Source organism: Nicotiana tabacum, chromosome 9 (assembly GCF_000715075.1).
Source record: "Nicotiana tabacum cultivar K326 chromosome 9, ASM71507v2, whole genome shotgun sequence".
In the NCBI taxonomy this organism is placed as follows: Eukaryota; Viridiplantae; Streptophyta; class Magnoliopsida; order Solanales; family Solanaceae; genus Nicotiana; species Nicotiana tabacum.
The window spans coordinates 95903039-96047217 of record NC_134088.1 but is presented as its reverse complement, the minus strand read 5'-3'; the positions used below and the strand labels follow the sequence as shown (position 1 = coordinate 96047217).

The 144179-nt window shown below is 37.4% G+C and overlaps 8 protein-coding genes and 1 pseudogene across 13 annotated transcripts in view; 5 read left to right on the top strand and 4 right to left on the bottom strand.

Annotated features, from left to right (window-relative positions):
* The first annotated feature begins 22640 nt into the window (after nucleotides 1-22640).
* Nucleotides 22641-23120, top strand: LOC107797047 (uncharacterized). Its single transcript, XM_016619891.1, has one exon. It carries the CDS (start codon nucleotides 22641-22643, stop codon nucleotides 23118-23120), a length of 480 nt encoding a protein of 159 aa, XP_016475377.1.
* Nucleotides 23121-24065: 945 nt separating this feature from the next.
* LOC107797049 (uncharacterized) lies at nucleotides 24066-28791 on the bottom strand. Of its 2 annotated transcripts, none has more exons than XM_075221893.1 (5): nucleotides 28540-28791; nucleotides 28088-28462; nucleotides 26028-27326; nucleotides 25006-25924; nucleotides 24066-24913 (listed from the first exon to the last, which is right to left on the bottom strand). In XM_075221893.1, the coding sequence occupies exon 3, from the start codon at nucleotides 27195-27197 to the stop codon at nucleotides 26109-26111; it is 1089 nt and encodes a 362-aa protein (XP_075077994.1). In that variant the 5' UTR covers nucleotides 27198-27326; nucleotides 28088-28462; nucleotides 28540-28791; the 3' UTR covers nucleotides 24066-24913; nucleotides 25006-25924; nucleotides 26028-26108. The 2 variants fall into 2 exon arrangements, with proteins under 2 accessions (XP_075077994.1, XP_016475379.1); XM_016619893.2 differs by having other exon boundaries at nucleotides 28088-28449.
* A 1687-nt stretch (nucleotides 28792-30478) lies between these two features.
* On the bottom strand, nucleotides 30479-57679 carry LOC107797050 (outer envelope protein 61-like). Of its 5 annotated transcripts, none has more exons than XM_075221892.1 (9): nucleotides 57622-57679; nucleotides 57251-57495; nucleotides 55981-56211; nucleotides 55201-55257; nucleotides 54975-55103; nucleotides 54207-54284; nucleotides 54016-54086; nucleotides 43187-43368; nucleotides 30479-31934 (listed from the first exon to the last, which is right to left on the bottom strand). In XM_075221892.1, exons 2-8 carry the CDS (start codon nucleotides 57350-57352, stop codon nucleotides 43356-43358), a joined length of 681 nt encoding a protein of 226 aa, XP_075077993.1. In that variant the 5' UTR covers nucleotides 57353-57495; nucleotides 57622-57679; the 3' UTR covers nucleotides 30479-31934; nucleotides 43187-43355. The 5 variants fall into 5 exon arrangements, with proteins under 5 accessions (XP_075077993.1, XP_075077992.1, XP_016475384.1 ...); XM_075221891.1 differs by adding an exon at nucleotides 41874-42393 and having other exon boundaries at nucleotides 30479-31977; nucleotides 57251-57634; XM_016619898.2 differs by having other exon boundaries at nucleotides 54016-54089; nucleotides 57251-57630.
* Nucleotides 57680-64151: 6472 nt separating this feature from the next.
* Nucleotides 64152-68081, top strand: LOC107797048 (uncharacterized; annotated as a pseudogene).
* A 19232-nt stretch (nucleotides 68082-87313) lies between these two features.
* On the bottom strand, nucleotides 87314-88762 carry LOC142164041 (uncharacterized). The gene has a single exon (XM_075221205.1). It carries the CDS (start codon nucleotides 88760-88762, stop codon nucleotides 87314-87316), a length of 1449 nt encoding a protein of 482 aa, XP_075077306.1.
* Nucleotides 88763-90924: 2162 nt separating this feature from the next.
* LOC142164040 (uncharacterized) lies at nucleotides 90925-92403 on the bottom strand. Its single transcript, XM_075221204.1, has one exon. The coding sequence runs from the start codon at nucleotides 92401-92403 to the stop codon at nucleotides 90925-90927; it is 1479 nt and encodes a 492-aa protein (XP_075077305.1).
* A 13534-nt stretch (nucleotides 92404-105937) lies between these two features.
* LOC107813814 (uncharacterized) lies at nucleotides 105938-106841 on the top strand. Its single transcript, XM_016639121.2, has 2 exons — nucleotides 105938-106681; nucleotides 106761-106841. The coding sequence occupies exons 1-2, from the start codon at nucleotides 105938-105940 to the stop codon at nucleotides 106839-106841; spliced, it is 825 nt and encodes a 274-aa protein (XP_016494607.2).
* A 10908-nt stretch (nucleotides 106842-117749) lies between these two features.
* On the top strand, nucleotides 117750-118613 carry LOC142164258 (putative calcium-binding protein CML19). Its single transcript, XM_075221890.1, has one exon. The coding sequence runs from the start codon at nucleotides 117909-117911 to the stop codon at nucleotides 118485-118487; it is 579 nt and encodes a 192-aa protein (XP_075077991.1). The 5' UTR covers nucleotides 117750-117908; the 3' UTR covers nucleotides 118488-118613.
* A 21557-nt stretch (nucleotides 118614-140170) lies between these two features.
* LOC107828446 (calcium-binding protein CML37-like) overlaps nucleotides 140171-144179 on the top strand; it is a 4611-nt gene continuing 602 nt past the window's right edge. Inside the window, exon 1 of the mRNA XM_075221889.1 lies at nucleotides 140171-140881. Coding sequence (XP_075077990.1) covers nucleotides 140331-140881 — 551 coding nt within the window. The 5' untranslated portion in view covers nucleotides 140171-140330. The remainder of the gene's footprint in view (nucleotides 140882-144179) is intronic.

Here is a 144179-nt window from a genome sequence, read left to right as displayed (position 1 = left end):
GGACGAGCTGAACCAGCTTGAAGCCGAGGTCCGAGGGCTCACTGAGTAGAGAGATACTTACAAACTCCTCAGTGAGCAGCGTGAAAGGGAGGCTAAGAGCCTCCGAGTTGAGCTGTAGGTGGCTCAGAAGGAGCATGCTGACCTGGTCGAACAAGTAAAAATATTTGAAGTTAGTAACGACGAGCTAGACATGGTGACAAATGGTCAGAATCCACAGGTCCAACAGAAGATCGATCAGATCAACCAACTCCGAGCTGAGATGGATGCAATTAAGGCCGAGGCTGAAGAATGGAAAGGTAGGATGGATCGCCTAGCCTCGAAAAAAAGACTGCTCGGGCGCAGCTGACTTCGGCAGAAGTCCAACTTCGGGCGGCAAAGGAAAAGGCCGAGGTATGTGCCCAAAAAGTTGAGGAGCTTCAGTCTTAGCTAAGCTCAGCCGTCTCCAATCGAGAAGCTCTTGACAAGGAGCTCGAAACGGCCAAGTCGGTAGTTGCAGTGGTCAAAGCTGATACCGACAAGATGGTGGATCAATATAAGGTTGATGCTGAGGCCGCCCAAGATCGACTGAAAGATGTCGTCGAGCACGCGAAGTGGCAATCCCGAAGAGAGGCCCTCGAGGAAATTCATGCTCGGGGTTTCGACTTATCGGCTGAGATTAAGTGCCTTGTACCAGGCCGAGGATGAAGAAGACCAGGTCGTTTAAGTGCCTTGTACATTTTCCTTTGTTTTTGTATTTTTGTATTTTTGTATTAATCCATTTAAAAACTTTATATATATATATATATATATATATATATATATATATATATATATATATATATATATTTCCTCCTTCGATATTTTCTAAGTTTGTTTTCCTTCGCTTTATTTCTTATGTTTGCAAAGATCAAAATGCCTTAGCATGTAATAATTAGGTCTTGTTCTGCGGTTCTAACATGCATTTCTTTCGATAATATTTTGTTTATGATTCGTGGGGGCTCGGTATGTAAGCTTTACCCAAAATACTTAGAACTTTTTAGATGATAATTTTGTCGAGGATAGTCTTTCGAACCGGTTTAAAAATTTTGAAGGCCTTGTTTTTTGTTATGGGTCTCAGACGTCTCCGAGCTGTTTTAATATGGCCGTAGATTTTTTAGTTCGGGTATTGCCCAGTAGGTTTGTTACCCCGAGTTATCTAGGCTTGCCCAAGATAACAGTCCCTGAATGGGGATGGCCGTAGCCTTTAAAGTTCGGGCACTGCCCAATAGGTCTTGTGCCCCCAGGCTCTGATAGCCCGGACCATCCGGGTTTGTCTTTGGACGGTAGTCCCCGAGTGAGAGCGATCCTTTGGACCCGAATAAAGGCAACCCTTGGGCTCAATATCTTTAGGGGATCGAATATAGGAAATTCTTTAAGAGAAAAGAAAGAATTTTTTTTTTTTAAGGGATGAGATATTTATCCGTAAGGTAGAAACTCCTTTTTATATCTGTGCGTATTATATATGGTTACACATGTGTATAAGCTTTATGGCAGGGCTCGAGCAGTCTATGTGAGCATGGTTCATTTGACCGTTTGGACCTTGTAGCAAATCCTATCGATCGAGCCGAGACCATTCAATCACAACGTTTCTTCCTTGCTAAGTCATTATTTGAGGGTGATGCCCCCCTAGTGTTCGAGGCCGATCATAGATAAGCCTCGAATGTTGTTGTCGTGATCTTCGATACCGGTTCATAACCGGTCTTCAATTCCAAGTTAGCACGATTTACTGTTGCCTCGTTAAAAACTTTGCCGAAAAATCCATTTGGGACAAAACCGGTTCAAGGTAAAAAGAGTGCAACCCGTGATTTCAGGCCTAAAAATTATGTCGTTCTTTGGCGGTCGCCTGCAAGTGTTAGTTAAAAATGTAAATAAGTAAAATGAATGAATGAGGTCGTACCTTAGCAGTAATATCGCTTCAAGTGAGTTATATTCCAGTTGTTCGGTAGTTGCTCACCGTTCATTGTTCCGAGTTTATATGATCCCTTTCTGGTGATCTCGATAATCTAATAAGGACCTTCCCAGTTCGGCCCTAACTTCCCTTTATTCGAGTTCCGGGTGCTTAGCGTGACCTTCCTTAATACTAAGTCCTCGATATTGAAATGTCGAAGGTTGACTCTTCGATTGTAATACCTCTCAATCCGTTGTTTTTGTATTCATGGCTTCGTCGTTTGATTCTTTTGTTACATATCAGAATCTGAGACTTGATTCTCCGACTTTGACCGGTATTAGAGCTTTGGCTTCGTAAACCAACGAGAACGCGGTGGCCCCGTTATTGGACTTCGAGGTCGTACGGTACGCCCATAGGACTTCGGGTAGGATTTCCTTCCATTTTTCTTTGGCGTCGGTCAAACTCTTTTTGAAATTTTGGAGTATGGTTTTGTTGGTGGACTCTACTTGTCCGTTCCCACTAGGGTGGTAGGGTGTTGATAGGATCCTTTTGATCTTATGGTCTTCGAGAAACTTGCTTACTTTGTTGCCAATGAACTGTTTCCCATTGTCGCACACGATCTCGGTCGACATTCCAAACCGACATATGATGTGGTCCCAAATCCCAAATGAAATCGATGACTTCTTTCTCCCCGACCTTCTCATATGCCTGGGCTTCCACCCACTTAGAAAAATAGTCAGTCATAAATAATATAAATTGAGCCTTACCGGGTGCCCATGGAAGGGGGCCAATGATGTTCATCCCCCATTTCATGAACGGCCAAGGTGACATGACCGGATGCAGCAGCTCCCCGGCTTGATGAATCGTCGGAGCATGCCTTTGACATTTATCATATTTGTGTACAAACTCCTTTGCATCCTTTTCCATGTCGATCCAGTAGTAGCCGACTCTAATTATTTTTGAACCGATGATTCGGCACCTGAATGATTTCCGCAGGTGCCTTCGTGAATTTCCTTCAGAACGTACTTGGTATCTCCCGGTCTTAGACATATCGCGATCGGGCCATCGAATATTCTTCTGAATAGTGTTCCATCTTCGGACAAACTAAACTGGGCTGCCTTCGTACGTAGGGCCCTCGATTCCTTTGGATCCGAGGGAAGTTTTACGGTCCTCAAATATTCTATATATTTGTTTCTCAGTCTCAAGTTAGGCTCATTAAGTTTATCTCGGCATGCCACCGATCTCATGAGTTGTACGACTGCCCCAAGTTGAACTCATCGTCTTCGACCGACGACCCCAAGTTAGCAAGGGCGTCGACCTCATTGTTTTGATCCCGAGGTACGTGTTGTAGAGTCCAATCCTTGAACCTCAACTTATCTAGGTACCTTTGCATTCGTTCCTCTCTGACCTCGAACGTCCCATTAAATTGGTTTACCATAAGGAGGGAGTCGCACTTAGCTTCGATTACCTCCGCCCCCAAGATTTTAGCTAGTTCGAGACCTACAATCACGACCTCATATTTGGCCTCGTTGTTAGTCAATTTTACAGTCCTAATAGATTGTCTAACTACATTGCCTATTGGTGGCTTCAATATGATGCCAAGTCCGGACCTTTTTGCATTTAAGGCGACGTCCGTAAAGAGGATCCATATCCCCAAATAAGTCCCCGAGTTCAACAATAACTCTCTTTTGACCTCAGGTATCAGGGCCGGCGTAAAGTCGGCCACAAAGTCTGCCAAAATTTGAGACTTAATGGCGGTCCGGGGCCGATATTCAATATCATGCCCGCTGATCTCCACGGCCTATTTGGCCAACAGTCCCGAGAGCTAGGGTTTATGCATTACATTCCTCAATGGGTAAATAGTCATAACACATATGGGGTGATAATGAAAATACAGTATAGCTTCCTGGAGGCGCTTAGCAAAGCGAGCACCAATTTTTCTAGGTGAGGGTATCTAGTTTCGGCCTCCTCCAAAGTCCTGCTAATATAGTAAATTAGAAATTGCGTACCTTTTTCTTCCCGGACTAGGACTCCGCTTACTGCTATCTCCGATACTACCAGGTACAGGTATAACTGCTCGACTGTCTTCGGCGTGTGGAGTAACAGCATGTTCGATAGATATCACTTGAGCTCCTCCCTGCCTGTTGATACTCCGGGGTCCACGAGAAGTTATTCTTCTTTTTCAATAGTGAGAAGAACTGGTGGCTCTTGTCAGAAGACCTCGAGATGAATCGCCCCAGGGCGGATATACGTTCGGTTAATCTTTGTACGACCTTCACGTTGTCCACAACAGTGATATATTCGATGTCTTTGATCTTATCGGGGTTGATCTAGATTCCCTGGTTGGATTCCATGAATCCGAGGAATTTACCGGATCCAACTCCAAATGCACATTTCTCCGGATTCAACTTCATATTGTATTTATTTAATATGCCGAAGGTTTGCTGCAAATGTTTCAAATGGTCCTATGCTTGCAGGGACTTAACCAACATATCATCAATGTAAACTTCAATTGAGTTTCCTATTTGTTCCTCGAACATCCGGTTTACTAGGCGTTGGTAGGTGGCACCAATATTTTTTAGTCCGAATGGCATCACGTTATAGCAGTAAGTGTCGTACTTAGTGATGAAGGAGGTTTTTTCCTGATTGCCTGGGTTCATCCGTATTTGGTTGTACCCGGAATAGGCGTCGAGAAAACTGAGGATCTCGTGGCCGGCCGTTGCATCGATCATTCGATCGATATTGGGCAAAAGGAAGGAGTCCTTGGGACATGCCTTATTCAAGTCATTATAGTCTACACACATTCTTAATTTATTCCCTTTTTAGGGACTACCACTACGTTTGCTAACCAATCCGGGTATTTAACCTCCCGAATGGACCCTATTTTAAGGAGTTTAGATACCTCATCCTTGATGAAAGCATGTTTGACCTTGATCTGGGGTCTCATCTTCTGCTTGACCAAGTGGAACTTCGAGTCTAGGCTTAGCTTGTGAGTGGTTATTTCCGTCGGGATCCCTGTTATATCAAGGTAGGACCAAGCAAAACAATCTTCATTAGCTATAAGAAATTGAATGAGTTTTTTCCTGAGCTCGGCGCTTAACCCGTGCCTAGGTATACCTTTCGATCGGGCAAGTGTTCGGTTAGTATGACTTGATATAGTTCCTCGATCGTTGATTTGGTAGCGTCGGAATCGTCGGGGTCTATGAAAGTTCTGGGAACTTTGTAGTCGTCGTCCTCGTTTACATCTTATTTCTCCGATTTTGTCGAGGCTGGTACCGGTAATTGCTATTTGGCCTCTTCTTTGGCCATCGTATTCGGACCCTTCGATGTCCAGAGTGTGGATGCCGGGATCACCTCATCGATCACGAATATTTCCTTGGCGGCCGGTTGTTCTCCGTAAACTGTCTTGATTCCTCCGGGAGTCGGGAATTTTAGCACCTGGTGCAGTGTTGAGGGTATTGCTCTCATGTTGTGAATCCATAGCCTCCCGAACAAAGCGTTGTATCTCATATCTCCTTCGATTACATATAACTTGGCTTCCTGAATAGTTCTGATGACATTCATTGGTAATGTCATCTCCCCTTTAGTGGTCTCACAAGCCATATTAAACCCGTTCAAGACTCGAACCGCATGTATGATCTGATCTTGCAGGCCGGATTATTCCACGACCCTTGATCTGATGATGTTGGCTGAGCTACCTGGATCAATTAACACACGCTTAACTCGAGATTTATTTATGAGGACCGATATAACTAGTGCATTGTTATGGGGCTGCACGATTCCCTCAGCGTCTTCGTTGAAAGACAAGGTTCCTTCCGGTACGTAATCCCGAGTCCGTTTTTCCCTTGTGATGGATACTTTTGTGCGCTTCAGCATCAACCACTAGGAAATATCGACCCCACTGATGATCATGTTAATGACGTGCTGGGGTTCCTCCTGCTTGGTTTATTTACTAGAATCCTTGTTCCTGAAGTGGTTCTTGGCCCGATCACTCAAGAAATCTCGGAGATGTCCGTTGTTGAACAGCCGGGCCACCTCATCTCTTAATTATCGGCAGTCTTCCATTCTGTGGCCATGAGTACCATGATATTTGCACATTAGGTTAGGATCCCTTTGGGCTGGATCACACTGTAGAGGTCGAGGCCATTGGTGTCTTTGATGCGTCCGATGGCAGATACGATAGCGGCAACATCGACGTTGAAGTTGTACTCTGATAATCTTGGCGCTTCTTTAGGCCTGACGGGCCTATCGAAGCTATTTTTGCTCATGAGTCCCTGATTGTTTTGATCTCGGTCATTCCTCCTTTCATTCTCATAGGATTCCGCCCGGAACCACTGCTTCTTCGGCCTCCATTGTTCGGCTGATACCAATCCCTGTTTGATCTTGGTTCACGATCGATGTCTCTCTTGACTCTATCGATAGTTCTGACGGGATACACGGACCCGGAAGGGGCCCCAAGCCGATCATCTTCGACCCTGATTTTTGATTGATACCGGTTGTGGACATCGGTCCAAGTGACAACTATATATTCTACCAAGTTTTGCTTCAACTGCTCCGAAACCAACTAGCTTCGAATGTTGAGTCCTTGGGTGAAAGCTGAACGGCCCAATCATCAGCAACCGGTGACAGGTCCATCCATTCCATTTGAAACCGGGACACGAACTCTCTGAGCATCTCATTATCCTTCTGTTTTACTTTGAAAAGGTCTGACTTTCTGGTCTCGACCTTGATAGCCCCAACATGTGCCTTTAAGAAGGAATCTGCAAGCGTAGCAAACGAGTCAATAGAATTATGAGGTAAGTTATGATACCATATCATAGCTCCTTTTGACAGGGTCTCCCTGAACTTTTTCAACATGACAGACTCGATTTCATCATCCTCCAAGTCGTTCCCTTTGATGGCACACGTATAGGAGGTCACATGCTCATTTGGATCAATCGTTCCGTTGTACTTAGGAATCTCGGGCATGTAGAACTTCTTAGGGATCGGCTTAGGAGTCGCGCTCGGAGGGAAAGGTTTTTGAATGAACTTCTTGGAATCCAGGCCTTTTAATATCGGCGGTGCTCCTGGGATTTGGTCGACCCTGGAGTTGTGGGTTTCCACCATTTTGTCATTAGCTTCGATTTTCTTCTCCCATGATTCTACCCGTTTCGTTAGTTCCTCAAGTATCTTTATGATCTCGGGGTTAGTCCCCGATTTATTTTCATTCGGCCTCTCTGCGACCGGTTTATTTCTGCGGGTGACTTCCCGGGATGGGTCGGGTTCAATTCCTCTCGATGCGCGGCTTTGGTTTTGTAGCTGGGCTATCGCTGCCTGTTGAGCCTGCAATATTTCGAAGATCACCCGTAAATTGATCTCGTCCTCTCCATTGTCTTGTGTATTTTGGGCTGCTGATCGGGCTTCACCACGGATGCTATTCTCGGGGTCGGTAGGCAGATTTGCATTGATGGCCATATGCGAGTTGGCGTCAATCGGGTCAGCGACCGAAATTCCGACGAGATAAATGTGTGGTGTCCTACCACTGGGCACTATGTTATTTTTGCCATGATGACCGGACTCATCGCCAACATGTAGAGGTGCTGACTGGGAGTTTGACATTTTGAGCTTTAACCTGAAATCAGAGACACTCTAAAGAACAAGTGTAAAGTAATGTGCGTTATAGAAATTTGTATCAAACAACCACTATTATCTTCGGCCCCACGGTGGGCGCTAAACTGCTTACCCTCAAAATCGGATAACAATTAAATTTGTAAGTGATTTTGAGGATACACAGATTTATTTGACACGAAGCAGCAAATAAAGACAAATTAAATAAATAAGGATAAAGTAAGCTCAAACCACACGAGAATGACGATTTAAGCCTTAATGAAGTATTTGCCCTCGATCTGGACTCGTAACAACAAGAACTGACGAACGAAAGCAGAAGAACTAATAACAGAAAAAGTACTGATATATTGCCTTGGAATGCATGTTACAATATGCTTTATGAATTATCACACCCGTTTTATATAGTAGTGGAGTCCTATTTTAGGTACAATTTTATAAAAGATAATATTTTTTTTGATTTAGTGATTGCCGATTCTTTATCGGTGTGTGCCGAGATTCCCGCCGTAATATCTGGTCAGCCACGAATATTTCGGTCTTCCGTTGGCTATGCTGACATTGTTTTCTCAAAGTCGTTTGAGGCTGGGACTGGTACCGGGATCATGACCTCGATGTTCTCGAAGACAGGCGTACTGTCTCTGGGTTCTAACCCGATGGAACTTGGAGTCGATCTTCAGTCCTTTATTGTTATGTCTCGAGCCTGGCTTACCATATCGGAGGTTGGGATGCACCACGAGCTCGATTTCGACTGTATATAAAAGGGATAAATACTAAAGACTTGTACCCACTAAACACAAACAGAAATTGCAGAGCAATGGTCAAATAGGTTCAAAATATGTCAAGGGTTGCCAGTTTGAACCTTCACTAAAGCTCTGAATTGAAGCATCATTTCTTTTTAGCTTTGCCCCCTTTTGCTAAACGTGTATTTTGAATACACATTTGAATTAATTTTCCACTTCATCACTTTTGTTATAATCGTACTTCTTTTTATGATTCCATGCTATTCTTATTAAACTTCATTTTAGTTCAAAAATATTTAAATCTTTCTACAAAGTGAATTTTGGTTCTCTTTTTCATAAGTATTGCTAAAAGAATGAGAGAGCTTTATTGAAATTACTTGCAATCTTTTAATTTAATTTAGTTTTGTTTATATTGAAATTGTTAATTTGTGTTATACTCAAAATTTTAGTTTGGCGTACAATATCCTTTTTTTTAAATCATTTTGGATTAATTAGTTTAGTTTAAAACTCTTGTTTGCCGTGTTTTGTTTGTAATTTTGTACGTTATATATCTTAGAGTTAAAATATGATTTTTAAATTGGTTAAATACTTTTTGGTTAAAATTGCTAAATTTTCTGAAATAAAATTTGTTAATTTATATAGATAAATTTTCAACATTTAAAGTAAATAGATTTTTGTTTTTAAAAATAAAAATTTCCCCAACTTTAAAAAAAAATATATGACTTCATTTTGAAGTCATGTGATGAAAAAAAAGAGCATTGCGCAAATGGTGTTTATTGGTGCACTTATACACTTGACTATCGCGATCTCTTACTGAACTCGATTGTATAAAATTTTGGGTCTGCCACTAACTGCAAGCCTGCTACTAGTTAACTAAAATATATAGGCCCTACAGCTTTGTAACTAATGAATTAAACTTAATTTTGTTGTTGCTTATTGGCAAGTTGAAGTGGCTTTTAATTTCTGATCTCCAAGAAAAAGGGAGGAATGATTATGAATTCATTGATACAGTGCCGGATCCAACGCAATGGTATCGGGTCCAATTGAACTCATAATTTTCAACGCGAATTGGAACATGAATTTATACGTAAAAATCGACTAAAATATTAATAAATAGTAGATATAAACCTATAACTTTAAAAAATATAATGAATTCAATACTAAACATCTTAAAGGTTGAATCCATAAAGTTTGAATTTTAAATAAGCCTCTACGTTAATATCTATCCATTCTACTATATAAAAACATAAGCCATTATAAGAAATTCACTTTTATTTATTTAATTACGTATTCTAAAGTCCATCTCAATGAAAACTTAAAAAATTATTAAGGTTAAGTTCATTAGCAATTTGTTTGATTCCAACCCTCTCTTATTGTCTCCTTTTATGCCCTTTACTTCTTCCTTTCTAAATTATTACAAGTCTTGTAATGATACTCTTATGTCATCCCCTTGTTTATATAGTATATGTTTTGGCAAGATGAATTGAATATGCTACGGCATATTATAAGACTTTATTTCTACGGCGACAAGAACAGGAAAGGAGATGCGCTAGAGGTTTCCAAAAGCATCAACTAGGCATAGATTAATCATTAATGTATTGTGTATGCTTTGAAATTTGACTAACAATCGTATATTTTGGTATATATTTTTACCTCTTCATATGTCAATTTATATGAAGTTAATTAAGTTGTTTAAACTTATCAACTATCATGTAATATGCATGGAGAAGCAATGTTTAAATAAAATTTAATACTTAAATATCTAGCAAGGTACAAAATAATGATAGATCACAAAATCTTATTTTCAAGAGATAATAAAAAGTCGAGCAATGGATTTTTTTGGTTGCTCATAACAAAATGAAACAATATTATAGATATAATACTTGTGACAGAAAATTAACTACTCCTTCTATTTCAATTTAGATGACACAATTCACTTATTGAGAGTCAATTTGACTCAACTTTAAAGCTAAATTTGATTAATTCACCTCAATATTTTAAAATTAAAATTTGGATATTCAAAAACTATATGAAAAGTACTATAAATTATAATATTTCTCATGTTAATATGATAGAATTTTTTTTAAATGTTAGTCAAACTTCACTCTATTTGACTCTCGATAAGTGCAATTATTTACCTGTAAAACGGTATAATTGAATTTGTTACGTGATTTATAGACAAGCGAACTGATTTGATCCAAAAATGATAAATAAACAAGATTAAAAATAAGACTTAGCGATTAGAATCGAAAGAAATGACAAGGCTGGCTCCGGGAGCAGTGCCTTCGAGGACAAAAATAAGAACAATGTAAAACAGTAAGTAAAGTAATTTTATTTAGCTTGAGAATAGAATGCATTATAAGTTTTGCCAAGAATTTTCTCCCTTACAATGATTGTTGAGTCTACTATTTATAGCTATACCTAGAAAAAAAAGATCCTAGTATCAAGCCCCTCTTAAATAACAATAAAGAGAGCCATTGATGAATATATAACGACAACCCATGAATGTAAATATTCTTTACAACGGATGCCCATTTAATATCAGAGAATATTTTTCATTGAATGCTATCCAATGGCAAGCATTTGATCTGCTCACGATGATCATGTTCCCTTCGGAATCTATCCGGTGTTAGTTGTAGTTGTTGTTCCCGGTACTGGTTATTATGCGATTTACTTTCTACATGTCTCTGATTCCATGTGTCACGTTGCCATTCGATTATTTAATGTAAACTACTTTTACCCTATACATAAATGTATCATCTAAATTGATACTGAGGGAGTAGGTTTTACTCCATCCCAACCTAGTCAAGTCAACTAGGTAATACTCGATGCTTCAAATGTATTTCCTATTTGTTCCTTCACTTTTAACTCGTCATCTCTTGTTTTCTTTGTTCTACTAATTTGCTATAGTAGGTATAGACTTGTCATTCTCCTCTAAGGCAATTCATGTATCATAATACAAACGGTATATATGCTTAAGGGTGTTAAGGGCCAGGCCGGGCTCGACCCTTTTTTTTTATGTGTATTTTGTATAACAATCGTAATTTATATTAAAATAATAAAAATATAAAACATAAAAATAATCTTATAAAAAGAATGTTTGAATAAATTTCAAAGGCTTTAAAAGCCTTATATTTGAAATTTTGAATAAAAACTTCAAAGGCTTTAAAAGCCTTATATTTGAATATTTCATTAAAAATTTAAGATAATACAATGAAGATGAAAAAAATTTTAACTTATAATTTGTAAGTTTTTTGTAATTCAAACTTGCAGATTAAAGTTTACATTTTACAACAACTAAATTAAAGAAAAAAAGAGTAAATTCAAATTTGAATTATAAAATATAATCTTCAAACTTCAAAGGTTATGCATTGCCCTAGTAAGTTCTTCATAATCAAAACGAACTTCTTGGCCATGTTCTGGAGTGTTGAATTCAGATGGGTTACCATTTATTAATATATTTTCAAGTTCCTCATCTTCTGGATTATCAACATCTTCACGTACTTGATTTCTTCGTTCCGATCTAATCCAATATTTGAAACATACTAAAACTTCCAAAGCATTATTTCCTAATGAGTGATGGGTGTCTCCTAGTTGTTGTCTTGCTTGACTAAATGCGCTCTCTGATGCAACGATTAAAATTAGTACATTTATCACATCCCGAGCCATTGAGGAAAGAGCAAGAATTTGCTTTTCTTTTTCATGACACCATGCCAACGGTGAAAATTCCTTTGTGCGGGGCTCTGTTTGCTTTTGCAAGTAGAATTGAAATTCATCAATGTTCCTGCTACTGGTTTGAGCGGAAGGAAATGTAGACCAAATATTAAAACTATCAAGGCCTTCATCTTCATCCATAGTAGCGGATGTAGTAGAAGTAGTACAATGAAAAATGAGATTAACATTGCCTACATTATTAGCATCATCATCAATTATATTTGCATAATAATTATATAACTGATGTAAATAACTATTTAGCTTGTTCATACAATAATATATATCTGGGGTTTCAGTTGGTCCAATCTCTATCTAAGTATATGTAGGCATGCAAAATTTATTGAATTAAAATTTAATAAAATAATTTGGACTATATTAGTCCAAATAAATATTGTGGGCTAATATAAGTGAATTAATTATATAAGTCCAATATATATGGCTTAAATAAATAAGTCTTAATCTATTGGGCTAGCCCATTTAGTGTCACGACCTGAAATCTCACCCGTTGTGATGGCTCCTATCTCAATACTAGGCAAGCCGACATCATCAATAACCCACAATTTCTTTTAAATACGGAAAATATAATAATTAAATTTAAGAGAAAAGCCCACAAATGCTGGGTAAAATATATATTCCCAAAACCCGATGTCACTGAGTACATGAGCATCTATACGTTACAAGTCTGAAAAATACGGTCTATAATAGTTTGAGGCCAAATACAGTAAACAAGGAGATAGGGAAGGAGAGCCAAGGTCTGTGAAACACGGCAACTACTTCTGAATCTCCGAAAAATTAACTGTGCGAAAGAATTAATACCTACTATGTCCGGGATCACCTGGATCTGAACATGAAGTGCAAGGTGTAGTATGAGTACAACCAACTCAGTAAGTAACAATAATAAATAAGAACTGAAGGTAGTGACGAGCTTCACAGCTAAGTCCAAATACAATAATTTCCAACATAAAAGGGTAGGCATGCTCTCAAGTTCAACGTTTAGAATTTCACAGTAATTTCATATCAACTTCGACTGAGACAGAAGAAAATGTCTATTAGAAGTTCTTCCAAAACAGTGATATATGACAGCTGAAATGCAGCAATAATGAAATCAATGCATCCTCTCAGAGTAACAGTCACTCAGTCCTTCCATTCACTCCAACCTCACAATCATTCTTTCCTCGCAGTCACTCATTCCTCACAGTCACTCAGCACTCGGCACTCGTACTCACACTCAGTAGGTACCTGCGCTTACTGGGGGTGTGTACAGACTCCGGAGGGGCTCTTTCAGCCCAAGCGCTATAACAATCCAATCATGTCATAAATCAACAAAATATGTTGTGATGTGCAGCCCGATCCCATAAGTATCCTCACAATTAGGCCATCGGCCTCACTTAGTCATTAACCTCTCCAGTCTCTCGGGCTCTCAGAAAACATGATAAGTAGCCCAACAACAATGATATGATGCATCAATAATGAATAAGAGAGACTGAGATGTAATATGCGAGTAAAAATTGTGACTGAGTATGAAATATCAATTTAGCAGATAATTCAACATGTATACGGCCTCTATGGATCCCAACAATGTCAACATATAGTTTAAACATGATTTATAGATAAATTTATCTAAATAGGTGAAAAAATATCCGGATATCAACAGATTATTCAACTACACAGTTTCATGAAATTGACCAAGTTGCAATTCCTATGGTGCATGCCTACACGCCCGTCACCTAGCATGTGCTATCGGGTTGAGAGTAATTTTAAACTGTTTACTGAGAGGTATCGGGTTGAACTTGATAGGAAGTGGTTCCCTCGAAAGTGCGAATCCGAATATAGTCGAACTCTACTGCACACCAGATGAGAAACCAAAAAAAATATTAATCACAAATATTCTTTATTTAAAAAAAAAGTTTAAATATAAGAACCCTTTTGCCGTTAATAAAATTTTAAGGGCATGAATTTCTAGTATAGAGGTTGCATACTTGCGTCAATCGCTTCATTATGTGAAATGAGGAATTTTTAGAAATGAGTGTAGTGATTATTAATATTCTATAGTTACCATATATATATTTATTTTCTAGAGCTAATATTTCGTTGTTGCACACTTTATTCGTTATATTCACGCTATTATATTCATGAATTCACTCGCGGAATCGCCTAATAAGTAGGGAGTCTAGCTGTTTAATAACGAAATAGGATCAATTAGCATGTATCACTCCTAATTTAACTCAACAAAATCAATTCTACAATATTTCTTTGCTACTGTGTTGTATTCCAGGTATTCGCGTGACTTATTTATAAATATAATGAGGTAATCCGCCTCAAACCAATCACATATCACATAAATCCGGGGTTTCGTACCCTTAGGACCAAATTTAGAACTGTTACTTATCTCAAACCGTGTAATTTTTTATTCTGATATGCCCTTACCTTATGAATTGGCCTCCAAACACCTCGAATCTAGCCACAAATAATCTGATTCAGTCATTAAAATTTATTGGAATTAATTCCATAAGAAAATACTAATTTTCCAACAAAATTTGAAATTTATCTCAAAAATTTCCGTGGGGCCCATGTCTCGGAACCCGACAAAAGTTACAAAATATGAACGTCCATCCAACCACGAGTCCGACCACAAAAATTTCACCAAATTCCGACATCAACTCGACCCTCAAATCTTCAATTAAAGTCTATGAAGATTTATAACATTTTCAACCCAATCTTTACACATTTGAACTCAATAATCTTTCCACAAACCTTATTGGTATGTGTATGTATAAATAATACTCTCACACCCAAGAATCATACTTCCAATCACCCATCTTTACCCAAACTCGAAATTGAAGACTAGGGTTAGAAATTCTTACCTCTTTGAAGCCCTACCAAAATCCTTGTGAAATCTTCAAACCTTGAAAAAGAATTGATGTACAAATGACTAGGTCTTCACTTTCTCTCTCTAAGATGCTCTCACCTCTCTCTAAAATATCAGATGAAACCCTTCAAAATGACCCCCAATAGTATTTTATAAGAATGGGGTCGGATTTATAAAACCAGAAAAATGAAGCTCCGAAATACACTCTGCGGTCGCATATACGACTGCATAATACTTCTGCAACCCGCAAAATGGGTCGCAAAATGGCCCTCCGGAACTGGGCAACACTGTTTCAGTCTGCAGCTATTATGCGGTCCGCATACCTGTTCTGCGATCGCATAATGCGCCACAGACCTTCCTCCAAACTTGCCCCACTTCTGATTCACCGTGCAGCTAATATGCGGTCCGCAGAGTGATTCTGCGACCGCATAGTGGGCCGCAAAAATGACTTTTTTGGGCAAAAATTTTTCTTTACTCCCAAGTGCAACCCAAAAAGTCCGATCCGCGGTGAGCTTGCGAGCTGCGAGTAATTTCTACAACCTTTGTACTAATTGATCTACCTCGACACCACGAAACCTTAATTTCCATAGCAAAAATTCTCTGGGGTCGTTACACATAAGTCAACATCCGGTCAACCTTTTCAACTTAAGTTCTAAACCTTGGAACTAAGTGTTCCAAATCATTCCAAAACTTCACCGAACCCGAACCAATTACCTCGGCAAGTGAAATAACAACCGTAAATTACAATTTGAGCTGTAAATGGGGAGACTGGATTGTAATACTCGAAACGACCGACCGGGTCGTTATATTTAGTTGGGCTACAATTGATGAACGCACTTCATTAGGCCCAATATGTCATCTTTCTAGAGGCCCAGTTTGGTGCCACGTGCCAAATGACGTGGTAAGCCAAGTCAAGCGGAAGAACCAATAGGATCGTGCCACGTGTCAAAATAATAAGTCAAGCCAACTCACATTAAAAAGGCCAATAAAATCGTGCCACGTGTGTAAGTGACATGTTCTGGTCAATCAAATGCGGCCTTGTCACACTTCAATTTAATTGGTGTAACGACCCGATTGGTCGTTTTGAGTATTATAGCCCCGTTTTCCCATTTACTGCTCAATTTATGCTTTACAATTTCTTTATGACTTACGGGTTAGTTGGTTCGGGTCCGGAAGGAATTCGGAGTAAAATGAGACACTTAGTCTCATAATTAAAAATTTAAGTTAGAAAAGTTGACCCAGATGTGGACTTATATGTAAACGACATTAGATTTAAATTTTGATGATTCCAATAGCTCCGTATGGTAATTTTGGACTTAGGAGCGTGTCCGAAAAATTATTTAAAAGTCCGTAGTTAAATTAGGCTTGAAATGGCTAAAATAGGAATTTAAGTTTGAAAGTTTGATCGGGGAGTTGACTTTTTGATATCGGGGTCGGAATCCAGTTCCGAAAATTTTTATAGCCCCGTTATGTTATTTATGACTTGTGTGCAAAATTTGAGGTCAATCGGATTTGATTTGATATGTTTCGGCATTGAAAGTAGAAGTTGGAAATTCTTAAGTTTCATCAAGCTTGAATTGGGGTGTGATTCGTGGTTTTAGCGTCATTTTATGTGAATTGAGGTTTCAAATAAGTTTGTATGATGTTTTAGGACTTGTTGGTGTATTTGGTTGAGGTCCCGAGGGCCTCGGGTGAGTTTCGGATGGTTAACAGATCAAAAATTGGACTAAAACAGCTGCTGCAGTTTTTCTTTTCTGGAAATTCAGGGAGCCCAGAAATCGCGCCCAGAAATCGAGCCCAGGGTCGAGGTCCATGATCGAAGGCCAGGATCGAGGTCCATGATCGAAGGCCAGGATTGAGGGCCATGATCAAATGCCAGGATTGAGGGTCAGGATCGAGGGCCATGATCGAGGCCCAGGATTGAGGGTCAGGATCGAGGACCATGATCGAGGCCATGATCAAGGGCTAGGATCGAGGCAGATCCGAGAGCTGCCTCGATAGAATTATAAAGCAAGGGAGTTCGTCCCATTCGCCATTTTTGACAAATTGGAGCTTGAGGAGAGGCGATTTTTGATAGATTTTAACTCGGATTTGGTCAATATACACGAATATATCATTGTTTTCACCATTTAATTAGTGTTTTGAGATTGATATTTGGAAAAAATTTAGAAAACTCATAGAAATGAATTTTTGAGATTTCGGTGTCGATTTGGAGTCGGATTTGAGTGAAACTTGTATGGTTGGACTTGTAATTGAATGGGTTGTTGGTTTTTGTGACTTTTATCGGGTTCCGAGACGTGGACCCCACGGGCGCTTTTTGAGCGAAATTTCGAATTTTTATGGAAAATTAGCATTTTCTTATGGAATTAATTCCAATAAATTTTATTGACTAAATCGATTTTTTTATGGCTAGATTTGAGGCGTTTGGAGGCCAATTCACGAAGCAAAGGCTTAGCGGAATAAGAATTTCATGGTTTGAGGTAAGTAACAATTTTAAATCTGGTCCTGAGGGTATGAAACCCCAGATTATTGTATTATGTGAGTATTTTGGAGGTGACGCACATGCTAGGTGACGGGCGTGTGGGCGTGCACCGTGGAAATTGGGACTTGGTCCATTCCGTGAAACTGGAAAGTTGAATAAGCTTGTCGTTAGCTATGTGCCCTTTTTGTGCTATAAATATTTGACAGGGAAGCATGCTTAGGCTATGTGTTGGTGCTGTAAAGACCACTAATGTCTCGTACATGTTGAATTATCTGCTAAATTGTAGTTTTGTACTCAGTCACAGTTTATTTGTTTATTTTATCTCAGGCTCTATTGTTCATTATTGATGCATCATATTATTGTTATTTGGACTGAGTATCATGACTATTAAGAGCCTGAGAGACTGGAGATATTTATGACTGAGTGAGGCCGGGGGCCTGATTGTGTGATATTATACTATAGCACGTGAGTTGTTCGTGGAGCACGTGAGTTGTCCGTGCGGATCCTTATATTATACTATAGCACGTGAGTTGTCCGTGCAGCACGTGAGTTATCCGTGCAGATCCAGATCTTTATACTATGACACGTGAGTTATCTGTGCATCACGTGAGTTGTCCGTGCAGATTATAGCGCTTGGGCTGTAGGAGCACCTCCGGAGTATGTACACCCCCAGTGAGCACAGGTACCCATTGAGTGTGAGTGCTGAGGGCTGGGAGCCTAGTGGGTGATTGTTGTTCTGAGAGGTTGTACTTGCTTTTCATTTGTTATTGCACTTAGTTTCTATCTGTCATTATTGTGAAATTCTCTGAAAGATTTTTATATCCGGATTACATGAACTTGAACTGTATAAAATTGATTTGATTTAAACTGCTGGATTTGAAAGCATGTCTATTCTTGCTGGAATTACTGAAAGTGAACTATAACTGTGTAGCTCGTCACTATCTTCAGTTCCTTATTTATTATTGTTACTTACTGAGTTGGTTGTACTCATACTACACCCTGTACTTCGTGTGCAGATTCAGGTATTTCCGGCCATAGCGGGTGTTGATTTCTTTCACAAAGTTGATTTTTCGAAGATTCATAGGTAGCTCTCGTGTTTCGCAGACCTTGCCTCTCCTTCCCTATCTCCTTATTTACTGCATTTGGTCTCAGACTATTATGGACCGTATTTTTCAGACTTGTATTCATATTAGATACTCATGTACTCAGTAACACCGAGTTTTGGGAGTATTTATATATGTATTTGTGAGTTTTTCTTCCGCTAAATTTAGATATTATATTTTCAAATTTAAAAGATATGGTAGTTTATTGAGATTGTTGGCTTGCATGGTATTGAGATAGGCGCCATCACGACGGGTGAGATTTTGGGTCGTGACCATTGGTCGGAAAGAGTTTGTTCTTATCATAACTCTTCCCTCCCACAACTATAAATAGGGGGTCTTCATAACTCAGAAAAGAGACCAGAAGTTATAACAAGAAGCAAGAAAGAGCTCGTGGATCAAACGTTGTAAATTCCTCCACAAGTTTCAAGCTTCAAGCAATCAAGTTCAAGTTCAAGTTCAAGAACGAAGAACAAATCAAGTTCAAGCTCAAGAACGAAGAACAAATCAAGTTCAAGCTCATGAACGAAGAATAAGTCAAGGATCAAGGAGTATGAGTTCAAATCAAAGTTCGTGCTAATTGAATTCAAGATCATCGTTCGTGACAATAACTACATATTCAAAATCAAGCTCAAGGGCCCTTGAATTTATTTACTATTAGAAAGAAGAATTAGAGGATTCGTAGAGATTGTAACACTCAAATATTTAAAATAAAATACTACGATTGTTGCAATATTTTCGGTCTTGATTTTATTTTTTCGACGCAAATTTATTGTCTACAGTATCTAAAGCATTGATTAATTGGTGACAATTAGGCATCTGGATAGAAGGATTTAAAACAGCACCAATTAAGTAAATAAGAGGATTTGGAAAGAAATATTTTGTGAATTTTGCTTGCACTTTTTCAACAGAATCCTTATATTTTTATTTCTTCTTGAAATCAGAGAGTAGAAAAGAAATTTCAGCTATATGTACTAAAGCCATAGTAACAGTAGGGTAATAAGCTCTAGAAAGCTCAACAATAGTTGTATAAAAGTTATGTAAAAATTTAACAACATCATTAATGACCTCCCAAGTATTAGTTGTTAACATACAGTTTGGATCAGTACAATGCGCATTAGCAACTTCAGTTATTGGCAATCTATATTTGTAGCAACATCTTAAAAATAAGTATGTATAATTCCATCTAATAAGAATTTCATCTGGCATGAATCTGGGGTTAAAGTTATGTTCGGTACAATTAGCCTTAAATTCCCTAACTCTAGATTGTCTATTATTTTCTTGAATAACACCAATTGCGCTTCTAATATGAGTAATCTGAGTCAAAAATAAATCAAGGTCACTTTTAACAATTAAATTATAAACATGACATGCACACCTAACATGAAAACTTGTATCAAGTGGTGGTTACAAATGCAGTTTTAATATTGAAATAGTGGCATTATTGTTAGAAGAATTATCAAAAGACATACACTATATATTTTTATTAAGATTATAAAATGCAACAACTTCGCTAATAGTAGTACTTATAAAATAACAATATGACTCTGATCTTCATCATATTTAAAAGCGATAATACGTTTTTCCATACAATAATTATCATCTATCCAATGACATGTAATTGTCAAATAATCATTTTCATTAACAACATGGCCAATATCAGAAGTTAGAGAAACTCTACAAGGAAGGTAGTCAAACAAATAACGTATGTATGTCTGATATTGTCCATGAAGTCTAAAGATATCAGATATACAATTACTTCTAGGGATACCTTTAAATAAAGGATAATAAATCCTTTGAATATACATAATAAGATATGATGAAGAAGCAAAAGAAAAAGGTAGACAACCCAAAGCAATAATTTTTGTTAACTTCTCATGATCCTTTATTTTAGGGCAAAGGGCCAAATATACCCCTCTACTTTCGAAAATGGTCCAAGAATACCCCTCGTTATACTATTGGGTTATCTATACCCCTGCAGTCATACTTTGGGTTCAAATATACCCCTCATTTAAACGGAGGGACACGTGTCATCGTCTTGTTGGTTAATTCTAAATATCTCCTAATTAATTAAAAAGATCCATTATCCATACCCGATTTTTTTTTTTTAAAAAAACTAAAAAAAAACATTTTTACTAAAAACTGAAAAAATGAAAATATTTTTTTTTTCCAATTTTTACAAAAAACTGCTTTAAAAAAACTGAAAAATATTTTATAAAATAATATTTTTGTAAAAACTGGGGAAAAAAAACTGAAAAGCAATTTTCTAAAGCAATTAAAAACTAAAAAACTGAAATATTTTTAACTAAAAACTGGAAAAAAATAGAAAATATTTGTTTTTTCAGTTTTTACAAAAGCACTGCTTTAGAAATTTGCTTTTTAGTTTTTTTTGTTCTTTTTTTTTTAAGTTTTTACAAAAATATTATTTTAGAAAATATTTTTCAGTTTTTTTTTAAAAGTAATTTTTTTGTAAAAACTGGAAAAAAATATTTTTTCAGTTTTTAGTAAAAATAAATTCATTTTTTACAAAAATAATTGCTTTACAAAATTGATTTTCAGCTTTTTCAAAAATATTGTTTTAGAAAATATTTTTTCAGTTTTTACAAAAAGAAATTGCTTTAAAAAATTACTTTTCGGGTATGATTAATGGGTCTTTTTAATTAATTAGAAGATATTTAGAATTGACCAATATGACAATGACACGTGTCCCTCTATTTAAATGAGGGGTATATTTAAACCCAAAGTATGACTGCAGGGGTATAGATAACCCAATAGTATAACGAGGGGTATTCTTAGACCATTTTCGATAGTAGAGAGGTATATTTGGCCCTTTTCCGTTTATTTTATCATATTTTATAAGTCCTTCAGTACTAGGGTTTGGAGTTCCTTAATTTTCATCTAAATTAGAGCCCCATTCTATAGGATGAGTAATTCTCATATGTCTACTAAGTGTCCAGTCCCTCCCTAAACTTTCTCTAGTCTTATGTTTAAAATCATCTTTACAAATTTTGCATCTAACTCTATCAGAATTCTCTATTTCCTCAAAATATTTCTAAACTTTACCTCTCCTCTCCGATGACTAGTAGTCGGGGCCACATGTGGTCTACTACTAGTGTCACGACCACCACCCCTGCTACCAACTCCAACACTACTAGGTGTAGGTGGTGTCTCATCTTCAATTTCTAATTCATTATCTTCTATATCGTAATCTTCCTGTAATTGTTCATAATCTATAATATTATCAGGTGACGTTTCAGAAACATGTGTAAACTCATTTAAATACTGCCAGAAGTTGAAGTAGCACATCCTTTTCTATTTTCTCGATTACCCCGATTAGCAACCTTATTACAAACTCGTTTTGCAACATTAAACATATTGTGAAAATTTAACTATTAATAAAAATTAAATATATAAATAAAATATTAAATAAGAGAAAAAGTTAGAACGAGTGCACCGAATTTCGTAATAAATTAAATACTTGATAATTTTTGAAATCTTGTAATTGAATTTCGCAAGTCCGACGTTATCACGAATAAACTTCAATTGTTCAAAGTTCTTTTATTTTTGTTTTTGTAAAAGAACAAAACACGGGCAGTCAAAATAAGAAGGATATAGAAATTCATTTTGAAACTGTCTCAATCAGACCACAGTTTGGAGCTGTTATCTTCCCTTCCCTATGCTGACGCGGCTAAGATTCATTCATTCTCATCTTCATTTCTTTATTTCTTTGTTTTTCCCTGCTCTTCTATTTATAGTCAACTTACTTAAATATGATCCTTTTTTTTACTCCAATAATTCACGTTCAATATTAACAAAATCTAATTCTATATATCTCAGCCCATAAAATAAAATTAAAAAATAGGTAAGTTATTCAATCATTTTCTGTGTCTGGCCTGTACTCTAATTTACACCATAAAAATTTAGGAGTAATTAAATTAATATATTTCAAATGCAGATAATCTCAAAAAATCTCCTTCAAATACCAATTTCTCTCCCTCTTCTTCACGTCTCTTCTCAGCATTCTGATTTATATTAGTGATTTTCTCAGTTAATTTGATCACAAAAAGCTGCGATTTTCAAGTTAAATCAAACTTTTCGTGAAATTTTTTGCTTCAAAGTTCTAGAACAGAGCATTTTAAGTGTGAACACGGCACTTCTCGTGATGTTCGTCGGTTGACGGTGACTGGCGAGAGCTGTTTTTCGTGATTCGTCGGAGTTAACGCCGATGACTGGGAAAATCGTGATAGAGTCATCGGCGGCGAGTGGGAGACAACTATTGAGAACGGCAACGGCGATGGCTAAGGAAGAGGAAAAGCGAATAAGCGGAAGACAGCAGAAAAGGATAGGAGAAGTGGCGGGAGGGACGGCGGCGGAGTGTGCGATGGTATGTTGCTGTTGCCCATGCGCGGTGCTGCACATCCTCCTCCTGGCCTTATACAAAATTCCGGCGGGACTTTGCCGGAGAGCGTGGAGGAATAAGAAGCAGAAGAAGCTTTTGAAAAAGAGGAAAAAAATGATGACGAATGATTCTCTCGGCGTTTACTACACTGACGATGAGAAGGATTCCGATGGCGGCAGAGATAACGTCGGCGATGATCATGACGGAGGATCATCGGAAGCGGCGGATTTTGAAACGGAGATGTGGGACCGGTTTTGTTATGGTGCTGGATTTGGGAGGAGCTCATCTCAAAGGGAAGAAGATTAAAAGGGTGAGAAATGGAAATAGCAATGAATTCGAGGACTGAGGAGCAAAAGAAAAAAAAGTTGTCACAAATCAAATACTACGATATCTACACTTGAATTCTCTGTAGTTCAGATCCAGGGTACAGAAGTACAGTCCTTATTCATTCTTCAGTAAAGTAGAAAAAAAGTTAGAGCTGAGTGTTTTTATGGCATAGCATTGATGATGCATCTATTAATTGTAATGCATTTTTGCCCAAAAAGGGGAACTTGACGTCATTGATCATTCCCACCCTTTTTTCTTTTTGGTGAAAATTATTTTCAATGATGTATGTATTTTTTTTGTTTCGTGGTTCAATTAATTTAAATTCGTGGTGAGAAAATTTCATTTTGGAATATACAATGATATGTGTGAAGCAAGTGTTTAATTAGAAATTTTTTAGTTCAGAAAATGTGTAAGACTGGCCTTTTAATTAGTGAATGCATTTTAATTTTAATTAATCAGCAAATGTTTAAGACTAGCATTGCAGATGGAGTGTGTTTGTACTAGTTTCCCAAAAAATCGATTGTTTTCTTTTGTTTTAAGTTTTAAAGTGATGTTACTACTGAGAAAGTGTATTTTTATAGTTGACACTTGGATCTTCCTTCACTTGATTACTTCATTTGTCTCAATTCTATATGCGACTCTTCTCATTTTGAGATGTTTTAAACTATTTGACAACATCTTTTTTTTTTTTAATAGAACTTTCACAGTTTTTAATAATTTAAGGGAAAAGGTCCGGATTTGCCTCTCTATTATAGTATATTGTTTACTTTTGTCATCCGTTATACTTTTCGTTCATTTCAGCCCCTATCGTTAATGAACATTTCAGATTTGCCCCTAACCCTACCGTGGCAGCCAACCCTTTCAATTTTTGTCTATATCAGCTGCCAAGTCACATGGTCCCACCAAATTAAAATTAAAATCAACTAGACTCATAAACTTGACGTTAATACCGTTCTCAAGCAACAAGGAAAAAGGTGCTAATATATCCCTCTACTTTAGTTAATAGTTTAAAACTGTCCCCCGTTATACTCTCAGCCCAATTAAAGGCCTAGCGTTACCAAACCTGTTTAAATTACCCATTTTTTGGACGGCTGTCCATCGTGTCAATTAAAAAGCCAGCTGGAAAGCCACGTTGGAAAGCCACCTCCATGTTAATGTCTTCTTCCTCCTAAAACCTCCATATCTGTAACATCTAGGGTTTAGTTAAAAAATTAAAAATTTCTGCTCTCTTCTCTCCTCATCTGCCTTACTTTTGGTTCCTGTAAAATATCGCAAGGATGTTCTTTGTCTCAGATTAGATGTCACTGTGGTATGATAGCCAGCCGGATAACTTCCACAATTATTTCTAATCCTAGAAGGAAGTTCTATAAATGCCCTAAGCCTAAGGTTTGTTCTTGATGTTGGTGCCCCAACTTGCTCCCTCATTTGAAGTCTAGTTGTCGCCTCTGACACACTCCTTGGAATTAGAAGGGGTCTGGATTGTCAAATTCTGGATAATCAAAATCTGGAAATATGGATGCACTGTTGATGGATTGCTTCCTTGGCACAGAAGGTGTTGGCATAAACCTATATTGGGGTCCTACATTGCTACTGGATTGACTTGCTTGACTCAATTGACTGGGCTGGGGTGATGTTAAGTGCAACTCTTCTTCAATAGTTAGCCTTGCAGAAGGTATAGATCTGGCCATGCTTTCATCACTGTCTTCATCAATCAATGATCTTGGCCTCTTCTTTGTCTTACCACCACCCTTTGGTTGTTTTCCTTTATCAGACTATCAAAGTAAAAAATAATAATAAAGTAAAAACAAGGGATGCAATAAAAAAATAATTAGGTTAAAGTAAGATTGTAGTAGAATTAGATTACCTTTTGATATCCCCTTGAATTGTGCCCAGGCTGTCCACATGTAGAACAAGTCATCACCCTTCCTTTTCTAGATTGAGACCACTCCCCTTACCTATTGGTTGCCTCATTCTTTTCTCTAGTTCTCTTTACTTTAGGTCTACCAGCCATATTCACCATCACTGGTGGATCCATTGCATGAGCTGGATCTATATTCCAAAACTTCTCTCCTCTAATTGGTTGTAACATATGTGAATAAGTAAAGAGAAAAGCCTCCTTAGTGTACCACCAATGAATCCCACTCAAAGGATCTAACTTTTTATATAGCAGTGCCCTAAGAGCATGAGGACATGGGATTCCAGTGAGGTCACATGTCCTGCAAGTATATTTTTTCAACTCCAGGATCACTTTGTGCTTTTCAGGTCCTTCATCCACCTCATAACCAAATTCTCCATTGAAGTTAACACTACATTTTTTGTGCAATCTTCAAGAACTGGTTATACAACTTCATAGTTTGAGGACTAAAGTCTCCTGCCCAAGTCATCACATCACTTCCATGTTCTTTCAACATATTCATCACATTAACCCTTATGCCTTCAAGCATCTTTATAATAGGTTTGTGCCTAACATCCAATATCCAAGAATTAAAGGACTCTGTTAAGTTATTGTCAACTTGTTAATTCTTGCATACTGTGTCAAAGTATGCTCTACACCATGACTTGGGAGGATACCTCAACAAGTCTTCAGCAGCTTCTTTATTCAACTCCCCCAAGTTCTTCAATTGATCTTTAAAATCTTCATTATAACTGCTCCATGAACACCACCAAAGGTACTTCTTCAACTCCCCAGCACCCCATCTTTTTCACCAGTTAGCCTCTATGTGCCTCGCACAGTATCTGTGGTGTGCATCTGAAAGGATATCTTGCATTGCCTCAACCAAGCCCTACATATTAGTTGATAAAAAATAACATTTAAGATAGATTTAAAACTGAAAGTAATAATTAACAACAAAATTTAATATTCTAAAAAAAAAAAAAATGTAGTACCTTCTGCATGTCTGACATAAATGTGAATCCATCTCCCAACTTGAGGTCTAATGAATGCTTCAGCAAGGTCAAGAACCAGTTTCAGGTAACTTTTGTTTCTTTTTCCACAATAGCCCAAGCTATAGGATAAAAGTGCTTCATTGAGTCAAGAGCAACAATAACTAAGAGTTGGCCTTTCACTTTTCCTTTCAAGAATGTTCCATCCAAGCCAATAAAGGGTCTTAGACCACTCTTAAGCCCCATCTTTAGAGCATGGAAACAGATATACATCCTAGAAAATCTCCCCTTACCTTCAGTAAGTGCATCCTTGGATATGTTAATTATGACGTCACTTACTAGATTACTTATCCTCAATTCATTAGCATATGCCTCTAGTTTATTATACTCATCAACAAAACTACCATCTAGACTTTTCAGGATCATTCTCTTGGCTCTCTTATATTTTGAATGACTAACATTGATGTTGAATGTAGTTTTCAGAGCAGCTTTCATCTCCTTAACCTTTATTTTGGGATTGTCATGTATTTTGGTCTTAAAATATTGTGCTATAGTATTATAATCAACCCTTGGGTTATTAAATGAAGGGTTACAGTTATGCTTTGCCTTTAATGTTCTAATACTAACTCCAGCACCATTTTTATCTTTAGAAATGTGACAAACAAAGGGGCAGTCTACCTCACACCTATACCTTAGCCTCTTAGTACAACTTTTAAGTTGTGTTAAACCATAGCAATTGGCTAAGTAATAAAGATTTATCACTTTTCTAGCCTCAGGTATATCCTCGAATGACATTCCCTTATACAATTCCTTGTAGTCAGTCAACCTATCACAATTTTGTTTTTGTAGTGCAAGTGTCTCTAAGTCTTCAGAATCATAATCTGACCGGCAACTATCATCTTCACTTTCATTTGAACTACAATAAGTGTCAGTCTGATTATCTACTGTGGATGATTCAGTGTAATTGACAATATTAGGAACATTAACACCCATTTCACTATCCTCAACAGCAAATAGATTAATGAGGTTGAATTGGTCAGAAATAAAAGACTGTAAAGTCCTAATACCCACATCCCCATCTACTTCATAATATTTACCATAAGAAAAACATACTAGTAGTTGTTGAATACCAACATATCCTAACTTGGAAGCATACTCATCTATTATGTCCATAAAAGACAGAAGGTTAGAATCATACTGTTTCCAGCTGTGTACCAATTTTTTTTAATATACCACTTGTGGCTCCCTAATCCAGTCACCTCCATATTGGAATAAAAGGTCCACATTAACCATCTATGTAATCTGCAAAACAAATAATACAAAAGGATACGAAACAAAAAAATAAATAAAGTACAGAAACATAACTAAATAGAATAATGGTTGACAATAAGGGGGACCATCTAGAAACCAGTAGAAAATGATAAAGGCAGGCACATGATTCAGATAAAATAGAATACTAATGCATAAAGATTTGTGAAGTCCCACACATTGAAGGAGATAGTTGTCTGATCCTTAATAAACAAAGTATATGGGGGACTACATTTTAAAATTAAGAAATCAATAATGTCGCACCTTCTAAAAGACACATGCATGCCAAATTGGGGGACCATATGCCCTCATTTCTGCTACAAACAACAATAATAACTACTGAAAATGCCTCTTTCCCCAAAATATATATAACAAACAACCACTGAAAATCATAAACTAAGGAAATTCAGCTTTAGAACTCGTGAAACCCTAACCCACAAACCAGAAACAACAATACCCTAAATAAACCCTAACCCACAAATCAGAAACAACAAAAACTCAAAAACAGATGAGAAGTGGAATAAAAATAAACATGCAAACAAAAAGAATAGCAACTACACTGACATAGCACCGGAATCAACACAAACATTTACATTCTAAAATCTACATGGAATCGATAATCGTCAAGGTACAAACAGAAACCCTAACAGTAGTAACACAAACACTAGAACATAAATCAAGATAAATACAAGAAATGAAGAAAAAATAGAAGAAGAAAACGAAATCAAAGTTTAATAGCAGTAGAAAAGTTGTACCTTTGAAGAATTTTACAGTCAAGTCGGTAGTAGAACTTCACGCCCAATATCGCCTATCCATTTAGCTCTCAGAACAATGAGAATTATGACACTCTTTCTATGATAACCGGTTTGAGGGTTTATATATTAATGAGGAAAATAGGTCTGGGTGACGGGTCGCGGGTTATTTAGTAATGGATTGGGCTAATAATTTTCACCGTGTCAATTTTAAATAAAGTCAAATTGACACGATGGACAGCCATCCAAAAAAGGGGTAATTTAAACAGGTTTGGTAACGTTAGGCCTTTAATTGGGCTGAGAGTATGATGGGGGACAGTTTTAAACTATTAACTAAAGTAGAGGGACATATTAGCACCTTTTCCCTGTTACAACAATCTGAAAATTGTTTCAAAACATATCGTACAAAGGAAATTAGAGAAGAAAATGAAAAGAGAAAAGGGAAAAGAAAATACGTCATTGTGGCCTTTGGCGGCAGCAAAATGAAGAGGGGAATTGAGGCCACCAAAAGTAGAGTATTTAGAGAGGCATAGATTGCAATCAAGCAACATCTTTGCTTCCACGTAATCACCGTCTCTCGCTGCCGATACTAGCCGTTCGCCGGACGCCCAGCACCCAATGAATTTCCTATTTCTCTGTTTTTTTCTATTTCTCTCTCTATATATAAATGTTTGTTATATATGGATGTGAAGTCAAGATTTGTAGAAATGGCAGTAAACTTTGACTGAGAGAGCAGATAACGAAAAAAAAAGAATTATTTTGACCTTTTTGAGTTTTCTTGCTAATTCTTGTTTAGTTTCATTCCCTGAGCTGATATAATTTAGATAAGGGATAGCTGATTACTGAAAGATCAGCTCCATGAGCCAAATTATTTCTTCAATTTTAGCGTTGGAACATTTTAGGGCACTTTAAGTTTTCTTGAATTATCGTCGGCTTTTCGCCTTAGATTTTTTTTACTTGTTAATTTGGTAGGGTCGCGTGACTTGGCCGCTGACATGGAGAAAAAATAGAGGGGTTGACTGCCACAATATAGGTCCATTAGGTTTAAGGGCAAATCTGAAAAGTTTGTCAACGGTAGGGGCTGAAATGAACGAAAAGTATAACAGTTGGCAAATATAAATAATATACTATGGTAGAGGGGCAAATTCGGACCTTATCCCTAAATTAAATTTATTAAGTTACTCTACCTTAACTTTGATATTATGTTTTTTCTCGTTGGATCTCCTTCCCATGCATATAAGAGAACGAAAATGGACTGCCGATGGCAGCCGTGGTTGATTTGGGAATCTTACACGGTGGATCGACTTTTTTATCGTGTTGCATTTTCTCCATCCCCAAATCATAATGGAGCGGTTCAAAAAGAATGATTATATTCTATCCTTTCTACCATGCCTTTTACAATCACTAAAATATCTTATGCAATCATCACTGATTATGTCAATTTTTCTGAACATCACGAGTAATTTCTTTTTTGGTGAAATATGTTTTTTTAATCTCCTTTGATAAACTATTTTTTCAACTAATTTATGCATAAAACAATATCTTTACCACTAAAAATTGTGATGAGATAGATAAGATCCCTTTATTTTTAATCAAAAGTTTTAGATTTGAACTTATAAAAGGAAAAACTATTCTAACAGGGAGAACTTTCCTTCAATAGACCTTAAGCAACAGGAATCCATATTAGTTGGGTCCAAAACGAGTACGGAATACGGGAAAAACACAAAAAGAAATGAAACATTATCTTCGTACAATTTGGTTGTCTCCTTAATAGGTAGAGCACGTGTACATTAATATATGTTAAATCAATTTCACTGCCAATCGGATTTCTACACAACATAGGAATCAGTTTGCCATTTTATATCAGCAAAACAAAACTTGTCCCTATCCTATATATCGCTCAATTTTCCTTTGTAATGCCTATAATATGCGCATATTAAACACTTGCATTGTATCCTGAACAATAAAGGTTCGGATTAAATTCCACGTTCCATATCCGCTTGAGTCTCATGTGTCAATGAATCACATCTTTGCCAATATTTGATGAGACAAAACTTATCAGAACAAAAGAGAAGTGATTCCATAACTAAAAGAATTACCATACAAAAAATCAGTTCAAAATTTACCTAGAATATCTGAACTAGCCTTCTTGGCATACTGTCAATAGTCCAATATTTGCAAGGAATGTTTTTAACTTTGTTCCAGATTTGTATGTTAGTGAAAATGTAAAAAACTTCTAAGATTCTTTAAGCTAATTTATTGAATATTGAAACGAGACGAATGGAAGCGAAATGGATAGTGAAGATTCCTATAGCCCAATCAAACTAGCTTGAGATTGAGACTTAGTTCTTGGTGGTTGTTTCAAGATTTTCCACGACAACAAGCACTACATAATTGATGTTGAAATATTGGTTCTATTTTCCCTTCTAACAATGAATGAATTAAACAATCTGACAAGTTGCGCGGTCAGCTACTCCCACCGACCAGAGTATGAAAAATTAAGAGCTTATATGACTGTTCAAACACCAAAATATGGCACATCCTCGAATATAGAAGTGAAGGTATATCTGTTCAAAGGTTTCTCATGGTTATACATTCTAATAGCAACCCAGTATAATCCCACTAGTGGGGTCTGGGGAAGATAGTGTGTACGCAAACCTATCCCTACCCCGGGGTAGAGAGGCTGTTTCCGATCTCGGCTCCCTCCCTCCAAGAACTCCCCACCTTTCTCTTGGGTGACTCGAACTTACAACCTCTTGGATGAAAGTGAAGTAACATTGTAATAAAAGTCCAGGATATGTATATCCACTTACAATCCCGTAACAGCTAAACGAAATTGATGAGTATCTCTGACCATAACATAAGAAAATACTGTGATGCAACTGATACAGAAAAGTTAATGATCCTAATTAAAATACTGTGATGCTTAGCATGTTTTCATCTAAAGCTCTAAAATTCACCACTACATTCTCATGTCTTCTACATATTTGTATGATCCTTCTTCCAAGACTTCAAAAATATACACTGACAATTTTTTATTTTTTATTTTTGACCAAGGCTGATTAACAATTTACTTCAATTTGCACATATTCTAGCAAAAAAATATGCTAAACGTACTTGTAAGGAAAAATGCATGCAAATGCCAAACTGAAGGAATCAGAAGGGTGTTTTAATCTAAAGGATAACATCAGAAGATTAAATACTCCCTCTAATTCAATTTTTATATATGTGGCGGTATTTGACTGGCATGGAGTTTAAGCAAGAAAGAAAAACTTTTAGAACGTAGGGTTTTAAACATGCCATGACATTTCTGTGGCTATAAAAGCATGTCATTAAGATAAAATGACAAGTTCAAAGTTAATCTGTTTTATAAATATAGAAAGCTCTCGTTCCAAATTCCAAATTTTTGGAATGAGACTAAATAGGAAATAATTCCACATAAAATGGAACAGAGGGAGTACTTCATTACAGTAAGGATGAACATGTGTGCTTAGGACATTGCTTTAGTTACTGCAAGGATAAGCACAGATATCTTCTACTATAAAAGAACCCCAAGAAAATGACTTAAATGCTTAGACAAATCACGAAAGGGTACACCACCAGAAAGGAAGGGTGAGAGCCGCAGCATCATACTTTAAACAATTACCATTCTTCCTTATTAAAGAAAAACAATTACCATTCTTCCTTATTAAAGAAAAACAATTACCATTCTTTCCAAGTCATCAGGCGACAAAGATGACATGGCCTGTCGAGCTTTCTCTGCATCCTCCCGACTGAGCTTCATTCCAAATTGTTCACTCATGTTGGCCATCATTTCTGGACTCATGTTTTTTATCATCGATGAGAACATCTGCCAATATCCAGGAATCACCGAGATTTTAATATCAATGACCCTATGTAATTCCAGCATAAGAAACAAATATGGATTATAGGCATGTATGATGCACAAAAGGAAATCAAAAGGGATGGTGATGCTAAAGCACCAAATGACTAGGAATGAATGATGATGGAGAAGGACTAGAACGCCAATCCCCATAGTTGGGTATCTGCTACCAAAGAAAGCGATTTACAACAGGTGAAAAGAGTAAGCTTACATCATTTAATCATGTAAGAAAGCATTTTTAAAAAAAAGAATGAGCAAGATTGACTAACTTAACCCAGATCCAGGTGCTAGAAACTAAACTGACATGATAATGTTATAGATCAAGAAAAATATCAACACTTTTGAAAGAGCTTATAGTACCTTCAAGAAAATGAGCTATAAATGCATCAAGAAAAATTTATGGGAATAAAGAAGATAATAAGTTGTTAGTTTATAGATATGTATAGTGTAGTCTTGTCCCACATTGGAAGAGGAGTAATATCTCCTTGTAGTGTATAGCTATAAATAGGGACCTCTTGTATTGTATTTATCATCCAATATCAATAACATATTTTCTCCCGTGCCTTCTCACATGGTATCAGAGCATTAGTGAGAAAAGATCGTTGTGCGTCATTCCAGCGTTAACCGGGAAGAAAGAACTTAGTCATCGTGTAAATTTTCCGGTGACCTAAGGCTTGTCTAAGTGAAAGTCACTTTCTGTCGATGTTGTGCTAAAACCAACACCATCACGAGGTAGATCACTCTCCGACTACCAACCCCTGAAATTTTATCCGGCAGAAAAGTCGCCACGCTCCTCCACGCGCTGGCAACAACTTTTCCGGCGAGGGTTTTTTCGTGAAACTTCTTCAGGACAGTGTGCTCTCCTCAAAATTCCGAGCCTCATCTAATTCAAATCAAATTCCGGCCACTTTTATATTTTTTCCGGCGTGAACAGTGACCTTTCTGGCCATTTTTTGAAAATATTTCTTCAGGACAGCTTGCTCGCAAAGGAATTCCGAGTCTATCCATCCTGGTTACAACAAATTCCGATAATTTTGGAATTTTCCGGCGAGCTACAGTGTTTCCGGCGTGAACAGTGTTTCCGGCACAGAACAGTGTTCTGTTTTCCTGCTGTAAACAGTGTTTTTCAAGCTATTTCTTCAATTTTCTCACAGGAGTTACTTATTTCCACTATTTCAAGTTAACCATACTACTACAAATTATAGCGACATGGGAACCGATGCTTTGAATAGTCGGATGGTTTCTTTAGCAGAGTATATTGAGTTCCTTCAGTATAAAGCATGTAAGCAGACATCTTCTGAGATAGCTTCTGTTGTTCAAACAGGTAATAGCATGACTTGTTTCTCCCAATCTTCATCCTATGAGTCTTGGGTCATTGATTCAGGTGCATCAGATCATATTTCTGGTAACAAATCTCTTTTCACTACTATTTCGTATTCTCAATCTCTTCCAAAAGTTACAATGGCCAATGGGTCTCAAACCATGGCAACTGCAATAGGTCAAGCAAGCCCACTTCCTTCCTTACGTTTAGATTCAGTCCTTTATGTTCCCAATAGTCCTTTTAATCTCATAGTTGTTAGTCGCTTAGCCAAATCACTTAAATGCGCTGTTTTATTTCTTGATGACCATGTTTTTATACAGGAACGCAGTACGGGGCGGATCATTGGTACCGGGCATGAATCAAACGAACTTTATTACCTTATCCTTGCTAAATCACATGGACTCACATCTTGTCTTCCTTCTACAACTTGTCCTGTTACTGATTTACCAGATTTATTACATAAACGGTTGGGACATCCCAGTTTGTCAAAACTTCAAAAAATGGTATCTGGTTTATCTCACTTGTCAGCTCTAGAGTGTGAGTCATGTCAGCTCGGTAAGCATACCCGCTCCCATTTCCCTCGGCGTCTTGATAATCGAGCAGAGTCACCTTTTACTTTAGTCCATTCAGATGTTTGGGGTCCTAGTCGGGTCAGTTCCACCTTAGGATTCCGCTACTTTGTCAGTTTCATTTGATGATTATTCTAGGTGCACTTGGATATTTTTGATAAAAAATCGATCTGAACTGTTTTCTATTTTTCAGACCTTCCACGCTGAAATTCAAAATCAATTTGGGGTTTCTATTCGCACATTTCGTAGTGATAATGCCCGAGAGTATTTGTCTTCCCCATTTCAGCAGTTTATGAAATCTCATGGGATTATTCATCAAACATCTTGTCCGTACACATCTCAACAAAATGGGGTAGCTGAAAGAAAGAATAGACATCTTATTGAAACTGCTCGTACCCTACTCATACAATCTCATGCTCCGTTGCATTTTTTTGGGGGATGCAGTTCTTACATCTTGCTATCTTATTAATCGTATGTCATCTTCAGCTATCCAGAACCAAGTTCCATTCTCTGTCATGTTTCCCCACTTACCTTTGTTCTCTCTTCCACCCCGTATCTTTGGAAGCACTTGTTTTGTCCATAACCTTACTCCAGGAACAGATAAGTTAGCTCCTCGTGCTATTAAGTGCGTATTTCTGGGTTTCTCGAGGTAGGAGAGTTAGTTTTTGGAGATATAGGTGGTGTGGAGATAATATGTTGAAAGATGATTTACCGAACATGTACAGAGTATCATGCCAAAAGGAGTTGACAGTCCAACAAATTCGGAGGATAGAGGGTGGAGAGATTTTTTGGGATTTGAGATTCAGGAAGAGTTTCCATGATTAGGAGGTGATTGAGGTCCAAAGATTGATACACTTGCACCATAAACAATGTACATCACCAGATAGTCGTGATGCATGGAGGTGGGGTTGAGGATTACAGAGTATTACTATTAAGTCTTTCTATGAAAAGCTTTTAATTAGAGAGGAGAATGTTTTTCCATATAGCTCGATTTGGATCCCGAAGGTGCCGAGGAAAGTATGCTTCACTTGGTTAGCAGCTAGAAGGGTGATCTTGATGGCCGAGAACCTTAGGAAGCGGAAGGTCATTTGTGTCAATTGGTGCTTCTTGTGCAAGGTGGCGGGTGAAGATGTGGATCATCTCCTTGTACATTGTCGTGTTGGCTCAAGGTTATGGGGGGGAATACTTAGTTGGTTTGGTATTTCATGGGTGATGCCAAGTACTCTTAAAGAATTAAGGATCAATTGGAATTGTGGGAGAAGGAGGAAAAAGCACATGGCATGGACTGTTGTTCCACTAGCACTCATGTGGTTTATAATAAAAATGGACCCTGGGCCTAACTCAACCTCAAAAGTCAGCTCAAAGGGTGAGGATTGCCAAGCCATATAAAGAGTCCAAGGAACTCATCCATCTCCGATGTGGGATTCCATCACCCCGCCGCACGCCCAGATTGGCCAATTGGAGCGTGAACAATCTATCTTGGGGGCCCAACAACGGGGGCCTAGCTCTAATACCTTGATAAGAATGGACCTTAGGCCTAAATCAACCCCAAAAGCTAGCTCAAAGGGTGAGGATTGCCCAAGCCATATAAAGAGTTCAAGAACCCATCCATCTCTGATGTGGGATTCCATCAGTTTATTTGGAGGGAAAGAAACATATGAGCTTTTGAAGGGGTAGAGATGAGTTTTGTTCAGTTGAGGAGTAGCCTCCTATCCCTTATTTTCTTTTGGTGCACCCATGAAGTTCCTTGTTGTATAGGATATTGGGTGTCCTTCTTAGAGAACCATATTTTTTTGTAGGTTTTTTTACTTTTTGGTATACTTCTCGTATACGGGCACTTTTTGTTTGGCCCTATCATTAATGAAAATTTTATTTACTTGATCAAAAAAAAATCTGAAGAAATATGGTTGATGTATTCCTGTTTATTTGTATTTCCTCATGGCAGTGGTTCATACATATATTTTTATTCTGCAGAGAACGAAAATAATATCTGAATTATTAATATCTGTTTCAAAAGCTGAGAGGCAAGAGGCACGTATGAAAGTGCGACAGGAATCTTTGAGACTGGGTAACGTGGGAGTAATCAGGTACCTCATCCTTATCACATGTCACTTAGAGCAAGCAATTTGCTGCTTGGTCTAGTGTATATAATAAGTTCAACAGATGACTTCAACTAAGCTGTCCATAGGAAGCTGCCAGCAATTATATTGCCTCATCAAACCTACTTAAAGAAAGTTTGTGTACCCATCAACAGAAAATCTATTTATAGAGTGCCCAGTGTTATATAAGCTTCACATTTTGATCTAGTGGTAGAATTTTGCTAAAGTATCAAAGTGTTCACTCATCTCCAACGATGCTGTCCTTTGTTTATCTGTTGTGTCCATTTTATATTTGATATGAGGGCAAATGCTTCATAATATTTCGATGCTTTGGAAGCGAAGGATACTTAATCTAATATGCAAAATAGAGCCTGTATTTCTGCTTCTTATCTGGAAATGTACTCTGTGTTGTCTCTAGGGGTTTTGAATTGTTTAGCACTATGGTATCTATTGAAGGTCACATGCTTCAACAAATTCCCAACTGTTGTTCTGACCATGCTTTTAGAGATTTCCATGATTTCTTTCAGAAGCTTGCATAGCAAGTTATTGCTCAAAAAGCACATTCACTTTTGGAAAATAGTGATGAATGTTGAAGGTGCTTTACAATGGACTTGGTCATGGTTTAACCATAGGATGCCAGCGGAAGATTGTAGGTGAAACTTGAGCTTTTGTCTTATGTAAGATGCTAGTCAAGTTAATTCTGAAAAAGAAATGGAACCAAAACGAAATATCTTGAAAGAAAGAATGGCTTTACGGTTTATGTGGATTGATATCCGTAGTTCACTGGACATGTATACCAGATGACTATGTGCTATCATTATCAATCCAAGGAGTAAGAAATAGAATCTCTAGACTATGCACTATGTGTACTGCGCTACCTCTAGTTTGCTTACCTTGCCAGGGCAAACTTAGAACCAAAATATTCAAGTATCTTGTTAGTTTATGGTAAGGTTAACAATTTACTAGGGGTACCATTTAGGCCCAGAAAGGGCTGGTGATATCTTCATAGAGGTTTGTAAGTGGCTTTGAAGCAGTTGTAGTAGTATGGCGAACCAAGGTATTCAATGACATATTTAAGAATGAAAAGATGCCAAATTAGTAAGAAAGTATATCTGAAATGAGAACCTGTTTGATTTTATGCTTAATAGATCTGCAATAGTGGTTATATTTTTTATAAGAAGATGGATGATATTCTATAGGAAGAGACAGAAAGATCTGATATGATATTCATTGGCCTAAATAAAGCAGATGATAGAGCACTAAGAAAAATCTTTTAGTTGTTTGAAAATGATTCATATCAAACATACAAGTTCCATAAAGGATATTTGTGAAGGAGCATTCACAAGTGTGAGAAGTGCAGAAGGGTTCCTATAATTGTGTTAACACTGAGGATCTCTTTTGAGTCGGTACTTGTTTACCTTAGTTATAGATGAGCTAACAGTCATTTACATATAGTCAACCCCAATTAGTTTGGGATTGAGGTTCTTGTTACAATCGTATAATGATGGATTCTGTAAGTTTACAGATATGTATAGTGTAGTCTTGTCCCACATTGAAAGAGGAGTAATATCTCCTTGTAGTGTATAGCTATAAATAGGGACCTCTTGTATTGTATTTATCATCCAATATCAGTAACATATTTTCTCTCGTGCCTTCTCACATGGTATCAGAGCATTAGTGAGAAAAGATCGTTGTGCGTCATTCCAGCGTTAACCGGGAAGAAAGAACTTAGTCATCGTGCAATTTTTCCGGTGACCTAAGGCTTGTCTAAGTGAAAGTCACTTTCTGTCGGTGTAGTGCTAAAACCAACACTTCCACGAGGTAGATCACCCTCCGACGACCAACCCCTGAAATTTTATCCGGCAGAAAAGCCACCACGCTCCTCCACGCGCCAGCAACAACAACTTTTCCGGCGAGGGTTCCGGCCATTTTTTCGCGAAGCTTCTTCAGGACAGTGTGCTCTCCTCAAAATTCCGAGCCTACCCATCTAATTCAAATTAAATTCCGACCACTTTTATATTTTTTCGGCGTGAACAGTGACCTTCCCGGCCATTTTTTGAAAACATTTCTTCAGGACAGCTTGCTCGCAAAGGAATTCCGAGTCTATCCATCCTGGTTACGACAAATTCCGACAACTTTGGAATTTTCCGGCGAGCTACAGTGTTTCCGGGCGCAGAACAGTGTTCTGTTTTCCTGTTGTAAACGGTGTTTTTCAAGCTATTTCTTCAGTTTTATTTCCACTATTTCAAGTTAACCCTACTACTGCAAATTGTAGCGACATGGGAACCGATGCTTTGAATAGTCGGATTGTTTCTTTAGCAAATTATATTGAGTTCCTTCAGTATAAAGCATGTAAGCAGACATCTTCTGAGATAGCTTCTGTTGTTCAAACAGGTAATAGCATGACTTGTTTCTCCCAATCTTCATCCTCTGAGTCTTGGGTCATTGATTCAGGTGCATCAGATCATATTTCTGGTAACAAATCTCTTTTCACTACTATTTTGTATTCTCAATCTCTTCCAAAAGTCACAATGGCCAATGGGTCTCAAACCATGGCAACTGCAATAGGTCAAGCAAGCTCACTTCCTTCCTTACCTTTAGATTCAATCCTTTATGTTCTCAATAGTCATTTTAATCTCATAACTGTTAGTCGCTTAGCCAAATCACTTAAATGCGATATTTTATTTCTTAACGACCATGTTTTTATACAGGAACGCAGTACGGGGCGGATCATTGGTACCGGGCGTGAATCAAACGGACTTTATTACCTTATCCTTGCTAAATCACATGGACTCACATCTTGTCTTCCTTCTACAACTTGTCCTATTACTGATTCACCAGATTTATTACATAAACGGTTGGGACATCCCAGTTTGTCAAAACTTCAGAAAATGGTATCTGGTTTATCTCACTTGTCAGCTCTAGAGTGTGAGTCATGTCAGCTCGGTAAGCATATCCGCTCCCATTTCCCTCGGTGTCTTGATAATCGAGCAGTCACCTTTTACTTTAGTCCATTAAGATGTTTGGGGTCTTAGTCTGGTCAGTTCCACCTTGGGATTCTGCTACTTTGTCAGTTTTATTGATGATTATTCCAGGTGCACTTGGATATTTTTGATAAAAAAATCGATCTGAGTTGTTTTCTAGTTTCCAGACCTTCCACGCTGAAATTCAAAATCAATTTGGGGTTTCTATTCGCACATTTCGTAGTGATAATGCCCGAGAGTATTTGTCTTCCCCATTTCAACAGTTTATGAAATCTCATGGGATTATTCATCAAACATCTTGTCCGTACACATCTCAACAAAATGGGATAGCTGAAAGAAAGAATAGACATCTTATTGAAACTGCCCGTACCCTACTCATACAATCTCATGCTCCGCTGCGTTTTTGGGGGATGCAGTTCTTACATCTTGCTATCTTATTAATCGTATGCCATCTTCAGCTATCCAGAACCAAGTTCCATTCTCTGTCATGTTTCCCCACTTACCTTTGTTCTCTCTTCCACCCCGTATCTTTGGAAGCACTTGTTTTGTCCATAACCTTACTCCAGGAACAGATAAGTTAGCTCCTCGTGCTCTTAAGTGCGTATTTCTGGGTTTCTCGAGAACACAAAAGGGGTATCGATGCTACTCTCCTGACCTCCAGCGGTACCTTATGTCCGCTGATGTTACCTTCTTTGAAACCCAATCATACTTCACAGGTTTAGGTCATCACTTAGATATTTCTGAGGTACTACCAGTTTCATCTTTTGGAGATTCAGTCACTCCAGCTCCACCACCTACAGCTCCAGTTGTAGCTCCACCACCTATAGCTCCAGTTGTAGCTCCTATAGCTCCAGTTCCACCACCTACAGCTCCGGTTGTAGCTCCACCACCTATAGCTCCAGTTCCTCCACATAATCCAGTTCAACCTTCTGCAGCTCCACCACTCTTGACTTATCATCGTCGTCCACATCCAGCATCAGGCCCAGGTGATTCACGCCCCGCATCAGATTCTGCACCTACTGCGGACTTGTCTCCTCTTAGTCAACCAATTGCACTCCGCAAAGGTGTACGATCCACACTTAATCCTAATCCCCACTATGTCGGTTTAAGTTATCGTCTGTCGTCACCACATTATGCTTTTATATCTTCTTTGTCCACTGTTTCTATCCCTAAGTCTACAGGTGAGGCACTATCTCATCCAGGATGGCGACATGCTATGATTGACGAGATGTCTGCTTTACATGCGAGTGACACTTGGGAGCTTGTTCCTCTTCCTGCAGGTAAGTCTACTGTTGGTTATCGTTGGGTTTATGTAGTCAAAGTCAGCCCGGATGACCAGGTTGATCGGCTTAAGGCTCGTCTTGTTGCAAAAGGATATACTCAGATTTTTGGGCTTGATTATAGTGATACTTTCTCTCCCGTGGCTAAAGTAGCATCTGTTCGTCTCTTTTTGTCCATGGCTGCTGTACGTCATTGGCCTCTTTATCAGTTAGACATTAAGAATGCTTTTCTCCACGGTGATCTTGAGGAAGAAGTTTATATGGAGCAACCACCTGGTTTTGTTGCTTAGGGGGAGTTTAATGGTTGTGTGTGCAGATTGCGCAAGTCACTATATGGTTTGAAACAGTCCCCTCGAGCTTGGTTTGGTAAGTTCAGCACAATTATTCAGGAGTTCGGCATGACTCGTAGTGAGGCTGATCACTCTGTGTTTTATCGGCATTCTGCTCCTAATCTGTGTATTTATCTAGTGGTTTATGTTGATGATATTGTTATTACTGGTAATGATCAGGATGGTATTACTAATCTGAAGCAACATCTCTTTCAGCACTTCCAAACTAAGGATCTGGGCAGATTGAAGTATTTTCTAGGTATTGAGGTCGCTCAGTCTAGCTCAGGTATTGTTATTTCACAGCGGAAGTATGCCTTAGACATTCTTAAGGAGACTGGAATGATGGGTTGTAGACCTATTGACTCTCCTATGGATCTGAATACTAAGCTTCTGCCTGGACAGGGGGAGCCTCTTAGAGACCCTACGAGATATAGGAGGTTGGTTGGAAAATTGAATTACCTTACAGTGACTAGACCTGACATTTCTTTTCCGGTGAGTGTTGTAAGTCAGTTTATGGATTCTCTCTGTGATAGTCACTGGGATGCAGTTGTTCGCATTCTTCGGTATATAAAGTCAGCTCCAGGCAAAGGATTACTATTCGAGGATCAAGGCCACGAGCAGATTGTTGGGTACACAGATGCTGATTGGGCAGGATCACCTTTTGATAGATGTTCTACGTCTGGATATTGTGTTCTAGTAGGAGGTAATTTGGTCTCGTGGAAGAGCAAGAAGCAGAATGTAGTTGCTCGATCTAGCGCCGAAGCCGAATATCGGGCCATGGCTATGGCGACGTGTGAGTTAGTTTGGGTCAAGCAGTTGCTCAAGGAGTTAAAGTTCGGACAAATCAGCAAGATGGAACTAGTGTGTGATAACCAAGCTGCTCTTCATATTGCGTCAAATCCGGTGTTCCATGAGAGGACTAAACACATTGAGATCGACTGTCACTTTGTCAGAGAAAAAATACTTTCAGGAGATATTGTTACAAAGTTTGTAAAGTCGAATAATCAACTAGCAGATATTTTCACTAAGTCTCTTACTGGTTCTCGTATTAGTTACATGTGTAACAAGCTCGGTACATATGATGTGTATGCACCGGCTTGAGGGGGAGTGTTAGTTTATAGATATGTATAGTGTAGTCTTGTCCCACATTGGAAGAGGAGTAATATCTCCTTGTAGTGTATAGCTATAAATAGGGACCTCTTGTATTGTATTTATCATCCAATATCAATAACATATTTTCTCCCGTGCCTTCTCACATGGTATCAGAGCATTAGTGAGAAAAGATCGCTGTGCGTCATTCCAGCGTTAACCGGGAAGAAAGAACTTAGTCATCGTGTAATTTTTCTGGGGAAAACTTGATTGAGGACCATTTGTTGAACTCAAAGAGGCTTGTGAGGAAATACTGGCCCTAATACTATCATCAACTTGGAAATTCTCTATAGTGTCACTAGGTTTCGACTGCTTATTTGGCCTTGATCCATTAGAACCTACAGCTGCCGCAGCTGATACTGAAGCTTTTTCTTTCAAAGAAGATGCCATTTCAAAGCATTTCTTCAGGAGACATCTTACCCATAATATCTGTTGCCATTTTCAGCATGTCAGGTGTTACATTCGGAGGAACTGACCCAGGGCCAAAGTTATCCGAGGAGCCTTTGTTTAGAAAGGGATTTTCCCCTTGAAAGGAAGAAGCCATTTGGATCAATTTTTGTAGTTCTTCAGGTGACATCTTGCCTATAACATTGGATGCAGTCTTTACCATTTCAGTACGTAAGACATCAGCTTTTCCACCACTGAATGCAGCTAGGGTGTCTGGATCAGTGTGAGAGATAAAAGTTTGGAAGGACCTACATCCATGCAACAGAAGGAAAAGTTCGTCGTGATTGTTGGAGTTAGGTTTAAAATTCTGACTGCTAATAGGATAAACACAATTAGAATCATGGCGACGAGAAAGGGCACTAGTTATTACAGGACAGTGTTTCCATAAACATGGGAAATTTATCGTAAGAAAATGATAAGCACTAAGAAAGAGAAGAAGTGATAATGTCAAGATTAGATAGTGGACAGGAGATTTAGCATAAATAAATTCTCTTTTGCAGTGCGAAAAAAGCAAGCAACATCTGGTATTAGACAACTACACTATTCTCTGGTCTTCATAGCAATGTCACCAGAATAAAACAAGCATGCAAATATGCGATCAAGAGTCTAGCCGCTTCAAGGTTTTGAAACTAAAAGCAGCTGTAAATCCACTTAAGCCTTAATTGAGCAGAGTTACCCCGTACCTATGCTGGCTATGCTGGTGGAAAGTAAAAAGTAGCAGGTGGGATAGTGGAATAGTGTCAAACTATCTTGGACACCACCGTTATTAAAAGTTTAAAAAGCAGCTGGATATCTGGCGTACCAAATAACATATGTGCTCCTAAGATGTGATTTTTGCTGCATCATGGTCATGACTCATTAACCACTCATTCTTCAACTAAATGACCAGGATCACTAGCAGATGATTTCAAACAAAGAAAATGTAGCAGCAGTGAAGGACTAACTTTAGGTGTCGGTACAAGTAAGAAAATGTGAAGAGAGAACACAGCAACTTCTCAGAATATTAAAAAAGAGGAATCACACTCCAACATTGAGACAAACCTAATGGATTTTGGATCATCTTTCAAAGCCTCCAAAGATTCTGAACAAGGCACACGAAGGATCTCAGATTGACTCTTGGGAGGGCTAACCACTTTTTGTCGTTGTGATACAGCATATTGTGCTTTTTTTGCTTCCCGATGACAACTCTGCTTCTTCCTCAGTTATTTCTTCAATAACCAATCCTGCTCAAAAAAGGAAATTCAAGTTCAATGAATATAATTTTTAGGAAAAGAAAAGGATGCACACACAGAATGAAAATACCTCCCGGCAGATAGGAATCGGATAAGATATTTTATCTAAAGCCCATCAACCATTATCGTTTTTGAGATCCGCTACTAAAAGGCCTTCTTCTCCCCATGTTCATGGGCCATTGCGCATGCTAGACCATGCATAGGATTTAGATTTCCTCTCCCTACTTCCATTCCTCTTTTTTACTGAAGCATTTTTGCAGATGGAATTCATCCCCTTTCCATAGTGAAGCTTTAGCTTGCTTCTTTTCTCGAAGGACAGAAAGACGGATAATTTGTTATGAACCTTGCTAGCATAAAGTCTTATTTCTATCTCAATCCAACAATCAGGATGGATAGAAAGACATACCATCTGTCCTTTGATTCTCTGGCAGAGTTGGAATTGCGGGAAGAACTATAGCTCCAGACGAAGATTAACGACTTGGCATTACCGGTTAAGGAGAAGGTCTTGAAGCTCGACTGATTAGAGAGTAGATCTTGGTAAGGACAGTAAGCATTACAGACCCTGGTACTGGGGAACAAGAGTCAGAGTTCAACCTACTTGAAAGCGTTCTTTAGCCAATGAAATCGGGACAAGCCTGCTGATATAATTTCTTTTAGTAAGGTAATAGGATGGTATGGTTTCTGCAGCAGTAAGAGTTGGGGTTAGCTCAATCCCGCGAGGGGATCCATCAACAATAAAGTCATGCAACTAGCTTGGACTAGGAAGAATGAATTGTCTCTAGAACCCTTGATTGGTCTAGGCAAAGCGATAAAAGAACAGGTCTCAGATAAGCTGTTGCCCCTCTTCTGTTATAGCTCTTTAGTCCCACCCCTACCAAAGAGGATCTCCCCATAAAAGATGCGTAGCGCTCTTTAGAGATGGGATTCATACCTGGAAGCGGGGAAGACAAAGTTTAGAATCTCGGTCTCAAGTGCAACCCAGAGGAAGCTGCTTGATAACCTAGCCAAGTAGGAAATAATTTGTTGGTTGAAGGTGCTCTCATGCAGCTTCTTTAATAGGAAGCCCTGAGCTACATCTCCCTCTTATCAGGAATATCACTAGTGAAGCCTTATCTTCAGTTATATTATAAAACCCTTAGCCCTATCTTGGATTCGTTGAACTTTCACCCGAGCTTGATCGGGATACTCGTCTATCGCGCTTAGAATAGAAGATAGGATACATCCCTTTGGCGTCTGGGTTTCGGTGGTAGGAGGAATCCCCATAACTGCAATAGCCCTCTCTGTCCGGAAAATAGAGATAGCTTCTTCCCTTAGCTAGGTACGGCTCTTTCGAGCAATCAATCTGCTAAAAGTGGAGCTCCTTTTGGGGGTAGACTACACGAGTCCTATGAAAAAGAGCGGATGACTATATAATGGCAAGGCTTTCTGGTCGATAAGTCAATAGATATTCTTCTATTAAAGAAGGGACTCATACAAGACTTTCTGTTTGTATCTGATCTAATGCCTGAAGCTTAAAGAGAAAGAAAGTCGTATGTATAAGGTGATCAACTCATCATACAAGAGTTAACTTCCCGACTCCCGTTTCCGACAGGTGGAAATATAGATACCAGAGGAGCTAACCGAGAAGGGAAGGAGGATTGGAAGTTTTGAAAGACAGAACGGTGTTCGTAGATGGATTGGACTTTTGGTAGGAGAGAATACTGATTGAGCACATGCTTTTGATTTCTATCTATATAGGATATGCTAAGCCTTTTCTTATTTATCTATCTAGGATGCAGAGAGACATCATTATCTTATTAATAGGTTCTTTCGTTTGAGGGAAAGAGACAAAAGAACATAACTTTCTACGAATGTGAATCTGCCAAGTAAGGGGGGTTAAGGGGGAGGTCTTTTTCTGTTTTAACAAGAACTTCTCATCTTGGGTTAAGGGCTTAGTTGATCCCAATTTCTTCACTGGTAGTATAGGGCTTTGTTTGGCATTGGGCTTCGATATAATTTGATTTCCTGGTCTTGAATTAAACCTATGCTCTCCTAATTCAGTCTACAGATTTAAGTTTAGGTTCAATCTTAGTTGTTTAGGTTAGGTCCGTGAATTAATGTCTGATAAACCCCTAAGCTGAATCTATATGGGGCCGGCCAAAAATTCCTTGTCACCCTCTAAGAGGGTAAGGATAGGGAGGCTTAGATTACATAGAGTTCAACCTGCTTTGGGCTTTAGTTAAGCCAATATCCATTTTAGTAGAAAAGGATCTTTTATGTAGCCCAACTCATAGAGAGTTTTGTTACTTAGCCTGAACCCATTTATTCTATTCCTATGATTGTTGAGTGGTGGATTTTCTCCTTTTAGGATTAGGTTTGTATCATGTGTTGCTAAGCTCATTTCTCCTTTTAGGTCTTACCTTTTGTACTTAAGATATTGCATACCATGCAAGTCATTCATTATCCACACATGTCATACATCTTTCATATAGGATGATCTTAGGAAGCACCTAAGTGTTGGACATTTGCATGATATAGGTAAACCAATCGCTCTAGGTTAAAAACCAAACAACTTTCTCAAACTAATACTGCAAATCGACATCGGGGTGGCTGTGACGCTTCTTGTTGAGTACAGTACACAATTCAAACTTGAAGTTCGTTTACACAGTATGAGAAAGACAATAACAACAACAACCCAGTAAAATCCCACTAATGGGGTCTGGGGAGGGTAGTGTGTACGCAGACCTTACCCTTACCCCGAAGGAGTAGAGAGTCTATTTTCGAAAGACCTACGGCTCAAGAAAACAAAAAGACAAAAGGACAAAAAGGAGACAATATTAGTATCACCACAGCAATCATAGGAAAAATAGGAACACCATGAAATCCAGAAGAAAGATGCAAAGCAAAAGGAGACAATATTAGTATCACCACAGCAATCATAAGAAAATAGGAACATCATGAAATATAGAAGAAAGATGCAAAGCAAAAGCGATAGCTAGTAAATAGGACCTGCATTGAAAAGCGAAATAGTGAGACACAACATTACCACTAGCTATCTTAGACAAAAACCCTACATGGCTAGTCCCACAATGGTACGAAGTAAGGCACGACTCAACTACCTCCTAACCTACAACCTTAATACTCGACCTCCACATCTTCCTATCAAGTGTCATGTCCTCGGAAATCTGGAGCATCGCCATATCCTGCCTGATCACCTCTCCCCAATACTTCTTAGGCCGTCCTCTACCTCTTCTTGTGCCCTCCACAACCAACCGCTCACACCTCCGTACCGGAGCATCTGGGCTTCTCCTCTGAACATGTCCGAACCATCTAAGTCTCGTTTCTCGCATCTTGTCATCAATGGAAGCCACGTGCACCTTCTCCCGAATATCATCATTCCTAATCTTATCTATCCTAGTGTGCCCGCACATCCACCGCAACATCCTCATTTCTGCTACTTTCATCTTCTGGATATGTAAGTTCTTAACGGGCCAACACTCAGCCACATACATCATGGCCGGTCTAACCACCGCTTTATAGAACTTACCTTAGAGTATCGGTGGCACTCTCTTGTCACACAGAACTCCAGATGCTAACCTCCACTTCATCCATCCTACCCCAATACGGTGATCATCGTCGATCTCCCCTCCCCCTGGATAACCGAACCAAGGTACTTGAAGCTGCCTCTACTCGGGATGACCTGCGAATCAAGCCTCACATCCACGCCCACTTCCCCCGGCTCAGCGCTGAACTTACACTCCAGGTATTCCGTCTTTGTCCTGCTCAGCTTGAAACCTTTAGATTCAAGAGCATGTCTTCAAACCTCCAGCCTCTCGTTAACACCGGCTCGCGACTCATCAATCAGAACTATGTCATCGGCGAATAGCATGCACCATGGCACATCCCCTTGAATATGGTGTGTTAACGCATCCATCACCAGGGAGTATGAGAAAGACAATTATAAATAATGGGACTAAGCAACTTTTTTAGATTTCATTCTTTAATATAACATCAACATAACAATAACATTATAAAGCAATATAGGCATTATCCTATCCATCCACCGAAAAGTTCACGCGCTTCTTTATTCAAAACAAAAAAACATTCTGAAATGAACCGACATATAAAAGTGGGCTCGTTTGCTCATTATTTGTGTTCGTATATTTTTTCATTATTGCAATACAAGTAAGACCTCCACTATATACTAGTTATGGAGAGGATTCGCGCCGGATAGAACACGACGCTTCGAACCACAGACTACTGTTTCTGGAATGAAACGAAGCTTTGGAAAAGAATTATACTTCATGCTAGGTCCTGATGGCGGAACTGGCATTTTGGGGGGGCGGGGGGGCTTTTGCGGCAGAGTAGAAAGTTGAGCTTTTCCTCGCGTAGCTCCATTCAAAAAGAATACAAAAAGGAGAAAGAATATTATTTCGCGGATTCTTACCATCACTGCTGGAAAACAAATTTTTCTGTAGGCATCCATGGGTTCGAGATTATATACTGCTGCAGAAACTGAATCGAAGGGGTTGGTTGAAAGGTAAGGATAGCGTGATTGGCCAATTGGTTAGAAAGTAAGGATAGCATGATTACCAAGTGTCTTGGATCATGGGCCAGAGCTACTTGGGTTTAGCCAGATGAACATCATTTGGATGGGCTCGGATCCTTTGCATGATTTCATATGCCTTAGATGGTTTTTGAATTTGGACAGATCTGGAGGGCCTTCTTGCATGGACTTGCTTTGATGATGGGCAGGCCTTTTCTTCGCATAGGCCTTCCCTATAGTACTGGGGCTAACGCGCTAGGTCGAGCGGTCGCCGAAGCTTGCTTGTTAGTATAAAACTAACGAAACCTCAAACCAACCAATATCAAGACTACTCGGGCATACTTAGCTTTTCCTCCTAAGATAAGAGCTTTCCACTAAGCTTGTCACTAACCTCTTCACTAATTACCTAGTAACTTTTAAAAATAAATTTTCACTAGGGTAAAATAAAATAAAGGGAAGATGAAAAAGCTACTACCTTAGTAAGTAGTTGTCTATTTCGCGTGCCCTTCTTGTACTGACTTACTGTATACCGTTGTTAGTGGACTGACATCGTCAGCTGGAAAGGGGCTTTTCCGGATGAAATGAAAACTTGATTCATGTAATAGAAGAAAAATTTCTCATTCATTAGCCAGAAAGAGATGTTGCCATGAAAAAGGGATTAAGTGGAACAAAATTGATTGGAGAGTCGTGAAAACACTTCTTTCTTCCATATTTTGGACCTTAGGTCCATGGAACAAGATTTTATCAATAAAATATGGAAGAATTTCAATCTTAGATTAAAAGATTATGTATGGATGGTCTAAATTGTCTAAACAAGAATTCTTGAACAGTGAACAACCAGTTCAGATATTCACGACCAAGAAATAATGGATTCTCTTTCGGATAGGAAGGCTGGAATGCCAACTGACGTCTATTACTTAATTCACCCAACCCCTGACTCATTGTACTAGTTATTGCCATCGCTAGTGCTATATTAGTGTATTGCTAGTGAACAGAGCGAATTGTAAAGGTAGAAAAAAACAGATCAATCAAGAGATAGTGGTTCGATTTTCTCCTAAGCAAGGACGAACGACCGAGGAGAGTCATCTCAAATGGTGATACCATTTTATAAATAAGCCAATAAAAAAAGACAAGTAGAAGCCAGTGAAAGTGAAAGTGGAGTAAGCAGGGTACGATGCAGCCCTAGGCCTAAGGGGCAGTACGTAAACAAGTACATATCACATGGTTTTGTATTGATCCGCTTTCGAGTGACGATTTGCCGAGGGGCCCTTTTTTCTTTTATAAGGGAAGAGATTGTAGTTAGGTACAAATAGGCCGGTGAAAGACGAGTAGGCAAGCACGCGACCGGTCAACTTTGAGTTGTCGAGTGACCATTGCTCCATCTCTTAAGAAAGGACGCGAGGTGCCTGTCTTATAATAAAGGGTACTCCCTTCTCTGATATGCGCTATATTATTGTGTCATATTCCTTAAAGAGTGATCCGGAATTAAGCCACGAGGCGATACCCGCCAAAATAAATGGGGCCTTTCGTACGGATTGGAGTACGAAGATAATTATTCAGCACACTAAAATCTAGTGGATGGAGTTCCATATTCATGAAAAATCGGGGTTGAAACATGTTATAAAACTAAGACAACAATTATTTTCTAATAATAAGAAAGAGTTAAGCACCCCCAAGACCTATAAATAGAAGCTTCTTGAAGTCTACATATTCAAAGAGAGAAGTACAAGTCAAAAAGAAATACTTTCAGTAAAATTTATTCCAACAACACTCAAATGGATATCGTCGGAAGACTTGCAACAATTCAAGAATCAATTCAAGCCGCCGAAAACGAAAAAGAACAAAGGCGGCAAACCCTGGCTTCCTTTTGGGAGCACCTGCCTCCCATCGATCCTGCCTAGTGGCTGCAGCGGATCCGGGATCGCATTAGTGTCCTAGAAGACAAGAAACGGGCCCTTCTCTAAGAACATGAAGACCTAATTGTGGGTGTTGTCATCCGTGGTCGCCAAGGAGAATAGAAGAGTTCGTCGACTCGTTTTAATTTTAGAAGGTTTAAATAAATGTTTGTAGACACCTAAAGTCTAGTGGTTAGGGTTAAATAAGTGTCCTTATAAAACTAAAAAGAGTCCACGGACTCTTCTATTCTAGTCTCCCTGGTGACCACGGATGACATCACCCACAATTAGGTCTTCCTGTTCTTGGAGGAGGGCTCGTTTCCTGTGTTCCAGGACGCTAATGCAATCCCGGATCCGCTGCATGGCTGCAGCCACAAGTGCAGGATCGATGGGAGGCAGGTGCTCCCAAAAGGGAGCCAGGGTTTGCTGCCTTTGTTCTTTTTCGTTTTCGACAACTTGAATTGATTCTTGAATTGTTGCAAGTCTTCCGACGATATCCGTTCAGAGTTGTTGGAATAAGTGTTACTAAAAATATTTCTTTTTGACTTCTACGTCCCTCTTTGAAAATAGACTTCAAGAAGTTTCTATTTATAGGCCTTGAGGCGCTTAACTCTTTCTTATTGTTAGAAATAATTGTTGTATTAGTTTCATAACATGTTTCAACCTCGGCTTTTCATGAATATGTAACCCCCTCCACTAGATTTTAGTGTGCTGAATAATTATCTCCGTTCCAATCCGTATGAAAGGCCCCCTTTCTTTTGGCGGGTATTGCCACATGACTTAATCCCGGATCACTCCTTAAGGAATAAGACACAATAATATAGCGCACATCGTCGCTCGATACCTCAAAGATGACCGGTACAACCTGCGTGCTTGCCTATTCGTCTTTCACCGGATTATTTGTACCCAGCTACAATCGCTTCCCTTATAAAAGAAAAAAGGACCCATCAACCAATCGTCACTTGATAGCTCGAAAGCGGATCAGTACAAAACCATGTGATCTGTACTTGTTTACGTACTACCCATTAGGCCTAGGGCTTCGTCATACCCTACTTATTCCTCTTTCACTTTCACTGGCTTCTACTTGTTAATTTTTATTGGCTTATTTATAAAATGGTATCAGCATTTGAGACGACTCTCCTCAGTCGTTCGTCCTTGTTTAGGAGAAAATCGAACCACTATCTCTTGATTGATCTGTTTTTTTCTACCTTTACAATTCGCTCTGTTCACTAGCAATACACTAATATAGCACTAGCGATGGCAATAACTAGTACAATGAGTCAGGGGTTGGGTGAATTCAGTAATAGACGTCAGTTGGCATTCCAGTATCAGGCCCAGCTGATTCACGTCCTACACCTGACCCTGCCAATACTGCGGACTTGTCTCCTCTTAGTCAACCGATTGCACTGCGGAAAGGTATACGATCCATACTTAATCTTAATCCCCATTATGTCGGTTTAAGTTACCATCGTCTGTCATCACCCCATTGTGCATTTGTATCATCTTTGTCCTTTATTTCCATCCCTAAGTCTACAGGTGAAGCATTGTCTCATCCAGGGTGGCGACATGCTATGATTGACGAGATGTCTGTTTTACATATGAGTGGTACTTGGGAGCTTGTTCCTCTTCCTTCGAGTAAATCGACTGTTGGTTGTCGTTGGATATATGCAGTCAAAGTTGGTCCAGATGGCCAAGTTGATCGACTTAAGGCTCGCCTTGTTGCCAAAGGGTATACTCAGATATTTGGGCTCGATTACAGTGATACTTTCTCCGTCCGTCTTTTTCTATCCATGGTTGTTCGCCATTGACCTCTCTATCAGTTGGACATTAAGAATGTTTTTCTTCATGGTGACCTTGAGGATGAGGTTTATATGGAGCAACCACCTGATTTTGTTGCTCAGGGAGGAGTCTAGTGGCCTTGTATGTCGGTTGCGCCGGTCCCTCTATGGTCTAAAGCAGTCTCCTCGAGCCTAGTTTGGTAAGTTAAGCACAGTTATTCAGGAGTTTGGCATGACTCGTAGTGAAGTTGATCACTCTGTATTTTATCGGCATTCTGCTTCAATCTCAGTATTTATCTTGTGGTTTATGTTGATGATATTGTTATTACCGGCAATGATCAGGATGGTATTACTAAGTTGAAGCAACATCCCTTTCAGCACTTTCAGACTAAGGATCTGGGCAGATTAAAGTATTTTCTAGGTATTGAGGTCGCTCAATCTAGCTCAGGTATTGTAATCTCACAACGGAAGTATGCCTTAGACATTCTTGAAGAGGCAGGAATGACAGGCTGTAGACCTGTTGACACTCCTATGGATCCGAATTCTAAACTTCTACCAGGACAGGGTGAGGCGCTTAGCGATCTTGCAAGATATAGGCGGCTAGTTGGTAAATTAAATTACCTCAGAGTGACTAGACCTGACATTTCCTTTCCTGTGAGTGTGGTAAGTCAGTTCCTGGATTCTCCCTGTGATAGTCATCGGGATGCAGTTGTCTGCATTCTTCGATATATAAAATCAGCTCCAGACAAAGAATTATTGTTTGAAGATCGAGGCCATGAGCAAATTGTTGGGTACTCAGATGTTGACGGGGCAGGATCACCATCTGATAGACGTTCTACGTCTGGATATTGTGTTTTAGTAAGAGATAATTTGGTGTCTTGGAAGAGCAAGAACAAAATGTGGTTGCTCGGTCTAGTGCAGAAGCGGAATATCGAGCAATGGTTGTGGCAACATGTGAGCTAGTTTGGATCAAACATTTGCTTAATGAATTGAAATTTGGTGAGATCGGCAAAATGGAACTTGTGTGTGATGATCAAGGTGCCCTTCATATTGCATCAAATCCGGTGTTCCATTAGAGAACTAAACACATTGAGATTGATTGTCATTTTGTCAGAGAAAAGATACTCTCAGGAGATATTGCTACAAAGTTTGTGAAGTCGAATGATCAGCTTGCAGACATTTTCACCAAGTTCCTCACTGATCCTCGTATTAGTTACACATGTAACAAGCTCGGTACATATGATTTGTATGCACCAACTTGAGAGGGAGTGTTAGATAGTTATATAGTTAATATGTAATTAGTTCGAGTCCCATATTGAATAGGAGTAGGATCTGTATTATGTATAGTTATAAATAGGGCTCATTGTATTATAATTAATTGATCAATATAGATTTTCTCATGTGCATTCTCACATACCTGTTCTTTTATCGCTTTGCCAAGACCAACCAAGGGTTCTAGAGACAATTCATTCTTCCTAGTCCAAGCTAGCTAAGGAAATAGCACCATCTTCTCTCTTGAATGACTTTATTGTTGATGGATCCCCTCGCGGGACTGAGCTACCTTGTGAGCTAACCCCAACTCTTAGTGCTGCGGAAACCATACCCTCTTATTACCTTACTATAAGAAATTATATCAGTAGGCTTGTACCGAATTCTGACTCTTATTCCCCAGGACCAGGGTCTGTAATGCATACCGTCCTTACCAAGACCTACTTTCTAATCAGTCGAGCTTCAAGACCTTCCCCTTAACCGGTAATGCCAAGTCGTTAATCTTCGTCTAGAGCTATAGCTCTCCCCGCAATTCCAACTCGGTCAGAGAATCAAAGGACAAATGGTATATCTTTCTATCCATCCTGATTGTTGGATTGAAATAGAAATAAGACTTTATGTGAGGAAGGTTCAAAACAAATTATCCGTCCTTCTATCAATCGAGAAAAGAAGCAAGCTAAAGCTTCACTATGGAAAAGGGCTGAATTTCATCCGCAAAAATGCTTCAGTAAGAAAGAGGAATGGAAGTAGGGAGAGGAAATCTAAATCCTATGTATGGTCTAGCATGCACAATGGCCCATGAACATTGGGAGAAGAAAGCCTTTTTGTAGCAGATCTCAAAAACGATGATGGTTGATGGGCTTTAGATAAAATATCTTATCCGATTCCTCCCGGCCGATAGGAAGAAATTTAGGTTGCACATATAGAATGAAAACACCTCTAGAAGTACGTTGTCCACCTTCTTTCACCAATCTTTCTTAGGCATCCTTGTACCAGTAAAAACCCATTCTTTTACATAATGCATATGTTTGTTTTATGAAGAAAAAAATTAATAAAAAGAAATAATGCATATCTAGATGTTAAGTATATTTCACAGATACAAGAAAGAGGAGAGGAAAACACGCCAAATATGTATATTAACCATTTAATTTAAAGTTGTAATTAACAATACCTTAAAACATCCGCAATAGTTTCATCATCAGGTGATACTTCATGTGCTTTACTTAAGTCGGACATTGCATCCTGCTTAAGTTTTGCCAAATAAAGATGAGACATTTCACAGATATCTCCAAATTGTAAAGGACGACATTAGAAGGAAGAAATGAATAACAAGAAATCTTATAATGGTCAGTGAATGCTCACTTCTAACTGTCCAGGTTCTTTATAAGCTTGACCCATACGGTAAAGGGCTTTGACATTCTTCTCATCATACACCAAAACCTGCACCAGCCATATATCACTTCAACCATCATGTTACTCATATTTTTATGTGCACTCCATAAGAATCCTACTCATCAGTCATCAAAGGCGAGTTGACATTTGAAAGTTATAACAGAGCTTGGGATTTTGGAACAGAGTAGAAAAGTTTATGGTTTCTTTTAGAAATGAGAAATTTTGAGTACTTTAAGTTATTATTTTGTTTTTTTAAAAAGGAATAAAAGTAAAATTTGTATTAAAAAGGAGAAAAAGGTGAACTCACTGCAACCTTTCCAATTTTACAATATGTTTTAAGCATCTTTTTAAGAAAGTAAATGTTATAAAGTGGACATTCAGTTTAAGATGGGAGTTCAAGACAGTAATACTATTTTGGGATTGAGGAAAATGGACATTAAGATTGGGATACAATTAATAACCAAAAGGGTGAATCGAATTCCGCCATCCAAAGGTGAGAAGACTGCAGATGAGCACCCACCCACCCCCACCCCCAACCCCAAAATAAAAAGGAAGGGGGAAAACAAAGAGAGTAGAGGAGGAACCAATAGAAAATCAGCAGGCATGTAAAGAGAAAGACGCTTGAAGACAAAGCAGATGTAGGACACCACTATACAAAATTAACTGAAAATGACATCAATCATAATACATTTAATCTTATAATGAGCAAAATGTCAAGCATTATGTTTCATTTCATACCTCAGTACCTTCTTTTATGCACTCATCGTACTGCCTAGTTTTTAAGTAACATGACATCATATTCAGGGAACAAGCCAATAGAAGACTTCTGCCTTTCGCAGCAGGAATGCCTGACAGATTTTTCTTTGCCTGGTAATCAAAGGAAAGAAATATAAAGAACAGACAGAAGCTGATGTGTGTAGAACTGGAGATACAAACAAATGCTGAAGGCAAAGTTTAGACTTACAAGCGAATACTTTTGCAGGGCATCCTTAAATCTTCCCTGACTGTGAAGTTCAGTTCCCTGCCATTAAACACCGGAATACTTAATACACTAGATTAGGACATAAACCAAAGCTTCCGTCAAGTACTATATAGTCATTATTTCAGAATAAAGGCTGTTAAACTACTAAAATCAAAGTTTAAAGGCATAAAAGCCAATATTTTTGGACTATTTCTCGATTGTAATATCACGTACAAGAGTAAGTCCTCAGTCACTGGATCTAATTGTGCACATACGTCAGAATTATTGCTTAGTTAAGTTTACGTTAAAAGTTGTAAACCAAAATATACCTGTAGTTTACAAGTTAAAAGTGTTCATGTAACACACAGAAGAGAGAAATTTTCAATTAAAGATGGCAAGAAGTAGAAAAGCTAGCAGATAAACTGTGAATATCATATGTTGCAGGAAGTACAATGCACTTAAAGAAACTTTTAGCATATTAGATAGTTTAAGATGGTTTCATATGAAACTTATATTGATATGAGATTTAAATCCAGCTCTCATGCTCTTAGAAAGTTATTCTCATTAAGTAATTGGTCTTCTTTAATGGTAATCTTTTGTATTCAGTCTATCGTTTAAGGGACTAAGCTTTGAAAAAACTGCAACTTCCTAATATAGAGAAGTGGTATTAAAAGAGAAGTCATTCTTTAAAAGGGAAAAGATGCAATTAACAAATCTGGACCATAACAACTCAGATACAGCTTTAAAAAGCATAACCCTATATCTGTGCTGCAGGCATTTTACCTGCTTCTTCAGCAACTGAGCTCCACTTAATTCATAAGAAACCTGTGCATCCATGCGGGCACGCATTGCTGCTATTTCTTCAGGTGATGCATTAGCCATCTTCTCACCAATTTCAGCCATCTCCTCTGGGCGGGTATGCTTCAACTGTTCTGCGGCAACCTTCAAGTCCTCTGGCTTCATGTTTTTTATGTATTCCGAAGCCATCTTAATTAATTCAGGATTAGATATCATCTGCATGATCAGGATTATTAACCACAGACCAGCAGTCAAATAAAGTCCAAATTGCAATCTACCCCACCTTGGAGAGCAAAAATAATAAAAAGAAACAGGAAAGAATCTGACCATTTAATGATGATCAGAAGCAAACATGCCATAAGTTAACTACTCTCTACTTAGTTTATTCAGAGTAACACACAACTATGCCACTCATGATAATGTCACGCAGTTGACAAAACCTGCCAAAAGCAATTTTTAAGTTCAGCAGCCACCCCTTAGATTTGAACTTGCAAAACCAAGAGCTTAAATATACCAAAATATCCTAAAAGGTTTTTTTTAAAAAATTTATTTTCTGGTGCTTACGATGCTGTCATTTTTTCTTGATTTTCTGTTGAAGGTACTGATATAGTAAGACCCCACTTATGGGATTTTACTGGGTTGTTGTTGTTGTTGTTTATCCTAAAAGGTTTTTTTTACTTGTTTTACAGGCAGCTCTTCACCTTAGATATTTAATTTGCTCCTTAAATAAGGTGAGACGTACACACTTTACAAACTCAAACCATAAATAACAGCTAGATCCTGCTATAAAAACACTCTCTGCCAGATAAAGGGACCTGCTGCAAATTCACTAAGTCAAAAAAAAAAAGGAACATTTCCTCAGAACCTTATGATCAAACTTATCAAAAAAATAAATAAAAGAATTTGTTTTTTCTGAATAACTAAACTTAAACCGTGCAAAGCAATTAACATAACATTCAACTATGCCCTTCACACAGAACAATCACAAAGATGAAAACTTTGAGAATTTTAGTAAAAGGGTATTCAAGAACAGTGACCTACCGCAATATTCATTAACTCCACTCTTCAACTTTTTAAATTAGACCCCTATGGTTAAAATTTTACAAGAAGGCCCATTGTATCTTAAAAATCATAACTTTATCATTTAACAATTACAACCAAATTCAACTACGCCTTTTATATGAACAATCACAATTCACAAAGTTAATAATAAAGATTGAAAATTTCAGCAAAAGGGTATCTAAATATAAGGAACCTGTTGCTGAATCCGAGCTAACTCAGTTGGGGACATTCGATTCATCTTCTCTTGAGCCATTCTGATCAATTCAGGATCCATCATGCCGTTGAACATTCTCATTTCTCAAAACCCAAAAGCCAAAAGTTTGAATCTTTATTAAATTCCCAGTTCAAGATGAGTGAAAATTTGATGGTTCAGCCACAGACAATATATGCAGAATTTGATTAAAAGGTTATTTATGTGATTCCAAGAATAGTTAGAATCTGTGCCAAAAAATTATTAAATCTTAGATATATTTATAGGTAAAAATAATACTATAGTAATACTGATCTATGGTACAGGAGGAAAATTGGTCTTAATTGTAATGATTAGATGCCTACTTTGCCTACCTGAAAAGGACGAAAATTAAGGGAAATGTGGAATGCTGTTATCCTTAATGTTTTTAAAAGAGTGGGTTGCTATAAAACCAATCACCTTCTAATTCCAATCAACCAAGAGGTTGTGAGTTCGAGTCATCCAAAATCAAGGTAAAAGTTCTTGGAGGTAAGGACTTAAGGATATATCGAAAATAATATTTTTAACTCAGAGTAAACTATGCGTAGACACTAACCTCCCCGGATCTCACTAGTAAAATTATAATGGATTATTATTGAGCGGAAGGGGGCAGAAGAAGGAGGCCTTCACCCCTCGAGCTTTTAATTTGTGAAGGTTTACGCCCATAACCAAATTTGAAGCCTTTTGGAATGCATGAGAACTATGTCTCCGAAAAGGTATAGCGGTCCTTACAAATATAATCGGGTTTACAAGTCCAAAGTCGAATCCCACAGGAAAATAATATACTAATTACAACCAATAATTTTTTTTTTTCACGAATTCAAGTAATCAACCTTCAAAAATATTATATAATGATTTGAGAGTTTACTAACTAAGATTAAAGTAATTAAAAATGCAGTAATTTATAAATAACAAAGCAATTGTTGTAGATAAGATTTGGAAAAGTCTAAGGTTATGATTTTTTCTATTGTCGGAATCTTTTCCGCTACGTTTTTTATGGATTTGCCTAAATATTTTTCACCAATCGTGAATACTTTGATTGTCGTAGCTCTCTCTCGAGCAACTACCATAATTTACTAGACGCATTCTCTCGAACTACGCTAACTGACACTAATTTACCGCTCACTACGATCGCGCCAAGGTTTCGTTATCTCTAATTCTGCCTTTAAACCTTCTGTATCGATCTCTCAATTACGTTAGGAGTGGTGTTGTTCAACAACTACCAAATGTGTATTCTCTCGAGCAATATACACACTAAATAGGCCCAGTTAATTGAGAGCTCCTCAATTAATAATAATGAAAATATAGTTGAACAAGTAGAGAAAAATCAAAGGTGAATCTATATTAAACGCAGTAAAAAATCATCCTCCAATAGGTCTCATCAACCCTTAGATAAGAGAGTTTAGCTACTCATAAATACAACAACAATTAACATAATGTTCAACGACATTAAACTACAAAGTAAATAGATAAATGAATGGAAAAGTCGTTTGATTCTTGCTCCACAATGCCTTGCAGCCTTTTTCTCCTCCAAAATCCTGTCCAACACTAGAATAACTCGTTTGGGGAGTATTTATATGTAAGGCCGAGATCACTCAGTCCAAATCCGGTTTGGGGTCTTTTAACCCTCGATTTTTCATTACCGTGCTATAGACCTCCTGAAGCCTGGTATGTAGTGCGGTCAACCTGGCTATAGATCTCGCGAAGCCTGGTTTGTAGCGCGGTCAACCTTGCTATAGACCTCGCGAAGCCTGGTCTATAGCGCGGTCAAACTGGCTATAGAACTCGCGAAGCGTGGTCTATAGCGCAGTCAACCTGATTCCATTGCCCAAATAAGGGGAATAATCCCAATCTACCCCTACACTGGCACGTGTAGTTTCAGGTGTGGGCCTTATGACCCACCCTTACTCTGTTTTGCTAATGATACTCCCAAAAATATTTTTGATTTGATTTGCAAAACAGAAATATCATAATACAATTGTACTCACCTCAATATTTTTCACATTGTATAAATTCTCATTAATATTTCTAGTCATTCACAACGACAATATTTCCTTGGCTCATTTGGTCATTCACAAGATTCTTTATTCCTCGCACGATGGCCATATTTCATATTCCACACTTTCACCTCTTTCAATTTCAAGATCACCATCAAATATCAAGATATAGAATATTCCGGAAATCACAACTTCAAGTTCATTAGAATTGAACAATTTAAGCACAATAGATTTCTTTCCGAAAAATGGAGTAAAATAATTGACAATTGATGCGCAAGTTCAAATCATCAACAAGTGACACCCCATTTATTCTTGAAATACTTTTTCCCAAAAATGATAATGTACAATTTTAACACATGAGTATATAGAACTTGAATCACACTGGATATATTTATAAAGCAAGGCATTAATTAAAACGGTCACTTATGGGCATGAATTGAATACAAAAGCCTTTATGCAATTCTATTTTCGAAATAGTTTTCAAACAATCGAGTCGAGACTCATTTCATATTCTTTATTTCATTCTCTCAAATCATTTGCACTACTAGCCACAGTCGTAACTTAAATCCTTGGCACGTTGGCCACACACTATGCTAGCGTTTGGCTTGAAGATGAAAATGTGTTTGGACATACGTTTTCAAAATATATTTTCCAAATTTATTTTGAAAAAACATGTGTATTATTAGGGATTTGGCCCAAAACCAGCTATTGGAATTTGGAATTTTGCCAAAATATAGGCAAAATCTATGGCCAAATATGTGTTTGTCAAATAAAATCTAAATTTATTTTGACAAAATCTATGGCCAAAACGGGTCCTATATCCCCAATTCAATTATTTCATTTCCATCTAGCATTATATGTTATCAACAATAATACATTTTCAATCCAGACTTTAGGTACACATATGAGCAATTATGAGTCTTAAGCATATCGAGTTTTTCTCATCCAATTGGTATACTAGTTTTCATTTAAAACACGACTCAAAGCTACACCATTTTAATACGCAAACCATACTTTGAACATCTATCTTTTAACATAAGGCTCATTCGGAATAAACAAGCTTATAGGGAGTAACCCGGAATATAGAAGTTAGGAATCTTGAGCCAATCATATTTGATCTTACGGAAACAATATGGATATCTATTTCAAGAGAGAAAGTTTAGCCAACATACCTCAATTGGGCTTTCCTTAAATTACTACAACGTTCCGGAAATTCTAGCAATCCCAATATATTTTGAGACATAACAAAATTGAACCATAATTAGGAAGATATTCATGATCTCAGCCTGTTTGAGTATTTTATCAAATACTAGGTGTGCAAATTTAACCACAAGATTCTTCTATAAGATTTCCTTCACTCCACAGCACAATCCTTACTTATTTAAGCTAAATAATCTTTCCACAAATCTTATTGATACATGCATGTATAAATAATACTCTCATACCCAAGAATCACACTCCTAATCAACCATCTTCTTCCCAAATTCAAAATTGAAAACTAGGGTATGGAACCTTACATCTTAGATGAAGAACTTGTGAGATTTCCTTGTTAATCTTCTAAGACTTGAGCAAGACTTGATGAATTATTAGCCTAGGGTTTCCCCCCCCCTCTCTCTCTCTCTCTCTCTCTCTCTAAAGCACTCTCCCTTCTCTCTAAAATATCAGAATTTGTACTAAAAAATGACCATTTGTGTGTATTTAACGAAGTTGTGTCGGGTTGTAAAAACCCAAAAATGAAGCTCCGAAATAGTTTATGCGATCGCATAATCAATATGCGGACTGCATATCGGTCGCATAATTACTGACCAAAACAACCAAAAATATGTTTGTGTTTGTGGTCACTATGTGGTCCGCATAACTGTTATGCGGTCGCATAATGCACCACAGAACAATTATGTGGTCGCATAGTCGACCACATAATTGCTTCCAGACCGACCCTCTCTTGCCTCACTTCTGCGGCCCGCAGAGTGGTTATGCGGTCGCATGACGGACCGCAGAAATACATTTTTTCGCTAAAAAAATTCGTTTACTTTCTGGTGCATTGTTCAACCCAAAAAATCCTCAAACACGTATACCTACTCCGGCACCACGAAACCTTAAATTCATTTGCGAAGTTTTACGGGGCTTTACACTTAAATACTTCAAAATTTTCCGGGGTATTATATTATAAACCTCGCAAAGCCTGGTCTGTAGCACAGTTTTGGGTACTTGATACTTTTGCGTTATTTTCTTGCATTTTTATCCTATTTTTTTGCAACTTTCATTCGACGATTTCTTCCGATGTTCCTACACATAAAACAACATAATTTAGCTCAAATGTCGCACAACCACTCACTAAACCAACAAAAATATAGGGAGAGTAATGTGCTAAGGGGTCGTTTGGTTGCTTGTTAGAGTTATGCAGGTATTAGTTATACATGTATTGGTTATGCAAGTATTAGTTATGTATGTATTAGTTATGCATGAACAAGTAATACACGGATTAGTTATGCAGGGATAAGTTATGCAAGGTTGAGTTATATTGAGATTAGTTATGCATGTATTAGTTATGCGATAGTTATATAAGGATTAGTAATATAAATGTAATTTGAGTGTTATTTATTATTAGCTTACTTTATTTTATTAAAATTGTTAATATAGTTTAAATATATATTTTTAAATAAAAAATACAAGTTTGAATAAAGGGTATTCTTGTCATTTTATATTTTAATACAAGTATTACTAATACATGTATAAGTTATTCCACCTTTTACCCTGCATAAATAATACATAGATTCTCTCATAGCTTATACATGTATTAGTTATGCAGAAAAGAAAAATATGAACTAAATATTGTATTAGCAATGCTACATTTTATGTGAAAAAGAGGAAAAAACAATCAAACATTGTATAACTTATGCTAACTTCTATGTGGAGATTATTTTTTCCCATTCTTTTAACCAAACCATGTATAAAGTTATCCTAGTTTTAATACATGAATAACTCCTCTCTAATCGGCTACCAAACGACCCCTTAGAGTATAGCATTTTGGCCTAGCTTCCGTTAAAGTTATTCATTTTTATTTTCTGAAAAATTGAGGTTGTTTCCATTAAAGTTTCCATGACCTTTTCTTCATGCTCTTTTTTCTTGTGAAAATGCTTACCCGGAATCTTTTTGTTTATGCCCATTAATTTCTAGGTTTGTCTGTTGAAAAAGAATGCAAGAATAGGAAAATAATCCAATTAGAGAGGTGTCTTCGTGCTACAAGGGATTGGAGGCAAGGGAGAGCAGGAGAGGGGAATCGTAGATGGAGCTTTGGAATTGCGTGGAAGGAAATTGAGGAATTTAGGTGAAAGACCAAAAACGTCGCTGAAAGTTGTTATTTTAGTGAGGTGAAAGGAGTATTTTAGTAAATTTAAAAGTGAAAACAATGCTAAACCCATGTCTACAACCTATATATCAAAACTATATATATATATATATATATATATATATATATATATCACCTTTTATTGAAATATTCTTTAACCTGTAGGGGTGATCGAGTTGGTTGAGCAAAGAATTTCCCAAATGGAAGGTCTCGGGTTTGAAATTCACTTGCATACCTCCTTGGTTGAGCTCGTCGCAAGACGCATGCTTAGTGCAATTTACTTTACTGTACGGTTTACGCAAAGGCGACTCAAACTGGCATAAAGCCAAACTTTAATGGGAGACATTAAAAAAAAATCCTATATATTTTTATTTGAAATAGACTTTTCTAGCTTTTTGAGAATAAAAATTTTAATATTTGTTTTTGCATAAACCATTTAATATCTCATGTGACATTATTGATCTCAGGTAATAGAACCCGATTCAAAAAGTTGATAACTATATCATAATAAAATTTTGATATTTCAATATACTTGTTGCGGTGATGGAAACCCTAGAAAAAATAAAAACAAATAAAAAATGTATTACTTATTTTCTAGTGATAAGTGTACTCATTTCTTTATATAAAACATTTTACTTTTTTACTTTGAAATAAGTAATATTTTCTAAGAAAAAATTGGGCCTCACCAAAAGAGTTGTAGTGGGATGGATAAGATCTTTCCTTCCCTAACTGGAGGCATTCGATTCGAGTCTTGGGCATAAGAAAAATTCTTTCTAGAGACCATTTTCAACTTTAATGGACTTTACACGGTACAAATTCGAATTAGTCAAGGCCCCAAATTAAAATATCGAGTAGGAATTGAAAATAAAATAAAATTGGAGCACCTAAAATTCTGGGGTCCAAAGCACCCGCTATAATGGCTTCATACTCTGGCCGCCACCGAGTGTACGAGCTATTATTAGGAGCGAGGTTTACCCTGTGCGCATCCGAATGATAGCGGGTGCGGATTCCTTGTTATAAAAATTCGTTTCCTTGTTCATAGAAGAAGTTTATTTCTTATTGTAAACTTCTATTTTAAAATTTAATAAATTATCTGTATAATTAGTATGATTTTCAAACACACACATATTTGAAAATTTAATAATGTATTAAGTAAATTTAATAAACTGTATGTAATTAGTTATGTCAAAAACAAACATATTTTGTAATTATTGTATTATGTAATTATTAAGTAATGTAATTACTAATTACAGTCAGAACTCTATATAACAACCGTCTTTTATAACAATATTTCACTATAACCACCAAGTTTTTTCCGAACTAATTTTTTATATTATGTTATAATATATATTCTCTAAACAATACTTCACTATAATGCTTCACTACAACGAAACCAATAAATTATTATAGAGAAGTTTGATTATACTACTCTAATAATTACATAATAATTTTCAAACACACCTTAGAATGAAAAAAGATCACTACAAATAAAAAAATTATTTGAATCACAACTTAGGTAAATGTTGGGGACTATTTTTCGCAAGGCATAAAATACAAAGGCTTTGAAAATACCCTGAAACATCTCCCTTTGTCAACCTTACCTTGAAACCCTAATTCCCTCAATTCTCACCATCGCCGACGACACCATATAACCCCTACAAAATTCTACCGATTTTCAATTATTTTCCACGATTCACAAATACTGTTGCCTTTACTTTGTCATACCAATTAGACATGTTTATTGGAGCTGCAGAGAATAATCACAGTATCTCTAACGTCACAACTATTATATCTCGGCTTTCTCCAATCCTTCATAGGAAAGAACCCAACAGAAATCCTATCTCTTTTCCTCAAAATTTTGTCTTTTCCCAACTGGGTTTGTCTCGGTGAGTCCAAATTTTGCATACTTCGTTAAATTTGGAAAAAAAAGGTTAAGAACTTTAGCTTATTTTAGCCGAAATCATATCTGGGTTTTGTCTAGATTTTATCAAGACTCTAAAAAAGGGTTGCTGGAAATTAATTTATTGCTATCTGGGTGTATACTTTTTGGGTGGTCTTGGGAATTTTTTTTGTCTTTCCCTCAATTTTACTGGAAATTAATTTATTACTATTAGCGATTTATAATAGTGTTTCATTAGTTGAGGAAATTGAAAATGGGGGATTTTGATGGTGAAAAGATCAGGAATATATGTATACTTGCTCATGTGGATCATGGCAAGACCACATTGGCTGACCATCTGATTGCTTCATCTGGTGGTGGTGTGCTTCATCCAAAGCAGGCGGGTAAGCTTAGGTTTATGGATTATTTAGATGAGGAGCAGAGGCGGGCAATTACTATGAAGAGCTCTTCGATTGGTCTTAAGTACAAGGGACATTCAATTAATCTTATAGACTCTCCTGGTCATATGGATTTTTGTAGTGAAGTTTCAACTGCAGCCCGTTTGAGTGATGGCGCTTTGGTATTAGTGGATGCTGTCGAGGGTGTTCACATTCAGACCCATGCTGTTTTGCGACAGGCATGGATTGAGAAGCTTACCCCGTGTCTTGTTTTGAATAAGATTGATAGGTTGATTGTTGAATTAAGATTGACTCCACTCGAGGCATATAATCGGCTGCAGAGGATTGTTCACGAGGTGAATAGTATAGTGAGTGCGTATAAGTCTGAAAAATACTTGTCGGACGTGGATTCTCTACTCTCTGCCCCGTCAGAACTTGTGGAAGATGAAAATCCGGAGCTCATAGAGGATGACGAAGAGGATACTTTCCAACCCCAGAAGGGGAATGTTGCATTCGTGTGTGCCCTAGATGGATGGGGCTTTACCATTAGTGATTTTTCCGAGTTTTATGCTTCAAAACTGGGTGCAAGTTCGGCTGCCTTGCAGAAGGCATTATGGGGGCCTCGGTATTTTAATGCCAAGACAAAGATGATTGTTGGTAAAAAGGGACTTAGTAGTGGAAGTAAGGCTAGGCCCATGTTTGTGCAATTTGTTCTTGAGCCACTTTGGCAGGTTTATCAAGCTGCACTGGAAGCTGATGGGGCCAGGGAGATGCTTGAGAAAGTTATAAAGTCTTTCAATTTGTCTATACCTCCCCGTGAACTTCTAAACAAGGATCCTAAAGCTGTGCTTCAATCTGTGTTGAGTCGCTGGCTTCCACTGTCTGATACAATATTGTCTATGGTTGTTAAATACATGCCTGATCCTATATCTGCTCAGTCTTTCCGTATATCTCGGTTGCTTCCAAAGAGAGAGTTCTTGGATAATGGCGCCAACCCTGATTTGCTTTCTGAAGCGGAACTTGTGAGAAAATCTGTGGAGTCCTGTAATTCTAGCCCCGATGCACCTTGTGTTGTCTTTGTTTCTAAGATGTTTGCTATTCCATCAAAAATGCTTCCGCGCGGAGAGATGCTAGATGACAGTGGAAATAGTGACTCTGATGAATGTTTTCTTGCATTTGCTCGGGTTTTTAGTGGGATTCTTCAATCCGGACAGAAGGTTTTTGTGCTCTCAGCATTGTATGATCCTTTAAAGGAAGAATCACTGCAGAAGCATGTGCAAGAAGCCGAGGTGCAATCTTTGTATTTGATGATGGGTCAAGGATTAACGCCGGTGGCATCAGCAAAGGCTGGTAACGTCATAGCTATCCGAGGGCTTGCCCAGCATATATTGAAGAGTGCCACTCTTTCATCCACATTAAATTGTTGGCCTTTATCAAGTATGGTTTTCCAAGTTTCACCCATGCTTAAAGTTGCAATTGAACCTTCTGATCCCGCTGACATGGGTGCACTTATCAAAGGATTGAGGCTTCTAAACCGAGCGGACCCTTTTGTTGAGGTTTCTGTTTCTGCCAGGGGTGAGCATGTTCTTTCTGCAGCAGGTGAGGTGCACCTGGAGAGATGCATTAAAGATTTAAAGGAGAGATTTGCAAAAATAAACTTGGAAGTCTCTCCGCCCCTTGTATCTTTTAAAGAGACTATTGAAGGAGATGCCACTAATCCCTTAGAAAACTTGAAGTTACTGAGCCGCAGCTCTGAGTTTTTGGAGAAAGCTACACCAAATGGAAGATGTGTTGTTCGAGTCCGTGTTATGAAGCTTCCAACAGCATTGACGAAGCTGCTTGATGAAAGTTCTGATCTGCTCGGAGACATCATTGGAGGTAAATCTTTGCAGGCTTGTAGAAGCTTGGAAACTCTTAGAGGTAACATTGCAGAAGACGAGAATCCAATTGAGGCACTCAAGAAACGTCTAATAGATGCTGTGGAGAGCGACTCTTCAACTGGATTTGCTGAGACCGAAAAGGATAGGATTGATAAATGTAAGAAGATGTGGCAAAAATTCTTAAAGAGGATCTGGGCTTTAGGGCCTAGACAGATGGGTCCCAACATTCTCCTCACTCCAGACGTGAAAGGAAAGAGTGACGATGCATCTGTTCTTATTAAGGGTTCGCCTCATGTATCAGAAAAATTGGGCTTTATGGGCGACTCTGATGACAGCGGTGCATCACCTGAATCATCAACCAGTGTGGATCAGACCCTTCTACAAGAAGCTGAGAATCTTGAAAGCAGTATTTTATCTGGATTCCAGTTAGCTACGGCAGCTGGCCCTTTGTGTGATGAGCCAATGTGGGGTTTGGCATTTGTTATTGAGGCCTACATATCTCCATTGGCTATGCCACCAAATGATAGTGATGCGCCGCCTATTCCACAGCCGGAACAGTATGGGATGTTCCCTGGACAGGTTATGACTGTTGTGAAGGACGCGTGCAGGGCTGCTGTTCTCCAGAGAAAACCGCGGCTGGTGGAAGCCATGTACTTTTGTGAGCTGAACACCCCACATGACCAGTTGGGCAACACTTACTCAGTTCTTAATCGGAGGCGTGCCCATGTGGTGAACGAAGAAATGCAGGAAGGTTCTTCCTTGTTCACTGTGCATGCGTATGTGCCAGTTGCAGAAAGTTTTGGATTTGCTGATGAGTTGAGAAGAAAAACTTCTGGAGCTGCAAGTGCGTTACTAGTTCTCAGCCACTGGGAAGCCCTTCCACAGGACCCTTTCTTTGTACCTAGGACCGAGGAGGAGAAGGAAGAATTTGGAGATGGTGCCAGTGTGCCGCACAGTATAGCAAGAAAACTCATGGATTCTGTGAGACGGAGGAAGGGTCTTCCGGTGGAGGAAAAAGTAGTACAGCATGCAACAAAGCAGAGGACTTTGGCTCGCAAGGTGTAGAAGTTTTATACAATTCAGCTTCTGTAATGCTTGGTTGTCATATTAATCCCCTTTTTCATTATTACTTACACAAGGAAAAAGAAATAGTTAGCTCAACCAATACAAATTTTACACTGTTATTTATTAAGGAAATTTTGTTAGCAGAACTGTAATGACACTAAAAGGTTTTTGGCTAAGCTTTCTTTTGAGTTCTTTTGGATGCAATAAGAAAACTTTTGTTTGAGAGATATAGACCACCAAACCGCTCTCTGTTTTCTTTTTGCTTTTCTACTTGGTTTCTTTATATTTTTCATTCTTGTTATTCGATGCTTCTCCGTGCCTTTGAAGAAATCTCTTTCCGTTTCAACTTAGCCATTTGCCCAGATGAACTGTCCAGGTCCAGTGAGAATTCTTTTTGATAACTGAGAAATTCGTCTAGGACCAATCCTTAGGACCAATCACACTAGTCAAAGGGCGCGCCCCTCTAGTTGGAGATGATGGGTCCGCCCCTCTAGTCATTGAAACGCGGGGATGATGAGCCCACCCCTCTATGCTTCTCCATTTCAATACCAGACTTAGTTTGCATGGTGCAAGGCTCATATGTTTTGTATGGTGCAAGGCTCATGTTTTGTGCATAGAAAAGTTTCTTCTGTTACGCATTCATTATTTTCTCTTTACTCTATGGTATGCTTTCGTTATTTCCTTTTGCTTTTTCTTCATTTTCAAATTTCATTAGTGCATGTCAATTTAAGTTAGTCTACTGGCCAACTCTGTACTGTTTCTCATTCAATTTCCAGCTTCCTAGGAATTTGCTGTTTTTATTTGAACGTTGAGATGTCCTATTTTGTTTGTACGAAGTCGACATAAAATTAAGTCTTTGAAAACCTTTAATATTTTCAAAATAAAAAGGGTTTATAAATACCTTTAATCTGAGCTGATCATCATGTGAACCATTTGAAATCTGAACCTTTATTGAAGTAATAAGCATAACATAAGCTGAGCATGTCACATTCTTAAGCTATGCTAAGAGGAATAGCTCTCCAGATCTTCTTTGGGGATGCTTTAGGCATGCAGTTCCCCAGCACGCACTTTTGTGCTTGTACCGGTTGAACAACATTTGAAATTATGAAATCTACACCATACTGCCCCAAAATAATAGCCGATATATACAAACAACAACAACAACCCAGTAAAATCCTACGAATGCGGTCTGGGGAGGGTAGTGTGTACGTAAACCTTACCCCTACCCCGAAGGAGTAGAGAGGCTGTTTTCGAAAGACCCTCGGCTCAAAAAAACAAAAAGACAAAAGGACAAAAAGGAGACAATATTAGTATCACAACAACAATCATAGGATAAATAGGAACACCATGAAATCCAGAAGAAAGATGCAAAGCAAAGGGAGACAATATTAGTAAATATTAGTATCACCACAACAATCATAAGAAAAATAGGACCACCATGAAATCTAGAGGAAAGATGCAAAACAAAAGCGATAGCTAGTAAATAGGACATGCACTAAAAAGCGAAATAGTAAGCCACAACATTGCCACTAGCTATCTTAGACAAAAACCCTACATGGCTAGTCCCACAATAGTACGAAGTAAGGCACGACTCAAATAATATTATAACATACATATTTTATATATAATCAATGTATATGTTTGGCTAGCAGCTGCATGTAGTTATTTTTGGTCGGCCAAACATGTTAAAAGCACTTTGAAATTTATATATGTAATTGAAAAAAAATATATGAGGGTTTGCCTATAGGTCAGCTCATTGGGCATAAATATATCAAGTCACATGATTTTAGAGGTCGTGACAAGAGTATTGCACTTTTTTTTCTCCTTTACACAGTTAATTTGATCCTCTATATTGTTTTTCCTTAAATAATTATTAGCGTGATATCTCTTCGATGTTGCTTGCTTATTCTTGATACCGGTGTTTCTCGACAAGGCACTTAATTAATCTTTGCTTGTGACATAATTAAGTAAAAATAATACAATAAGGAGCCACCTTTTTATGACTATTCTCTTACTAGGTGGCAAAACAAATAGGGAAATGGCCTGGTAAGCTGTTTAGTTAATTACAGTAATAACAAAGACCAAAGACTAAGAATAATAAAGGGTTTTGGTTATAGACAAACTATTTTGACTTGGAAAATTGAACGCACAACATATTAAGGTACCATTTTATTTCACATATATCATTCATCAGGAATTGATCAATTATTAATTGCATTGTGTACGTGTATGGCTTATAACAAGTCACAATATGTAGACCAATGAGAAATACCTACCTTATTTTTCTATTGAATTTCCTGTTTAACGTTTCTTCTGAGCTACATGTTAAGATAAATAAAAATAATAATGGACTTCAAAGACGTCAACGAAATAAATATCATATGAATTTCTAAGTCATAGGTGTCGATGTATGAAATGAAATCCTGTCCCTCAATAATTAACATGGTACACATGTGATTTGCCTAATTAATTGCACAATTCAAATTATCAAATAGTTGATGAACCTTACACGAAATTACTCCCTTCATATTTTATTATCGATTCATGCCTTCCATACCTCCATTGCTTGATTTTCTGTTTTTTCTTTTATTCCGTAATTCATTTTTTAAACTCTGCAATTTGAGTTTTCATATTATGGCATTCATATTTCACATTTGACAATTTGACATCTCAACTAAATTTTTAACATAAATGTTCACTAGAATACATGAATCTTACATATCTTAAACATGCTTAATTCATATTAAAAAAAGAGTTAAAGATCAGAAATGGTAAGAGGTTTCAAAAGCGATAAATAACATGTTGGATTTTTCTTAAATTTTTTAATTTTTAATTTTTTAATTTTTAATTTTTAATTTTTACTGGATGGTTTTCATAAGGTAATCCATGTCGGTAATGTTTTGACAAGAAATTGAAGCTCAAATTATATAGATTATATTTTCTGTATATAATTTCCAGCAACATCATTATTCATTGAGTTCCATTCTCCCAATGAATTTAGGAGAAAATATGTATGTATCATTAATGCTATAAGAAGTGACTTATTTAACTCGTTCATGATAAGGGATGAGAAACAATGTGCATTTAAATTCCTTTTGCCCACCTAAATATATGTGTTGTGCATCACTAAGTATTGTGGTGAGATGAATAGGATCTTTCCACTTTTAATTAGAAGTCACTGATTCGAACTATAAGAATGGGAAAAAAAACTCGGTAAAAAGTGTTTGGCTCTTTAATAAGCCTGTGCGACGCGAATTGAATTTAAATTAGTTTGATCAGTGAATTTTCGGATACCGAATGATTATAAAAAGAGATATTCAGATCACAAAACACTCTAAAAGGATATTAGTTGTATTTACCAAACACTCTAAAAGAATATTAGTTGTATTCACAAAACACTCTACCAAGTGCGGAATTTTCTCATATGAAAAAAGATATATTAATCTATATCTATATCTATATCCATCTATCTATACTATATTAAAAATACGAAGGCCCTTAGCGAAATATTGTTCGCCATTTTTACCCTTTAAAATATAAAGTTCACATTAGACAAAATAGTAATTTGAGTATTTCATTAATATTTAGAAATGCTTATTTAATTAATTCTCCTACAATTTAGGAATAATTATTTAATTATTCTCCTATTATTAACGGTCTAGGAAAGTTAATAAATTTTTGCCCATTCGTTCTACTCCCTGCGGTGGAGTAGTTAATAACTTTAAGTTTTTGGAGACCATTTCTGTAGTTAAAAAAATTCTGCCTAGCCTAAATTCACGCCTCTACGTTCAACTCCCTATGTTGGAGTATTAAATGTGTTTATTTTGTAGTTAATACCTTTTAGGCTTAGGAGACCTTTTTTTGTAGTTAATTTTTTTTTACCTAACCTAAATTTTCGCCTCCTGTTCAACTCCTTATGTTGGATTATTAAATGACTTTATTTGTAGTTAATACCTTTTAGGTTTATGAGATTTTTTGTAGTTAAATTTTATTGCTTAAATCTCACACACATTTTCTTTTTCTTTTAGGTTAGGAGTCTTTATTATTTGATAAAATTCACAACACCCGTGTTACGCGTGTACCTAATCTCAATATGTAAATATACTTACTACAAGTTATATTTGATTATAAAATAAAAAGTTTAAGTTTTTGAATTTGATGAATGTTGATCATATATATAACTAACTCAATAAGGAAGAAATTGTACCCCATAAAGTTCCCCAACTATCATTCAATATGTTCAAATTAAACTTAGTTCCAATTCTATATGTTTAACTTAACTTTTCAGTTTTAGCAACAATACATAGCTTTTGAAGATCTAAGAGCTTTTAAAAAATAAAAATGAAAAGCGATTTTCAAGTTCATTTTAATAGAAAGAAGACAATCTTCTTTCTTTCTTGCGCGCAAAGTACATGTTGTTATATTTATATTAATAAAATATATATGAACTATTATAAAAGCATAATGGCACAGAGCAAAATATTACTAAACCTTTTTAGCATTTAAAAATAAATTTCAAATAGGATAAAATTAACATTTAAATATTTTTTTCAATATTTATAACTTTGAAATCAATTAAAATATTATGGTTAAAGTATTAACTTAATTGTCCATTTTTATTGATTACTACATAACGAATCATAATATACATGGTTAGTAAGAGAAAAGCAATATTCATAAGATATTCTATTTTCAAATTACTAATAGATTTTCTTTTGTATACGTTAATTTAATTTATTACTTAAATAAATATTATGAGACAAGATCATGAATAAATGAATATAAGACACTATCATGATGTGTAAATTTCATGATCAGTATTTATTATTTTCAAGAACTCAAATTTTTACTTAATATTTATTTTGTGACTAAAATCATGCTTTGAATATAGAATACATGCGCAACGCGCATACCATAAGACTAGGTTTTACGACCCAATTCTCTTATAGCCCATGATGGTGCCCACGTCACGCGCGTATTTTAAGACTAGTATAATTTAAATAAACAACAAAAACATCAAAAGAAATCCGTGAAGATAAGAGAGCCTGTAATTTCCTCTTTATTGTATGAAATTTCCTCTTCAATATTATAAGTATCAAATTTCTTGCGACCTCCATTTGCGTATCATACATTTTATTTTAAGAAGAAAGAGCGAGCAATTATAAGACACATGCCAACGATCAAACATCGGTACTCCCAATCACATGTGTGCCTAATCATTGGAGTTGAAGTACCAAAAACAGTTTTCTGTTAAATCAATTAATTAGAATTAGAAAGATAGACACGTTATACCCCTTATGGCACACACCAAACATCTAACTGTCCATGAACCTTACATGAAGCTGCTAACCCCATCATATCTTACCTATTCAATTCATTCACATCCTCCATAGATTTTTTGAGGTTTGGTCCGCGATCGCGAATGGATTTTTGTGAACCATTGGGTTTTACTCTTCGCGTTCGCGAAGAGAGGGACGCGATCGCGGAAGATTGGTTCCAGTTGTCACACCTCCTTTTCCCCGGAGAATAGGAAAGAAAGGAGTTTTTCCAATTTAAGTGACATTAATCGAAATGAGATTATTTATTAGATTCAGAGTCGCCACTTGGGATAATTTCTGGTGTCCCAAGTCACCGATTTATTTTAAATCCCAAATCGAGGAAATTTGACTATGTTTTACGGTCCGCGAACACAGAAGACCGGGTAAGGAATTCTGTTAACCCGAGAGAAGGTGTTAGGCACTCTCGAATTCCGTGGTTTTAGCACGATCGCTTTAATCATACATGACTGAATTAAATTATTTAATTACTTATTTTAGAACCTATGTACATTTACCTTTTTACCGCTTTTAATTGCTTGATTATTTGTAACCGCGCAGGCTCATGGACAGGCAGTTGTTGTATATCAGACCCAGGGTGCACTACCCATGGGTGGAGTCCAGCCAGTGGCAGCAGCTACACCTGAGCCCAGGCCAGTTGTAGCCGCCGATCCTCAGAAACTATTGAACAGATGGACTAGACTACATCCTCCTGTCTTTGGGGGTGAGAGACATGAGGATCCACAGGATTTCATTGATCGTTGCAAGTTTAGACTGTACAACATGAGGATATTGGAATCCCATGGGGTTGATTTCACTACTTTTCAGCTAGAGGGTAGAGCCCGTAGATGGTGGCAGTCTTATGCTCTTGGCAGACCAGCAGATTCTCCTTCCATGACTTAGGACAGGTTCACCCGTATCTTCTTGGACAGGTATATTCCACCCTCCCAGAGGGAAGAGTTGCGGTTTCAGTTTGAGCAGCTCCAGTAGGGTCAGATGTCAGTGGCTGATTATGAGGCGAGATTTTCTGAATTATCTCGCCATGCACTAATGATACTCCCTACTGAGGCGGAGAGAGTGCGAAGGTTTGTAGCAGTTTACATACTGGTATTCAGGCCACTATGGCTCGAGAGGTTGAGATGGGTACTTCTTATGAGCGAGTTGTGGAGATAGCCCGGAGGATTGAGGGTGTACGTCAGCGGAGCCGAGAGCAGATTATGAGAGATAAGCGGTTCGGGTACTCTTGAAAGTTCAGAGGTGCTCCGTCTGGGGGTAGAGGTCAGTTCATGAGGGGGCAGTCCAGCAGACCCCCATATCCAGCACCACCACCTGCTCAAGGTGCTACAGTACAACCTTATTTCAGTGATATGGCACCTAACTCACTCAAGATCAGACTATCAAGACACTCTAGTTAAAGTAGTTAAGCAAAGTTAAAATCATACAATTTAAGGTGCTTATGCAAGAGTCAAAAACTGAACCTAAGCATCACAACTAAAGCACTCACTATTCTCAAGGTATAATAGAGTCAAGAGATATTGCTTTCAATTCAAAATACAACACAAGGTTCCCTACTACTAACAAAAATTTAAAAAAAAACTATCTACACCCGATTCAAACAAAACCCTTGAAAAAGAACCACGGCACAAAGAAAAACCAAGAGGGAATTATTACACTACCTGATAAAATAAAATATTTTTGTCTTTTTCTTTCGACTTTAATCCCTCAACAAACTTGTCGAGTGATATCCATCATCGGGAAAAATCAAAAATTTTAAAACTTTTATGATTTTTGGTTTTTTCTCATTTTTCTATCTCTAACTACTAAAACAATAAAACTAAATTACTAACACAGATACATACAACATATAATTTCCCCACCCTACACTTTAAGTTATGGTATATCCCATGACACACAATTAAAAAGTATAAGGTAGAGAAAACTTTCCTAAATCTCTAGTCAGGGTCTGAATCAAAGTCGGGCTCCATTCCACGCGCCCGAACCAATGCACACATCCATGCAGACAACTTCTTCTCAGCTTTCTTGGGGTACACCCCACACTTTTCTTTCAATGCAGCCTTCTCTTTTGAACCCTTCACCTTCCACTCAACACTTTCAGTTGGCTTTTCTGTTATCACCACCGTCTCTACATTCATTTCAAATGTCACAGTCTCTTTACCCACTATAAGCATGAGTTTTCTATCATGTATATCCAATATTGCTCTACCCATTGCTAAAAATGGTCTTCCTAAGATAAGGGGGACCTCTTTGTTCTCTTCCATCTTTACCACTATGAAATCTACAGGAAACACAAATTTATCTACCCGAACTAAGACATCTTCCACTATCCCCTCGGGTATGATAGTTGTTTGGTCTTCCAGCTGCAAAGATATTGGTGCAAACCTTGTCTCTCCAATCTCATTATCTAGTTTCCTATAAATAGACAAAGGTATTAAATTAATTGAGGCACCCGGATCACAAAAAGACTTATCAAAATTAATAGTGCCTAAAGAGCAAGGTATAGTAAAACTCCCTGGATCTCCACAGTTTTGTGGGAGTTTGTTTTGCAAGATTGCGCTGAAATGCTTTGTGAGCTTGACTACTGATGTTTCTTCTATATTTCTCTTCTTTGTAAGGATTTCCGTCAAGAACTTGGCATAAGCTGGCATTTGAGAGAGCACCTCAGTGAATGGAAAATTTATATTGACTTGTTTCAGCATATCCAGAAATCTCTCAAATTTCTTGTCCAGCTTCTTTCTATAAAGCTTTTGGGGAAAAGGTAAAGCAAGAATATGCTTGCTCTCTTCAGATTCATCCCTTCTTGAATTCTCTTCCTTTTTCTTTTTCTCAGTTCCTTTCTTGCCTTTCTTCTTCTTATAAACTTTATTTTTCAGCTGCTCCGCACTTTCTTTTTCTGGTACCACCTCTTTTTGGATAGGGGTGGGCTCTTTAACTACTTGTCCACTTCTCAGAGTTACAGTATTTACCGTCTCCTTGGGATTTTTTCAGTATCAGCTGGAAAAGTACCTGGGATCCTTTCAGACAATATTGTGGTAATTTGTCCCACTTGTTTCTCCAAGTTTCGCAGCCCTATGCCAAATTCTTTGATAGTTTCACCATGAGCATCTAACCTCTCATCTGTCTTGACAATAAAGGACTTCATCAGATCTTCAAGCCCAGGCTAATTGGATTGTTGAGGTTGAAACTGCTGCCTTTGTTGATTTTTGAAGCCTGGAGCTCCTTGTCCCTGGAATCTGGAGTTGTTTTATTGCCATGCATTTGCATTACCTCCAGGTGAACACCATGAAAACCCAAGGTGCTTCTGACCCATTGAATTAAAGTTATAATTCCCAATGACATTAACTTCCTCTATTGAGGCCTTACACTTATGAGTAGGGTGTCCTCTTCCACATATATCACACGCTGCCTGGGGCTCACTGTGTATCGAGGCTAAGGTCAACTTCCTTATTTCTTTGGCCATGGAATCAAGTTTTACCTTCACCGATGTGTTAGCGTCAACTTGGTGAATACCGGTTGATCTTCTTGTTTCAGCAATTTCAGAGGGCCACTGATTTGCATCCTTAGATAACTCATATAGAATTGTGACTATCTCCTCTGGAGTCTTCTTCATCAACGGACCTCCAGCTGTATTGCTCAATGTTCTGCGTGAGGCCGGTGTCAATCCATCCCAAAAATCCTGGAGTTGCATCCAGAGTTCAATTCAGCTATGTTGACACTTTCGCACTATCTCCTTAAACCTCCCCAAGCTTCAAACACAGTTTCAGTCTCGTTCTGGCAAAAGTTATGGATTTCTCTTCTAAACTTGCCCGTCATAGCTGATGAGAAATATTTGTCAAGAAATTTTCTGGTCATCTCATCCCATGTTCTAATCGATCCATTAGACAAGCTTCAAAGTCAATGCTTTGTATCGCCTTTGAGAGTGAAGGGGAATGCTCTTAAGTAAACTGCATCTTTTGACACACCATTGTATTGAAAGGTGTTCATAATCTCTTTGAAGTCCATTAGATGATTGTTTGGTTCTTCGTTCATCTTTCCTCTGAAAATGCAGTTGTTTTGAAGAGTTTGAAGCAACCCATACTTTAACTCAAAATTGTTAGTTGCACTTGGAGGTGGTCTCACACTTGATAAGCCTTGGTTGTAGACCGGTCTAGCATAATTACCCAGTGGTCTCCCAGCACCGGGAGCAATATTTTTTGAATTGGTCTACGCCCAAAGGTATATTCTGAGCAATTCTCCGAGCCCTCTCCTCTTCATAGACAAGTTGTGCATTTCGAAGAGCTGTCTCCTCAGCATCTCGTATAGCGTTTTCTCTTTGCTGGACTGCCTCTCGTGCAGCCAAATCAACACTATCATCATCTCCCATCATAACTTTCTTGGTTGAGGATTGCCTAACATTCTCTGTATTCTCGGGGAGATTTCTTTTCTTCCTCAATTGTCGCAGTTGTTTCTCGATTTCTAGTTCATAAGGTAGCACTTTCTTCCCAGAGGATCGAGTCATACACCAATCTAACCTGTAGTCTACACACAATCAAGGAACACCAAACACAAAAAGAGATAAAAAATAAAATAAAAAGAAAAATTCCTGAATTAGCACCACAAACTATTTCAAACACTATTAATTGCAAATCCACGGCAACGGCGCTAAAATTTTACGAGCACAAAACTCGAAACGAGTCACGCGTACGTGTACTCTTTTTGTTTGGCATGTCAAAAATCATGTCACGCGTACATGTACACAATTCATAATATTTAATTATTTAAGAAAGCTTGGCCAAAGTCGCGCGAACGCGTACCTTGATTTATTTTGAAAATCGTAATTATGTCACGCGAACGTGTACACAATCACGATGATAGATTAAGTCGCGCCTGAAGCATTTTCTATGAATATTCATTTTTTTTAAAAAAACAGAATAAGGGATCCAACACATAACATCCAAACCATTTAAAGAAGATGAAAAGTAAAGTAAAATACTAGTAGAATATGAAAATGTGAAAATTTAGAACAAACGCATCTTGACAAAGAACTCCTAAAGCCCGAATTTTCAAATTTTAAAAATCAGAAAAATTCCATGATCGTATCTTCCTTTGAAGTATTTGTGTCTTAAGTCACTTTAACATGGATTTTTTCTCCTCTAAATTATGTTAGATCAACAACGAACAGTGAAAGATTCATGACTAAATTATTTATCGAACTAGCTTCTCTATAAAACTAAACCACAAAATTAATGAAGAAACTTACCAAAGTAGAAGCACTATTATTCCTTTGGGTAAAAATAAAAATATGTTCTTGCTTAAAAAAAAACTTTTAACAAATAAAGGTGACAAACTTATTTATGCCAATTCTATAATTGTAGTAACTACATGATTAAACTCAAAAGATCAAAAGATTAACGTGCATCATATCCAAAATATTTAAAATAGATATGCGTCAAAATAAAAATGGGTCTTTAATGTGATCTATTTGATAAAGTTAACACTTCCGATATAATTTCTCAATACCAAAAAAAAATGACAGAAAGCTTAAAACAAATATACTTGCCTTTTCAACAATTCCACCAAAGTTCTGTTCCCTCCAAAGATTTTACATATATACAACAAAACCTTATGCTTTCTTTAATAAAGAAATAATGCCAATATCTCATAAAACCAACTACAAATTAATGATATTATAAACTCAAAGCAGGCACACATAAAAAGTAAAATACTCGAATCGTAGAGAAATGGAAAAGGGTAATGAAATAGAGAAAGAAACGGACCTTAAGCGATGAAACCTTTCAAATATATATAGATAAGAAAATTCCAAATAAATCGTCTCGTACAGTAGAGGAGATTAAACCCAATGCAAAGCAGAGAATCGGAACTGAAGCTAAGGAACAGAACTCTGACAACCTCGAACTCGGAACCGCGAACGAAATCCCGAACTCCGTCTTCAAACTAAATAACTTCAACTACACAGTTTTCCAAATGAATCTTTTTATAAAAGAACAATGCCTTTTTTTAGTTCTGATTTTTTCTGTCCGATTGCACTCTTTTTACTTTGCTCTCCTTTTTGTTTTGCTCCCCTTTACGTTTTTCTTTATAGGGAATCATATATAGTTTTTGTTCCCCCATTTGAAGTGGGGGAACATGATTGACATTGTGTGTGTGCGCATATGGAGATGTGAGGGAGTGGGGGTGAGGCGTGAGTGAAGTGAGGGGTGTAGGGTGAGATTAGATCATGGGGTTAGTTAGACTAAAAATGGAGATTATGAGATTATTTATCTTTATTAAATCAGATTTTTACGTTTGTTTTATTTAGTTTACTTTTGTTTTATATTTTATTTTAAAAGATAAATTAAATTATAAAGATAAGAAGATTAACCAACATTTCATGTAAAATAGGAAAATTAAATATTTATATGTACTTTAAGTGATACTAAGAAAAATTCCATAGCTTACTTATTAAAATTCTAATTAATAGAAACCAAATATATATATATTTGATTTTTTTTATTTTTTTTTATTTTTAAAAATAAAATTTATACTCTAAGAATGTTGAATTTTTTTTTATTTTAGAAATAAAATTTATACTCTAAGAATGTGATTATATTTTGTAGTTTTATTTTTAGTAAAACCTATTAAGAGTAAGATAAAAGTTTAAAATATTAAAATTAGACCTAAAAGAAATATTTACACTAAAATAGTATAGAATTTGGGTGCGGTCAAAAATTAGGTGTTCACAGCATGCCCCTCTTAAGAAAATGAACAAGGTGACTGATTTTTGACCTCACTATTATTTAAAAGGGAAAAGAAGATAAAAGAAAAAAGTGCGACCGAGCCTTGGTTGTAGGCAGCCTACATATCCCGGGTTATAAGGGAATCAGGTCACGTGTAGTTCAAGTAAAAAATGACTGATAGATTATGCTTAGATGGAGAGTCGAGCGAAGTTCCGTCGAGGTTCCGATCCGCGGTTCCTACTATTACATCAAATGAAAAGAAAATTACATACTCTTAAAATCTAGGAGTTACAAAATTTCTATCTAAATGCCATCTGGAATCTTGTCTTAATTCTTGACCTGCTTCCCCCATTGACTTTAGACTGAAACTTGATGCTCTCAATGTAAAAGACTATAAAATATTCTCCGAGGCTTGATTCTTGATCAGATGATGAGAAGATGGATCTTGAGACCCTATGTCTCCGCATGCATTACGTCAAAGCTGGTTCGGCTGGTATTGAGATCAAACGTTCCACTTTCTCTGGCGAGAGATGGAATCTTATTTTTTGCACATCCAATCCGTACTTTGCGAAAACAACCCTATGTTAATAAAAAGGAAGGCAACCAGGGGATGTAGTACCCTATGTTGACAATAAGATGAGGCTCGTGGCACTCTGAGATGCTACTAGGGAATGTCATACCCTATGTTGGCAGAAAGTAAGGCAGCCAGGGGATGTAGTACCCTATTTGGCAATAAGGTGAGGCTCTTGGCACTCTGGGATGCTACTAGGGAATATCGTACCCTATGTTAGCAGAAAGTAATGCAGACAAGGGATGTAGTACCCTGTGTTGGAAATAAGATGAGGCTCATGGCGTTCTGAGATGCTACTAGGGAATGTCGTACCCTATGTTGGCAGTAAAAATGAGGCTCGCGGCACTCTGGGATGCTACTAGGGAATGTTGTACCCTATGTTGGCAAAAAGTAATGCATCCAGGGAATGTAGTACCCTGTGTTGGTGATAAGATGAGGCTCATGGCGTTTTGAGATGCTACTAGGGAATGTCGTACCCTATGTTGGCAATAAAAATGAGGCTCGTGGCACTCTGGGATGCTACTCGGGAATGTCGTACCCTATGTTGGCAAAACGATGAGGCATGTGGCTCTCTGAGATGCTACTAGGGAATGTCGTACCCTATGTTAGCAATAAGAAATGCAACCAGGGGATGTAGTACCCTGAGGTGAAGATAGGGTATTGATTCCCTATAATGAAACTAAAAATAACATGATTACATGTATATTGGAAGGAAATCAAGTATTTGAGAACTTCACTTGGTGGTGTTTGTCTTTTCACGAACTGTTTCCTAAAATTATTATGTTCCTGTTCTGAACAAAGAAAGATTCGTTAGTTTTAAAATGGTGGTCAGTTTGTGGCCTTGATTTCTTGGGTGACTTGACCTCGAGTCCATTACACTTGTTAGAAAAGTTGACTCTGTCGATGGTCGTACAAATCGCCGGGAGATTCTGTCTTTACTTTCTGGAGATCTTCTTTCTCAACATCAAAACCAGACTATTTTGCGCCTATCACCACTTGTGTTTATGATGCAAACAACCTTGCTCCCAAAACAACTTTTAACTGAGTAACTTTTGTTGAACCTTGAAGCATTGTTCATTCCTTCAAGCCTTTTGTTCGTCAGGAAAAATCACAGATGGCTTTATGCCTTTGCCCATACGGTTTATGCCCAGCAATCTTTGCTTTATATAACGGGAAAACTGTAACCAGTTTTGCGGCCTTTTCTTTGCTTTGCTTTGACAAAATTAGACTGAAAGAGACTCAAAAAAAAAAAAAGTAATGCGAAAGAAAATAAGAAGGTGAACTAATAGGTATTACAACTTAATCAAGAAGTGTCCATTTCAGAGGAAAGAATAAGAAAGGACTTATCTGGAGGAAATATGCTGACTTCAATGAACATGACATGCACTTTGGACTGGATGCCTGATCTGTTTGAACCGTCTAATTCTCAAAATCTACTGTAAACTTAACTTTGAAACTAAGTTCTTTGCCTTGACCATGCTTGTGTCGGGATGTACGAAGCCTTAAATCGATCAATGATGCCCTTTGTAGGTTTTCACCAATTGACCTCTCTCATTTGCCTTTCTCTCAACTCATAATTGCCTTATAGTGCCCGTGAAGGTTTTTACTAATAAGACTCTCTCATTTATTTTTTCTCTCTTCAATGGCTGAAGCATTACCCGTAGTATACTGACTTAGCATTCTCGAAAATTGATCAGAAGGTCTTAGCAGGGAAAGGTAAAAAGAACTATTCAACTGAATTACAACTTTTGGAACCATTTTGATGGAACAACCATCGAAAATAAAATAAAATCATGCCCCAGTTTCTTTGAATAATGGAAAAATGTGGATTTTTATTTTGGTGTGACCGAACCCCAGAGTGAGGCTGCCTACGTATCCGTTCGGAATCAGGTCGAACGTAGTTCAATTAACATGAACTTTTTTTTTTTTAAGTACATTGGATCCAAAAGAGGGGAAAACAAAGAAATATAAAAAAGGCTTCAAAGGGATAACTAGGGTTGACCAGTGTTTGGGTAGCGAGAATGATAGCCTTTCGTCATCCCAACCTAAGAATGCTAAATATAAGAATGCCCCAACATAGCCATGTCATACATAGTATCTCTTGACCGCATCTGCATTGACGGATATATCAGTCACCTTTCCTTCTATATCTACCAAGTGTAGAGCTCCTTTTGACAATACTTTCTTGACGAGGTAAGGACCTTGCCAATTTGGGCGAACTTTCCTTTTGCTTCTACCTGGTGCGGAAAGATACGTTTCAAAACAAGTTGTCCTACCTCGAATTGTCTTGGGCGCACTTTCTTATTGTAAGCGCGTGCCATTCTTTGTTTGTATAACTGACCAAAACAAACTGCCGCCAAACACTTTTCATCAATCAAATTCAACTGTTCCAATCGGGACTTCACCCATTCATTGTCCTCAATCTCTGCTTCAATAATGATTCGGAGAGAGGGAATCTCAATTTCAGTAGGTATGACCGCTTCAGTTCCATAAACCAATAAGTAGGGCGTTGCGCCAACTGATGTACGGACAGTTGTCCGGTATCCCAAAAGAGCAAAAGGTAGTTTCTCGTGCCATTGTCTAGACCCTTGGATCATCTTCCTAAGAATCTTCTTAATGTTCTTATTCGCAGCTTCAACAGCTCCATTAGCTTTGGGACGGTAAGGAGTAGAATTGCGATGCTCAATTTTAAATTGTTCATATACCTCCTTCATCAGATGACTATTCAAATTAGCAGCATTATCTGTAATAATGGTTTTTGGAATACCAAAACGATAGATAATGTTGGAGTGAACAAAGTCTACTACTGCTTTCTTGGTAACTGCTTTCAATGTAATAGCTTCCACCCATTTGGTGAAGTAATCAATTTCAACCAAGATGAATCTGTGCCCATTTGAAGCTTTTGGCTCGATTGGGCCAAATGACGTCCATTCCCCAAGCAACAAAAGGCCAAGGAGCCGACATAGGATACAACTCTGAAGGAGGCGAGTGAATCAAATCACTGTGAATCTGACACTGGTGGTACTTGCGAACAAAACGAAAGCAATCTCGTTCCATAGTAAGCCAATAATATCCTGCCCGAAGGATTTTCTTTGCTAGAACATATCTATTCATGTGCGGGCCACAAACTCCCGAATGCACCTCATTCATAATCATTTCAGCTTCTTTGGCATCCACACATCTCAACAAATTCAAATCTGGAGTTCTTTTGTATAGGATTTCCCCACTCAAAAAGAAACCATTAGAGAGTCGCCTAACAGTTCTCTTTTGATCCCTATTAGCATGTTCCGGATATTCTCTTGTTTTCAGAAACTGTTTAATATCACGATACCATGGTTCACCATCTGGTTCTGCTTCAATTGTATTGCAATAACCATGTTGATCCCGAATTTGAATTTCTAATGGGTCAATGTGAGTATTACCCGGATATGGAAGTATTGAGGCCAGGGTGGCCAAGGCATCAGCTAATTCATTGTGAAACCTGGGAATGTACCTGAATTTGATGGACTTGAACCTTTTGCTAAGATCCTCCACACATTGTCTATATGGAATGAGCTTGATGTCTCGAGTCTCCCAATCACCTTGAGCCTGCCGAATAAGCAAATCTGAATCTACCATCACCAACAATTCATGCACATTTAGGTTTATTGCCATGTTCAGACCCATGATGCAAGCTTCATATTCTGCTGTGTTGTTTGTACAGAAAAAACAAAGTCGCGCCGTGGGAGGGTAATGTTGCCCAGTAGGTGATACCAGAATTGTCCCAATCCCTACGCCTTTGATGTTGACAGCCCCATCAAAGTATAGTTTCCAAATTTGACTGTCATCTTGGACTACTTCTTCAACTAAATTAACCTCTTCATCTGGGAAATATGCGTTCAAAGACTCATACTCATCATCAACCGGGTTTTCTGCCAGATGATCAGCCAAAGCTTGTGCCTTCATGGCAGTGCGAGTGACATAAACAATATCAAACTCTGTGAGCAAAATTTGCCATTTTGCTAATTTGCCAGTTGGCATCGGCTTCTGAAAGATGTACTTCAGGGGATCCATTCGGGATATGAGGTAAGTTGTATAGGCCAAAAGATAATGCCTAAGCTTCTGGGCGACCCAGGTTAAGGCGCAACATGTTCTTTCCAAAAGAGTGTATTTGGCCTCATAAGTGGTGAACTTTTTGCTCAAATAATATATTGCTTGTTCTCTTTTGCATGTGACATCATGTTGACCTAGAACACAACCAAAGGAACTATCCATTACTGACAGATATAAAAACAGAGGCCTACCAGGTTCCGGCGGGACCAAAACAGGGGGATTTGACAAATATTCCTTGATCTTATCAAAAGCTTCTTGGCACTCATCTGTCCACTTGATAGCGGCGTTCTTTTTCAATAACTTAAAAATAGGCTCACATGTGGTTGTAAGCTGCGTGATGAACCTGTTGATGTAATTCAACCTCCCGAGTAAACTCATGACTTCTGTTTTGTTCTTCGGGGGAGGCAGCTCTCGAATGGTCTTTATCTTGGAGGGATCTAACTCAATGCCTCTTCGACTAACTATAAAACCCAAAAGCTTCCCAGAAGGAACTCCAAATGCACATTTGGCTGGATTGAGTTTGAGATTGTACCTTCGTAGCCTTTCAAAGAACTTTTTCAAGTCTTGCACATGGTCAGCTTGTGTTCTCGACTTAATGATCACATCATCAACATACACTTCAATCTTTTTGTGCATCATGTCATGGAACATGGTAGTCATGGCTCTCATGTAAGTTGCCCCTGCATTCTTCAAACCGAATGGCATGACCCTATAACAATAAGTTCCCCATGGAGTTGTGAAGGCGGTCTTTTTTGCATCTTCTTCATCCATCAGAATTTGGTGATATCCGGCATAACAATCCACAAAAGATTGGATCTCATGTTTAGCACAATTGTCAACAAGGATATGAATGTTGGGTAAGGAAAAGTTGTCCTTTGGACTTGCTTTTTTTAAATCCCTATAGTCAACACAAACTCTGATTTTCCCATCCTTCTTTGGCACTGGCACAATATTTGCTAACCATGTAGTGTATCGGACGACCCTGATCTCATTTGCACTTAGTTGCTTTGTGATTTCTTCTTTAATCTTATCACTCATGTCTATCTTAAACTTTCTTTGTTTTTGCTGGATTGGTGGAAAATTAGGATGTGTGGGAAGCTTATGGACCACTAGATCGGCACTCAAACCCGGCATGTCATCATACGACCAAGCAAATACATCTCTGTACTCGAACAAAACTTAAATTATGGCATCTCTCATATTTTGTTCAGTATGAATGCTTATTTTTGTTTCTCTGGTTTCTTCAGGACTTCCCAGGTTAATTGCCTCAGTTTCATTTAAGTTAGGCTTAGGCTTATTCTCAAATTGATCCAATTCACTTTTTATTTCTCTAAAAGCCTCATCTTCGTCATACTCAACTTCTTGATTCATTATTTCAAGATTAAACAGCTTTTTAAGATCTGGGCATGAATTCTGCGTGCATGTCATGTTTTAAAAGCCAGCATTATCGAAACTGAAAATGATAAGAAATTAACAAAAATTAGGGAAATAAAAAGATAGAATTTTACTACGAAAATGGAACTTCATTTCATTGAATTTGAAAGGATAGAAGGGTTAACATCATAGCAAAGCAATTAAACTAAAATATCTGGATTACAACCCTTAAAATAATCCAAATACAGAAAAAACAACAAAACAGGCTACCAAGACTCCTTCCTGATGGGAAGAGGAGTTGCTTCCCAGTTGCTGAGCAAGGTATCTGGACCAATCAGTTGAACACTTGCACGGCTAGGGCCCTCCCCAACTTGAACCATATTGATCTCATAGAATATCTCCTTGAGACCCTGGCAAACTCCGTCAATGTCATCCTGAGTAGAAGGATTTTGGACTTCTTCAAATTGTGGCTTGACAAAAGAGTAGGCAATGTGAGGGATTGGTTTGGACAGATTCCAACCATTCTTTTTGCGGGCCTTGGCTCTGTCAACTGATGTTGGTTTAAAGCCCAAGCCAAAGGTATTTTTCTTCGAAAATGGAGCAATGGGGTTCACAATTCCTTGTAGAGAGGATCCCAATCCTTTTCCTGGTTCATAGCCATTCCTCAACATCAGCGCAACTACCATCATAGATGTGGCTGAAAGACGAGGATGCAGAATTGGTTTTCCTTCTTCCACTTGGTCCACCTCAATCACCTCAAATGCTTGATATATGATAGATTCACATCCTTCCTTGGCCTCGATATATGGAATGGACGGGTCTTTATAGATGGATGAGTCGTCCTCCCCATGAACAATAATTTCTTGCCCGTCACACTCGAATTTAACCATTTGATGTAGGGTGGATGGTACAGCTCTAGCCATATGGATCCACGGCCTTCCCAAAAGAAAATTATAGGAAGTTTCCATATCTAACACTTGAAAGACAATGTTAAAATCAACCGGGCCGATTGTCATGGTGAGTTCGATTTCCCCAATAGTGTCTCTTTTTGAACCATCAAAAGCTCTGATGCTGACATTACTGGTTCGAATTCTGTCAGTGTTGATGTTCAGCTGTTGTAGAGTAGAAAGAGGACACACATCTACACTTGAGCCTCCGTCAATCATGACTCCTTTTACGTAGTGCCCTTCACATTTGACCATAAGATACAAAGCTCTATTGTGGCCAGCCCCTTCCTCGGGCAAATTATCATCGCTGAAAGTAATTCTATTTACTTCAAAGAATCTTTCAGCCATTTTTTCTAGCTGATTCACCGTTGTCTTTTCTGAGACATATGCCTCGTTCAGAGTTTTGATCAACACACGACGATGCTCTTATGAATGCAAAAGCAGAGATAACAAAGATATCTGAGCAGGAGTTTTTCTTAGTTGGTCAGTGATTGAGTAGTCTTGCAATTTCATCTTCTTAAGGAATTCCTCCGCTTCTTTTTCTGCAACGGGTTCTTTCACTAGCAAGTGACTTTCCCTGGCTTGCTTAGCTTTTCTCAATTCCTCTGGTGAATAACACCTTCCAGAGCGGGTCAAGCCCCCTATTTCACCTATTTCTTCAACTATCTCTTTTCCTTTGTATGTCATGACAGTCTTGTTATAATTCCAGGAAATAGCTTTTGTGTTTGTCACTAGGAGTTGGGCAACAGGTCGGATCACGACTGGCTCTGTTATATTCCTCAAACCATTATTCGGAATGATCTTTTTAATGCCCCCGGGGATGTAAAGTTTTGGCCCACCCAATTGAACCTCAACCTTTTTTGTGCTTCCAGGAACATAGAGAATCGTTTTTTCAGAACATGCCAAGTTCAAACTAGAACTCGCACCTTTCACCATCAACGGTGCCAATTGCGGCGGGCTCACTATCACTTTTGGTTCTGGCCCTATGGTTCTAACAACCATCTCTGTCTTGCTAGACTGCTTATAATCCCGATCATCACAAATCATCCCAATAAAATGTGTATTATCATGAGTTGGGAGCGGATTGTTTGTTATATTAGGAGTATCCTCATTGTTTGTTACCACAATTGCCTTTGCTTCAATCAAATTTTCAATGGCTTTCTTTAATTTCCAACAGTTTTTAGTACTATGCCCTTGGGTGTTAGAGTGATACTCACATCTTGCATTTGAGTCAAAACCTTTTGAATTTGGATTCACATAACGCGGCATAATAGGTTCAATCAACTTCAACTGCATCAACTTTCGAAATAGGCTTGTATACGATTCTCCAATTGGGGTGAACTCTTTCTTTAGCTCCTGTTCTCTCACATATTCTTGTCGGGGACGAGGATTATATGGTGCCTGAAAATTCGGCCGGAGTTGACGGGAACCTTGTGGAATCGGTGCCCGCCATTGTTGGTGATTGGGAGGCCTAGCATAAGCCTGAGCATTAAACACTGTGTATTGTTGCAGGGGAACTGAGTATTGGGGACCTTGAGGCGGATAATAATGTTGAGGAGAATTGGATTGTCCTTGTTGGAGTTGCACGTAAGAAGGAGCTATTCCTCTTTGAACTTCCCCGAACCCAAATGCCATCATGGATCCTTCCTCCTTCTTTTTTCGATTTCTGAAATTGCCTGACCCGCTTTGAATTGCTTGTGCGGTTTCCTTAAGGGCTGCCTGACTCACAATTTTGCCTGACTTCATGCCATTCTCAACTATTTCACCAATCTTAATCGCCTCAGCAAAAGGTTTACCGATGGCGGCCAACATGTAATGGAGGTAATCAGGATCCTGAGCTTGGAGAAAATAGTCAATCATTTCTGCCTCTTTCATTTGTGGTTTGACCCTAGCAGCCTGCTCTCTCCACTTGATTGCATATTCTCTAAAGCTTTCTGTTGGTTTCTTCTTTATGTTGACGAGAGAGGAGCGGTCTGGCACTATATCAATATTATACTGAAACTGTTGGACAAAATCTTGAGCCATGTCATTCCAAACGTGCCAGTGAGAGATGTCTTGATCTATGAACCACTCTAAAGCAATTCCTGTCAAACTTTCCCCAAAATAAGCCATGAGCAATTCTTCTTTGCCTCCCGCTCCCCTTAATTGGTTACAATACCTCTTCAAATGGGCAACGGGATCACCATGCCCATCATACTTGTCAAACTTGGGGGTCTTGAAGCCCGGTGGCAAATGAACATGGGGAAACATGCATAGATCGTTAAACGAAACACTCTTGTGGCCCCCCAAACCCTGTATGTTTCTCATGGTTTGTTCCAAGCTCTTCATTTTTCTGGTCATTTCCTCTTATTCCATATTCTTTTCGGGCTTTTCGATCTCAATTGGGAACACGTTATGAGGAGTGTGCTTGTATGAATCTGGAACCTTTAAAGTCAGTTCTGGAGAGTAATGTTGGGCATCATAAGCATCCAGTTGTGGATCATTATTGGACTTTTGAGCAAGAGCCGGTTGAGGGACAGTGAAAGTATGGACAATGGGTATAGTAGGTGGGTCATTTCTGAGAGGTGCGATTGGAGGACGTGGAATGGAGGTACTGGAGATAGTGGAAAGGTTAATGCTCGGACTGAATCCAGGTTGGTACAATGGTTTACTTGTTATAGAGATAGGCACTTGAGTGGCAACTGATACATTATGAAGATTATCCGAAGCCCCTATGGGTAGTGAGGGCGGTGCTTGTCCATTCACCCAGGCTTGGTACATCCCTGCCAATTGTTGCTTCAACACTCTTACTTCTTCAACCAGTCCTGAACCTTGTTCAACCAATTGTCCATGGACATTATCATTATCTGACTCATTCTCACTGTTGTTTGCCATTCTAGTTTTTCCTTTTGATCTCATGTTGTAAGGGTGAGTCGTCAGTTTAAACTACAAACCAACCACCTTTGTTTTACTTTATCTTTTAAAATGACAAACAACAAACGTGTTAGAGTTAGGCATTTTACAGATATTAATCACACATTATATGTCATGCACCTAATGCCATTTTCATTTCTACAATGATCTTGGAAGGCTTTATGTTTCATCCCGGCTTATTGATTTATTGGTTTATTTTCATCTTGAATTTAATGTTTTTTTTTGATTAATTATGGTTATGATCGCATCCGATGAGGATTGCCTACGTATCATGACGCCACATGAATCAGACCATTACGTAGTTCAGGGGAAAATAATAATAGTAGTTTTTTTTTTAACAAAACGAAATAATACAATAATAAAAAGTACATTACATTGAAAATGACTTACCAAACTCTGACAAGACTAAAAGACAGCGATTTTAAAGATTCAACAATGAATCAAACTAAAACATAACTACTACATGAAAAGTTCTAACAACTACGACTATAATTCAACTCCACAATCTTCTTACTTTCAAACACTGGAACATCTGCTCATGGTGGGGCTTGCCCTGGTTGACCCCCTAATGTACGGTACATCCTTTCTAACTCTGCTGCAAGATGACGGGCAAAAGTAGGTGCATGCTCCAAAAACTTCTCATAATCCATCCCTTGGCAGTTCACATAACTTTGAGCGGTATAAACAGCCAAATTATGGACTTGCTCTTTGAAGTACTGGAAATTCTGGTCTCGATCTTGTAATTGCTGCTGGCGAGTGGTGGCTATCTCCCTTATGTGGCCCTCACGATCTAAGGCTGACTCCAACTGAGCCCGAAGTCTAGCCTGCTCGAGTCTCGCCTGAGCCATCTCCCTATCAAAATCTGCATGCTGGTATTCTCTATTGTACCTTCTCATTTCTTCCAACTGTGCATGGAGCTGAGCTTCTGAATGTACCCAATGGGCCTTCTCTCTCTCGAATTGAGCCCTCTCTTCTTCAAATTTTATTACTTGGCGATCCTTACTTGATTCGGCCTTCTCATTTAGCTGTACGATCTTTTCCTTGGCTTTGTCCAACGCCTTTTCAGTCTTTGCCAAGAGGGAATCATAATCTTGCACCTTTTCCATCAGATTGGAAATGGTTCTCTAGTCTTTCCAACTTCTCACTGGCACTTCAGAGGCTTTCTTCATCTGTTGAATTTGAGCACGAAGGGCTTCATTTTTGCGGATCAGACTCTTCTTTTCCCCTTCGGCTTCTTGTTCTTGCAAGTCTTTCTCAAAATTGAGGTTTCTCAGCCTTTCTTCTAAGGCATGAATAGTTGTTTTGTATCCCTTTTCCCGTTCACCCCAAGCCAACCGTTCTTGGATTTTATCATCAAAGGCTTGAACATGCGGCCTTTTTGGGGGCCTTTTGGGCTCTGGCACATCATCCACGTGAGACCTCTTCCCAAACCATATAGCATAACCCGGATCTACCTCACCTCTCGCAGGATCTGGCACCTGAGTATCATATTTCAAGTAGCGACAATCATTCCAAATTTGCTGGATTAAAGCTTCGGGGAGTGGGGCTTCGGGGTGTAGCTCAATAACTTGCACACTCAAATCTTCATCCTTAGGTACTACTTGGTACCTTCCTAGCTGTCTTAGAACTCTGTGTGGCGCATACGGCTGGACACTTCTCAAACCCAACAATAGCAAATAACTTTTTAGGGCCGACATGTGTATCACCTCTCTTAGCGGGAGCCATCCCAAAGTCCACTCAATTTGACTTGCATTTAAAGATCTTAGGTGGGATATCCAGGCTTTCACCCCTTCTGGAGAGTTGTAATCTTTTACTCTTTCTTCGTAACTCTCAATGAAATTGTCCTTGTTCGGACCATAGCTCATGAACTTGGGGTGATGTCGGAGATGCTCAATCAACCACATTTGTAACAAAATATTGCACCCTTCGAAGAATTTTGCCCCAGACTTGCACAAAGTCAACGCCCGATAAATGTCTGATAGAATGATCGGGGCAAGAGTGTGATGTTCTTTGGTAGTGAGGACCTGTACAACCCTGGCTATGCGGGTATCAATTGTCCGCTTCTCGTTTGGGAAGACCATAATTCCCAGAAACGCCATTATGAAGGCGAAGCGACGATGAATCTGCCATGTGTCTTTGTTCTGCTTGTTGTTAAGGCCCTTTTCATGCATTTCAAACCCATTTGGCTGCCCGAACCTAGAGTACAAGAAGTAGAAAGAACAACACCCTTTGACTACGTTGGTCTTTCTAATTTGCTTACTGATGTTCAGAAGATCAAAGAATCGGTGTACAGAAAGAGCCCTTGGGAATATGAGCTCCTGGTTTCTCAAATCCCTGCCAAACCCGGAATATCCAGCTATCTCTTCTAAAGTGGGAGTTAGCTCAAAATCGGAGAAGCGAAAGACATTGTGAACGGGGTCCCAAAAAGTCACTAGTGCCTCAATCAAATCTTCCCGTGGTTTAATTTTCATAATATCTGTAAGGTCTCCCAAGTGCTTGGTGACCCATTTCTGACCATCTTCTCCTAAATCATACCACCACATCTGAAGCTGAAGTAGAGCCTTGTCTACAACTGTGAATGATGTGTTCTGGACAGTGCTCATTTTGTACCTGTGGGTGGTTAAGGTTAGGGTCGACACTAGTCTCAAAAGACAGAACCAATGCACTCCTTTTGCAAAATAATCTTTTGTAAATAACTCAATTTTAAGAAAAATCAACGAGAATGGGGGCTATTTTTGCAATTGTGACCGAAGAAAGGGTGACTATTTTTGCAACTATGGCCCCTTCTTTCTTTCAAGGATAGCTTTAGGGTCGGGGGAAGGGCATTATGGTCAAAGTGATTCCCAATTGACAGACACGTCCGTTCTTGCGAGAACATCCCTTCAACAATTTTGAAGATGTTCTAAGGCTATTCTGACAGGAACGATTTGGGATTAACCGAAGCTGGGTCTGCTTATTTGTTTTTTTGATTAAAAAAAAAAAAATACTAGACACATTTCTTTTTTTTTTAGTTATTTTATAAAAATGGGCCGAACCCTATGAAGGTTGCCTACGTATCTCACATCCGGTGAGAATCAGACTCGCGTAGTTCGTAAATATTTCAGGAATAGGATGACACTTTTTTTTTTGAAAAATTCAGGCTTTTTTTTTTGGGGTAAATACTGAGATTTTCGAAAATCGGGTAAATTTTCACCCTCATATTTTCTTCTTTCTAGTTTTTCCTCAATATTTTTATATTTTTATTTTAGAAACCGGTCAACATGCACAAACCAAATCAAACATAATGCACAAGTAGCACATAAGATGCATCAGGATGGTCTTGTAATTTCGGGTACACCTGTCCTAGACGGACCCAACCCCTGTGTTGAGTCCCCAAAGTCAAATGCACATGATGCAAACAAACGTTCCTACTAGGGATCCGGCATGAGGCTATGTTATTCTAGGTTTAAATCCTAAGGGGAGTGTTTTAGACCTGGCTTACCCAAGCGGACAGCTCGAGCCGAGGTGGGGGTAACGTACCGGGAGCACGAAAGTCTACCCGGCCTAGTTACTGACCCAGCCTCGTTCTAATTGGTATGACTTCTAACAGAAAAGTGGGCCACGCGCACGTGTGCACCATAAATTCAGAAGACTCAGAAGGGAGGCGTAAGAAGACAATTTAATACAGTTCAAATAATATCAAAGCGATAAATAAGCGACAATTAGCACATTAGACCCAAAAATACATTAATAACATCAAATCAATAAAGCCAAGTATAAATCATCTTATAAGCTCGAATTCTGAACCCCGAACCAGAAGTTCTAGGTTTACATCCCCAGCAGAGTCACCAGAGCTGTCACACCTCCTTTTCTCCGGGGGAATAGGAAAGAAAGGAGTTTTTCCAATTTAAGTGACATTAATCGAAATGAGATTATTTATTAGATTCAGAGTCGCCATTTGGGATAATTTCTGGTGTCCCAAGTCACCGGTTTATTTTAAATCCCAAATCGAGGAAATTTGACTATGTTTTACGGTCCGCGAACACAGAAGATCGGGTAAGGAATTCTGTTAACCCGAGAGAAGGTGTTAGGCACTCTCGAATTCCGTGGTTTTAGCACGATCGCTTTAATCATACATGACTGAATTAAATTATTTAATTACTTATTTTAGAACCTATGTACATTTACCTTTTTACCGCTTTTAATTGCTTGATTATTTGTAATTATGAAATTGTCTCGAAACGAGTCACGCGTACGTGTACTCTTTTTGTTTGGCACGTCAAGAATCATGTCACGCGTACATGTACACAATTCACAACATTTAATTATTTAAGAAATCTTGGCCAAAGTCGCGCGAACGCGTACCTTGATTTATTTTGAAAATCGTAATTATGTCACGCGAACGTGTACACAATCACAATGATAGAATAAGTCGCGCCTGAAGCATTTTCTATGAATATTCATTTTTTTAAAAAAAACAGAATAAGGGATCCAACACATAACACCCAAACCATTTAAAGAAGATGAAAAGTAAAGTAAAATACTAGTAGAATAGGGAAATGTGAAAATTTAGAACAAACGCATCTTGACAAAGAACTCCTAAAGCTCGAATTTTCAAATTTTAAAAATCAGAAAAATTCCATGATCGTATCTTCCTTTGAACAAAAGTATTTGTGTCTTAAGTCACTTTAACATGGATTTTTCCTCCTCTAAATTATGTTAGATCAACAACGAACAGTGAAAGATTCATGACTAAATTATTTATCGAACTAGCTTCTCTATAAAACTAAACCACCAAATTAATGAAGAAACTTACCAAAGTAGAAGCACTATTATTCCTTTGGGTAAAAATAAAAACATGTTCTTGCTTAAAAAAAAAACTTTTAACAAATAAAGGTGACAAACTTATTTATGCCAATTCTATAATTGTAGTAACTACATGATTAAACTCAAAAGATCAAAAGATTAACGTGCATCATATCCAAAATATTTAAAATAGATATGCGTCAAAACAAAAATGGGTCTTTAATGTGATCTATTTGATAAAGTTAACACTTCCGATAGAATTTCTCAATACCAAAAAAAAATAACAGAAAGCTTAAAACAAATATACTTGCCTTTTCAACAATTCCACTAAAGTTCTGTTCCCTCCAAAGATTTTACATATGTACAACAAAACCTTATGCTTTCTTTAATAAAGAAATAATGCCAATATCTCATAAAACCAACTACAAATTAATGATATTATAAACTCAAAGCAGGCACACATAAAAAGTAAAATACTCGAATCGTAGAGAAATGGAAAAGGGTAATGAAATAGAGAAAGAAACGGACCTTAAGCGATGAAACCTTTCAAATATATATAGATAAGAAAATTCTAAATAAATCATCTCGTACAGTAGAGGAGATTAAACCTAATGCAAAGCAGAGAATCGGAACTGAAGCTAAGGAACAGAACTCTGACAACCTCAAACTCGGAACCGCGAATGAAATCCCGAACTCCGTCTTCAAACTAAATAACTTCAACTACACAGTTTTCCAAATGAATCTTTTTATAAAAGAACAATGCCTTTTTTTAGTTCTGATTTTTTCTGTCCGATTGCACTCTTTTTACTTTGCTCTCCTTTTTGTTTTGCTCCCCTTTACGTTTTTCTTTATAGGAAATCATATATAGTTTTTGTTCCCCCATTTGAAGTGGGGGAACATGATTGACATTGTGTGTGTGCGCATATGGAGATGTGAGGGAGTGGGGGTGAGGCGTGAGTGAAGTGAGGGGTGTAGGGTGAGATTAGATCATGGGGTTAGTTAGACTAAAAATGGAGATTATGGGATTGTTTATCTTTATTAAATCAGATTTTTACGTTTGTTTTATTTAGTTTACTTTTGTTTTGTATTTTATTTTAAAAGATAAATTAAATTATAAAGATAAGAAGATTAACCAACATTTCATGTAAAAATAGGAAAATTAAATATTTACATGTACTTTAAGTGATACTAAGAAAAATTTCATAGCTTACTTGTTAAAATTCTAATTAATAGAAACCAAATATATATATATATATATATATATATATATATATATATATATATATATTTGAATTTTTTTATTTTTTTTATTTTAGAAATAAAATTTATACTCTAAGAATGTGATTATATTTTGTAGTTTTATTTTTAGTAAAACCTATTAAGAGTAAGATAAAAGTTTAAAATATTAAAATTAGACCTAAAAGAAATATTTACACTAAAATAGTATAGAATTTGGGTGCGGTCAAAAATTAGGTGTTCACACCAGTGAATCGCGAATGCGTGGAGAAGGTCGTGTTCGCGTAGAGGAATTTGGGGGCAGCAGGTCCACACACTTTGTACATTGCGATTGCGTGTGGGGAACCGCGATCACGTAGCTTGATGAGGCCGTGCTTCGCATTCGCATAGAAAATCTCGCATTCGCGTATAAGGTTTTGAGCTGATGGAATTTTTGTTCTTCGCGACCGTGAAGGAAATTCCGCGATCGCGATGTGTAAATCACTGGGCAGCAAACTTAAGTTTCAAAATCGAAGACTTATTCCATATTTCACATTTGGACATAGAGAGCTCGGTTTGAGGCGTAATTTCGAGGGATTTTCAGAGAGATCATTGGGGTACGGATTCCTAACTCGATTTTGGTTAAATTACTCGAATCTATCATTGTTCTTATCATGTAATTAAGGATTTGAGTTGGAAAAATTGGGAGAAAATGGTAGAAACTCTTTAGGCTAAATTTTTGAGTTTTGAAAGGTGAAATGAGGTCGGATTTGAATAATTCTTGTATGGTTGGACTCGATATTGAGTGGGTGTTCGGTTTTTATAATTTTGGTCGAATTTCGAGACGCGATCCTAGGTTGACTTTTTGGGTCGATTTTGTAATTCTTTGCAAAGATCATAATTTCATTGTTTGGATTAGTTTCCTATAGTTATATTTATTGTATGAAATTATTTTGGCTAGATTCGAGCTGTTCAGAGTTGGAAAATCGAGGGAAAGGACTTTTAGTTGATTGATTTAGCGTGGTTTGAAGTAAGTGACTTATCTAACATTGTGTGGGGGAATTACCCCTTAGGATTTTGTATTATTGTGATAATTATGATATGTGAAAGTTGTGTACGCAAGGTGACGAGTGTGTTCACGGACTAAATGTTGAAATTCCTGGTTTTTAGCTATGTAGTTCCTTTCATGCTTTAGTTGAGTTACTTTAACATGTTATAGTCATCATGTTTAGTCTAATTTCACTTGTCTACTTGTCTTATCTCTTATTTGCAAATTATCCTACATGTTTAGTTGAAGTACTTGCTTCCTTTATTCCGTATTTATTATTTAACTGTTGAATTCTTTACTTGAAATTGCTATTCTTGGAATATCTTGTTGTTGAATTTGGTATTAAGTTGCAAAGGCCGTGGTTCCTATTGAGGCAAAGTGTAGGTTGTGAAATATTATTTTATTGAGTTACTCTCCGGTTGTTATTGTTGAGAGTTTGTGTACATTGTGGTTCGGCCGTGGGCTCCTTATTACGAAATTCTATTATTGTTTGACTTTTCAGGCAAGTTGTGATATTGGACACTTGAGGTGCGAATTATGATACATTGTGATATTGATACGTGTGCGGTGATATAAAGTTTGGGTGTTGAAACGCATGCAGTGAGATAAGGTGGGCTCGATATGCGTGCATAGTTGGAAAACTACTAGAAGCCACGCGGTGTGATAAGGTGCGCTAAAACGCGAGATTCTATTTCGGGAAAAATAATTTTCAAAACTAAATATAAAGGCTCCCGCGGTGATATAAGGAGAGATTGTGAGTTACTTTTGTGATTTGGACCTACGAAGTGGTACCTCGGTAGTGGCCCGAACTTCAACAGCTAGTGGACCTTTCCCTGTCCAGTTTTCCCACCAAAAACTACAACTTCCTGAATTAACATGCCAGATCATATGGTCTTTAACCTTCTTTCTAGTCCGAGTCATGCTTTTCCAAAAGTGAGAGTCTCCAGAAGCCCATTGCTTAGTTGTAGGGTGAGCTCTTACACAATACTTATTTTTCAGAAAAGTAGCTAAGAGGGATGACTTCGATCTAAACCTCCACCATCTCTTAATTGCAAGGGTATCACTGATTTCTTCCATTCTTCTTCTTCCTATTCCTCCTTCTTAAGTTGGATAACACAACTTTCTCCACGAACTCCAGTGATATTTGTTGGTGTCACCATTAGAACCCCAAAAGAAGTTTTCAAAATGTTTTTCTAGTAAGTTAAAGCTTCCTTTGGGGGTACTAATGCACTAAGGTTGTATGTAGATAGTGCTTGCAAAATATTTTTTATGAGCACTATCCTTTCACCATATGACAACATTCTACCTTGCCTAACTATTTAGCCTTTGCATTACATTGCTTACCATATTGTCAAAATATTCTATCTTTTTTTCCTACATAGGCTGGACATCCCAAGTATATGAATGAGAATTCCTTCTCTATGAATTCGGTACAAGCCATCATTCTATTGATTCTTGTAGCTGCAGTCTTTGGAGCAGTGAGAAAGTAACTCTTGTTGCTGTTGATTTGTTTTCCAAAGCTTTGCTCATATCTTCTTATTTGTTTTATGATCAACCTCATGGATCTATTATTGCCATTGCTGAAAATGAGAATATCATCTGCATAAGCCAAGTGATTAATTAGTGGACCATTAGTAGGCATAGAGAAAGGTATAAATTTTCGTTAGCATGCAAATTATTTAGAGATCTTGTTAGCACTTATTTAGAGTCCTTGTAAAGAGGTGAAGAAACTATTTGGTACCATTAATGATGACTGAATACCAGACTCCTGAAATTAGTCTAAACACCATGTCAGTCCATAGGTCTAAAATACTATTTTTTTTTAAACAACAGTAACAAAGGTCCATGACATTCTATCATAGGCATTTGCCATATCTAATTTCATAATGATATTTCCTCCTTTATTGATCTGTGAGATAGGCTGAATAATCTCCTATGCCAATTGAACATTTTTAGTTATTAGTCTATCTTTAACAAAGCTACTTTGATTTTTCGAGATAATAAAAGGGAGTAGGGGTTGAGTCTCATTGAAATAATTTTCGAAATAATTTTCTTTATAAAATTTGACAAACTTATAGGTCTAAAATCTTAAAAACAAGAAGGAATTTCAATTTTAGGTATGAGAAATAAACATATATGAGAATAAAATTTTGTAAGGTTTTTCCCTTTGAAAAACTCCTCAACAAAGGATATTATATCCTCTTTTATGATATCCCAACAACTATGGAAAAAAAGTCCCATTGTATCCATTTGGACCAGCAATACTGTCTCCATTGAAGTTTGTGTGTTATAGCAGCTGAGCCACATTGGGTGCTAACAATGAACTTTGATTCTCATTCGAGAACGAATAATCCTAAGTGGGGGAGGATGTAAGGCCCCGTAAAATCTTACCGAAAATCCAGGGTTTCGTGGTGCCGAAGTAGACTTATGTGCTAACGATTGTAGAAATTTTTCGCGGCTCACAAGCTCGCTGTGGCTTGGACTTTTTGGGTTGAACAGTGTATTGGAGAGTTAAATAAAATCTTGAAAGTGTAGGGCATTTATGCGATTCATTTTGCGACCGCAGAATCACTCCGCGGGCCGCAGACCTGCCGCAAAGTGAAGCAGAAACTTGAGTTAAATTTTAGGACCATTGTGCGGTCCATTATGCGGCCGCATAACCATTTTACGGGCCGCAAATCCCATCGCAGAACCAAAATGAAAAATTTTCGAAGAAGGTTCTGCGGTCCATTATGCGACCGCAGAATAGGTATGCGGACCGCAAATCGGTCGCAGAATGAGGCAGAATCGCCTAGTTTCGAGGGCAATTGTGCGGTCCATTTTGCGAACCGTAGAAGCATTATGCAGTCGCATATGCGACCGCAGATCTGCGTCGGAATTTTAATTTTTCTAATTTTTGACCCGATCCTATTTCGATATATTTAAGTAGAGGGACTCTTTTGAAGCAAAAATCTGATATTTTAGAGAGAAGTGAGAGTAGAGAGATGGGGAGCCCTTTGCTAATTGTTCATCAATCCTTGCACAAGACTTGGAGAATTTACAAGAAAAACTCACAAGGTATTCATCCAAGAGGTAAGGTTCAAACCCTAGTTTTCAATTCGAGTTTGGGTATAAGATGGGTAATTTGGGAGTATGATTTATGGGTATGGGAGTTGTAATTTATACATGCATGTACCAATAAGATTTTGTGGGAGGATTGTTGAGTTCAAATGGGTAAAGATTGGGTTGTGGAGTGAAGGAAATCATGTGGTAGAACCTTGTAATCAAATTTGCATACCTAGTGTTTGATAAAATGCTCCAATGAGCTGATACTATGAATATCTTCCTAATTTGTGTTCAATTTTTCTATGTCTCTAAATAGATCGAAATTGCTAGAATTTTTGGAATTGTGTAGTGAATTAAGGGAAGCTCAAAGCGAGGTATGAAGGCTAAACTGTTCTTCTAGTATCGGAATTCCCGAATACTTATAAAATTCTATCATGTGTAGTTGAACTTGAAACACTATTGATGTGGGGTGTTCAAGCTAGTAAATTGATTCTCAAATTGCATAACGTGTTCGGACCCTCATGTGTTAAAGGTTGTCTATTGCGACTTAATTATGTTATACCCTTTGTGGGAAGAAAGTATTGTATAAAATCAATGTGATTAAGCACTTATTCCTCATACGATGAAACCTTATAAACTTACACTGCTAAGGGCAAAGGTGCCAAATGCTTGATTTGAAAGGGAACTCTTTTGTACAAACTATTATTGTCTTGGACCCTAAATTATGGTATTGTGAATATAACTCCACCCGTATATATTGGGATGAGGCGAGGCCGCTTCGTGTAGTGTTGTGGTATTGTGAATATACCTCCATCCGCATATATTGGGGGTGAGGCGGTGGGGTCGGTTTGTGTAGTGTTGTGGTATTGTGAGCATACCTCCACCCGCATACATTGGGATGAGACGGCTGGGCCGTTTGGTGTAGAGTTTCTGGTATAGGATTGCACCTCCACCTGCATACATTGGGGTAAGGCGGCAGGACCGCTTTGTGTAAAGATACTTGTAGAGGATCCCCGACTTGATAATTGTTATTGAAACCTCTTAATAAATTTGCTGTGGTTTTAACGGCCAACTAAGCCTTTTATTGTTACCATAATTCATCATAATTCATGCTGTATTTCCAAGTCCTTGAATAGGTGTTTGGTTTCATACAAGTACTATTCGACATGTACTAATGTCCCTTTTGCCGGGGGCGCTGCATCTTTAATGGATGCAGGTGGTTTCACAGCGGAAGGTATTTACCAGTGACAGCGGTACACTCTCTTCCCAGTTGACTTGGTGAGCCCCACTTCCTTCCGGGGTTGTACATCTTTTGTTTCGTGTGTATTATGTTTTGAGATATAGTCAGAACCTTATTGCCGACACTATCATTGTACTCTTTTACATCTATTAGAGGTTCCGTAGACATGGCGTGGATTGTGTATTGGTATTGAAAAAGTCAAGACAGTAATGTTGTATGTGTGTTACATCTTCCACTTTAAACTATAAAAGTGTGTGTATTTTGAGACTTTATAAATGAAGTGACTAATGGTGATGGAATTAGTGTTGTTCATGAACCCTCTTGGTGTTAATAAATAAAGTTTATATTTTCTTTATTTATGAGTGAGTTGGATAGAAGGGAATCTAGCAGGCTTGCTCGACCGAGTTATCTTGATTGAGCGCCGATTACGCTCCCCGAGGTCGGGGCGTGACAAACTACATCCGACTTAAAGTCGGGAGTCCATTTTTCTAACCTCATAACTTGCCCCTCAATTTCAACAGATCTCCTATACCATACTGATTTAAAGTCATGTTCGTTGGTGAAATCAAGAAAAACAGTACTATAATCATATACTCCAATTTTTACATTACCTTTTGACAGAGATTTTCTCAGCAAATTTGGTTCGAATTTTTTCAATTTGAGGCCTGGTTCTGAGAAATTTGCCCGCGATTGTCCGTTTGCATTCTTCCGCCATAACACCATAGTAATCGCTACCTTTAAATATAATCGCTGGCATCCCATTATGAGTCGAGAATCGAGCTTTAACCGTTGGGTCACCATAGGGTGATGAACTTGGGTTTGCTGTTAAGGAGCTTTCAAAGCCATCGCATATTTGGATTTGGTGGGGATTTCTTCTTCCAAAGTTATCTTCCCAGTTGTGGGATGCATAGTCTCTCTCTGAGATACGCGCCGGATTGGGATCCGCCGGCGTCCCCATTAGACAATGCGTGAACACCAAGCGCCCAATGGATGGGGGAAGAAGTTACCGTTTGAGTAATAACGACTAGTTGTACAGAGAGAAATCTGTTACTTCAAATCAATTATAAGAAGCTTACTATATCAGATTTATTATGAAGATTCACTTATTGTTGTTAGTTAATTTAACCTGATGTATAAAAATTTATACACTATGCACATAATTTAAACTCAATGATAAGTATCAGAATTGAGAAATGTATTACCGAAGCCCCTTCCAACTACCCTTACGCCAAACAAAAAAGTTAAAAAGCATATTTAGGAAAAAGAGAAGGCTATTTTAGATATGCGTTCTATCAAAATTAGCTTTACAATAATAACAACAAACCCAGTATGATCCCAACAAGTGAGAAAAAAACTAGCTCTAAGACCAATAAATTAACTTTTTCGTTATATAAAAAATACGGTCATAATTCAAAATCGTTCCTCTATCTCGTCTCACCCCTTAATTAGACCAAAAAGAAAGGCGAAAATGTAACAAGCAAAGAATAGATTATGCCAGAAATACTGACAAGGATTGTGATGAAGTGTTAAATACTCCTCCATTCTTAATCAGAGATTTCGGGTTCAAATCTTGGGTATGAAGTCATATTTGTTAGGAAACATTTTATCCTCAATATGGGATTTTCCTGCGCTAATTCAAATTTAGTTGATTTCCAATGGAGTTACGGAATGGAAAACCAAAAAGAGAATATGGCAGAAATAGCTTTTTAAGCAACGTTTCTTACCAACAAAACACACACGTCACCATGGTTCAACATATGCCTACTCCCAATATTCATTTTTTTATTTGTTCTTATTTAGATGGAGATTCCAAATATAAATAAGTCATTTTGTATTTAAAATCCTCAATTTGGTATGGCATCAGATTACGTAAATATATACAGGCACACACACGACCACGACAAATGCCAATTCAATATTAACATAATTACAAAGGGTGTGTGATTAGTGATCAATGAAAAGTAAATATTTAATCAAAAATATAAAAAAAATTAGAAAAAGCAAAAATAAAACTACTACTAATTAGTGATTTCTTCCATCTGTCCAAGATTTAGTGAATTGAGTTACTTGGTATCTATACCGATGAGAGATAACAAATACCGTGTCAAATGAGTTAATATACAAAATATTTCAGACATCACAATTATAAAGGCCAAATTGGTGTACGGTCTCCTAAACTTGGCTCTAATTTCCATTTTGATACCTTAACTTAGCGCGTTTCCTATTGAACACTTTAACTCTATTTTGGTCTATACCATTTAAACACAACGCATGACCGGACTGTAAAAACTTAAGCTCGTGTTTTTAAATGCTTCCCACGTGGAATAACATACCAAGAATAGTCTGACACGTGTTTATTTATCCAGGTCGGATAACCCCCCCTTCCCCCCTCCTCCCTTTTTTATTTTTTATTTTTACCTTACCCACATTTTACCTCGCCTCAGTTAATCGATCTTCCACCCAAAATTTCCGTTCTTTAGCCTAATAAACCCTAATGAACTACATTGAGACCGATTCTCGGTGGAATCTTCATCGATTTTGAGTTAGATTCAACTGTCCGTCAACATCTTGGTCAGTTATATTACTAATACGGGTAATCATTTGCTTCTTTCGACCGTGGTGGTGAGTGGAGTTGGTCGTAACTGAAGCTAGTCGTGACTGGAGTTTCGCGGTTTATGATATTTCAATCGAAGTTTTCCTTTGTGGTAAGCTTTTATTTACCGAAAACATAGTTGTTTTTGGTTGTTGTAATTTAGTTTGATTGGAGTTTATGAAAATTAGGGTTTTTTTTTTATAATTTTGGGTCGGGGAATCTACTGACATCCCCTGTTTCGCTTTTTGGTTTTTCAATACAGTGGTAAATCTAGACATGTCTGCAGACGAATATATTCTTGTCGATTTTCACCATGGTGGACATATTATCAAGGATCCTGACCCGAGATATATAGGAGAGATGGGTGAGGATGGTCACATGATAGACAAAGACCATTTTTCTCTTTTTGAGCTTCTGTCCTACACAAAGGATATGAGGTATGCTGAGGTAGAGGATTTCTATATAATTAATCCGAAATCTAATAAATTTGTCTTGATTAAAAATGATGAACAACTGTATAATATAGTTTGTCACCTTAATCATCTTGATTATTTAGATTTATTTATTAAATATGTAGTTAGTGAGCCTTTATTGGTTGATGAGACTGTCCCATGTGGCATTTTATATGGGCCAAAAGTTATTGAACCAAGTGAAAATATATTAAATAAAGAGGGTAGGGCAACATCTACTGTTCTAGAGGATATAAATGTCCAAGAAAGTGCTGCAGATAACACATTTATGGCTAAAGAAACAACAAACATAGATGTTGGTTTGGCATCAGATCTTTCAAGTAGTGAGTCTGAATTAGATAACATTCCTAATGAAAATGATAGTGATGTGAATGAAGAGCTCACTTCATTAAGGCATGAAAGAAGAAATAAGAAAAAATAGAAGAAACAGAGAAAGAAACCTACTCCAACTGAAGAGATTATTCTGGGAGAAGTTGGAATAGATAAAGGCTTTGAGGATATTGGTAGGCCAGCTAAGGAGGACAGGTTTGCTGGAAAATTAGGAAGGGGATGAAGACTACTATACTAGTTCTGATATTAGAAGTGATGATAACACAAATGACTTAGATGTTTTAGCTGAAAGGGGTATTGACTTACCTCCTAGAAGGACAAGTAAAAAGATAAGGTTTGACCTTGACTGTTACCTTGTTATTTTTGAGCTTGGTATGGTATTTGAAAATGCTGTAGAGTTTAAAAAAGCAGTAGCCTCATATGCTGTGGAGAACAAAGTGCAACTAAAAATTAGGCTTAATGAAAATGATAGGGTTAGAGTTAAGTGTAAAGGAGCCAAGTGTAACTGAAAATTGTATGCAAGCAATTATGGGGGATTCATGTGACTTTACTGTGAAGAAGTACCATCCAGCTCATAAGTGCAACACCAAAAATAAGAACAAATTATGTACTTCTAAGTACATCGCCAATAAGTATAAAGATAGGATTATTTCCCAACCAAATATTAAGTTGTGGGAGATTCAGGATTTGGTCAAGGATAAGTTAGGTTTGTATATTGGAAGGACTGTTTGTTACATGGCTAAGTGTAGGGTGATAAGTCAATTCATGGGTGACTGGAGGATAGAATTTAACAGACTTGCTGATTATACTGATATTATTAAGTAAACAAATCCTGGGAGTTCATGGTGGATCGGAACAGATAGTGAGACTCTTCCTGGCAAGAATCTATTTGTCTATTTCTATCTATATTTAGATGCTTTGAAAAGAGGATGGTTAGAAGGGTGCAGAAGGATCATAGGATTTGATGGTTGTTTTCTAAAAGGAATCTGCAAGGGTGAGTTATTTGTTACAGTTGGTAGAAATGGGAACAATCAAATGTTTTCTATTGCATGAGTTGTAGTTGATCAAGAGACAAAACACTTTTGGAGTTGGTTCATCACATATTTGATTGCCAATTTACAGTTAGGAGATGGTGTTGGCTTAACTGTTATGTCAGATATGCAAAAGGTAAAGTTACAATCAACTTTTAATTTTTCTTTTTCCAGTTATGTCCACTAACAGTTATTACTATTTTTTGTAGGGACTAGTACCAACTATAAGAGAATTACTATCAATGGCAGAACACAGAATGTGTGCTAGACACATTTGGTCTAACTAGTCCAAGAACTAGAGAGGTGAAGAAAGGAGGAAACAATTCTGGAGATGTGCCAAATCATCTTATGAAGTGAAATTCAAGGAAGAACTTGAAGCAATGAATAAGCTTGGTTATAAGATATGTGAAGACTTGTTGAAGTATGATAAAGAGTATTGGTGTAGGGCATACTTTAGAGAAGATTCAAAGTGTGATGTCATTGACAATAACATGTGTGAAATATTCAGATCTTGGATAGTAGGTCCTAGGCACAAGTTTGTTATAGCTATGTTGGAAGGAATTAGACACAAAATCATGAATAGGACCATTGAAATGAGGAAGTTTGTTGAGACTTGGGTTACTGACATTGCACCAATGGCTAGGATGATATTGGAAGAGAACAAAGGCCTCTCTAGGAGGTGTAAGGTTATGTGGAATGCAGAACATGGGTTTGAAGTTGATGAAGGTGTGTACAGATTCATTGTTGATTTTAGGACCATGACATGTACTTATAGATCATGGATGTTGAGGGACATTCCATGTCAACATGCAGTATGTGCATTTTATGATAGAGAAATGGACCCAGATGATTATGTTTCCCACTGGTATAGGAAGAAAACTTTCCTTAAAGCTTACCAGCATTTCATTCAACCAATTTTCAACATGAAGATGTGGCCAGATTCAACAAATCCATATATAGAGCCTCCAGAACCTAAACCTATGCCAGGTAGACCAAAGAGATGTAGGAGAAAAGCCAAGGATGAACCAAGGAAAAAGCATGGTAAACTATCAAAGAAAGGGGTAAAGATATTTTGTTCAAACTGCCAACAAACAGGCCACAATAAATCTGGATGCAAGAATATGGTAAGTTCTCATATTTGTAATTTTGTCTTTTACATTCTTTTTTTACAATTCAGATATTCTTTTCTTTTACTTATTTCAGCATTTTCCAAGAAGTGCTACTCAACAAAGTCAAAATATGCCACCACCTCCACCAAGATCATCTCAGGAAATACCATCTTAACAAAGTATTCCATCATCTATATGTGAGGATACAAGTGTTATAAAAAGACAAAGCAACAATCAATCAACTGGACTTGGTAGCGAAAGAGGAAAAGGAAGAGGAACTAAACTTGGCATTGGTAGGGGTGTATTCACATCTGCTACAGGAAACTCTACTACCACACAACCTTCAACATCTCAATCTACAGGAGGCCCTGGACTAGGCAGGGGAAAATGAAGAGGAACTACACTATGAGGAGGCTCGACTAATGCAACAACCATTGGACATAAAAGGCCAAGGCATACTAGTTTTGGGATTTTTACTAACACTATGACTGGAACTACTATCCTTAATGTAAGGGTGTATAGTTTATGGTAATGCAGTTTTGTGGGCTGAAATTGTTCTGTTTTTACTAATTCATTATATTTTACAGCCTGGAATATCATCTGAGAGAGTCATATCAGCTGGGACTGTCACGACCTAAACTAATGGGCCGCGATGGGCACCCGGTGCTTTACTCAATCGAGTACCACCGTTACATATCTTTTCATATCATGCTATCATTGGTAAATGAATTAGAAAGGATATCATGAGATAACTAGAATAAACATGAGAGAATACTCGACATAGAATGACCCAACCTGATATAAAAACTTGGCATACGGGCCTATAAGGCCAACATGATCATTTGTAAACTCAAAACATAGGCCGACAAGGCCATACAAGTATCCGTATACATGACATCTGTCTACAAGCCTCTAAGAGTATATAAGTATCATAAAGGTTGGGATTGGGCCCCGCCATACCAATCAATATATGTCCTAATTATAGTGACCAAATAAGAAACTTCGGGGCAAATGGAACGCACCAACACCTTCGATTGAGATGATAGCCTACTTGGAGGACTCTCAACATGTCTATCGAGACATACGGGCATGAAACGCAGCATCCCCAGGCAAAATGGACGTCAGTACAAATAATGTATCGAGTATGTAAGGAATGAAATTCAGTAAATAAAAGACATGAGAGAAACATGTAGTAAAAGACTTGACATGTAAGTCTGAATAGCTCTATGAACCATTTAATACTTATAATGTCATGCATATGCATATAAATGTCATATCATGCATAGGTATATGCGTTCATAACATCATCAAGCCTCTGAGGGCATCCCATCATATCATCTCGGCCACTGTGGGCAAATCATCAACGTATACCAGCTGATCAGGTGGTGGTGCATATATAACGCCGTAACCTTTTTTCATATCCCATATACATATATATACATATATACGCGTATATAACGCCATCTGGTTACGGGTCAATGTACATGTATAAATGAATGCAATGCCTGAGAAGTACGTCAATAAAATCTTTCGGAATGTCATAAGACCATTATGCCTTTGATTAGTGTCATAAAGTAAACTTTATCAACTTACGTATTTTCTGAGACCCATGAACAGATGATAGAATAATAGGACACATGGAGAATTAAGAACATAGGCATCTCTAGCATTTCTATGAATAGTGTCATTTATGGAAGTTGTGCATTTGCTCGTTTCGTTTGTATCATATGGATCATACCAAAAGAAAGAAGGGATAGCCTTAACATACCTGAGCCGATTCTCTTGACAATCCCTATAACACACGTCAATTGCGACAACACGTAATGGTAGATCGAAGTAGGGGAAAATCTGTATGCTATTCTTGAGAAAGATTGTACTGTACTCCCTTAAAATTGTAAAAATCTCACGTTGCTAAAATGCTAAGAAATCTTTTTGAATTTTTGTTTCAAGAGAATCACGTCACAACCATATGAATCCTTGTATGAATTGACTCAAGCTTTAATCCCTCATATTGTAGAGACATCAAATCTCCGTAATTGATTTAGAGGGATTTTTTTAAACCTTGGTGGGTTTGGGCCCCACTAGGTGATGGCCTAGCCACCAAACTATCCCAAATGTGCCATCTTGCAATTTAATTGAAGAGTCACTAACTCGAATGGTGGGATGCCACGTTTGGGGGGGGGGGGGGATTTAGACTTATCCAAAAATTGTGATTAATTAACTAATCTCCCACCAAAAATTATTAATTACCCAACTATCAACATAATTAAAAATTATCTCAAATTACTTAAAACACTACTCACTTTTAACACACTTTATACATCTTACTATCATGGTCATGTGATACCTTGTATGGCACTAGTTCATAAATACGGGGTATTGTAGCTTGGACCGTATTTTATATCAAAATGACAACCTTCAGCGAAACTCATTTTTTTGATTCTCTTACCCTCTCACCTTCACGAACTTACTTATCACTTGTTTGAAATAGCGTAATACTTATAATCCCAAAATAATCTCATTCCCGAACTTACGTCGATTAACTTACGACGAAACTTTAACGTACGAAAATGCGGGATGTAACATCTCATTTCCGAGATTTCATCAATTTACTTATGGCGTACTTTCGCGTACGAAAATATGGGGTGTAACATCATTCCCCGTTTTGGAACATTCGTCCTCGAATGTTGACAGATGCACTTATCATTATCATAACCTATAGCTCTTGCGAATACTTTAGTACTCTCCTTGCCATCTAGGCAACTGTTCTGTGAATAAATCCAAAGGCTAGGGCATTCCCCCCTTTAGGCCTCTTTCGCACACTACGACTCGTTGTCGGAATCCTTCCAATCTCGTAACTGTTGCTACCTTTTATCACGCAGCTTGTACGACTCTGACCTTGTAAATGTGCCTATGCAACTCTTCTCTACTTTTTCCTTCAGCTTTTAGCCAATCTCTAGGCCTCATTTTGTAAGCATATATAGAGCTTGATAAGATGTCTCTCTGGGCATCTATAGGTATACTGAAGTTCTTCGCTTAGTACTTTGTTGAACTTACGGATATTGCTATATCTTATTTTATAGACCGGATTATCCGTTCGTATGACTTTACTGCATCTAGGTAGATCATACTATACCATAACTCTTATTTCGATTTATCGTTACTGAGGTCTGCTACCAAACTCCAGGTAACTTTCGTTGCTTATCCTATATGTATAAATCTAAGTCCTTTAATGTTTCCTCATTACTGTTCATCTTAAGAATGATTGTCTAATCTCATCTCATACTTTATAATTTTTATCCATCCATTATTGATTCACCTTAATACCGATAACTTGACCTCTTATGTAATACTGCCGCTAGGGCTTATGTCTCATCGGGGAACATCCGAAATGATTAGACTGATCCACCTATGGGCGATACCATGCTTCCATAACCGTATTTCATAGCATCCCAACGTGATTCATCCTTTGGGGGTTATTCTAATCCCGTGCAACTCATGAAATCCCCCTTTTTTCTTCAAATCATAACTCAATCGAAGGCCCAAACGTCATCTTTTATCTATCACAATTACACCCTCATTCTACTACTAGGGCAGCATTCCATCTCTTCTAAATTCTATTAGTCTTAGACTTCATTGAGTTCATTCAGGCTATACTGAGCTTTCTATAACTTAGAGAAACCATCAGCTCTTCTTGTTTTCATGGGCTTAATCCCGAGAACTTATCCATTCTCGTCACCTTCTCACTTCCCTTTTCTTATGCTTACTCCTGTCTTCCAAAAACCTTGTCGCTTTACCATACTTTAGCTTGCGACTTACATATATCTATTTATACTACTTGCAGCCTTCCTTCAACTTGCTTGCACCATAGATTTCCTTATATTATTCTGGAACATCAAGCGAGACATCATATCGTCTCTAACTCTTCTTGACTAGGCCTCTCGATACCTAGAACCCATAGGCTGGAAGATATGCCACTAACGACACCGCTACCATTCCTGGATACTAAATCCCAACGCTTCTAGCCTTCTATATGCAATATGGATTATTCGCAACTTTCTGCATTTGAGTATCTCGTACGTTGTTCACCTTTACCTTACTTACCTTAAAATCTTGCACCACATCTTCTATCTCTTTCATGACCTTCCTTCCACATAGGTATAATTCACATCCACATACTGACTTCTTATGAGGCTGGTACTCTTCATAGAATATGGTTGTTTTACTCTTGTACTTCCGATACTAAGAGTGATTCTGTAATATTTTCAATCACGATTTCTATAATTTTCTGGGTCCAATAATCAGACTCCTGATTTACTTGGTTGATGCAACTCTTTAGTTTCCTCTTCTTTCTGATCAGCCTTTATGTAGGTTTAAGCTATCTTCCTATTTACGGATCCTGGTATTAGTTATTACTTTAGGCATTCATGGGCACTATAAAATATCCATGATACAATCTTCTAACAATTCAATCCTTTGTCTATGACCTGGGCTCAATTCTTTCGTTTAACTTATACCGGAGTGTTCTATGGTTGTATGATTGTCAACATATATGTTGCATGGATAATACTCTGAAATCTTAAGTGCGTTCATAATGTAACTAACTCTAGATCATTGATCGAATAATTCCTTTCGTTCCTTCTCAGCTTTCTTTAAATGTAGGCTATTACTTTTTCTGGTCGTTTTGCCACTTATTGTATGAATACTTGGCTTATCTTAGTGCCTACAATATTGGAATTCCATACAACCCATATGATCTTGAATATCACCTTTTGATTTTTTTCTTCTTCCCGTTTATTAGCCACGATAGGTGTCACTTTCTTATGGAGTGCATACATTGTTGTTGTGAGACTGTTGTTACAAGACCATTTCCTCTTTAGGTCACTGTGCTTAGGTTGAAGCCTTATTCCTTATTTCCTCAGCTAGTCTTTCGTTGTAGTACTTAGGGAAGACCTTCTGACTCTTGTAAAGCTGCAAGCTTATTACATCGTATACTCGACGGAATTTTTGATGTTCGTACTCACCTATAATTATCCTTAGTTACATACCTCCACACTCATGTGCTCGTACGGTTGCTTCTGAATTGAAGTTTTGACTGTCTTCCTAGTGGGACTCTCTTTATTTCCTTAATAATCATACGGTACCTTTAACTACCCCAACTCCTATCTGAATATTTCTCAAGGGTCACGATGTCATATCTGCGAGATTGAATTCCCTATGTTGGGGTTCACTATGTTTATCTTGCACGATTTGTTGATTTGTCCATAACCTATTGTCTAGCCATAACTAGGCTATTCCTGAATCAACTACTAACTACTCGTTGACCCATTCTCATATCAATATTCCGCGTGATCTTTCTTGGGTTATTTCCTTTGTCTTAACTTACCTCTAGCACTGGCTCCTTATTTATCAATAACATCCCAGGCAGGAACCCTTACTTCCTTTCCTTGACGTCGTGCTTGCATAATGTTCTGGAATCGTAGCATATCTGTAGGATTTGGATAAGTGCAATCTCATTCCTTTCTCATTTTTATCGCATTCTTCCTTTACCATTTCATAGTTACTAGAACCACCTAATTCTGACTTAATGCCATATCACTCCATATTCCCCCCTTTAGGGAAGTACTAAGATTTAGTGCTACGACGATCTACCTATAGATGTTTTACATCTTTATATTTGGTGTCTTTTCACATCATCGATGACCCTTACTCGCCTTGCGATAATCCTTCTGGACCAAAGATAACAAATTTCCTTACTCGCGAGGGTGACACTTAGTGTAACTTGCACATACCATCCCTTAAGCTTAACTTTGCTCACATTGCTTACTTTAGGAAAGCGTCTTCCTGAATGACCATTCTCTGAATTTCTCATGAATCTTCTTCTGTTGTCCATTCTATTATCGCCGGAACACAATCTGAAATTCTCATAATGCCGACCATTATCACATCACTCAGTCCCTAATTCATGTTTAGTTTATCTTGTTCACCAGCCCATACTTATTTCTATTACTTTGGGGGTCTAGCTTTTCCTTTTGGTAATCACGTTAGAGTCACGAACTTATTTCTCGAAATGAGGGTATGACTGTATGGCCTTTGCTATTTTGTGGTCTCAAGGCCTGTCACCTTTCGTATTTTCCTTCACTTTATTATAAACTCTGTAATATCATTATTTATCTTTTTAATCTACTGTTGTCATTCATGTATCACATCTTACTCCTAATGCTTTATTATCCCTCTTCTTATTTACCTGCTAATATTTCTGTCTATCACTTTATTCTGAAAACTTCAACAAGTCATTCTTTTGCTTTTAGCTCCCCTTGCTCAATCCACTGGCTCTTCGGGTTGCTTAACATTCTTTCTCTACTAGGGACGAGAGCCACACTAAGGTAATATTTATCCCTTCTAGGCTTTCAGTGCCTATCTTTATAGTACTCATATCTAGCTGTACTATTTTAGAGTGCACCATCTGGGTATCTCACAAGGAGATCTATTAGCACATTTGCAATATCCTTCAAATATTTCAACGAACGCAAACAATCTATCCACCATTTTGGGTTACTCTAACCCCAGCCGGATCTTGATAACCCGTCCTTCTTTTAAACTATATCTGTTAGCCCCCATAGGGCATAACCGATATGGGTGTGACCAATTGTACATACCTCTATCATTATTGAAGGCAACTCAAAATGCTCATTTTTATGCCTGAATTGTAAGTACTGATAATCTTCATTAGCTGGGTAACTCGTACCCTTTTTCATCTTGCTTCTTTTACCTGTTGAAACTTGTATCTACCTTCTAAATCTCTCACTGCCTTTCACCATAGGGGTGTATAGATATTCTTGCCTTAAGGCTCCTTATCAAGAAGCTTACATGTCTTAGTACACATATGATCTGCTGAAGACCTTACATTTACTCATCACAAGCATTATGCAAAATCAAGTTCCGCTGACTCAATTCTTCCACAGCCATATGCAATCTCTTACCAACTGTCTTTCTAGATGTAGGTATCTCTTATTACGAATAAAATTTAGGAGTCTGAATTCTTACAAGTGAGCTCTACCACACGATCTAGAGTAAGAAGAAAGAGTGACAATCCTAAATGCCCTGTAGCCTCCTGCTTATAAGTGTGGTGCATAACACACCCATAAACAAGACTCTACTAGACACGGCTTGTAGACTCCCTAGGACAGAACTACTCTGCTACCACTATTGTCATGACCTAAACCGATGGGCCGCGACGGGCACCCGGTGCCTTATTCAACCGAGTACCACCGTTACTTATCTTTTCGTGTCATGCTATTATTGGTAAATGATCCGGAAAGGATGTCATGAGATAACTAGAATAAACATGAGAGAATACTTGACATAGAACGACTCAACCTGATATAGAAACTTATACATGTGGCATACGGGCCTATAAGGCTAACATGATAATTTGTAAACTCAATACATAGGCCGACAAGGCCATACAAGTATCCGTATACATGACATCTGTCTACAATCCTCTAAGAGTACATAAGTATCATAAAGGTCGGGACTGGGCCCCGCCATACCAATCAATACCTGTCCTAATTATACTGACTAAATAAGCAACTTCGGAGTAAATGGAGCGCACCAATACCTTTAGTTGAGCTGATAGCCTACTTGGAGGACTCTCAACCTATCTATCGAGACCTGCGGGCATGAAACGCAGCATCCCCAGGCAAAATGGTCATCAGTACAAATAATGTACCAAGTATGTAAGGAATGAAATTCAGTAAATAAAAGACATGAGAGAAACATGTAGTAAAAGACTCGACATGTAAGTCTGAATAGCTCTGTGAACCATTTAATACTTATAATGTTATGCATATGCGTATAAATGTCATATCATACATAGGTATATGCGTTTATAACATCATCAAGCCTCTGAGGGTATCCCATCATATCATCTCGACCACTGTAGGCAAATCATCAACGTATACTAGCTGATCAGGTGGTGGTGCATATATAACACCGTAGCCTTTTTTCATTTTCCATATACATATATACGCGTATATAACGCCATCTGGTCACGGGTCAATGTGCATGTATAAATGAATGCAATGCCTGAGAAGTACTTCAATAAAATCTTTCGGAATATCATAAGACCATTATGCCTTTGATTAATGTCATAAAGTAAACTTTATCAACTTACGTATTTTCTGAGACCCATGAACAGATGATAGAATAATAGGATACATGGGGAATCAAGAACATATGCATCTCTAGCATTTCTATGAATAGTGTCATTTATGGAAGTTGTGCATTTGCTCGTTTCGTTTGTATCGTATGGATTATGCCAAAAGAAAGAAGGGATAGCCTTAACATACCTGAGCCGATTCTCTTGACAATCCCTATAACACACGTCAATTGTGACAACACATAACGGCGGATCGAAGTTGGGAAAAATCTGTATGATATTCTTGAAAAAGATTGTACCGTACTCCCTTAGAATTGTAAAAATCTCACGTTGCTAAATGCTAAGAAATCTTTTTGAATTTTTGTTTCAAGAGAATCACGTTACAACCATATGAATCCTTGTATGAATTGACTGAAGCTTTAATCCCTCATATTGTAGATACATCAAATCTCCGTAAATGATTTAGAGAGATTTTTTTAAACCTTGGTGGGTTTGGACCCCACTAGGTGATGACCTAGCCACCAAACTATCTCAAATGTGCCACTTTGCAATTTAATTGAAGAGTCACTTATTGGAATGGTGGGATGCCACGTTGGGGGGGGGGGGGAGGGAGGTTAAGTTTATCCAAAAAAATAATAATTAATTAGCTAATCTCCCACCAAAAATTATTAATTACCCAATTATCCACATAATTAAGAATTATCTCAAATTACTTAAAATACTACTCACTTTTAACACACTTTATACATCTTACTATCATGGTCATGTGGTACCTTGTATGGCACCAGTCCGTAAATACGGGGTATTGTAGCTTGGACCGTATTTTATCTCAAAATGTCAAACTTCGACGAAACTCATTTTCTTTGATTCGCTTACCCTCTCACCTTCACGAATTTACTTATCACTTGTTTGAAATAGCGTAATACTTATAGTCTCAAATAATAATCTCATTCCCGAACTTACGTCGATTAATTTACGATAAAAATTTAACGTACGAAAATGCGGGATGTAACATCTCATTTCTGAGATTTCATCAATTTACTTATGGTTTACTTTCGCGTACGAAAACATGGGGTGTAGCAGGGACATTGAAGGATACATCTGCAACTAACATAGACATTGGATTTAAGCCCCCCAGATTGAAGTTTAAAGGAAGAAATGCAGTGACAAAGTCACAACTTCAGCAGGTGAGTGCAACAAGGAAAAAAGGCCCTTCAAGTCAAACAAGTTCAGCTGCATCTGCACTGTGAAGCAGACTAGCTTTTGTTTATGTTATCTAAGATGTCACTGCAAGTTTTTTGTTTGGGTAGTTATGCTCTATTTGATACATTATGCTCTGTTAGAGTTTACTAGTTTGGGCAGTTATTTGTTTGGGAAAATAATGCACTATTTTTATAATTTGTAGACCAAAATAATGTTCTATTTTTTTTAGCTTCGATGTAATGCTAGTTCTTCACATTATGCAATTGAATGTTTGGGCAGTTATGTTTTCAATTCATGAATATGTTTGGGCAGTTATGTTTTCAGTTCATGAATATGAATTTGCATTTCGTTCATAACACAATATGAAAGTGCAGCTGAACTTCAATTTGTATAAAAAATTGGTCATTGCCATTTCATTCATAACAAGATAGTGTACATTAACAAAAGGCTAAATTCCTAGTATCCACTTCCAACATACTACATTGTTCTTGAACTAATAGCAGCAACTACAACACCATTATCACCAGCATATCATAAAAATACTACATTGTTCTTCAAACCACCAGCATTAGCGAAGCCAAATCCATAGAAGCAGCAGCACCACCACAACAAATAACCACTTCAACCGTGCAACTGTTTTCTCAGTTCTTTCGACTCTCTTCAACAGACCCCGTATAACCCTCTTAGCTTGGTCGGGCATTTCATCATCATGCCATCTGAAGTATTTGCATCCACCTCGACCCTACAAAATTAAAAAAGAAATGTGGCAAAAAAAAAAATAAAAACATATTTCTTTTTTAAGAAATTCAAGGGTTTAAGCAATACAATCGACTTAGCAATTTACAACCATAAAATCGATGACCTGGGTTTGCAGGTGACCATGATATAGTCAGTGGCGCATTCAATTCACAGTAGCAAATATCCATTCTATTGCGTGAAGTTGTTGATTTTTGTGACATGGAACTGATAAACAAGAAAGATGAGGAAGAAATTAGATAAAGATTCAAGTTTGGGCATCTAAGCTTCAATTGAAGGGGAAAATGGCGACTTTGAAAGGGGAAGAAGACGAAAGAGGAATTAGGATTTTTTTTTTGAGAGAAATAATAGAAAAATCGGGTGTTTTGAAGTGGATCTAACGAGTTTTTTTTTTTTTTTTACCGTTAGAATATTTACCAAAGCAAATATTAATAACATTCACGCGCTTACTATGTGTGGACATAACACTCCTTTGGCCGGTCATGCGTTGTGTTTAAATGATATAAACTAAAATAAAGTTAAAGTGTTGAATAGGAAAAACACTAAGTTAAGATGTGAAAATGGAAACTGAAACCAAGTTTAAGGTACATCAATATATTTGTAGATAAAAAATTCATTATTAGTAAAACTTCAAGACTGGCCTACCTCCCCCAACTCTACACACACAAACCAAACGCGTCAAATTTACGTTCAAGATAAGACCATATCCACAAGCTCTGTCTCTCATCACTATCATCATATATATTTTATAGCGTGTTGTCCTTTTACTTTTCAAACCTTCTAAAAACCTGATTCTTTTTATATCTAGAAACAAACGCCGTACAACATCCAAATACAGTATTTTCATAATTCCTACTGCCCAGCACGAAGTTTCCATTACGTGCTTTGCCCACGGAATAATGCCAACTCCCACTGATTCTTCACCCCAACTATATACCTATTATAAATATATCCCTTTTCTCTTCCTTCATCAACATATCCAAAGTTTCCAAAGTTTTCCTTTTAGCTTCAAGTTCAACCCTTTTCACACTTATTGTATTCTACTTACATATCTCAAATTATCTTGAAATTAAAGGAAAAAACCAGTCTAAGACTTACTAGTTTAGTTGTTATACGTGCAACATGTGCATGGAATCAGTTTCTGTACCTAGTGTTGAAAACAAATCTTATTTCTCAAGATTAAGGAAGAGGTTTTCACTCAAAAAGGCAACGACGACAACTATTACTACTACTATTACTACTGATTATCTTTCGATGAGTAGTAGTAGCAAAAGTAATAATAGTGGCGAGTTAGAGAGGGTATTTACATACTTTGACGAGAATGGAGATGGAAAAGTGTCACCGGCTGAGCTCAGGAGGTGTGTGAAGGCGGTAGGAGGCGAACTGACGGTGGAGGAGGCGGAGATGGCGGTGAGGCTATCGGATTCCGACGGGGATGGATTGTTGGGTTTGGAGGATTTTACAAAACTAATGGAAGGAATGGAAGAGGAGAGAAATAAGGAGAGTGAATTGATAGGAGCATTTGGAATGTATGAAATGGAGGGGAGTGGCTACATTACTCCTAAGAGTTTGAAGATGATGTTGAGTCGACTCGGTGAGTCAACTTCCATTGATAACTGCAAAGCTATGATTCAGAGATTTGATATCAATGGAGATGGAGTTCTCAACTTTGATGAGTTCAAAGCTATGATGACAAGTTAACTAGATTTCAACACACAAATAGTGTAATTATACATGTACATAATTCTTTGGCCTTGGGCAGCTTGTTGTTTGTTTCTTGATAAAAAGATAAATAAATTCTGATTAATGGTTTTTCGTTGTTAGAAACTGTGGGCAGAAGAGAAGTGTTGTAAAGAATTTCAAGGTTTCAGAAAAATCAAATGTTGCATTATTAATTATTTATATATATATATATATATATATATATATATATATATATATATATATATATATATATATATTAAATTATAGCTGTGTGACCCTTTTCCTATCAGTTATCCTTGGCAGCTGCTAAGACATAGGAGTGTATAGATAATAATGGACTTCAAAGATGTCAACGGTATAAATGTTATGTTTGACATCCGAGTTTTTAGCCAAAATTGTCTATTATATTTGGGGTAAGTTTAACTTTGTCCTTTATTTATTGCCCTAACACTTATTGTCCTTTAAGTTTGCTAAACTTGAGCAGGTTTAATCCACTAAAGAGTTTTTAGCCAAAATTGTCCCTTATGTTTGGGGGTAAGTCTAACTTTGTCCTTTATCTATTGTCCTGAACACTTATTGTCCTTTAAGTTTGCTAAACTTGAGCAGGTTTAGTCTACTTAACAAAAGACCCAAACTGGTGGGTAAAAAAACTTTCAGTACTCAAATTTTGCAGAACCGATGTAGTGAACCTAAACCTGTTTAACGGGCCGGGTTGACCCGATTTCGGCCCGGCCCGGTGGAAGGAGGCCGGGTAGGGCTGGGTTTGGGGGGCTAGGGAGTTGGTCCGTATATTATTTTTTACCGGTTAACCGGATCGGTCAAACTCGGTCAATGAAAGTTACTTTTAAACCGGTTAACCGGACCGGCCCGACCCTGTTCAACGACTATTTTTTTAATTTTTTTTAAAAATTATCACACTTGTTTCTACAATCTTAAAGGTGACAAAGGGGTGGGCCGGGCCCTTAGGCCCGGAACCGCTCCGGTTCAATTTTTCATCGGATGGGCCCGGACTAGTTAAGCCCGATTTTAAAAACTTGGCAACCAGCCAGGATTGGTGACCGACCGGTCATTATTTTTCTCAACCGGGCTGGTCCGGTTAACCGGTTCAACATTAATTTTCATTGACCGGTAAAAAAATATATACGGACTAACCCCCAAACCCCCCAAACCCAGCCCTACCCGACCCCCTTCCACCAGTCCGGGCCGATCTGATTTACTACCGGTCTAGGCCGGTCCGGAACCGAGTTAACCAGGCCCGTTAAACAGGTTTAGGTTCACTACATCGGTTCTGCAAAATTTGAGTACTGAAAGTTTTTTTACCTACTAGTTTGAGTCTTTTGTTAAGTGGACTAAACCTGCTCAAGTTTAGCGAACTTAAAGGACAATAAGTGCTCAGGGCAATAGATAAAGGACAAAGTTAGACTTACCCCCAAACATAAGGGACAATTTTGGCTAAAAACTCTTAAGTGGACTAAACCTGCTCAAGTTTAGCAAACTTAAAGGACAATAAGTGCTCAGAACAATAGATAAAGGACAAAGTTAAATTTACCCCAAAGATAAGGGATAATTTTGGCTAAAAAGTTCTTTGACATCCAATAACGTGAATTTCCGAGTCATAGGAGTCGAAGTATGAAAATGGTCCAGTCAATCAATTATTTAACATGGTATACATGTGATTTGCCTATTTAATTAATTGCACACCTCAAAATATCAAATTGTACGGTCATGAACCTGATGACATGAAGTTGCTGCCTTCAAATTTTATTAATCCATTCATGTATTCCGTAACTCTATTATTATAATTATTATTAATTTTTTTTATAACAGTCTTACACATATTATTAATTTCACGAGATATTTACTAAGGAGTCAACGGATGAAATGAGGGAGATAAATGAGTTTGGATTATTTTGACACGTGGCATCCAAAAGATTCTAATTTTGAATAAAATGACTCGTTATAGATAATAAGGAAATATAGGATACAATCTACTAACTGTAAGGTCATTTTGAAGTGAACTATTAATGGAGGACTTGAACGACTAATTTCGCAAAATTCAAGGATATATTTACACCATTTCCCAGAAATTAGTGAAGGGATTCTTTGAGAGGAAATTCAGAAAAATAGTCAGAGTTGAAAAATGTTCTATACAAAAAAATGATACTCCTTTAGAAATAATTTGATGGTAAAATATATTTTTATAATAAGATGATTTATATCCAACACAAATATCTAAGACTTTTTTAAAATCATAAGTTTCAACCGTCCTTTTTTAAAAAATAAATAAAATTATGTTCTATCAAACAGGGGCGGATCTACCTTGTCGGATTGGAATGTCACGCCACCCGCACACTTCGACAAAAGTTCTTAATAAATATGTTGATATCTATAAAAAAAATGGGTTATATATATAAAGTGGCACCCAAACTACGCAAACGGCATCTGGGTGCCACGGTTCAGGACTTGCTTTTGAAGTCTCTAATATACCGCGGGGTCTGGGTTCAATTCCGACGCCTTTTTTCCCTTTCTTTTGTTTTAAATTCTTTTTTCTACTTATTAACCCTAGATTTTGGGCCTTGGATCCTCATTTCTTCTTCCATTTCTTTTCCTCCCCCCCACCCCCTAATTTTTCTTCATGTTATTTGCTACTAAAATCCCTCTATCTTCTTTCTTTTTTTAAATTTCTTTATATTAACCTTCATTTTGCTTCCTACAGTTATACCTTTTGTCATAAGCAATTTCTTTCGATGTGTAATTTTAAAATTCTAAGTAATTTATAATTTCTCTCGTTCTTGTGATACAACATTAATTTATATATTGAAGTATAATTTGAATAGTATCATTTGTTGGCTTTTGAAAAAAGTGTCATGATTAATAGAGGTTTTAAGTTGATTCTCATAGATTGATAGCTTTAAAATTTTAGCTTTGGAAATAATTGTCATATAAAGCAACAATTAAATTGGAAAAATTTGTCCAAGAATAATGATAAATTAATCAAATCAAACAAAAATTATATAGTAATTAAGATATTCTTTAAGAAGTTTTCTAATTGCAGGTGTACTTTCATGAAATATGTTTTTTTTATACTTTTATCTAGAAATTAGTAAATCAAGCATAAAAAAGTTGAACTAAAATCGAACTTATTTATCTTTTTAAATAAATGACCTAACTGGATTAACCAAAAATTAACTATCATCAATTCTTCCTATTCAGTCTTTCTGATGTGTGTGTGTGTGTGTGTGTGTGTATATATATATATATATATATATATATATATATATATATATATATATATATATATATATATATAGTGACACCCACAACGTTCAAATCCTGGATCCGCCTCTGCTATCAAGCATCACATAACAAAAAGATTGAACACTATCTTAGATATGCATTCTATGGAAAACTAAACTAAAGCTAAATGATGAAAAATGATTCTATACAAAACTAAACGCTAAGACCACATTTGTTACATCGACGATATGTCATAGCTCGAAATTCTTCAACCGCATCTCACCCCTTGAACCAAAAGAAAGGTAAGAGAGATACTAGTAACCAACAAGAAACAATATGCCAACAATAGCTTTTAGTTCAGCTCCACCAACGCCAAAAATGTATTATAATATTAAAGTAATCAAAATCGGATAAAAGATTTAAACTTTATATGAATTCAACGTTTAGATTTTTTAGTATTAAACATATTATATTTTTAAGTTTAAATCTATTATTTGTTATAATTTTAGTAAATTTTGTCCGTAAATTTATAATCCGCATCGAAATTATGAGTTCAATTGAACCCGACAGATATATTCTACGTACGCCCCAAGTAGTAAAAGAAACATGGTAAAGAAGAGATGCATGGCAAATTTAAATAAGATATTCTATATTTAAAAGCCTCAATATTATATACTCTATATATATGAGCATCGTTTTTTGAAAAATTAGACAAGCGAGGATGTGAAATGAAAAAAAAAATGAGAAGTTGGTTTTATAAAGTACAAATAATTGAATAAATTTAACGTTGATTGCATCACAACTGAAATGGGAGAACCCAAAAAACATACTTTTTCCGTCCCAACTCATGTGGCTCCTTTTTTTTAGTCAACCCCTTCCTATATTTGGTAACAATTCAACTTTAGATTTTTCTTTTTATCCTTAATGAGATGATTTCTAGCTAGCCCACAAATTTATATAATTTATTTTAGATTACAAGTTTCAAATGTCTTCCTTTATTTCATAAACTCCATGTCCCGTAAAATACTTTCATATAAATTGGGACTAAGAGAGTATAATTTATGTAAGGAAAATAAATGATAAGTTAGATTATTAGATATAGTTACGTGACTAACTAATGAATAGAGAAATATAATTCAGTAGAAACATAAAAGAAGATTGACAGAAAACTTTTTTGGTTATATTAATTAGTGAAAAAAATAGAGTTATTAAAAATTAATATGACAATAAAGAAATAAATTTATCAACAATAAAAAATAATTATATAGATAATATACTGTTTTGTATGTATCCGACAACCAGTTCGAGTTCATGCCGGGTCGTTCGACTACAGAAGCTATATACCTTGTTAGGAGGTTGGTGGAACTGTGCAGAGAGAGGAAGAAGGATCTGCACATAGTCTTTATTGACCTAGAGAAAGCGTATGACAAGGTTCCTAGAGAAGTTCTCTAGAGATGCCATGAGGCAAAATGTGTGTCGGTTCCTTACATTATGGCGATTAAGGACATGTATGATGGGGCTAAGACTCGCGTTAGGACAGTAGGAGGCGACTCTGAGCATTTTTCGATTGTAATGGGGTTATACCAAGGTTCTGCGCTCAGTCCATTCTTATTCGCCCTGGTGATCGACGCATTAACACACCATATTCAAGGGGAGGTGCCATGGTGTATGCTATTTGCCGATGACATAGTTCTGATTGATGAGTCGCAAGCCGGTGTTAACGACAGGCTAGAGGTTTGGAGACAGGCTCTTGAGTCTAAGGGTTTCAAGTTGAGCAGGACGAAGACGGAATACCTGGAGTGTAAATTCAGCGCCTTAAGTCTTTGCTACTTTCATCATCTAATTAGGTATTTGAGTTGTAAATTTGGGAAAATATGGTAGAAACTTCATAGGCTAAAATTTCGAGTTTTGGAAGGTGATTTGAGGTTGGATTCGAGTAATTCTTGTATGGTTGGACTCGTGAGTGGACGGGTGTTCATATTTTATGACTTTTATCGAATTTCGAGATATGGGCTCGGGGGCCGGTTTTAGCCTATATTAATTATATCGTACTGCTTGTGGCTAGATTCGGGACGTTTGGAGATTGATTCGAGGGGCAAAGGCATTGCGGAGTAGGATTTTTGCGCGGTTTGAGGTAAGTAATATTTTTAAATCTTGTCTTGAGGGTATGAAACCCCGAATTATGCGTTATGTGATTGATTTGGAGGTGACGCATATGCTAGGTGACGGGCGTGTGGGTGTGCACCGTAGGAATTGGGACTTAATCCATTTCGTGGAACTATAAAGTTGGATAACTTGTTGTTAGCTATATGCTCTCTATGTGTTATAGAAATTTGACTGCAAATCATATTAAAAATCATGCTTAGGCTACATGATGCCACCGTTAGGACCCGCAGAGGTCGCGTATTTGTTGAATTATTTACTAATTGCTATCTTGTACTCAGTCATGGTTTTACTTGCGCATCATATCTCAGTCTCTTCTTGATTCTTGTTGATACACTATGTTATTTTTGTTGGTCTTATCTTTATGATTTCTGAGTGCCCGAGAGACTGGAGAGGTTGGTGACTGAGTTAGGACCTGAGTGCTGAGTTGTGAGCTGTAGGTATATATATGGATCGGGTTTCACGCCGCAACGAGCCTGAGGGCTGTATGTATACGGATCGGGTTGCACGCCGCAACGAGCCTTAGGGTTGTATATATATATATATATATATATATATATATATATATATATATATATATGTGAGGTATATGGATCGGGTTGCACGCCGCAACGAGCCTTATGGCTACTTATATGATTGGGTCGGGCTGCACGCCGCAGCGATATAGCGCTTGGGCTGAAAGGAGCCCCTCCGGAGTCTGCACCCCCCAGTGAGTGCAGGTACCTATTGAGTGTGAGTACTGAGGGCTGAGAGCCGAGTGATTGAGCTGTTGTGACGAGTTGAGTGACTGTTGCCCTGAGAGGCTGTACTTGTTTTTTCATTTGTTGATGCACTTAGTTGCTATTTGTCATTGTCGTGAAATTTCTGAAAGATTCTTTATCCGGATTTACCTGCACTTTAATTGTATAAAATTGATTTGATTTGAACTACCGGATTTGAAAGCATGTATATTCTTTTCTGGAATTATTGAAAATGAACTCTATTGGTGTAGCTCGTCACTACCTTCTCAGTTCCTTATTTATTTCTGTTACTTGCTGAGTTGGTTGTACTCATACTACACCCTGCACTTCTTGTGCAGATCCAGATGTGTTTGATCACGAAAGTCGTTGTGTTCGTGCGCGATCAAGTACTGGAGATTACGAGGTAGCTACCGGCATCCGTAGACCTTGTCTCTCCTTCTATGTTTTCTTTCTTTTCTGTATTGATACTTAGACACTGTTTTTATTAGACTGGATATCTAGATGCTCATGACTCAGTGACATCCCGATGTCAGGCTATTTTTCCGCACTTATATTTTTTTGGGTCTTACCCCCGTTTTTATGAAAAACTCCGGTTATTTTAAATGTCTTACTTCATTTTTGTTAAATTTTGAAAGTGTTTTGGAATGGTCGGCTTGCCTAGTATCAAGATAGGCGCCATCACGACGGGTTAGGTTTTGGGTCGTGACATTAGTCCATTTAATAAATTAGGAAGTGATAATAAGCTTAACTTCTTAAATATAAAACTAAGGCTTTAAACTATAACTACTTTATACAATTCCAAATCATTCTTCTCTAAAGTTAACAATTCCACATATACATGAACTTCGAAATTGTTAAAACCACATATAGGTACTAACCGCAATTTCAAAAGTGAATTTAGTTTCAAGCTTAAATATTATTACATCTATGTCAATTCTAAATAAACATCTATGAAAACCCTAAATTAATATCAAATTTAATTCAATTAGAGAACTAAAAAGTATCTAAAACCTAGAGGCAAGTTTTCTAATATAAATTCTCGAAATGTGATTTTCTATGGATTCCTAATGTAATTTTCAACAAAAAATTTAGATTCCTAAATAAATTCTAAAATATTATAGTCTTCTATAACAAGATGGGAACAATGGGGGGGAGGGTAACAAAATGGGGACGATGGTGGGGGTGGGGGGTTGGGTGGGATGAAGGGGTGAGGGAAGGGGGCGGATGTTGGGGAAGAAGAGGGAAGAAGCCACGTACCTTTTCCGGCGAGCAGCGGGCTGGGGGGTCTGGGGCTCTCAATGGAGGAAGAAGAGAGAAGAAAGAAAGAAAAGAGAAGAAGAAAGAAATGGGGGGCGGGACTGGGGTTTTAAAAAGGATCTGCGAATGATTCCGTCGCAAAACAAGCGACCGTTTCAGTCGCAACTTTAAAAAAATAATTTGACCAACGTTAAAAAAAATTGCGACCGAAACGGACGCAAATGGTCAAATAAAATTGTTTGACTTTAATTTTTCGACTGAATCCGTCGTAATTTTTTATCCCGAATTTTTGCGCCAAACGTTGCGACCAATGTTGTCGGAAAAATAGTTGAAAGAATTTTAAAAAATATAACAAATATTATTTTTGAAAATTCCGAACGAATGAGTCAGAAATGTTCAGTCAAAAATAAGCTATTTTTAGTAGTGTGGGAATATTTGAAAACATATTTTTTATTTTTCCATTGTTTTTCCTGGGAAATATTTTTAGTTTTATATAATTATTTTTTTAATGACTTTTTCGACCGAATCAGAGGAAAATAAATTACGCGAATTTTTGCGCAAAAACGTTCCCGCGGATAGTCAATGGGAAGCGTTATTGTTTGTTCGTGGAAATTGTTTTTTACTTTTCCCATTGAATTTCGGTGGGAATTGCCACTAACAATTTTTCCGTGGAAAATATTGTGTTTCTAGTAATGTATCGAGTCAAAAATATTTCACGTGGGGATAGAGTTCTGTCGCTTGTTTAACCCTGGGATAAAACCTATCCCAAACAATATCGTGACGCAATATAACATATCCATGTGTCAAAGCCAGATTTTAGTAATACAATCTTGATACAGTCTCTTGTAAATATATTGCTAATACATATATTATTATTTCATTTTCTATCACCATGTAAAAGAAAACGGACTACATAAGTTACATCGGTTTAATACTCCCTATGTTTAATTCTGAAATAAAACATTGCATTAGTTATACCAAAGAATCAAATGTTATATTAATTAATTATATAAAGATTAAATCAGATGTGTGACCTTTTGCCTTATCCTTAGCACATGCTAAGACATATGTAGGGTTGTTCAAAATCGAACCGTAACCGTTAATCAAACAGCAAAATTTGCTTATTGGTATCGGGTTATCGGGGTAATGGTTGGTGAACCGATTGAAATATTATATTTAATGACTTAACAATTTAGGGGCGGATTACTCAATTTTCTTATCGGATAAACCGTTAACCCGTTAAGAATTTTTATTTTTATACTTTTATCTCTATGTATATAAAGTACTACTTGAAACACTAAATCCCTAATTTCTCAATTCAACACTTGCAGCACTTGTCTCTCTCAATAGTCTGCTCTTCAAAGTTCAAACATGAATTTGGTCAGACATGGATTATGTGTCACATGGACTTCTCTATGAGATAAGAAGGAGATTTGTTTGTGCATTAGTTACCTAACTTGTTTTGCTCGTAAAAAAAAAAAATTCATTCAATTGAGTTGTCAATTTTTTTTATCCATACCATATACTTATTTACTCTCCCTTGTACTAGATATTGCATGTCACGTGGATTAGAATACATTATATAAATAAATTTGGACCTAAATTTTTCCTTATCTCTAGTTATCTACTTTTTTTTATTGTCTATTTGATTTAGCCGATAAACCGCCCGATAACCGTCCGATAATTTCTAATCCGATACCAATCTGCCCGATGTCTTATTGATTGGCTAGCAAATTACTACATTATAACCGATAAGCAGAAACGTTAAGCGTAAATATCTGCCCGATAAACACCCTTAGACATAGGAGTGTATATAGGTACTAGAATATATGATGGACTTTGAAGTTGTCAACGGTCTAACGTTGACCTTCAATCACATGATCCCCAAGTCATAGCCTCATAGGAGTTGAATTAGTATGAAAATGGGTGCCTGTCAATCAATTAATAAACATATAGTACATGTGATTTGATCTTTTTTTATTTCTGGTTTTCAGCTTATTGCATTATACTTTACGATTTGGTAATGCGCCATCTCAACTAAATTTTCAATATATACGTTCATTATAATATAATCACATCAATCTGACATTCGTCGAACAGATTTAGAAGAAGTCCAAAAATAACAAATGTAGGAAAGAAAGGAAGGTTCTAAGAGCGATAATGCTTGGTATGTATGACTTGAACAAGTGAATTTTCCCATTTGATGAATACTTTCTAATAAAGCAAAAAAAAACAAAAAAACAAATGAATTCCTTTTGCCGACTGAAATTAAGGGGGAAATCATTTATTCTATATGCACTTATGTAGCCAATGCGATGCGTTCATGGTAAGGGATAAGAGGCAATTATATATACAGTTAATTAATTTGCCCACTGGAATTAATGAGTTGGGACATTCAACTATTCTCATTACTATTGCCATGATAGTACTCTGCATCATACTTTAGAAAGAAAAAAAATACTAAAACTCCATCTAGTAATTGGATGTAAAAAATTGTCGGGACTTTTTTAAAATCAGTATTGTTGGTCCAATCACATGAGTTCCTAATGATAGGGGTTAAAGTACCAAAACAGTTTTCTGTTAATCAATAATTAGAAAACACGTTATGCCCTAAGGGGGAAAGACCTAGTCTACGGGTAAAAATGAGGAGGATATATTGTATTAGTAAAAATACTGTCGTAATACGTGGCAAGCACAATAATCGACACGTGACAAGTATTTCCTAGTTACCTTCGAGTCGGACAGATCAACTTTGATTAAAGAACCGAAGTATCGATTGAGAAGTATATCCTGGATTGAGCTTACCATGATCAGACACTATTACTTCGGGGGAGACCATCCAGATAATTATCAGTGTCTAAAAAAGACGATTTGCAAGTTCACAAAATTTCGAAATATCTGGGATTTGGCGATAGTTACAAATCCACCGGGCGTAACACACGGGATGAACCGATAATGTTATTGTATACGGTAAAAATCGATTTCGGCTTTCATATGACTGGTCAAGATGGGAACATAATGGACCGAAAAGCGTCTTCATACTATCAGGATGAGATCCGAAGCCAGGTTACCGAGCTTCCAGTTTCAGGGACCGATCAATACCGACTTCGAAGTTATTACCGAGCTCGAATCCAAAATCAAACTATGATGCGAAGCGACGTTATTGAGCTTAAGAGCCAAAGACCGACCAATATCAAACCCGAATCAATACCGGACCCTGAGTCAAAATCGAGCTCAAGTCAATATCGAGCTCGATTCAATATCAAGCTCATAGACAAGAGTCGTTACAACCGTACTAAGGGAGAGATCGTCGGGAATTAGGGAAAAGTTGATTTAACATAGGTTTCCCACTATGTATTTTTAATTATATCTAAAGTAGGATCACTCCACTATAAGAGGAATGACTATTATTTCTGTAAGGGGTCAAGATCTATCAAGTCATTCATACACTGTAACTAAAATATTGTTGATACATTCCCATATTGAAAGATTATCCTTTTGAGTTTCATACATTATTTCATCTTGTTTGTTCATAAATCATCCCCCTTTCAACTTTGCTTATTCTTCATTCTTTACAGTCAATATTTGATATTTCTACTTCGATTTTACGGTTTATGTCAAGTTATACCAATTGGCCGCCCAAAAACAACGGATCGAAAGATACTATAATCGAAGAACCAATCTTCGCCATTTTAAAATCGGGGACTTAGTGCTAAGGAAAGTCACCCTCAATACCCGAAATCCAAATGAAGGAAAAATGGATCCGAACTGGGAAGGACCATATCAGGTACTCAAAATCGTCGGCAAAGGATCCTACAAGCTCGGTGTTATAAACAGCAAACAACTACCAAGCAATTGGAACGTGTCGCACCTAAAACGATACTACTGCTAAGGTACGACCCTCCCATGCTCGTTTATATTTTGAAACTAACTCTTGCAGGAGTACGACCAGGAACATAGATGAATTATTCAACACGAAACCTTAGGCTTGAAAGCACGTGTTGCACTCTTTTTCCTTTAGACCGGTTTTTGTCCCAAATGGGTTTTTCGGCAAGGTTTTTAATAAGGCAACTATTGATCGTGCTAACTTAGTACAATTCAACAGTATTTGAGGCCTCTTTACAATCAACCTCGAATACTGGGGGGCATTACCATCGAATAAATCAAGTTCGATACAAAAAATTTACTTCATGTCAAACAGGGTCTCAATAGGGAAAAGTGTAGGGCCAAATGGTCAAAACGAACCTTGCCCACATAGCCTTTGATCGAACCCTAGCACAAAATACAGACACATGTATAATGATTTATAAAGAGAAACTTCTTATTTACCGATATCTCATATTTTGGAAAGTTCGTTCTACTTCATGATTCAAACAGGCTTAAGGGCCGACCACGACCGAAAGAATTTGAAAAACTTACCCTCTAAATCGGGGACTGCCAACTAAAATATCAATGAGATCAAGCTCAATAAAGCCTACGGGCTACATTACTTTGAGTTCGAGCAATCATTCGCTCGACTATTAAGCCTACGGGCTACCTTACTTAGGGTTCGAGCAATCACTCACTCGACTATAAAGCCTACAGGCTACATTACTTCAAGTTCGAGCGATCACGCACTCGACTACTAAGCCTACAAGTTACCTTACTTCGAGTTTGAGCAATCACCCACTCGACTATAAAGCCTACGGGCTACATTACTTTGAGTACGAGCAATCGCTCACTCGATTATTAAGCCTACGGGCTACCTTACTTCGAGTTCGAGCAATCACTTACTCGACTAGTATGCCTACGTGCTACCTTACTTTGAGTTCGAGCAATCACTCACTCGACTATAAAGCCTACAGGCTACATTACTTCGAGTTCGAGCAATCACTCACTCGACTATTAAGCCTACGGGCTACATTACTTCGAGTTCGAGCAATCACTCACTCGACTATTAAGCCTACGGGCTACCTTACTTTGAGTTCGAGCAATCACTCACTCTACTATAAAGCCTACAGGCTACATTACTTCGAGTTCGAGTAATCACTCACTCGACTATAAAGTCTACATGCTATATTACTTCGGGTTTGAGCAATCACTCACTCGATTATTAAGCCTACGGGCTACCTTACTTCGAGTTCGAGCAATCACTCACTCGACTATTAAGCCTACGGGCTACCTTACTTTGAGTTCGAGCAATCACTCACTCTACTATAAAGCCTACGGGCTACATTACTTTGAGTTCGAGCAATCACTCACTCGACTATTAAGCCTACGGGCTACCTTACTTGGAGTTCGAGCAATCACTTACTCGACTATTAAGCCTATGGTCTACCTTACTTCAAGTTCGAGCAATCACTCACTCAACTATTAAGCCTACGGGCTACCTTACTTCGAGTTCGAGCAATCATTCACTCGACTATAAAGCACACGGGCTACGTTACTTCGAGTTCGAGCAATCACTCACTTGACTATTAAGCCTAAGAGCTACCTTACTTTGAGTTCGAGCAATCACTCACTCGACTATTAAGCCTATGAGCTACCTTACTTCAAGTTCGAGCAATTACTCACTCGACCATTAAGCCTACGAGCTACCTTACTTCGAGTTCAAGCAATCACTCACTCGACTATTAAGCATACAGGCTACCTTACTTTGAGTTCGAGAAATCACTCACTCGACCAATAAAGCCCAAGGGCTACTCTTACTTCGAGTTCGAGCAATCACTCACTCGACTACTAAGTCTAAGGGCTAACAATTATTCCGAGTTCGAGCAAAGAACTCGATCGACCATAAAGTCTAAGGGCTAACAATTATTTTGAGTTCGAGCAAAACACTCACCCGACCATAAAGCCTAAGGGCCACTCTTACTTTGAGTTCGAGCAAGTACTCACTCGGTTATAAAGACTACAAGGTCCGAATTTGATCAAATTGCCTAAGGCCTCAAACTTATGAAAATTTTCATAAGGCGTGAATGAAACAAAATCTTCACAAGGAAGAAAATAAAACAGAGACAAGTTGGGAAAGGAAAAAAACTTTATATATATATAAGAGTATTTACAACGTCCTATCAGGACCCAACACAAAAAATCAAAATAGAAAAAACCTTAATTAACTCTGGGGGTAGTCTCTTCTCCATCGGGCTCCTCCCTACTCTCAGACCCACTCTTGCTCCCATCATCATCATCATCGGAAGCCAAGGCTCCAATATCGGTTTCAAGATCTTTAGACTTTTTTATCTCTTCGGTAAGATCGAAGCCTCGAGCATGGATCTCCACGTATCCTTAGAAATACATACAAATTCAACTATATCCGTTTTTCGGGTTAACAACTATAACGGGCATGCGAGATGTTAGGGGGCAATTATACTAGATTTACTCAATAAATACTCCTTTCCCCCCACGATTGTACCCCATTCAAATACTTAAATTCACATTGTTACAGAAATTGTTATTATATGTCCTTGAGAATGTCTCGATCAATTGCATACACTCTTCATAGAATCACTAATAAGAATTCCTTTTATTTCTTCTTCATTGCTATTACATTGTCTTCTCTCATTTATCTATTTTCATTGACAAAGCCAGCTTAATTGAATTGAATCCATTGCTTGTGGCCTTATTATATAATATACTTGATTTAGCTTAATAATCAAATTTTAAGTTAAACAATAAATAAGTTTCAATTATTTCGATGCATGGAATTTAAAGGATTCTAGTATGAATAAATAGAACTTTATCAAATGATCAAGACGTCTCTGATATAATCTACTAGTACTATTAATGGAGGGCTTCAATGACTAATTTTGCAGAGTTCCATAATATATTTGGACCTTTTCCCAAGAAATAATGAAGGATTTTCCCTTGGAGGAATGATGAAAAAGATTTTGACCATTTTTGTCAACGTACATATATTTCCTGATAAAGTTGGAAGGTTGTGAGTGAGTTGTGAACAAACATTATCTGATTCTTTGACGTGATTACCTAGTTCTGCTATGTACAAAGTTTGTCATCATAAAAAATGAGGAATTTGTTGAGTATTGGAGTATTAATGATTGACAAAGTATGACTAAATGTTCAAAGAACCAAGTCTTCAACATAGCTGCTTAACTGTTCAGAAGAACCAGCTTCTCAGGAGAAAGAATCAGCTCCATGATACTTGTGCGTCTGTTCAAGACAGTAACTTTATCTCAAAGTTACCCAGATCCGAGTTTGGTGGAAGATGACTGTTATAAGTGATAAGGGTCGTTGCTCAAGAAGATACGGATAATTTAGCCAGAGACAAAAGTTTCAAAGCTTGTGGAATCCTTGGAACAACAGGAGTCCTATCAAAGAGGAAGATGGCTGTGAATAGGACTCCTAGAAGATCTCAAGTTGTGTTTTAAATAGGATCGACTTTGGACTTCTGAACTATCCCTTTACACATCAACTAAAGAGTCATAAGTCCTTTACTTGTGTTGATTACTTGCTTTGTATTCATCCTGATTCAGTCTAGTGAATGTATTTTAGGAAATTGAGTTATAATCAAGTGTCATAAACAATTAGTGAGTTGGAGTGAGTATTTTGCTTTACAAGTTAGAGTAACTTATGAATCAAATAGGAGTAGTATGAGTACTAAAGAGTATTTAACTACAGTCTTGTAATTGATACATTTTGGCTCATTGTTCTAGTAGAGTTGGATTTGAAAATCCTACGTGGTAGGTCATGGTTTTTGCACCTTTTGAGCCGGATAATTTTCCACGTAAAAATCGTTGTGTTCATTTTATTGCTTGTTTACTTTACGCTTAAAGAACACGGTAAAGAACTAAGTTCTATAGTAATCCATACGGGCATTCAAACTAACAATTGGTATCATAGATGGTTCTCTCATTTACACGGCTAACACCTAGAGAGATCTTGGAAGCAAGATGAGTGATCCATCTGGATTTAATGAAGGACAATAAACTACCAGGCCATCCCTATTCAATTTAAAATATTACAGGTGGTGGAAAGAAAGAGTGGAAGACTTCCTCACAGCTGAATACTATGAACTATGGACCATAGTGAACCAAGGTCCTTTGATTTCTAATAAATAAAATGCACAAAATGAAACAGTTCCTAAGGACCTCCCCGAGTTTATGGAAGAATATTTCAGAATAATGGAGAAGTATGCAAAGGCTAAGAAAATCCTTATCTATGGACTTGGTTCTGATGAGTACAATAAAATTTCTGTGTGCCCTAATGCGAATCAGATATGAAATTCACTCCAAACTGCTCATGAAGGAACAAACTAAGTAAAGAGATCAAGGATTGAGCTATTCGTGAGAAACTATGAGCTTTTCTCCATGAAGGAGTCTGAGCCCATCCAGGATATGATGACTAGGTTCACTATAATAACCAATGAACTGAAATTACTTGGAAAGGTGTTTATTTCAGAAGAGTTGGTTAGCAAAGTTCTAAAAATCCTTCCAGCTTCATTAGAATCAAAAGTCACTACAATCTAGGAAGCCAAGGAATTGGACAAAATCTCACATGATGAGTTGGTTGGAAACTTAAAAACTCATGAAATGAGAAAGATATAACTGCGCAAGGAAGAACCAAAGAAGGATAAGGCCTTGGTTCTTAAAGAGAGTGTGGATGATGAATCTGACTATGATGTTCCTGGTCTAGCAATGTTTTCCAAGTTCAAGAGGTTCATGAAGAATTTCAAAAGTGCATCCAAGAGAGAGACCAATAGTAAGCCCAAACAGATCGACAAAGCTAACTATGATGGGTGCTACAAGTGTGGCAAGCTAGATCACATGGTCAAGGACTGCCCAATGAGGGAAATTGAGCGGAGGAAAAAACGAGATGAAAAAGAGAAACGGAAGAAGATGAGAGAAAAAGGTTCCAACAAAGGAAAAATCCTAGGCAAAGGATTTACTGAAGCAATGAAGCAGGCATTCTTGGCAGCTTATTAGGATAGTAGAAGTGATCAAGAGGAAGAAAAGGAGGATGAGGCTATAAGTCTCTATGTTATGATTAATGAACACCAAGCTGTGAAGACAGAACCCCTAGTACAGCTTGAAATGCATTGGAAGGCCTCCTTTGTTTGATGAACACCACTATGATGAATGGATGCTACGTATGGAAACATTTATTCAGGCTACTGACTTTGACCTATGGGTAACTGTAAGTCATGGACCAATTCTCGCAAATAAATTGGATAGTGAAGGTAACAAGTGCAGCAAAAGAGAAGAGGAATACGATGAGAAAGATAGCAGCTAGTTCAGAAAAATACTAAAACAAAGGACCTGCTCTACAGAAGCCTGTCTAGAAACACTCTCCTCGGAGTGTCCTCTTGCATCTCTGCTCATGATATATGGAGAACCTTGGAAACTGACTTTGGAAATGAAAACATCAAAGTGGATTTGATGGCGATTGAAGAATCCAAAACAGAGGAAGAAGTGATAGGAATGATGGCCATGAGTGATTTAGAAACTGAAGATGAAGCAAATCATGTAAGTATGTCTGACTTGAAAGAAAATATTCATGCTATGTCCAAAAAATAACTGATGGCCATAATTGTGACCTTAATAAATAAAATGGATAAAATGAGTACTGGAAATTATAAGCTAATAAGCAACATTTTTTGTGTCAAATTTGATATCAAATAGCTTGAATCTGACAAAGCTAGTTTAGAGAAACAGGTCAAAGACCTTAAGAACCAGGTTCTTGAGCTTACTTCTGAGAATGAGAAGTCTCCTGATATACATGGCAAAGGAAAAATGAGTGATCTGCAGGATAAGCTTGAAAAGGAATTAAAAATTGCTAATGATAATCTTTCTGATTTTAAGGAACTGGGAATGCTTCTGAATATCTCTTCCTTGAGATTTGGCCATCCCGGTCCCATCCCGTTCTGGCACACGAAAATTAAATGTGATTGGGCCTATTATTAAACGGGACATTGGATGGGCTGCCATTTTATCCCGGCGGGCCGGCCCGTTAAGGAGCCGGTCTCATCCCGTCATGTCCTGCCAACCTGCTTATTTTTTTTTAAAAAAAGGAGCAGTTGGCCAATGATATTTTTTCAGAATAAATTGTTGGTAACAACTATAAACGGTCATTTTTGGCCCCTGCCCCCCAAAACACCCCTATCTCCTCTCCCTGAACTTTTAATTTAACTCCTAAATTTATTAAATTACACTTTGACCCTAAGTTTATTAAATTACACTTTAGCCCTATTTTCTACTATAAATACCCCAATCCTTCTTCATTTCTTCCCACAAAAATAAATTATTCTCTCTCAAATCCTTTTCATTCTATCTATATTATTCTCTCAATTTTTTCGCAATCAAGTGATAAGTTTTAAGTATTTGGACAAATATTTGGAGCAACTTTCAAGCTTCAAATTAATTTATCAAGTATTTGGAGCAATAGTTTGGGCAATTTCTTCAAGTTTCAATATTTAATCACGGTGCACTCGTTCCATCTCCTAATTTTAATATATAATTTTTGCGCATCATTTTAGTGCTTAATTTTTGTGTTTACTTTACGTGTTCTATTTTCGTATTTCATTTGTGTGTTTAATTTTTGTGTTAACTTTTTAAATTTAATTTTCATATTTTTATGGCACCTAAATGTATTTGGCTTTAAAAAAATTAGTAAAAAAAGTAGTAAAGGTAAAAGTAGTAGTAATCCTAATCCTAACCCTTCTCCTAGAATTAGAAAACATATAGATAAAATGACTCATGTTGATGAAACTTCATTTTTCTAACCCCCCGCATGTTATAATATTAATTTCGGAGAACAACTAGATCATGAAACTTTACAAAGATAATTTGGCAATGATATTTTTATTGAAGACGAAGAAAATGAGGATGAAGAAAATGAGGAAGAAGAATTAGATGAAATACCCACCAGTCCTGCAACACAAGCTCCAACTCAGAGTCAATCTCGGTCTGGCTATTCAAGCATCATCAGTAGCATCAGAGAGTACTTTTAGCGTGGCAAGATTTTAAATCGGAAATCATAGGCATTCATTAGCGGAGGACAGCCTAGAGATTTCCGTATTATTTATAGATTGGATTAATTCAGAAAGAAAAAATCTTGGTTTTGAAAAATTAACAACTAGGGAAGAAGAAGAATACAATGAGATACTTAGCACTCGGAGCGATGACGGCATGGAACTCATGGAACATCAATCAACATTGCCAATTCTAGAACAATGTCCGAGAGAAATTATAGATAAGTTACAACGAAGTTATATATGAGCTTACAAATATTAGCATGATAATTTGTAATTGGCTACTAAGAGGCCTAGTTCAAACAGAACCCTTCCTAGAAGGTGGCTGCGTAGATTAGGTGTTCTTCAATAGAATTATATTTGTATGTGAGATTTGAAAGTTCTATTAATAAAATAAAAGGCTCTAAGCGTTGAATTATTTTTATGAATTGTCTTACACTCTTACTTAGTTACTTAATGGCTTAAAATGATATTAAATATATTATAACTCTACAATAAATTTATAATTACTAGAATATTTCATTACAAGTTTTTTGTTTTAATATTTTATAATTCTTTACTTAGTTTCCTAATTTCCTTTTATCTTTTAAGTTTATTGTCAAAAAACTAGCCATTGCCAAGCTTAATGCTTAAATAAAATTTTTTTTTTAAAACGGCACTTAAGGCCCGCGAACCCGTCCCGTCCCATCCCGTTTGTTAGTGGGACGGGACGGGCCTACCGTTTCGTCCCGTATGTCCCATCCCATTTCGTCCCGTCCCGTCCCGCCACCATCCCGGCTAAATATCGTCCCGTCTCGTTAATTTTATCTCGTCCAGTCCCATCCCGTTGGACAGCCATAGTTGACACTAGCATTGTGGTCACCAGGAAATTCTCCCAAAAGTTTGAACTAGATGCTCCCTAGAAAGTGTACAAGACTGATATGACTCCCTTCCACAAATTATTATTTTATTTTGTCAATTCCTGCATTCTTCAGAGGTCTGAGAGAAGGCATGAAGCTACTCTGCTGGATATGGCTATGATGAAGCTGTTTGACACTGGTAGACCTATCAATCTCCCTAGCCTGATGATTCAGCACATACAAAGAGCTGCAGATACTTCCAAACCCAAGCATGATATGCCATATGGTTTCATATTGACTAGGATGTTTGACAAGCTCAACATTGCCTTGCCTGAGCTTAAGTTTAAAAACCACAATGACGTTTTGGATGTTGTTACCCTCAAGCAGTGTGGGTATGAGGATATCAAGGCTAGAGGACCCACAAGATCTGCTATTCTACCTGAGAGCAGTAAGGCTGCAGAGCTCAGCAAAAGGTTGAAGTTGGCTGTTAAAGAGAATGCCAAGCATCATGAAGACAATAATGAGCTGAGAAAGGAAACAAAGCAACTCAAGGAAGAGCTCAGAAGAGATAGGGAGGCTCATGCTCAACAAATTGACACCCTTGTGAAAGCTTTGACCCCCTCTGCTGCTCACCCATGAACATGTTCCTTCCCAGTGTCCTTAGTTCTTTTGATATTCCATTGATGCCTTATCTTTTGTTCCTTTTGTCTTAAGTCTAAGTAGTTTGCAGTATGCTTAGTTTATTTTATTCTAATGATGAAGACAAGGCCCTAGGCTTCTTTTGGCACTACTTAATTTCTCCTATTGCTCTGTTTTATTGCTTTGTACTATATTGGATCATCAGCCTAGTCTATTTGCCTTTTCTTAAGCTTGTAATTGATACATTTAGAGTGACAATATTGGATCATCAGCCTTTAGAGTAACTTGTGAATCTAATAGGAGTAGTAGGAGTACTAGAGAATATTTAACTACAGTCTTATAATTAATATATTTTGGCTCATTATTTTAGTGGAGTTGGAGTTGAAAATCCTACGTGGTAGGTCGTGATTTTTGCACCTTTTGAGCCGGGTGATTTTTCACGTAAAATCAATATATTCGTTTTATTGCTTGTTTACTTTACGCTTAAGGAACACGATAAATAACCAAGTTCTTTAGTAATCCATACGGACACTCAAACTAACATTTCCTAAATAAGATTAGGCTGATGAGAACTTTCATATTTTTACAGTTATTTAAATGTCAGGCAAGTATCAAGTTTCAAATTTTAAAAGGTAGCTTCATTGTTGAGATCAATTAACTGTAATGTCCCTTGACAATCATTAAAGTTAATAGTTGTCACTTTCTAGAACTAAAAGCCCCCAGTGTCACTTCTCCTAATATCAGGTAGTAAGTGGAAATTGCTCATCAAAATTGAGAAATATTTCTACTCATTCCACCCAAACCCAAATTCCTAGTACCAATACGCCAAATAAAACGTTCAAGGGAAGTAGTATTACATTTAAAATTTTCAGCAAAAAATAAAAAGAACAGTAGTACTATAGAACTAAACTAGACTTGAATGATGGAAAAAAATCTGCAGAAAACTAAACGCAAAGACCATTAAACTTTTCGTTACACAGAAGACATGTCATGGTTAAAAATTCTTCTACCTCGCCTCACTCCTTAGACCAAAACGAAAGGTAAAAAGATACTAACAAGTACACCATCCGTTTCAAATTAGATGAGTTACTTTTCTTTTGAGTATATTTCAAAATAAATGACATATTTTTAAATTTGGAAATAATTCAACTTTAAACTCTTCATTTTACCCATTTTACCCTTAATGAGAAGTTTTTATAACCACACAAATATCATGGCCCCACAAAGTTTTTACTTCTTAACCTTTTAAGACCACAAGTGTTAAAAATCTTATTCTTTTTCTTAAATTTCGTGTCAAGTCAAATTACTCATCTAAATTAAAACGGAGGGATAACAAACAAGAAATAATATGCCAAATGTTGGTTTTAGTTTTACAGAACAAAAACACAAACCATAGTTCTGCCCCACCTACGCCAAAATTTTATTATAAAAAAAATAAAGAGGGTAAGAAACACGGGAAAGAAGAGATGCATGTCAAATTCAAATACGACATTCTATTTGTTAAAAAAACTCAATTTCGCATGACATTAGATGAATTTAGATATTATATCCACTGTTAGCCTTCAAGATAAGACTTATCCCAAAACTTAGCTCTTTCTCACATAATTGTCATCTTTCATAGCGTGTTCCCTTTTACTTTTCAAACTTGTAAGAACCTATTTCTGTATTTTTCTAGAAAACAAAACGCCGTACAAGTTTCTATACGTGGTAAGCCCACGGAAAATGCCGACTTTTGGACCGTCATATTTTAGTTGCCACTAACTACCACTTTCTGCTCCCCTTCCCCCCACATTCCCCAGCTCACAAACTAATGTTCCATATAAATATCCCATTCTTCTTCTTCCTTCATACTCATATCATTTGTTGTTTTTCAAGACCTTTGACCATAAAAATTTCCCAAGTTTTCTTTGTTTCAAGTTCAACCCTTTTCACAACTTATCCTACTTACATCTCAAACTATATATCTTGAACAAGAAAGAGTAGTCTAAACTTGGTTGTTAGCATGTGTACTATGGAATCAATTTCTGTACCTAGTGCTGAAAACAAGTCTGTTTTCTCAAGATTAAGGAAGAGGTTTTCACTCAAAAAGGCAACGACAACAACAACAACTATTACTACTGATCGGCTTTCGATGAGTAGTAGTAGCAGAAGCAATAATAGTGGCGAGTTAGAGAGGGTATTTACGTACTTTGACGAGAACGGAGACGGCAAGGTTTCACCCGTTGAGCTAAGGAGGTGTATGAAGGCGGTAGGAGGCGAACTGACGGTGGAGGAGGCGGAAATGGCGGTGAGGTTATCGGATTCCGACGGGGATGGATTGTTGGGGTTGGAGGATTTTACAAAGCTAATGGAAGGAATGGAAGAGGAGAGGAATAAAGAGAGTGAGTTGATAGGAGCATTTGGAATGTATGAAATGGAAGGGAGTGGCTACATTACTCCTACGAGCTTGAAGCGGATGTTGAGTCGACTCGGTGAGTCAACCTCCATTGACAACTGTAAGGTTATGATTCAGAGGTTTGATATCAATGGAGATGGAGTTCTCAGCTTTGATGAGTTCAAAGCTATGATGACAACTTAACAAGAATTTAAAATACACAAATATACTTTTTGTATATGTTCATAATTCTTTGGCCTTGTTTCTTAATTAATAGAAGGATAAAATGATTCTTGAGCTCAAAATATAATTCTGATGAATGGTTTTCCGTTGTTACTTATACTTCCATAGATTCATTTTCATAACTTGTAATACCAAGGGGCCTCTAATCTCGCAAAGGATTAAGCGGTCGTTGCAAATATAATCCGGCCTAAAAGTTCGAAGTCGAATCCCAAATAGAACTAATACTTAGCTACAACTGTTCAATATTGCTAAAAAAATACAAGTTCAAATAATTTTTTAGCTATAAAGATTGTAATTTTTTTTATTTTAAACTAATTAATAACAAATACTAAAAGCACTAAAATTATCAACTAACAAGACTAAGGGTTGGAGACAAGATTAAGGAGGCTTAAAGTTATGATTTTTCCAATTGTCGGAATCCTTCCCGCTATCTCTCCTATAATATCGCCTAAGTATTCTCTACCGATCGTGAGTACTTCGGGTGTCGTAATTCTCTTCCGAGCAGCTACCACAATTTACTAGACGTATTCTTCCGAACTATGCTAGCTGACAGTTCACCGCTCACTAAGATCACACCAAGGTTTCGTTATTTCTAATCCCACATTTAAACCCTCCGTATTGATTCCTCATATACGTTAGGAGTGATATTATTCAACAACTACCTAATTGTGTACCATTTTCCAAGCAATACACACTAAATAGGCACAATCAATTGATGACCATTAGATCAACAACAATAAACATATAGTTGAACAAGTAGAAAAATCCAACGGTTCAATTATATAAAAATATAACAAGAATTTATCCAACAAAAAGTTTCATCAAAATCTGAGATAACACATTAGCTATTCATAATAGTATGTAAAACTAAAATACTAAAATTCATAACCAATAATGAAAAATTAGAAGAAGACAGTGAAACATTCGTAGAAGAATTCTCCACTTTGCTCCTAGTGTGTTCTTGCCTTCTTAGGTCGAATCCCCTCTCAAAAATGTCCAACCTCCTTCTTAGACATATTTAGGGAGTATTTATAGGCTAAGATAGAAGTCTGCAAGTCCAAAATTGATTAGGAAATAATTTATTCGCGGACTGGGGACCCGGCCTTAAGCCAAGTTGAGCTCGTCTTAATAAGCCAGGCGGGGCGAGGTCTATAGCGAGGAGCAGCGTGCTATAGAGCTGGCGATGCTTGGCTTGCACTATGCTTGGGTACTTCGTGTGTTGTTATGCTATTTTCTTGTATTTTTGCTCTCTTTTCGTGCAACCTTCACTCGTCTTTGTCTTTCGATGCTCCTACACATAAAATAATATAATTTAGCTCAAATATCATACAATTAACCACTAAAGTAACAATATATAAGGCGAGTAATGTACTAAAAATATAGAATTATGGCCAAACATCATCCTCCAACTTTGTGTTATCCCATTTTTGAAGCTTTTATTTTTACTTGGTGGCTTAGCTAACATATGCGCATTTTTATCTTGACATACTCTTATAAATATATTGCTAGCATGCGATTCTTGTTCTGTATTTAAAAGTACGTGGACAGCTTAAATTATACCAATATTAATACTTTAGAACTTAATATTGGAAACCAAATATATTTCATATTATATAAAGATTTACAAAAAAAACAAAGGATAAATGTTGCGTTATTATTTATATAAAGAATAAATTAGCCATGCGCCCTTTGTCTAGCCGTTATCCTAAGCACCTGCGAATGCATAGGAGTATACAGATAATAATTGACTTCAAAGATGTCAATGGTATAACGTTGAGATCAAATCACATGAATTTCCAAGTCATAGGAGTTGGAAGTATGAAAATGGGTTCCTGTCAATCAATTATTTAACATGGTACATGTGATTTGCCTTATAATTACACACATCAAAATTAGTCAACATTCAAGTTCTATGTATTCAACTTTTAGAGTTACTAGCATTAAACCTAATGTAATTTTAAAGTTATAAGTTCATATTTACCGTTACTTACGATTTTAAGGAAATTTATACATAAAATTATAATTCGCATCAAAAGTACTGAGTTCAGATGAACCCGTATTATGCGTTCACCCGATCAACTGGAAATTACTCATCAAAGTTTGAGGAATATTTCTACAGGAAAATGATAATGTGTAGTCACTCTCAAAATAATAGTAAAAAAATATATGTATATATATATATATATGTGTGTGTGTGTGTGTGTGTGTTATATACAAAAAAATATACTAAACTTTAAACACTTTTACGGCTATCAAATATAAATATTTTGACCGTGGACTAAAATTGATTTTTGCCCTATTTCTACTCATTCCACTCAACCCAAGTTCCTCGTACCGGTACGCCCGAACAAAAACTCAAAATGTAGTATATTTTTCAAAAGAAAAATAGAAAAAAAAAACAGTAGATATGCGTTAAATAGATAAAACTAGAAATGAAAAAGAATCTACATACAGATAACTAAACGTTAAGACCATTAAACTTTTTGTTACATAGAAGACATGTCATAGTTCAAAATTCTCCTGTCTCACCTCACTCCTTAGACCAAAAAGAATGGTAAAAAGGTGCACTAATAAACAAGAAACAATATGCCCAATATAGTTTTTAGTTCAGCACCACTTACACCAAATATTATTAAAACAATAAACGAAATATGGTAAGGAAGAGATGCATAACAAATTCAATTTAATAAGAATATTCTATATTTAAAAGCCTCAATTTTGACTTCAAGATAAGGATTATCCCACATTGCAAAAACTTATTCTCGCATCATTGTCATCTTTCATAGCGTGTTGGTCGTTTACTTTTCAATCTTCTATATATTTTTGTATTTTTCCAGAAGCAAACGCCGTACAAGTTTCTATACGTGGTAAGCCCACGGAATATGCCGACTCCACTTTCTGCTTTCCTTCTTGTTCATTCTTCAGCCCAGTACATACTAATCTGTTTATTATAAATATCCCATTCTTCTTTCTTCATCCCACATATCCTTTGTTGTTTTTCAAGTGCTTTTTAACTAAAAATTTCCCAAGTTTTCTTTGTTTCAAGTTCAACCCTTTTCACAACTTACTACTCGTATTCTTACTTACATCTCAAACAATCTTGAAATATAAGAGAGTCTAAAAAAACGTGGTTGTTAGCATGTGTACTACTAAGTAAATTTTTGTACCTAGTGCTGAAAATAAGTCAACATTCTCAAGATTAAGGAAGAGGTTTTCACTCAAAAAGGCAACGAC

Excerpts from the sequence above, each read along its gene's own strand:
- LOC107797047 (XM_016619891.1), top strand. The coding sequence starts at position 22,641 with ATGACTGGGAAAATCGTGATAGAGTCATCGGCGGCGAGTGGGAGACAA.
- LOC107797049 (XM_075221893.1), bottom strand. The coding sequence starts at position 27,197 with ATGGACATAATAGATGAGTATGCTTCCAAGTTAGGATATGTTGGTATT.
- LOC107797050 (XM_016619895.2), bottom strand. The coding sequence starts at position 57,352 with ATGAGAATGTTCAACGGCATGATGGATCCTGAATTGATCAGAATGGCT. Across the intron at positions 55,104-55,200 it reads CCCTGCAAAAGTATTCGCTT|GCAAAGAAAAATCTGTCAGG; the intron begins GTAAGTCTAAAC and ends TTTGATTACCAG. Across the intron at positions 54,090-54,206 it reads AAGAACCTGGACAGTTAGAA|CAGGATGCAATGTCCGACTT; the intron begins GTGAGCATTCAC and ends GCAAAACTTAAG.
- LOC142164041 (XM_075221205.1), bottom strand. The coding sequence starts at position 88,762 with ATGAAAGAGGCAGAAATGATTGACTATTTTCTCCAAGCTCAGGATCCT.
- LOC142164040 (XM_075221204.1), bottom strand. The coding sequence starts at position 92,403 with ATGAGCACTGTCCAGAACACATCATTCACAGTTGTAGACAAGGCTCTA.
- LOC107813814 (XM_016639121.2), top strand. The coding sequence starts at position 105,938 with ATGAATAAGCTTGGTTATAAGATATGTGAAGACTTGTTGAAGTATGAT. Across the intron at positions 106,682-106,760 it reads AATCTGGATGCAAGAATATG|CATTTTCCAAGAAGTGCTAC; the intron begins GTAAGTTCTCAT and ends TACTTATTTCAG.
- LOC142164258 (XM_075221890.1), top strand. The coding sequence starts at position 117,909 with ATGTGCATGGAATCAGTTTCTGTACCTAGTGTTGAAAACAAATCTTAT.